Source organism: Sinohyriopsis cumingii, chromosome 6 (genome assembly GCF_028554795.1).
Source record: "Sinohyriopsis cumingii isolate HCF-2022 chromosome 6, ASM2855479v2, whole genome shotgun sequence".
Classification (NCBI taxonomy): domain Eukaryota; kingdom Metazoa; phylum Mollusca; class Bivalvia; order Unionida; family Unionidae; genus Sinohyriopsis; species Sinohyriopsis cumingii.
Window position 1 is genome coordinate 15,426,602 of NC_142966.1, and position 144,179 is coordinate 15,570,780.

Genomic DNA, 144,179 nt, shown 5'->3' on the forward strand with positions numbered 1-144,179 from the left:
TCCATCTGCCAACTCTTACCATGAACTCCTCACCCAATTTAAACATACTACAGAAGAATTTATACTGATGGATCAAAGGGTGAGGAAAAGGCTGCTGCAGTTTCCCTTAGTGGAAAACACACAACAAGAGTTCGCTTACAAAATAGCACATGAATTTTTTCAGCTGAAATCAGAGCAATAGACCTTCATCTGTAGTAAATCGAAAACAAACGTATTTTAAACAACATCATATTCAACGACTCACTGACAGTACATCAGTCACAACACAATAGAAAACTGGCAAACCATTTATTGACCAATATTCTTGTCAAAAATACTCAGCTGAGTACCTCCCACAGTATATTATACTGTTGGGTACCTCGCAATATTGGTATTAAAACGTAATGAAAAAGTAGATCGTGCTCCTAAAATGGCCCTATCCCTAGAACCATCTGATTTTAAAATACAGTATACTGATTTTAAACCTAGTAGTAAAGAGTCTTTACGTCAGAAGTAGCAGGTATCATGGAATGATGCAGTGAATAACAAACTTCATGCCATCAAGCCAACCCTAGTAGAATGGATTCCTTTCTAAAGAATCATCCGTAGGGAGGAGATGGTCATTGGAAGAATTAGAACTGGTCGTACGTATATAACCCACTTCCACATACTAAAAGGCGAAGACCCATCCGAGTGCGTTTCTTGCAATGAACCATTCACTGTAACGCACTTTATGATGAAGTGTTTCCACCTCCAACCTACGCGCGGTCAGTACTACAATGTGCATGACATGAAGGAACTTCTTGATACAGTAAAATTGACTTGTATTATAAAATTCCTGAACGAAGTAAACATTTATTCTAAGCTATAACTTGCATATTTTCACCTTCAGCAGTATAATGCAATGTATATATCGTCCCTTATTTTCTTCATTAACATACACCATTTCCAATCCCAGTTGATGGGAAAATTGTATTTATTACCGTTACCATCTTATCGTTTTACTTCAATTCTTTGGTTTTATATCTCTGGTCGATACGAAACCTTTTACCACTTTTAAATTCTCCTACATATAATCTTTTATATGGCACTATATAGACTAACAGAGCTGGTGCACCGTTAAAAATACAACCAACCAACCAACCACCCAAAGAACCAACCAACCAACCAACCAACCAACCAATCAATCAATCAATCAATCGACAAGAGTCTCTCAAGAGACTCTGCATGTTCTATAACGGAAAGTAGCTGAATAGAATCTGCTATAAATTTTGTCTCCAGTCTCCTTCAGTAAACATGCTTTAGGACAATATTGAGGTTTAGTACAAGATTTCATCACAGTACCTGCTGAAGGTGAAAACTCATAGGATGTTGTTAGTATGGGTTCTTTGACGCTTGTAGGACACTCTGTGAAGAGAAAGAGAAAGTGACTGTTTAATACATAGGTTATTTCATCAACCAGAGATGTCTTAATGAATACAACACGATGGTGGCTCACAGAGCTGCAACAATAATACAATTAAATTGCGAACATGAGAACAAAATTCTTTCGTGTCGAGTAATAATACTACTCTTATCTTATGTGTCTGCCTCAATGCTACTTAAATTCTAAACGCACGCATTCTAAGCTTCTCTCTGACCAAACGATAGACCGATGTTTTGCTCACGTTTCTGAGCCAAACAAAGAGACCTAAAGAATTAGGAACCTAACTAAATATTTATGATATATCTTCATGATGGTCAAAATGAAAAGCAGATCATACGTCAAATTAAAGGTACAAATCTGTATTTCAAAAATGAAACATCAAGACCTATGCAAGGAAGTTGTGCTCACAGATCGGATACTAAACTTATAAGATTCATCAATTTAGAGTCCTAAACAGAACAATGGTGGATTAATGTTCATGCGAATAAAGGATATGGTTATATATCAATAGAACTGGAATGTTGATAGTAAGTACCAATCTTGCAAGGAACTAACCACATACATTTCTGAAGAATGTTAATGAAGAGAAGATGGCCTACCTAAGAGAGATACTTGAAAAGAAATGTGGAAATCAAGTCGTTCGGATAGGACAAACTTGAAGAGTAGTTTTCTACCATTTGGATTAAATGAAAACTATACAGATATGAACAATAAAGTGAGATTAGCATTTCATCCTCTTGAAAGTGAACGAAATGAGAGTTTGATTTCATTGAATGCTGATGTAGTGGTTATTTGTCACTGGGCTTACGTTTAAAGGTATTAAAATCTCTCTGAACTCTTTCTCTACTGTGCAGAGGATTCTGCATCATAGGTTGTATTTAAGTATTTGTTTTTACCGACGTGGATCGTTATAAGCAATTCCACATAAAACATCGTTTCAGAAGGCCATGCATTCTACCACAATGCTTATATAACATAGTTTGTTGTTAATGTTTTCATGGTTCTTGAACTTTTAGTGTGAATGTACGTTCTCAATGCTTCAATACAAACATATATGATTCATTACATATGGACAAATAAGGTACTTGTACAGTTTATCTATGCGACCTTATAAAATGCTCTTATATGATTTATTTTGTTATTTGAACAAGTATAAGGGAAATCGTCACCCAGAGTACTTATCTTCATTCTTATGAATGTCTAGCCATATCAAGTTTAATATCAAGCCTAACCAATGGACATTACTAAGGAACATTCTTTTTACATTTTACAATGTAAAAGCTTTATTGTTAATATATGATGTTATACACATCATTAATCATTTCCCTTAGCATTACCTTTTAATTCTTCAGAAACAAAGTTATCTGCGTCTGCACCTTCAGCTGTGGAGAATAAAGGAAATATTATATTCGTACTTTTGAAGCTCGCTTTGTTGCTGTTCAGTTTAAATATTTCACAATAGCACAAAATAATGCCTCATATAATTTGAACTAAGAAATTTAGTCATTTTATAAGAACTTGTCACAAATAATTGTCATTTATTGATGTCATAGTTTCTCATTTTGCTTCTTTCATTAAATAAATTTGTTGGCTCTTGCTAGAGATGAATATCAATACGAACCAAATTTACCAAAGAATACAGTATAAAATTGCAACAAAGAGATAAATTGATTTATTAAAAATTGTCAACAAATGCTTTTCATCCATCGGTGTCGTGTTTTCAAATTTTCTTTGAGTACTGTCAAAATTTCTGTTTGGATGGAGATAGAGAAACAAATGTGGGCAATTGCTGAAATGTGAAATTTCCGTTCAAAATTGAATTATACAAGAGTGATGTTTGGATAAACTTGAAACAGATATTCAACTAAAACCTTGCATTCTAATTGTGAAACGTCTTTTTTTATATCCAGGAGATGGCGAGAAGAGGGCAAAAACAGACAAACACACGTTTCTAAGCCAAAACTTAACACTGAATTATTACTCTGATCACGTCAAAACTTAATGTTTTAATATATATAAAGAATACATAATTCCACCGGTTATATTAGCAACATTTCAACAAGACCGTACAAATCAACATCAAGTGCACGTTCAGGGAAATTGATAATATCATGAAAAGAACACAGACAGAATAGACAATGCGTGGACTTTGCATGCATAGGAAATATTGAAAATTGTATAACGAGCTTTCGTGTCTAAGCAAATAAAATTCTTATTTTTTATCTCCAAATGTTTCATGTAAAACATGCAGAATAAACTTCATAAACGTATTGCTTTATACAGTATGAGCCAAGAAAAATGTTTTATGACGTGCGTTGTAAATATGTTGTCTTCTGATGGTCGTGACATGTTTTGTAGAATTGGCCCGACGTGTCCTCACTACGTGGCACAACAAGCGACTAAGAAGAGGCAATCAGTTTGCCGTGGATTGCTTCCGGTGTCCGAGGAGTAAAGGATCCCGGAAGTTGAGCAGAGACTTTCCCATGCAATACACTACTTTAGTCTCTACTTCTTCTAGGCGGGTGGTAGGGAGGGCCCGATCATAACAAATCGACTGGTCACGCGATGCCTTAGGAGGTCTTAATTTATTTGCTCGCTTTCTCTATCATTCTCCATGTATCCCTCTTGATACAACCATTGCCCATACTGTCTACCCTTTTGTTTTTCCTTTTTCCTACTCTCAGAAGACTTCCTAGAAATCAGTGGCTTAACGGGTCAATCGGAAGGTATATTTTACTTGCCGAGTATACTACCTATGTATCCCTGGCACTTGAAAGTTTCCCGTTGTTGGACTCCTCGGCGGGTGGGTGAACATGGGTGATGAATATAAAAGAAACATAATGGAAAACAAAACCAAAACTCAGCTTAAACATTCTAAAACTTTAACAGACTCGGATGACGAACCATGCAGCGTGGAATCATTCCTACACTTCATGGTTATTCAGTCAAAAGATCCTACAAAACCAATAATTGTGCTATCACCATTTATAGTAGAATAGACTATTCTTGGCCTAGTCGGCACTCCAAAAAGAGTGAAAACTGAAATCGGGTAGCTAGATCCTTGAATATGATCGCAAAGTGCAGACTGTGAATATGAAAAAATTCAGACATTTATAATATTTCAGTTACTACTTTCGCTCATTCGACACTCGATTCATCCAAAGGTGTCATTCGCTGCAGAGACCTCGCAGGAGTCAGCGACACTGAAATCGTCGAGTGAATGAGGAATCAAGGTGTTACTGCAATTCGTCCAATTCGTATCAAACGCGGCACACAAGTGCAGGACACGATTGCCATCATGCTTACCTTCAACACACCAACACAACCTAAGGTAGTCAAAGTTGGCTTTTTGCAGGTTAAAGTTGAAGTGTATATTCCAAACCCTCTATGTTGTTTCAAGTGCCAGAAGTACGGTCACCACGAAGAGAGATGCTCCAGAGGTCCTGTGTGTTGCCCATGCAGGTCATTGCTGTAAATGTTACTCTGAACCGAGTCATTACCTTTCCTTCTATTTATATACCACCAAACACCAACCTATTAGCAAAGGAATTAGACAATCCTGTTCAACAACTTTCCGCGCCATTTGTGTTTTTACTCGGTGATTATAATGCCCATAACAAGAGATTTGTGTACACCTAGGCAGTATTTTATTTGCGACGCTTTTCAACATCAAGATCAATAGTATCACCAAGTGTTTAGCTCCTTATAGGTTGATGATTTTCTAATATGTTTTCGTTCAAAGCACATGCATACAATTGATAGACAACTTCAGCAAAATATCAACAAGATTCAAAACTTGGGCGAGTACTAACGGTTTTAAATTCTCGAAGTCAAAAAACGGTGTGCATGCATTTCTGTCATTTACGAAGACATCATGATGAACTTAAACTCACTTCGGAGGAACACCTAATCCAGTTGTTAAGGATACATAGATTTTAGGTATTATTTTCGGCAGAATACTGACTTTTACTCCGCACCTTAAGACTTTGAAAGCTAAATGCTTGAAACCTCTAGAGCTACTTAAAGTAGTAGCGCACAGTTACTGGGGTGCTGATAGAAAATTCCTCCTCAATTTATATAGAACGTTTATTTGCTCCAAACTGGACTATGGTTGCGTTGTTCATGGTTCAGCTAGGAAGCCATATTTGAAGATGCTTGACCCAATTCATCATCAATGAATAAGACTCGCTCTAGGAGCATTTAAGACATCCCGGTGTGAAAGCCTTCTCACTGAAGCGAACGAACCACCTTTATCACATCGTCGAGAAATGCTCTCTGCACGGTATGCTCTCAAATTAAGATCAAACCCTCTGACTCTTGCTTCATCGGCTGTTTTCCAACCCAAATACAAAACCTTGTGCAAAAACAAACCAAACGCCATACCTTCCCTTGGCATTATAATGTCATCCAGATTTCACCTTACGAGAATTGATCTTTCTGAAATTCAGAAAACGTCCATCTCCGAAATACCTCCCTCTCTATTTAAACAACCAAAATTACATTTTAGGCTAGACGATGAAGAAAGATCTGAAACAAACCCTTCGATGAAGAAAGAACTGAAACAAACCCTTCCATCTGCCAACTCTTACCATGAACTCCTCACCCAATTTAACATACTACAGAAGAATTTATACTGATGGATCAAAGGGTGAGGAAAAGGCTGCTGCAGTTTCCCTTAGTGGAAAACACACAACAAGAGTTCGCTTACAAAATAGCACATGAATTTTTTCAGCTGAAATCAGAGCAATAGACCTTCATCTGTAGTAAATCGAAAACAAACGTATTTTAAACAACATCATATTCAACGACTCACTGACAGTACATCAGTCACAACACAATAGAAAACTGGCAAACCATTTATTGACCAATATTCTTGTCAAAAATACTCAGCTGAGTACCTCCCACAGTATATTATACTGTTGGGTACCTCGCAATATTGGTATTAAACGTAATGAAAAAGTAGATCGTGCTCCTAAAATGGCCCTATCCCTAGAACCATCTGATTTTAAAATACAGTATACTGATTTTAAACCTAGTAGTAAAGAGTCTTTACGTCAGAAGTAGCAGGTATCATGGAATGATGCAGTGAATAACAAACTTCATGCCATCAAGCCAACCCTAGTAGAATGGATTCCTTTCTAAAGAATCATCCGTAGGGAGGAGATGGTCATTGGAAGAATTAGAACTGGTCGTACGTATATAACCCACTTCCACATACTAAAAGGCGAAGACCCATCCGAGTGCGTTTCTTGCAATGAACCATTCACTGTAACGCACTTTATGATGAAGTGTTTCCACCTCCAACCTACGCGCGGTCAGTACTACAATGTGCATGACATGAAGGAACTTCTTGATACAGTAAAATTGACTTGTATTATAAAATTCCTGAACGAAGTAAACATTTATTCTAAGCTATAACTTGCATATTTTCACCTTCAGCAGTATAATGCAATGTATATATCGTCCCTTATTTTCTTCATTAACATACACCATTTCCAATCCCAGTTGATGGGAAAATTGTATTTATTACCGTTACCATCTTATCGTTTTACTTCAATTCTTTGGTTTTATATCTCTGGTCGATACGAAACCTTTTACCACTTTTAAATTCTCCTACATATAATCTTTTATATGGCACTATATAGACTAACAGAGCTGGTGCACCGTTAAAAATACAACCAACCAACCAACCACCCAAAGAACCAACCAACCAACCAACCAACCAACCAATCAATCAATCAATCAATCGACAAGAGTCTCTCAAGAGACTCTGCATGTTCTATAACGGAAAGTAGCTGAATAGAATCTGCTATAAATTTTGTCTCCAGTCTCCTTCAGTAAACATGCTTTAGGACAATATTGAGGTTTAGTACAAGATTTCATCACAGTACCTGCTGAAGGTGAAAACTCATAGGATGTTGTTAGTATGGGTTCTTTGACGCTTGTAGGACACTCTGTGAAGAGAAAGAGAAAGTGACTGTTTAATACATAGGTTATTTCATCAACCAGAGATGTCTTAATGAATACAACACGATGGTGGCTCACAGAGCTGCAACAATAATACAATTAAATTGCGAACATGAGAACAAAATTCTTTCGTGTCGAGTAATAATACTACTCTTATCTTATGTGTCTGCCTCAATGCTACTTAAATTCTAAACGCACGCATTCTAAGCTTCTCTCTGACCAAACGATAGACCGATGTTTTGCTCACGTTTCTGAGCCAAACAAAGAGACCTAAAGAATTAGGAACCTAACTAAATATTTATGATATATCTTCATGATGGTCAAAATGAAAAGCAGATCATACGTCAAATTAAAGGTACAAATCTGTATTTCAAAAATGAAACATCAAGACCTATGCAAGGAAGTTGTGCTCACAGATCGGATACTAAACTTATAAGATTCATCAATTTAGAGTCCTAAACAGAACAATGGTGGATTAATGTTCATGCGAATAAAGGATATGGTTATATATCAATAGAACTGGAATGTTGATAGTAAGTACCAATCTTGCAAGGAACTAACCACATACATTTCTGAAGAATGTTAATGAAGAGAAGATGGCCTACCTAAGAGAGATACTTGAAAAGAAATGTGGAAATCAAGTCGTTCGGATAGGACAAACTTGAAGAGTAGTTTTCTACCATTTGGATTAAATGAAAACTATACAGATATGAACAATAAAGTGAGATTAGCATTTCATCCTCTTGAAAGTGAACGAAATGAGAGTTTGATTTCATTGAATGCTGATGTAGTGGTTATTTGTCACTGGGCTTACGTTTAAAGGTATTAAAATCTCTCTGAACTCTTTCTCTACTGTGCAGAGGATTCTGCATCATAGGTTGTATTTAAGTATTTGTTTTTACCGACGTGGATCGTTATAAGCAATTCCACATAAAACATCGTTTCAGAAGGCCATGCATTCTACCACAATGCTTATATAACATAGTTTGTTGTTAATGTTTTCATGGTTCTTGAACTTTTAGTGTGAATGTACGTTCTCAATGCTTCAATACAAACATATATGATTCATTACATATGGACAAATAAGGTACTTGTACAGTTTATCTATGCGACCTTATAAAATGCTCTTATATGATTTATTTTGTTATTTGAACAAGTATAAGGGAAATCGTCACCCAGAGTACTTATCTTCATTCTTATGAATGTCTAGCCATATCAAGTTTAATATCAAGCCTAACCAATGGACATTACTAAGGAACATTCTTTTTACATTTTACAATGTAAAAGCTTTATTGTTAATATATGATGTTATACACATCATTAATCATTTCCCTTAGCATTACCTTTTAATTCTTCAGAAACAAAGTTATCTGCGTCTGCACCTTCAGCTGTGGAGAATAAAGGAAATATTATATTCGTACTTTTGAAGCTCGCTTTGTTGCTGTTCAGTTTAAATATTTCACAATAGCACAAAATAATGCCTCATATAATTTGAACTAAGAAATTTAGTCATTTTATAAGAACTTGTCACAAATAATTGTCATTTATTGATGTCATAGTTTCTCATTTTGCTTCTTTCATTAAATAAATTTGTTGGCTCTTGCTAGAGATGAATATCAATACGAACCAAATTTACCAAAGAATACAGTATAAAATTGCAACAAAGAGATAAATTGATTTATTAAAAATTGTCAACAAATGCTTTTCATCCATCGGTGTCGTGTTTTCAAATTTTCTTTGAGTACTGTCAAAATTTCTGTTTGGATGGAGATAGAGAAACAAATGTGGGCAATTGCTGAAATGTGAAATTTCCGTTCAAAATTGAATTATACAAGAGTGATGTTTGGATAAACTTGAAACAGATATTCAACTAAAACCTTGCATTCTAATTGTGAAACGTCTTTTTTTATATCCAGGAGATGGCGAGAAGAGGGCAAAAACAGACAAACACACGTTTCTAAGCCAAAACTTAACACTGAATTATTACTCTGATCACGTCAAAACTTAATGTTTTAATATATATAAAGAATACATAATTCCACCGGTTATATTAGCAACATTTCAACAAGACCGTACAAATCAACATCAAGTGCACGTTCAGGGAAATTGATAATATCATGAAAAGAACACAGACAGAATAGACAATGCGTGGACTTTGCATGCATAGGAAATATTGAAAATTGTATAACGAGCTTTCGTGTCTAAGCAAATAAAATTCTTATTTTTTATCTCCAAATGTTTCATGTAAAACATGCAGAATAAACTTCATAAACGTATTGCTTTATACAGTATGAGCCAAGAAAAATGTTTTATGACGTGCGTTGTAAATATGTTGTCTTCTGATGGTCGTGACATGTTTTGTAGAATTGGCCCGACGTGTCCTCACTACGTGGCACAACAAGCGACTAAGAAGAGGCAATCAGTTTGCCGTGGATTGCTTCCGGTGTCCGAGGAGTAAAGGATCCCGGAAGTTGAGCAGAGACTTTCCCATGCAATACACTACTTTAGTCTCTACTTCTTCTAGGCGGGTGGTAGGGAGGGCCCGATCATAACAAATCGACTGGTCACGCGATGCCTTAGGAGGTCTTAATTTATTTGCTCGCTTTCTCTATCATTCTCCATGTATCCCTCTTGATACAACCATTGCCCATACTGTCTACCCTTTTGTTTTTCCTTTTTCCTACTCTCAGAAGACTTCCTAGAAATCAGTGGCTTAACGGGTCAATCGGAAGGTATATTTTACTTGCCGAGTATACTACCTATGTATCCCTGGCACTTGAAAGTTTCCCGTTGTTGGACTCCTCGGCGGGTGGGTGAACATGGGTGATGAATATAAAAGAAACATAATGGAAAACAAAACCAAAACTCAGCTTAAACATTCTAAAACTTTAACAGACTCGGATGACGAACCATGCAGCGTGGAATCATTCCTACACTTCATGGTTATTCAGTCAAAAGATCCTACAAAACCAATAATTGTGCTATCACCATTTATAGTAGAATAGACTATTCTTGGCCTAGTCGGCACTCCAAAAAGAGTGAAAACTGAAATCGGGTAGCTAGATCCTTGAATATGATCGCAAAGTGCAGACTGTGAATATGAAAAAATTCAGACATTTATAATATTTCAGTTACTACTTTCGCTCATTCGACACTCGATTCATCCAAAGGTGTCATTCGCTGCAGAGACCTCGCAGGAGTCAGCGACACTGAAATCGTCGAGTGAATGAGGAATCAAGGTGTTACTGCAATTCGTCCAATTCGTATCAAACGCGGCACACAAGTGCAGGACACGATTGCCATCATGCTTACCTTCAACACACCAACACAACCTAAGGTAGTCAAAGTTGGCTTTTTGCAGGTTAAAGTTGAAGTGTATATTCCAAACCCTCTATGTTGTTTCAAGTGCCAGAAGTACGGTCACCACGAAGAGAGATGCTCCAGAGGTCCTGTGTGTTGCCCATGCAGGTCATTGCTGTAAATGTTACTCTGAACCGAGTCATTACCTTTCCTTCTATTTATATACCACCAAACACCAACCTATTAGCAAAGGAATTAGACAATCCTGTTCAACAACTTTCCGCGCCATTTGTGTTTTTACTCGGTGATTATAATGCCCATAACAAGAGATTTGTGTACACCTAGGCAGTATTTTATTTGCGACGCTTTTCAACATCAAGATCAATAGTATCACCAAGTGTTTAGCTCCTTATAGGTTGATGATTTTCTAATATGTTTTCGTTCAAAGCACATGCATACAATTGATAGACAACTTCAGCAAAATATCAACAAGATTCAAAACTTGGGCGAGTACTAACGGTTTTAAATTCTCGAAGTCAAAAAACGGTGTGCATGCATTTCTGTCATTTACGAAGACATCATGATGAACTTAAACTCACTTCGGAGGAACACCTAATCCAGTTGTTAAGGATACATAGATTTTAGGTATTATTTTCGGCAGAATACTGACTTTTACTCCGCACCTTAAGACTTTGAAAGCTAAGTGCTTGAAACCTCTAGAGCTACTTAAAGTAGTAGCGCACAGTTACTGGGGTGCTGATAGAAAATTCCTCCTCAATTTATATAGAACGTTTATTTGCTCCAAACTGGACTATGGTTGCGTTGTTCATGGTTCAGCTAGGAAGCCATATTTGAAGATGCTTGACCCAATTCATCATCAATGAATAAGACTCGCTCTAGGAGCATTTAAGACATCCCGGTGTGAAAGCCTTCTCACTGAAGCGAACGAACCACCTTTATCACATCGTCGAGAAATGCTCTCTGCACGGTATGCTCTCAAATTAAGATCAAACCCTCTGACTCTTGCTTCATCGGCTGTTTTCCAACCCAAATACAAAACCTTGTGCAAAAACAAACCAAACGCCATACCTTCCCTTGGCATTATAATGTCATCCAGATTTCACCTTACGAGAATTGATCTTTCTGAAATTCAGAAAACGTCCATCTCCGAAATACCTCCCTCTCTATTTAAACAACCAAAATTACATTTTAGGCTAGACGATGAAGAAAGATCTGAAACAAACCCTTCGATGAAGAAAGAACTGAAACAAACCCTTCCATCTGCCAACTCTTACCATGAACTCCTCACCCAATTTAACATACTACAGAAGAATTTATACTGATGGATCAAAGGGTGAGGAAAAGGCTGCTGCAGTTTCCCTTAGTGGAAAACACACAACAAGAGTTCGCTTACAAAATAGCACATGAATTTTTTCAGCTGAAATCAGAGCAATAGACCTTCATCTGTAGTAAATCGAAAACAAACGTATTTTAAACAACATCATATTCAACGACTCACTGACAGTACATCAGTCACAACACAATAGAAAACTGGCAAACCATTTATTGACCAATATTCTTGTCAAAAATACTCAGCTGAGTACCTCCCACAGTATATTATACTGTTGGGTACCTCGCAATATTGGTATTAAACGTAATGAAAAAGTAGATCGTGCTCCTAAAATGGCCCTATCCCTAGAACCATCTGATTTTAAAATACAGTATACTGATTTTAAACCTAGTAGTAAAGAGTCTTTACGTCAGAAGTAGCAGGTATCATGGAATGATGCAGTGAATAACAAACTTCATGCCATCAAGCCAACCCTAGTAGAATGGATTCCTTTCTAAAGAATCATCCGTAGGGAGGAGATGGTCATTGGAAGAATTAGAACTGGTCGTACGTATATAACCCACTTCCACATACTAAAAGGCGAAGACCCATCCGAGTGCGTTTCTTGCAATGAACCATTCACTGTAACGCACTTTATGATGAAGTGTTTCCACCTCCAACCTACGCGCGGTCAGTACTACAATGTGCATGACATGAAGGAACTTCTTGATACAGTAAAATTGACTTGTATTATAAAATTCCTGAACGAAGTAAACATTTATTCTAAGCTATAACTTGCATATTTTCACCTTCAGCAGTATAATGCAATGTATATATCGTCCCTTATTTTCTTCATTAACATACACCATTTCCAATCCCAGTTGATGGGAAAATTGTATTTATTACCGTTACCATCTTATCGTTTTACTTCAATTCTTTGGTTTTATATCTCTGGTCGATACGAAACCTTTTACCACTTTTAAATTCTCCTACATATAATCTTTTATATGGCACTATATAGACTAACAGAGCTGGTGCACCGTTAAAAATACAACCAACCAACCAACCACCCAAAGAACCAACCAACCAACCAACCAACCAACCAACCAATCAATCAATCAATCAATCGACAAGAGTCTCTCAAGAGACTCTGCATGTTCTATAACGGAAAGTAGCTGAATAGAATCTGCTATAAATTTTGTCTCCAGTCTCCTTCAGTAAACATGCTTTAGGACAATATTGAGGTTTAGTACAAGATTTCATCACAGTACCTGCTGAAGGTGAAAACTCATAGGATGTTGTTAGTATGGGTTCTTTGACGCTTGTAGGACACTCTGTGAAGAGAAAGAGAAAGTGACTGTTTAATACATAGGTTATTTCATCAACCAGAGATGTCTTAATGAATACAACACGATGGTGGCTCACAGAGCTGCAACAATAATACAATTAAATTGCGAACATGAGAACAAAATTCTTTCGTGTCGAGTAATAATACTACTCTTATCTTATGTGTCTGCCTCAATGCTACTTAAATTCTAAACGCACGCATTCTAAGCTTCTCTCTGACCAAACGATAGACCGATGTTTTGCTCACGTTTCTGAGCCAAACAAAGAGACCTAAAGAATTAGGAACCTAACTAAATATTTATGATATATCTTCATGATGGTCAAAATGAAAAGCAGATCATACGTCAAATTAAAGGTACAAATCTGTATTTCAAAAATGAAACATCAAGACCTATGCAAGGAAGTTGTGCTCACAGATCGGATACTAAACTTATAAGATTCATCAATTTAGAGTCCTAAACAGAACAATGGTGGATTAATGTTCATGCGAATAAAGGATATGGTTATATATCAATAGAACTGGAATGTTGATAGTAAGTACCAATCTTGCAAGGAACTAACCACATACATTTCTGAAGAATGTTAATGAAGAGAAGATGGCCTACCTAAGAGAGATACTTGAAAAGAAATGTGGAAATCAAGTCGTTCGGATAGGACAAACTTGAAGAGTAGTTTTCTACCATTTGGATTAAATGAAAACTATACAGATATGAACAATAAAGTGAGATTAGCATTTCATCCTCTTGAAAGTGAACGAAATGAGAGTTTGATTTCATTGAATGCTGATGTAGTGGTTATTTGTCACTGGGCTTACGTTTAAAGGTATTAAAATCTCTCTGAACTCTTTCTCTACTGTGCAGAGGATTCTGCATCATAGGTTGTATTTAAGTATTTGTTTTTACCGACGTGGATCGTTATAAGCAATTCCACATAAAACATCGTTTCAGAAGGCCATGCATTCTACCACAATGCTTATATAACATAGTTTGTTGTTAATGTTTTCATGGTTCTTGAACTTTTAGTGTGAATGTACGTTCTCAATGCTTCAATACAAACATATATGATTCATTACATATGGACAAATAAGGTACTTGTACAGTTTATCTATGCGACCTTATAAAATGCTCTTATATGATTTATTTTGTTATTTGAACAAGTATAAGGGAAATCGTCACCCAGAGTACTTATCTTCATTCTTATGAATGTCTAGCCATATCAAGTTTAATATCAAGCCTAACCAATGAACATTACTAAGGAACATTCTTTTTACATTTTACAATGTAAAAGCTTTATTGTTAATATATGATGTTATACACATCATTAATCATTTCCCTTAGCATTACCTTTTAATTCTTCAGAAACAAAGTTATCTGCGTCTGCACCTTCAGCTGTGGAGAATAAAGGAAATATTATATTCGTACTTTTGAAGCTCGCTTTGTTGCTGTTCAGTTTAAATATTTCACAATAGCACAAAATAATGCCTCATATAATTTGAACTAAGAAATTTAGTCATTTTATAAGAACTTGTCACAAATAATTGTCATTTATTGATGTCATAGTTTCTCATTTTGCTTCTTTCATTAAATAAATTTGTTGGCTCTTGCTAGAGATGAATATCAATACGAACCAAATTTACCAAAGAATACAGTATAAAATTGCAACAAAGAGATAAATTGATTTATTAAAAATTGTCAACAAATGCTTTTCATCCATCGGTGTCGTGTTTTCAAATTTTCTTTGAGTACTGTCAAAATTTCTGTTTGGATGGAGATAGAGAAACAAATGTGGGCAATTGCTGAAATGTGAAATTTCCGTTCAAAATTGAATTATACAAGAGTGATGTTTGGATAAACTTGAAACAGATATTCAACTAAAACCTTGCATTCTAATTGTGAAACGTCTTTTTTTATATCCAGGAGATGGCGAGAAGAGGGCAAAAACAGACAAACACACGTTTCTAAGCCAAAACTTAACACTGAATTATTACTCTGATCACGTCAAAACTTAATGTTTTAATATATATAAAGAATACATAATTCCACCGGTTATATTAGCAACATTTCAACAAGACCGTACAAATCAACATCAAGTGCACGTTCAGGGAAATTGATAATATCATGAAAAGAACACAGACAGAATAGACAATGCGTGGACTTTGCATGCATAGGAAATATTGAAAATTGTATAACGAGCTTTCGTGTCTAAGCAAATAAAATTCTTATTTTTTATCTCCAAATGTTTCATGTAAAACATGCAGAATAAACTTCATAAACGTATTGCTTTATACAGTATGAGCCAAGAAAAATGTTTTATGACGTGCGTTGTAAATATGTTGTCTTCTGATGGTCGTGACATGTTTTGTAGAATTGGCCCGACGTGTCCTCACTACGTGGCACAACAAGCGACTAAGAAGAGGCAATCAGTTTGCCGTGGATTGCTTCCGGTGTCCGAGGAGTAAAGGATCCCGGAAGTTGAGCAGAGACTTTCCCATGCAATACACTACTTTAGTCTCTACTTCTTCTAGGCGGGTGGTAGGGAGGGCCCGATCATAACAAATCGACTGGTCACGCGATGCCTTAGGAGGTCTTAATTTATTTGCTCGCTTTCTCTATCATTCTCCATGTATCCCTCTTGATACAACCATTGCCCATACTGTCTACCCTTTTGTTTTTCCTTTTTCCTACTCTCAGAAGACTTCCTAGAAATCAGTGGCTTAACGGGTCAATCGGAAGGTATATTTTACTTGCCGAGTATACTACCTATGTATCCCTGGCACTTGAAAGTTTCCCGTTGTTGGACTCCTCGGCGGGTGGGTGAACATGGGTGATGAATATAAAAGAAACATAATGGAAAACAAAACCAAAACTCAGCTTAAACATTCTAAAACTTTAACAGACTCGGATGACGAACCATGCAGCGTGGAATCATTCCTACACTTCATGGTTATTCAGTCAAAAGATCCTACAAAACCAATAATTGTGCTATCACCATTTATAGTAGAATAGACTATTCTTGGCCTAGTCGGCACTCCAAAAAGAGTGAAAACTGAAATCGGGTAGCTAGATCCTTGAATATGATCGCAAAGTGCAGACTGTGAATATGAAAAAATTCAGACATTTATAATATTTCAGTTACTACTTTCGCTCATTCGACACTCGATTCATCCAAAGGTGTCATTCGCTGCAGAGACCTCGCAGGAGTCAGCGACACTGAAATCGTCGAGTGAATGAGGAATCAAGGTGTTACTGCAATTCGTCCAATTCGTATCAAACGCGGCACACAAGTGCAGGACACGATTGCCATCATGCTTACCTTCAACACACCAACACAACCTAAGGTAGTCAAAGTTGGCTTTTTGCAGGTTAAAGTTGAAGTGTATATTCCAAACCCTCTATGTTGTTTCAAGTGCCAGAAGTACGGTCACCACGAAGAGAGATGCTCCAGAGGTCCTGTGTGTTGCCCATGCAGGTCATTGCTGTAAATGTTACTCTGAACCGAGTCATTACCTTTCCTTCTATTTATATACCACCAAACACCAACCTATTAGCAAAGGAATTAGACAATCCTGTTCAACAACTTTCCGCGCCATTTGTGTTTTTACTCGGTGATTATAATGCCCATAACAAGAGATTTGTGTACACCTAGGCAGTATTTTATTTGCGACGCTTTTCAACATCAAGATCAATAGTATCACCAAGTGTTTAGCTCCTTATAGGTTGATGATTTTCTAATATGTTTTCGTTCAAAGCACATGCATACAATTGATAGACAACTTCAGCAAAATATCAACAAGATTCAAAACTTGGGCCAGTACTAACGGTTTTAAATTCTCGAACTCAAAAAACGGTGTGCATGCATTTCTGTCATTTACGAAGACATCATGATGAACCTAAACTCACTTCGGAGGAACACCTAATCCAGTTGTTAAGGATACATAGATTTTAGGTATTATTTTCGGCAGAATACTGACTTTTACTCCGCACCTTAAGACTTTGAAAGCTAAGTGCTTGAAACCTCTAGAGCTACTTAAAGTAGTAGCGCACAGTTACTGGGGTGCTGATAGAAAATTCCTCCTCAATTTATATAGAACGTTTATTTGCTCCAAACTGGACTATGGTTGCGTTGTTCATGGTTCAGCTAGGAAGCCATATTTGAAGATGCTTGACCCAATTCATCATCAATGAATAAGACTCGCTCTAGGAGCATTTAAGACATCCCCGTGTGAAAGCCTTCTCACTGAAGCGAACGAACCACCTTTATCACATCGTCGAGAAATGCTCTCTGCACGGTATGCTCTCAAATTAAGATCAAACCCTCTGACTCTTGCTTCATCGGCTGTTTTCCAACCCAAATACAAAACCTTGTGCAAAAACAAACCAAACGCCATACCTTCCCTTGGCATTATAATGTCATCCAGATTTCACCTTACGAGAATTGATCTTTCTGAAATTCAGAAAACGTCCATCTCCGAAATACCTCCCTCTCTATTTAAACAACCAAAATTACATTTTAGGCTAGACGATGAAGAAAGATCTGAAACAAACCCTTCGATGAAGAAAGAACTGAAACAAACCCTTCCATCTGCCAACTCTTACCATGAACTCCTCACCCAATTTAACATACTACAGAAGAATTTATACTGATGGATCAATGGGTGAGGAAAAGGTTGCTGCAGTTTCCCTTAGTGGAAAACACACAACAAGAGTTCGCTTACAAAATAGCACATGAATTTTTTCAGCTGAAATCAGAGCAATAGACCTTCATCTGTAGTAAATCGAAAACAAACGTATTTTAAACAACATCATATTCAACGACTCACTGACAGTACATCAGTCACAACACAATAGAAAACTGGCAAACCATTTATTGACCAATATTCTTGTCAAAAATACTCAGCTGAGTACCTCCCACAGTATATTATACTGTTGGGTACCTAGCAATATTGGTATTAAACGTAATGAAAAAGTAGATCGTGCTGCTAAAATGGCCCTATCCCTAGAACCATCTGATTTTAAAATACAGTATACTGATTTTAAACCTAGTAGTAAAGAGTCTTTACGTCAGAAGTAGCAGGTATCATGGAATGATGCAGTGAATAACAAACTTCATGCCATCAAGCCAACCCTAGTAGAATGGATTCCTTTCTAAAGAATCATCCGTAGGGAGGAGATGGTCATTGGAAGAATTAGAACTGGTCGTACGTATATAACCCACTTCCACATACTAAAAGGCGAAGACCCATCCGAGTGCGTTTCTTGCAATGAACCATTCACTGTAACGCACTTTATGATGAAGTGTTTCCACCTCCAACCTACGCGCGGTCAGTACTACAATGTGCATGACATGAAGGAACTTCTTGATACAGTAAAATTGACTTGTATTATAAAATTCCTGAACGAAGTAAACATTTATTCTAAGCTATAACTTGCATATTTTCACCTTCAGCAGTATAATGCAATGTATATATCGTCCCTTATTTTCTTCATTAACATACACCATTTCCAATCCCAGTTGATGGGAAAATTGTATTTATTACCGTTACCATCTTATCGTTTTACTTCAATTCTTTGGTTTTATATCTCTGGTCGATACGAAACCTTTTACCACTTTTAAATTCTCCTACATATAATCTTTTATATGGCACTATATAGACTAACAGAGCTGGTGCACCGTTAAAAATACAACCAACCAACCAACCAACCAAAGAACCAACCAACCAACCAACCAACCAACCAATCAATCAATCAATCAATCGACAAGAGTCTCTCAAGAGACTCTGCATGTTCTATAACGGAGAGTAGCTGAATAGAATCTGCTATAAATTTTGTCTCCAGTCTCCTTCAGTAAACATGCTTTAGAACAATATTGAGGTTTAGTACAAGATTTCATCACAGTACCTGCTGAAGGTGAAAACTCATAGGATGTTGTTAGTATGGGTTCTTTGACGCTTGTAGGACACTCTGTGAAGAGAAAGAGAAAGTGACTGTTTAATACATAGGTTATTTCATCAACCAGAGATGTCTTAATGAATACAACACGATGGTGGCTCACAGAGCTGCAACAATAATACAATTAAATTGCGAACATGAGAACAAAATTCTTTCGTGTCGAGTAATAATACTACTCTTATCTTATGTGTCTGCCTCAATGCTACTTAAATTCTAAACGCACGCATTCTAAGCTTCTCTCTGACCAAACGATAGACCGATGTTTTGCTCACGTTTCTGAGCCAAACAAAGAGACCTAAAGAATTAGGAACCTAACTAAATATTTATGATATATCTTCATGATGGTCAAAATGAAAAGCAGATCATACGTCAAATTAAAGGTACAAATCTGTATTTCAAAAATGAAACATCAAGACCTATGCAAGGAAGTTGTGCTCACAGATCGGATACTAAACTTATAAGATTCATCAATTTAGAGTCCTAAACAGAACAATGGTGGATTAATGTTCATGCGAATAAAGGAAATGGTTATATATCAATAGAACTGGAATGTTGATAGTAAGTACCAATCTTGCAAGGAACTAACCACATACATTTCTGAAGAATGTTAATGAAGAGAAGATGGCCTACCTAAGAGAGATACTTGAAAAGAAATGTGGAAATCAAGTCGTTCGGATAGGACAAACTTGAAGAGTAGTTTTCTACCATTTGGATTAAATGAAAACTATACAGATATGAACAATAAAGTGAGATTAGCATTTCATCCTCTTGAAAGTGAACGAAATGACAGTTTGATTTCATTGTATGTTGATGTAGTGGTTGTTTGTCACTGGGCTTACGTTTAAAGGTATTAAAATCTCTCTGAACTCTTTCTCTACTGTGCAGAGGATTCTGCATCATAGGTTGTATTTAAGTATTTGTTTTTACCGACGTGGATCGTTATAAGCAATTCCACATAAAACATCGTTTCAGAAGGCCATGCATTCTACCACAATGCTTATATAACATAGTTTGTTGTTAATGTTTTCATGGTTCTTGAACTTTTAGTGTGAATGTACGTTCTCAATGCTTCAATACAAACATATATGACTCATTACATATGGACAAATAAGGTACTTGTACAGTTTATCTATGCGACCTTATAAAATGCTCTTATATGATTTATTTTGTTATTTGAACAAGTATAAGGGAAATCGTCACCCAGAGTACTTATCTTCATTCTTATGAATGTCTAGCCATATCAAGTTTAATATCAAGCCTAACCAATGAACATTACTAAGGAACATTCTTTTTACATTTTACAATGTAAAAGCTTTATTGTTAATATAATGATGTTATACACATCATTAATCATTTCCCTTAGCATTACCTTTTAATTCTTCAGAAACAAAGTTATCTGCGTCTGCACCTTCAGCTGTGGAGAATAAAGGAAATATTATATTCGTACTTTTGAAGCTCGCTTTGTTGCTGTTCAGTTTAAATATTTCACAATAGCACAAAATAATGCCTCATACAATTTGAACTAAGAAATTTAGTCATTTTATAAGAACTTGTCACAAATAATTGTCATTTATTGATGTCATAGTTTCTCATTTTGCTTCTTTCATTAAATAAATTTGTTGGCTCTTGCTAGAGATGAATATCAATACGAACCAAATTTACCAAAGAATACAGTATAAAATTGCAACAAAGAGATAAATTGATTTATTAAAAATTGTCAACAAATGCTTTTCATCCATCGGTGTCGTGTTTTCAAATTTTCTTTGAGTACTGTCAAAATTTCGGTTTGGATGGAGATAGAGAAACAAAAGTGGGCAATTGCTGAAATGTGAAATTTCCGTTCAAAATTGAATTATACAAGAGTGATGTTTGGATAAACTTGAAACAGATATTCAACTAAAACCTTGCATTCTAATTGTGAAACGTCTTTTTTATATCCAGGAGATGGCGAGAAGAGGGCAAAAACAGACAAACACACGTTTCTAAGCCAAAACTTAACACTGAATTATTACTCTGATCACGTCAAAACTTAATGTTTTAATATATATAAAGAATACATAATTCCACCGGTTATATTAGCAACATTTCAACAAGACCGTACAAATCAACATCAAGTGCACGTTCAGGGAAATTGATAATATCATGAAAAGAACACAGACAGAATAGACAATGCGTGGACTTTGCATGCATAGGAAATATTGAAAATTGTATAACGAGCTTTCGTGTCTAAGCAAATAAAATTCTTATTTTTTATCTCCAAATGTTTCATGTAAAACATGCAGAATAAACTTCATAAACGTATTGCTTTATACAGTATGAGCCAAGAAAAATGTTTTATGACGTGCGTTGTAAATATGTTGTCTTCTGATGGTCGTGACATGTTTTGTAGAATTGGCCCGACGTGTCCTCACTACGTGGCACAACAAGCGACTAAGAAGAGGCAATCAGTTTGCCGTGGATTGCTTCCGGTGTCCGAGGAGTAAAGGATCCCGGAAGTTGAGCAGAGACTTTCCCATGCAATACACTACTTTAGTCTCTACTTCTTCTAGGCGGGTGGTAGGGAGGGCCCGATCATAACAAATCGACTGGTCACGCGATGCCTTAGGAGGTCTTAATTTATTTGCTCGCTTTCTCTATCATTCTCCATGTATCCCTCTTGATACAACCATTGCCCATACTGTCTACCCTTTTGTTTTTCCTTTTTCCTACTCTCAGAAGACTTCCTAGAAATCAGTGGCTTAACGGGTCAATCGGAAGGTATATTTTACTTGCCGAGTATACTACCTATGTATCCCTGGCACTTGAAAGTTTCCCGTTGTTGGACTCCTCGGCGGGTGGGTGAACATGGGTGATGAATATAAAAGAAACATAATGGAAAACAAAACCAAAACTCAGCTTAAACATTCTAAAACTTTAACAGACTCGGATGACGAACCATGCAGCGTGGAATCATTCCTACACTTCATGGTTATTCAGTCAAAAGATCCTACAAAACCAATAATTGTGCTATCACCATTTATAGTAGAATAGACTATTCTTGGCCTAGTCGGCACTCCAAAAAGAGTGAAAACTGAAATCGGGTAGCTAGATCCTTGAATATGATCGCAAAGTGCAGACTGTGAATATGAAAAAATTCAGACATTTATAATATTTCAGTTACTACTTTCGCTCATTCGACACTCGATTCATCCAAAGGTGTCATTCGCTGCAGAGACCTCGCAGGAGTCAGCGACACTGAAATCGTCGAGTGAATGAGGAATCAAGGTGTTACTGCAATTCGTCCAATTCGTATCAAACGCGGCACACAAGTGCAGGACACGATTGCCATCATGCTTACCTTCAACACACCAACACAACCTAAGGTAGTCAAAGTTGGCTTTTTGCAGGTTAAAGTTGAAGTGTATATTCCAAACCCTCTATGTTGTTTCAAGTGCCAGAAGTACGGTCACCACGAAGAGAGATGCTCCAGAGGTCCTGTGTGTTGCCCATGCAGGTCATTGCTGTAAATGTTACTCTGAACCGAGTCATTACCTTTCCTTCTATTTATATACCACCAAACACCAACCTATTAGCAAAGGAATTAGACAATCCTGTTCAACAACTTTCCGCGCCATTTGTGTTTTTACTCGGTGATTATAATGCCCATAACAAGAGATTTGTGTACACCTAGGCAGTATTTTATTTGCGACGCTTTTCAACATCAAGATCAATAGTATCACCAAGTGTTTAGCTCCTTATAGGTTGATGATTTTCTAATATGTTTTCGTTCAAAGCACATGCATACAATTGATAGACAACTTCAGCAAAATATCAACAAGATTCAAAACTTGGGCCAGTACTAACGGTTTTAAATTCTCGAACTCAAAAAACGGTGTGCATGCATTTCTGTCATTTACGAAGACATCATGATGAACCTAAACTCACTTCGGAGGAACACCTAATCCAGTTGTTAAGGATACATAGATTTTAGGTATTATTTTCGGCAGAATACTGACTTTTACTCCGCACCTTAAGACTTTGAAAGCTAAGTGCTTGAAACCTCTAGAGCTACTTAAAGTAGTAGCGCACAGTTACTGGGGTGCTGATAGAAAATTCCTCCTCAATTTATATAGAACGTTTATTTGCTCCAAACTGGACTATGGTTGCGTTGTTCATGGTTCAGCTAGGAAGCCATATTTGAAGATGCTTGACCCAATTCATCATCAATGAATAAGACTCGCTCTAGGAGCATTTAAGACATCCCCGTGTGAAAGCCTTCTCACTGAAGCGAACGAACCACCTTTATCACATCGTCGAGAAATGCTCTCTGCACGGTATGCTCTCAAATTAAGATCAAACCCTCTGACTCTTGCTTCATCGGCTGTTTTCCAACCCAAATACAAAACCTTGTGCAAAAACAAACCAAACGCCATACCTTCCCTTGGCATTATAATGTCATCCAGATTTCACCTTACGAGAATTGATCTTTCTGAAATTCAGAAAACGTCCATCTCCGAAATACCTCCCTCTCTATTTAAACAACCAAAATTACATTTTAGGCTAGACGATGAAGAAAGATCTGAAACAAACCCTTCGATGAAGAAAGAACTGAAACAAACCCTTCCATCTGCCAACTCTTACCATGAACTCCTCACCCAATTTAACATACTACAGAAGAATTTATACTGATGGATCAATGGGTGAGGAAAAGGTTGCTGCAGTTTCCCTTAGTGGAAAACACACAACAAGAGTTCGCTTACAAAATAGCACATGCATTTTTTCAGCTGAAATCAGAGCAATAGACCTTCATCTGTAGTAAATCGAAAACAAACGTATTTTAAACAACATCATATTCAACGACTCACTGACAGTACATCAGTCACAACACAATAGAAAACTGGCAAACCATTTATTGACCAATATTCTTGTCAAAAATACTCAGCTGAGTACCTCCCACAGTATATTATACTGTTGGGTACCTAGCAATATTGGTATTAAACGTAATGAAAAAGTAGATCGTGCTGCTAAAATGGCCCTATCCCTAGAACCATCTGATTTTAAAATACAGTATACTGATTTTAAACCTAGTAGTAAAGAGTCTTTACGTCAGAAGTAGCAGGTATCATGGAATGATGCAGTGAATAACAAACTTCATGCCATCAAGCCAACCCTAGTAGAATGGATTCCTTTCTAAAGAATCATCCGTAGGGAGGAGATGGTCATTGGAAGAATTAGAACTGGTCGTACGTATATAACCCACTTCCACATACTAAAAGGCGAAGACCCATCCGAGTGCGTTTCTTGCAATGAACCATTCACTGTAACGCACTTTATGATGAAGTGTTTCCACCTCCAACCTACGCGCGGTCAGTACTACAATGTGCATGACATGAAGGAACTTCTTGATACAGTAAAATTGACTTGTATTATAAAATTCCTGAACGAAGTAAACATTTATTCTAAGCTATAACTTGCATATTTTCACCTTCAGCAGTATAATGCAATGTATATATCGTCCCTTATTTTCTTCATTAACATACACCATTTCCAATCCCAGTTGATGGGAAAATTGTATTTATTACCGTTACCATCTTATCGTTTTACTTCAATTCTTTGGTTTTATATCTCTGGTCGATACGAAACCTTTTACCACTTTTAAATTCTCCTACATATAATCTTTTATATGGCATTATATAGACTAACAGAGCTGGTGCACCGTTAAAAATACAACCAACCAACCAACCAACCAAAGAACCAACCAACCAACCAACCAACCAACCAATCAATCAATCAATCAATCGACAAGAGTCTCTCAAGAGACTCTGCATGTTCTATAACGGAAAGTAGCTGAATAGAATCTGCTATAAATTTTGTCTCCAGTCTCCTTCAGTAAACATGCTTTAGAACAATATTGAGGTTTAGTACAAGATTTCATCACAGTACCTGCTGAAGGTGAAAACTCATAGGATGTTGTTAGTATGGGTTCTTTGACGCTTGTAGGACACTCTGTGAAGAGAAAGAGAAAGTGACTGTTTAATACATAGGTTATTTCATCAACCAGAGATGTCTTAATGAATACAACACGATGGTGGCTCACAGAGCTGCAACAATAATACAATTAAATTGCGAACATGAGAACAAAATTCTTTCGTGTCGAGTAATAATACTACTCTTATCTTATGTGTCTGCCTCAATGCTACTTAAATTCTAAACGCACGCATTCTAAGCTTCTCTCTGACCAAACGATAGACCGATGTTTTGCTCACGTTTCTGAGCCAAACAAAGAGACCTAAAGAATTAGGAACCTAACTAAATATTTATGATATATCTTCATGATGGTCAAAATGAAAAGCAGATCATACGTCAAATTAAAGGTACAAATCTGTATTTCAAAAATGAAACATCAAGACCTATGCAAGGAAGTTGTGCTCACAGATCGGATACTAAACTTATAAGATTCATCAATTTAGAGTCCTAAACAGAACAATGGTGGATTAATGTTCATGCGAATAAAGGAAATGGTTATATATCAATAGAACTGGAATGTTGATAGTAAGTACCAATCTTGCAAGGAACTAACCACATACATTTCTGAAGAATGTTAATGAAGAGAAGATGGCCTACCTAAGAGAGATACTTGAAAAGAAATGTGGAAATCAAGTCGTTCGGATAGGACAAACTTGAAGAGTAGTTTTCTACCATTTGGATTAAATGAAAACTATACAGATATGAACAATAAAGTGAGATTAGCATTTCATCCTCTTGAAAGTGAACGAAATGACAGTTTGATTTCATTGTATGTTGATGTAGTGGTTGTTTGTCACTGGGCTTACGTTTAAAGGTATTAAAATCTCTCTGAACTCTTTCTCTACTGTGCAGAGGATTCTGCATCATAGGTTGTATTTAAGTATTTGTTTTTACCGACGTGGATCGTTATAAGCAATTCCACATAAAACATCGTTTCAGAAGGCCATGCATTCTACCACAATGCTTATATAACATAGTTTGTTGTTAATGTTTTCATGGTTCTTGAACTTTTAGTGTGAATGTACGTTCTCAATGCTTCAATACAAACATATATGACTCATTACATATGGACAAATAAGGTACTTGTACAGTTTATCTATGCGACCTTATAAAATGCTCTTATATGATTTATTTTGTTATTTGAACAAGTATAAGGGAAATCGTCACCCAGAGTACTTATCTTCATTCTTATGAATGTCTAGCCATATCAAGTTTAATATCAAGCCTAACCAATGAACATTACTAAGGAACATTCTTTTTACATTTTACAATGTAAAAGCTTTATTGTTAATATAATGATGTTATACACATCATTAATCATTTCCCTTAGCATTACCTTTTAATTCTTCAGAAACAAAGTTATCTGCGTCTGCACCTTCAGCTGTGGAGAATAAAGGAAATATTATATTCGTACTTTTGAAGCTCGCTTTGTTGCTGTTCAGTTTAAATATTTCACAATAGCACAAAATAATGCCTCATACAATTTGAACTAAGAAATTTAGTCATTTTATAAGAACTTGTCACAAATAATTGTCATTTATTGATGTCATAGTTTCTCATTTTGCTTCTTTCATTAAATAAATTTGTTGGCTCTTGCTAGAGATGAATATCAATACGAACCAAATTTACCAAAGAATACAGTATAAAATTGCAACAAAGAGATAAATTGATTTATTAAAAATTGTCAACAAATGCTTTTCATCCATCGGTGTCGTGTTTTCAAATTTTCTTTGAGTACTGTCAAAATTTCGGTTTGGATGGAGATAGAGAAACAAAAGTGGGCAATTGCTGAAATGTGAAATTTCCGTTCAAAATTGAATTATACAAGAGTGATGTTTGGATAAACTTGAAACAGATATTCAACTAAAACCTTGCATTCTAATTGTGAAACGTCTTTTTTATATCCAGGAGATGGCGAGAAGAGGGCAAAAACAGACAAACACACGTTTCTAAGCCAAAACTTAACACTGAATTATTACTCTGATCACGTCAAAACTTAATGTTTTAATATATATAAAGAATACATAATTCCACCGGTTATATTAGCAACATTTCAACAAGACCGTACAAATCAACATCAAGTGCACGTTCAGGGAAATTGATAATATCATGAAAAGAACACAGACAGAATAGACAATGCGTGGACTTTGCATGCATAGGAAATATTGAAAATTGTATAACGAGCTTTCGTGTCTAAGCAAATAAAATTCTTATTTTTTATCTCCAAATGTTTCATGTAAAACATGCAGAATAAACTTCATAAACGTATTGCTTTATACAGTATGAGCCAAGAAAAATGTTTTATGACGTGCGTTGTAAATATGTTGTCTTCTGATGGTCGTGACATGTTTTGTAGAATTGGCCCGACGTGTCCTCACTACGTGGCACAACAAGCGACTAAGAAGAGGCAATCAGTTTGCCGTGGATTGCTTCCGGTGTCCGAGGAGTAAAGGATCCCGGAAGTTGAGCAGAGACTTTCCCATGCAATACACTACTTTAGTCTCTACTTCTTCTAGGCGGGTGGTAGGGAGGGCCCGATCATAACAAATCGACTGGTCACGCGATGCCTTAGGAGGTCTTAATTTATTTGCTCGCTTTCTCTATCATTCTCCATGTATCCCTCTTGATACAACCATTGCCCATACTGTCTACCCTTTTGTTTTTCCTTTTTCCTACTCTCAGAAGACTTCCTAGAAATCAGTGGCTTAACGGGTCAATCGGAAGGTATATTTTACTTGCCGAGTATACTACCTATGTATCCCTGGCACTTGAAAGTTTCCCGTTGTTGGACTCCTCGGCGGGTGGGTGAACATGGGTGATGAATATAAAAGAAACATAATGGAAAACAAAACCAAAACTCAGCTGAAACATTCTAAAACTTTAACAGACTCGGATGACGAACCATGCAGCGTGGAATCATTCCTACACTTCATGGTTATTCAGTCAAAAGATCCTACAAAACCAATAATTGTGCTATCACCATTTATAGTAGAATAGACTATTCTTGGCCTAGTCGGCACTCCAAAAAGAGTGAAAACTGAAATCGGGTAGCTAGATCCTTGAATATGATCGCAAAGTGCAGACTGTGAATATGAAAAAATTCAGACATTTATAATATTTCAGTTACTACTTTCGCTCATTCGACACTCGATTCATCCAAAGGTGTCATTCGCTGCAGAGACCTCGCAGGAGTCAGCGACACTGAAATCGTCGAGTGAATGAGGAATCAAGGTGTTACTGCAATTCGTCCAATTCGTATCAAACGCGGCACACAAGTGCAGGACACGATTGCCATCATGCTTACCTTCAACACACCAACACAACCTAAGGTAGTCAAAGTTGGCTTTTTGCAGGTTAAAGTTGAAGTGTATATTCCAAACCCTCTATGTTGTTTCAAGTGCCAGAAGTACGGTCACCACGAAGAGAGATGCTCCAGAGGTCCTGTGTGTTGCCCATGCAGGTCATTGCTGTAAATGTTACTCTGAACCGAGTCATTACCTTTCCTTCTATTTATATACCACCAAACACCAACCTATTAGCAAAGGAATTAGACAATCCTGTTCAACAACTTTCCGCGCCATTTGTGTTTTTACTCGGTGATTATAATGCCCATAACAAGAGATTTGTGTACACCTAGGCAGTATTTTATTTGCGACGCTTTTCAACATCAAGATCAATAGTATCACCAAGTGTTTAGCTCCTTATAGGTTGATGATTTTCTAATATGTTTTCGTTCAAAGCACATGCATACAATTGATAGACAACTTCAGCAAAATATCAACAAGATTCAAAACTTGGGCCAGTACTAACGGTTTTAAATTCTCGAACTCAAAAAACGGTGTGCATGCATTTCTGTCATTTACGAAGACATCATGATGAACCTAAACTCACTTCGGAGGAACACCTAATCCAGTTGTTAAGGATACATAGATTTTAGGTATTATTTTCGGCAGAATACTGACTTTTACTCCGCACCTTAAGACTTTGAAAGCTAAGTGCTTGAAACCTCTAGAGCTACTTAAAGTAGTAGCGCACAGTTACTGGGGTGCTGATAGAAAATTCCTCCTCAATTTATATAGAACGTTTATTTGCTCCAAACTGGACTATGGTTGCGTTGTTCATGGTTCAGCTAGGAAGCCATATTTGAAGATGCTTGACCCAATTCATCATCAATGAATAAGACTCGCTCTAGGAGCATTTAAGACATCCCCGTGTGAAAGCCTTCTCACTGAAGCGAACGAACCACCTTTATCACATCGTCGAGAAATGCTCTCTGCACGGTATGCTCTCAAATTAAGATCAAACCCTCTGACTCTTGCTTCATCGGCTGTTTTCCAACCCAAATACAAAACCTTGTGCAAAAACAAACCAAACGCCATACCTTCCCTTGGCATTATAATGTCATCCAGATTTCACCTTACGAGAATTGATCTTTCTGAAATTCAGAAAACGTCCATCTCCGAAATACCTCCCTCTCTATTTAAACAACCAAAATTACATTTTAGGCTAGACGATGAAGAAAGATCTGAAACAAACCCTTCGATGAAGAAAGAACTGAAACAAACCCTTCCATCTGCCAACTCTTACCATGAACTCCTCACCCAATTTAACATACTACAGAAGAATTTATACTGATGGATCAATGGGTGAGGAAAAGGTTGCTGCAGTTTCCCTTAGTGGAAAACACACAACAAGAGTTCGCTTACAAAATAGCACATGAATTTTTTCAGCTGAAATCAGAGCAATAGACCTTCATCTGTAGTAAATCGAAAACAAACGTATTTTAAACAACATCATATTCAACGACTCACTGACAGTACATCAGTCACAACACAATAGAAAACTGGCAAACCATTTATTGACCAATATTCTTGTCAAAAATACTCAGCTGAGTACCTCCCACAGTATATTATACTGTTGGGTACCTAGCAATATTGGTATTAAACGTAATGAAAAAGTAGATCGTGCTGCTAAAATGGCCCTATCCCTAGAACCATCTGATTTTAAAATACAGTATACTGATTTTAAACCTAGTAGTAAAGAGTCTTTACGTCAGAAGTAGCAGGTATCATGGAATGATGCAGTGAATAACAAACTTCATGCCATCAAGCCAACCCTAGTAGAATGGATTCCTTTCTAAAGAATCATCCGTAGGGAGGAGATGGTCATTGGAAGAATTAGAACTGGTCGTACGTATATAACCCACTTCCACATACTAAAAGGCGAAGACCCATCCGAGTGCGTTTCTTGCAATGAACCATTCACTGTAACGCACTTTATGATGAAGTGTTTCCACCTCCAACCTACGCGCGGTCAGTACTACAATGTGCATGACATGAAGGAACTTCTTGATACAGTAAAATTGACTTGTATTATAAAATTCCTGAACGAAGTAAACATTTATTCTAAGCTATAACTTGCATATTTTCACCTTCAGCAGTATAATGCAATGTATATATCGTCCCTTATTTTCTTCATTAACATACACCATTTCCAATCCCAGTTGATGGGAAAATTGTATTTATTACCGTTACCATCTTATCGTTTTACTTCAATTCTTTGGTTTTATATCTCTGGTCGATACGAAACCTTTTACCACTTTTAAATTCTCCTACATATAATCTTTTATATGGCACTATATAGACTAACAGAGCTGGTGCACCGTTAAAAATACAACCAACCAACCAACCAACCAAAGAACCAACCAACCAACCAACCAACCAACCAATCAATCAATCAATCAATCGACAAGAGTCTCTCAAGAGACTCTGCATGTTCTATAACGGAAAGTAGCTGAATAGAATCTGCTATAAATTTTGTCTCCAGTCTCCTTCAGTAAACATGCTTTAGAACAATATTGAGGTTTAGTACAAGATTTCATCACAGTACCTGCTGAAGGTGAAAACTCATAGGATGTTGTTAGTATGGGTTCTTTGACGCTTGTAGGACACTCTGTGAAGAGAAAGAGAAAGTGACTGTTTAATACATAGGTTATTTCATCAACCAGAGATGTCTTAATGAATACAACACGATGGTGGCTCACAGAGCTGCAACAATAATACAATTAAATTGCGAACATGAGAACAAAATTCTTTCGTGTCGAGTAATAACACTACTCTTATCTTATGTGTCTGCCTCAATGCTACTTAAATTCTAAACGCACGCATTCTAAGCTTCTCTCTGACCAAACGATAGACCGATGTTTTGCTCACGTTTCTGAGCCAAACAAAGAGACCTAAAGAATTAGGAACCTAACTAAATATTTATGATATATCTTCATGATGGTCAAAATGAAAAGCAGATCATACGTCAAATTAAAGGTACAAATCTGTATTTCAAAAATGAAACATCAAGACCTATGCAAGGAAGTTGTGCTCACAGATCGGATACTAAACTTATAAGATTCATCAATTTAGAGTCCTAAACAGAACAATGGTGGATTAATGTTCATGCGAATAAAGGAAATGGTTATATATCAATAGAACTGGAATGTTGATAGTAAGTACCAATCTTGCAAGGAACTAACCACATACATTTCTGAAGAATGTTAATGAAGAGAAGATGGCCTACCTAAGAGAGATACTTGAAAAGAAATGTGGAAATCAAGTCGTTCGGATAGGACAAACTTGAAGAGTAGTTTTCTACCATTTGGATTAAATGAAAACTATACAGATATGAACAATAAAGTGAGATTAGCATTTCATCCTCTTGAAAGTGAACGAAATGACAGTTTGATTTCATTGTATGTTGATGTAGTGGTTGTTTGTCACTGGGCTTACGTTTAAAGGTATTAAAATCTCTCTGAACTCTTTCTCTACTGTGCAGAGGATTCTGCATCATAGGTTGTATTTAAGTATTTGTTTTTACCGACGTGGATCGTTATAAGCAATTCCACATAAAACATCGTTTCAGAAGGCCATGCATTCTACCACAATGCTTATATAACATAGTTTGTTGTTAATGTTTTCATGGTTCTTGAACTTTTAGTGTGAATGTACGTTCTCAATGCTTCAATACAAACATATATGACTCATTACATATGGACAAATAAGGTACTTGTACAGTTTATCTATGCGACCTTATAAAATGCTCTTATATGATTTATTTTGTTATTTGAACAAGTATAAGGGAAATCGTCACCCAGAGTACTTATCTTCATTCTTATGAATGTCTAGCCATATCAAGTTTAATATCAAGCCTAACCAATGAACATTACTAAGGAACATTCTTTTTACATTTTACAATGTAAAAGCTTTATTGTTAATATAATGATGTTATACACATCATTAATCATTTCCCTTAGCATTACCTTTTAATTCTTCAGAAACAAAGTTATCTGCGTCTGCACCTTCAGCTGTGGAGAATAAAGGAAATATTATATTCGTACTTTTGAAGCTCGCTTTGTTGCTGTTCAGTTTAAATATTTCACAATAGCACAAAATAATGCCTCATACAATTTGAACTAAGAAATTTAGTCATTTTATAAGAACTTGTCACAAATAATTGTCATTTATTGATGTCATAGTTTCTCATTTTGCTTCTTTCATTAAATAAATTTGTTGGCTCTTGCTAGAGATGAATATCAATACGAACCAAATTTACCAAAGAATACAGTATAAAATTGCAACAAAGAGATAAATTGATTTATTAAAAATTGTCAACAAATGCTTTTCATCCATCGGTGTCGTGTTTTCAAATTTTCTTTGAGTACTGTCAAAATTTCGGTTTGGATGGAGATAGAGAAACAAAAGTGGGCAATTGCTGAAATGTGAAATTTCCGTTCAAAATTGAATTATACAAGAGTGATGTTTGGATAAACTTGAAACAGATATTCAACTAAAACCTTGCATTCTAATTGTGAAACGTCTTTTTTATATCCAGGAGATGGCGAGAAGAGGGCAAAAACAGACAAACACACGTTTCTAAGCCAAAACTTAACACTGAATTATTACTCTGATCACGTCAAAACTTAATGTTTTAATATATATAAAGAATACATAATTCCACCGGTTATATTAGCAACATTTCAACAAGACCGTACAAATCAACATCAAGTGCACGTTCAGGGAAATTGATAATATCATGAAAAGAACACAGACAGAATAGACAATGCGTGGACTTTGCATGCATAGGAAATATTGAAAATTGTATAACGAGCTTTCGTGTCTAAGCAAATAAAATTCTTATTTTTTATCTCCAAATGTTTCATGTAAAACATGCAGAATAAACTTCATAAACGTATTGCTTTATACAGTATGAGCCAAGAAAAATGTTTTATGACGTGCGTTGTAAATATGTTGTCTTCTGATGGTCGTGACATGTTTTGTAGAATTGGCCCGACGTGTCCTCACTACGTGGCACAACAAGCGACTAAGAAGAGGCAATCAGTTTGCCGTGGATTGCTTCCGGTGTCCGAGGAGTAAAGGATCCCGGAAGTTGAGCAGAGACTTTCCCATGCAATACACTACTTTAGTCTCTACTTCTTCTAGGCGGGTGGTAGGGAGGGCCCGATCATAACAAATCGACTGGTCACGCGATGCCTTAGGAGGTCTTAATTTATTTGCTCGCTTTCTCTATCATTCTCCATGTATCCCTCTTGATACAACCATTGCCCATACTGTCTACCCTTTTGTTTTTCCTTTTTCCTACTCTCAGAAGACTTCCTAGAAATCAGTGGCTTAACGGGTCAATCGGAAGGTATATTTTACTTGCCGAGTATACTACCTATGTATCCCTGGCACTTGAAAGTTTCCCGTTGTTGGACTCCTCGGCGGGTGGGTGAACATGGGTGATGAATATAAAAGAAACATAATGGAAAACAAAACCAAAACTCAGCTTAAACATTCTAAAACTTTAACAGACTCGGATGACGAACCATGCAGCGTGGAATCATTCCTACACTTCATGGTTATTCAGTCAAAAGATCCTACAAAACCAATAATTGTGCTATCACCATTTATAGTAGAATAGACTATTCTTGGCCTAGTCGGCACTCCAAAAAGAGTGAAAACTGAAATCGGGTAGCTAGATCCTTGAATATGATCGCAAAGTGCAGACTGTGAATATGAAAAAATTCAGACATTTATAATATTTCAGTTACTACTTTCGCTCATTCGACACTCGATTCATCCAAAGGTGTCATTCGCTGCAGAGACCTCGCAGGAGTCAGCGACACTGAAATCGTCGAGTGAATGAGGAATCAAGGTGTTACTGCAATTCGTCCAATTCGTATCAAACGCGGCACACAAGTGCAGGACACGATTGCCATCATGCTTACCTTCAACACACCAACACAACCTAAGGTAGTCAAAGTTGGCTTTTTGCAGGTTAAAGTTGAAGTGTATATTCCAAACCCTCTATGTTGTTTCAAGTGCCAGAAGTACGGTCACCACGAAGAGAGATGCTCCAGAGGTCCTGTGTGTTGCCCATGCAGGTCATTGCTGTAAATGTTACTCTGAACCGAGTCATTACCTTTCCTTCTATTTATATACCACCAAACACCAACCTATTAGCAAAGGAATTAGACAATCCTGTTCAACAACTTTCCGCGCCATTTGTGTTTTTACTCGGTGATTATAATGCCCATAACAAGAGATTTGTGTACACCTAGGCAGTATTTTATTTGCGACGCTTTTCAACATCAAGATCAATAGTATCACCAAGTGTTTAGCTCCTTATAGGTTGATGATTTTCTAATATGTTTTCGTTCAAAGCACATGCATACAATTGATAGACAACTTCAGCAAAATATCAACAAGATTCAAAACTTGGGCCAGTACTAACGGTTTTAAATTCTCGAACTCAAAAAACGGTGTGCATGCATTTCTGTCATTTACGAAGACATCATGATGAACCTAAACTCACTTCGGAGGAACACCTAATCCAGTTGTTAAGGATACATAGATTTTAGGTATTATTTTCGGCAGAATACTGACTTTTACTCCGCACCTTAAGACTTTGAAAGCTAAGTGCTTGAAACCTCTACAGCTACTTAAAGTAGTAGCGCACAGTTACTGGGGTGCTGATAGAAAATTCCTCCTCAATTTATATAGAACGTTTATTTGCTCCAAACTGGACTATGGTTGCGTTGTTCATGGTTCAGCTAGGAAGCCATATTTGAAGATGCTTGACCCAATTCATCATCAATGAATAAGACTCGCTCTAGGAGCATTTAAGACATCCCCGTGTGAAAGCCTTCTCACTGAAGCGAACGAACCACCTTTATCACATCGTCGAGAAATGCTCTCTGCACGGTATGCTCTCAAATTAAGATCAAACCCTCTGACTCTTGCTTCATCGGCTGTTTTCCAACCCAAATACAAAACCTTGTGCAAAAACAAACCAAACGCCATACCTTCCCTTGGCATTATAATGTCATCCAGATTTCACCTTACGAGAATTGATCTTTCTGAAATTCAGAAAACGTCCATCTCCGAAATACCTCCCTCTCTATTTAAACAACCAAAATTACATTTTAGGCTAGACGATGAAGAAAGATCTGAAACAAACCCTTCGATGAAGAAAGAACTGAAACAAACCCTTCCATCTGCCAACTCTTACCATGAACTCCTCACCCAATTTAACATACTACAGAAGAATTTATACTGATGGATCAATGGGTGAGGAAAAGGTTGCTGCAGTTTCCCTTAGTGGAAAACACACAACAAGAGTTCGCTTACAAAATAGCACATGAATTTTTTCAGCTGAAATCAGAGCAATAGACCTTCATCTGTAGTAAATCGAAAACAAACGTATTTTAAACAACATCATATTCAACGACTCACTGACAGTACATCAGTCACAACACAATAGAAAACTGGCAAACCATTTATTGACCAATATTCTTGTCAAAAATACTCAGCTGAGTACCTCCCACAGTATATTATACTGTTGGGTACCTAGCAATATTGGTATTAAACGTAATGAAAAAGTAGATCGTGCTGCTAAAATGGCCCTATCCCTAGAACCATCTGATTTTAAAATACAGTATACTGATTTTAAACCTAGTAGTAAAGAGTCTTTACGTCAGAAGTAGCAGGTATCATGGAATGATGCAGTGAATAACAAACTTCATGCCATCAAGCCAACCCTAGTAGAATGGATTCCTTTCTAAAGAATCATCCGTAGGGAGGAGATGGTCATTGGAAGAATTAGAACTGGTCGTACGTATATAACCCACTTCCACATACTAAAAGGCGAAGACCCATCCGAGTGCGTTTCTTGCAATGAACCATTCACTGTAACGCACTTTATGATGAAGTGTTTCCACCTCCAACCTACGCGCGGTCAGTACTACAATGTGCATGACATGAAGGAACTTCTTGATACAGTAAAATTGACTTGTATTATAAAATTCCTGAACGAAGTAAACATTTATTCTAAGCTATAACTTGCATATTTTCACCTTCAGCAGTATAATGCAATGTATATATCGTCCCTTATTTTCTTCATTAACATACACCATTTCCAATCCCAGTTGATGGGAAAATTGTATTTATTACCGTTACCATCTTATCGTTTTACTTCAATTCTTTGGTTTTATATCTCTGGTCGATACGAAACCTTTTACCACTTTTAAATTCTCCTACATATAATCTTTTATATGGCACTATATAGACTAACAGAGCTGGTGCACCGTTAAAAATACAACCAACCAACCAACCAACCAAAGAACCAACCAACCAACCAACCAACCAACCAATCAATCAATCAATCAATCAATCGACAAGAGTCTCTCAAGAGACTCTGCATGTTCTATAACGGAAAGTAGCTGAATAGAATCTGCTATAAATTTTGTCTCCAGTCTCCTTCAGTAAACATGCTTTAGAACAATATTGAGGTTTAGTACAAGATTTCATCACAGTACCTGCTGAAGGTGAAAACTCATAGGATGTTGTTAGCATGGGTTCTTTGACGCTTGTAGGACACTCTGTGAAGAGAAAGAGAAAGTGACTGTTTAATACATAGGTTATTTCATCAACCAGAGATGTCTTAATGAATACAACACGATGGTGGCTCACAGAGCTGCAACAATAATACAATTAAATTGCGAACATGAGAACAAAATTCTTTCGTGTCGAGTAATAATACTACTCTTATCTTATGTGTCTGCCTCAATGCTACTTAAATTCTAAACGCACGCATTCTAAGCTTCTCTCTGACCAAACGATAGACCGATGTTTTGCTCACGTTTCTGAGCCAAACAAAGAGACCTAAAGAATTAGGAACCTAACTAAATATTTATGATATATCTTCATGATGGTCAAAATGAAAAGCAGATCATACGTCAAATTAAAGGTACAAATCTGTATTTCAAAAATGAAACATCAAGACCTATGCAAGGAAGTTGTGCTCACAGATCGGATACTAAACTTATAAGATTCATCAATTTAGAGTCCTAAACAGAACAATGGTGGATTAATGTTCATGCGAATAAAGGAAATGGTTATATATCAATAGAACTGGAATGTTGATAGTAAGTACCAATCTTGCAAGGAACTAACCACATACATTTCTGAAGAATGTTAATGAAGAGAAGATGGCCTACCTAAGAGAGATACTTGAAAAGAAATGTGGAAATCAAGTCGTTCGGATAGGACAAACTTGAAGAGTAGTTTTCTACCATTTGGATTAAATGAAAACTATACAGATATGAACAATAAAGTGAGATTAGCATTTCATCCTCTTGAAAGTGAACGAAATGACAGTTTGATTTCATTGTATGTTGATGTAGTGGTTGTTTGTCACTGGGCTTACGTTTAAAGGTATTAAAATCTCTCTGAACTCTTTCTCTACTGTGCAGAGGATTCTGCATCATAGGTTGTATTTAAGTATTTGTTTTTACCGACGTGGATCGTTATAAGCAATTCCACATAAAACATCGTTTCAGAAGGCCATGCATTCTACCACAATGCTTATATAACATAGTTTGTTGTTAATGTTTTCATGGTTCTTGAACTTTTAGTGTGAATGTACGTTCTCAATGCTTCAATACAAACATATATGACTCATTACATATGGACAAATAAGGTACTTGTACAGTTTATCTATGCGACCTTATAAAATGCTCTTATATGATTTATTTTGTTATTTGAACAAGTATAAGGGAAATCGTCACCCAGAGTACTTATCTTCATTCTTATGAATGTCTAGCCATATCAAGTTTAATATCAAGCCTAACCAATGAACATTACTAAGGAACATTCTTTTTACATTTTACAATGTAAAAGCTTTATTGTTAATATAATGATGTTATACACATCATTAATCATTTCCCTTAGCATTACCTTTTAATTCTTCAGAAACAAAGTTATCTGCGTCTGCACCTTCAGCTGTGGAGAATAAAGGAAATATTATATTCGTACTTTTGAAGCTCGCTTTGTTGCTGTTCAGTTTAAATATTTCACAATAGCACAAAATAATGCCTCATACAATTTGAACTAAGAAATTTAGTCATTTTATAAGAACTTGTCACAAATAATTGTCATTTATTGATGTCATAGTTTCTCATTTTGCTTCTTTCATTAAATAAATTTGTTGGCTCTTGCTAGAGATGAATATCAATACGAACCAAATTTACCAAAGAATACAGTATAAAATTGCAACAAAGAGATAAATTGATTTATTAAAAATTGTCAACAAATGCTTTTCATCCATCGGTGTCGTGTTTTCAAATTTTCTTTGAGTACTGTCAAAATTTCGGTTTGGATGGAAATAGAGAAACAAAAGTGGGCAATTGCTGAAATGTGAAATTTCCGTTCAAAATTGAATTATACAAGAGTGATGTTTGGATAAACTTGAAACAGATATTCAACTAAAACCTTGCATTCTAATTGTGAAACGTCTTTTTTATATCCAGGAGATGGCGAGAAGAGGGCAAAAACAGACAAACACACGTTTCTAAGCCAAAACTTAACACTGAATTATTACTCTGATCACGTCAAAACTTAATGTTTTAATATATATAAAGAATACATAATTCCACCGGTTATATTAGCAACATTTCAACAAGACCGTACAAATCAACATCAAGTGCACGTTCAGGGAAATTGATAATATCATGAAAAGAACACAGACAGAATAGACAATGCGTGGACTTTGCATGCATAGGAAATATTGAAAATTGTATAACGAGCTTTCGTGTCTAAGCAAATAAAATTCTTATTTTTTATCTCCAAATGTTTCATGTAAAACATGCAGAATAAACTTCATAAACGTATTGCTTTATACAGTATGAGCCAAGAAAAATGTTGTATGACGTGCGTTGTAAATATGTTGTCTTCTGATGGTCGTGACATGTTTTGTAGAATTGGCCCGACGTGTCCTCACTACGTGGCACAACAAGCGACTAAGAAGAGGCAATCAGTTTGCCGTGGATTGCTTCCGGTGTCCGAGGAGTAAAGGATCCCGGAAGTTGAGCAGAGACTTTCCCATGCAATACACTACTTTAGTCTCTACTTCTTCTAGGCGGGTGGTAGGGAGGGCCCGATCATAACAAATCGACTGGTCACGCGATGCCTTAGGAGGTCTTAATTTATTTGCTCGCTTTCTCTATCATTCTCCATGTATCCCTCTTGATACAACCATTGCCCATACTGTCTACCCTTTTGTTTTTCCTTTTTCCTACTCTCAGAAGACTTCCTAGAAATCAGTGGCTTAACGGGTCAATCGGAAGGTATATTTTACTTGCCGAGTATACTACCTATGTATCCCTGGCACTTGAAAGTTTCCCGTTGTTGGACTCCTCGGCGGGTGGGTGAACATGGGTGATGAATATAAAAGAAACATAATGGAAAACAAAACCAAAACTCAGCTGAAACATTCTAAAACTTTAACAGACTCGGATGACGAACCATGCAGCGTGGAATCATTCCTACACTTCATGGTTATTCAGTCAAAAGATCCTACAAAACCAATAATTGTGCTATCACCATTTATAGTAGAATAGACTATTCTTGGCCTAGTCGGCACTCCAAAAAGAGTGAAAACTGAAATCGGGTAGCTAGATCCTTGAATATGATCGCAAAGTGCAGACTGTGAATATGAAAAAATTCAGACATTTATAATATTTCAGTTACTACTTTCGCTCATTCGACACTCGATTCATCCAAAGGTGTCATTCGCTGCAGAGACCTCGCAGGAGTCAGCGACACTGAAATCGTCGAGTGAATGAGGAATCAAGGTGTTACTGCAATTCGTCCAATTCGTATCAAACGCGGCACACAAGTGCAGGACACGATTGCCATCATGCTTACCTTCAACACACCAAAACAACCTAAGGTAGTCAAAGTTGGCTTTTTGCAGGTTAAAGTTGAAGTGTATATTCCAAACCCTCTATGTTTTTTCAAGTGCCAGAAATACGGTCACCACGAAGAGAGATGCTCCAGAGGTCCTGTGTGTTGCCCATGCAGGTCATTGCTGTAAATGTTACTCTGAACCGAGTCATTACCTTTCCTTCTATTTATATACCACCAAACACCAACCTATTAGCAAAGGAATTAGACAATCCTGTTCAACAACTTTCCGCGCCATTTGTGTTTTTACTCGGTGATTATAATGCCCATAACAAGAGATTTGTGTACACCTAGGCAGTATTTTATTTGTGACGCTTTTCAACATCAAGATCAATAGTATCACCAAGTGTTTAGCTCCTTATAGGTTGATGATTTTCTAATATGTTTTCGTTCAAAGCACATGCATACAATTGATAGACAACTTCAGCAAAATATCAACAAGATTCAAAACTTGGGCCAGTACTAACGGTTTTAAATTCTCGAACTCAAAAAACGGTGTGCATGCATTTCTGTCATTTACGAAGACATCATGATGAACCTAAACTCACTTCGGAGGAACACCTAATCCAGTTGTTAAGGATACATAGATTTTAGGTATTATTTTCGGCAGAATGCTGACTTTTACTCCGCACCTTAAGACTTTGAAAGCTAAATGCTTGAAACCTGTAGAGCTACTTAAAGTAGTAGCGCACAGTTACTGGGGTGCTGATAGAAAATTCCTCCTCAATTTATATAGAACGTTTATTTGCTCCAAACTGGACTATGGTTGCGTTGTTCATGGTTCAGCTAGGAAGCCATATTTGAAGATGCTTGACCCAATTCATCATCAATGAATAAGACTCGCTCTAGGAGCATTTAAGACATCCCCGTGTGAAAGCCTTCTCACTGAAGCGAACGAACCACCTTTATCACATCGTCGAGAAATGCTCTCTGCACGGTATGCTCTCAAATTAAGATCAAACCCTCTGACTCTTGCTTCATCGGCTGTTTTCCAACCCAAATACAAAACCTTGTGCAAAAACAAACCAAACGCCATACCTTCCCTTGGCATTATAATGTCATCCAGATTTCACCTTACGAGAATTGATCTTTCTGAAATTCAGAAAACGTCCATCTCCGAAATACCTCCCTCTCTATTTAAACAACCAAAATTACATTTTAGGCTAGACGATGAAGAAAGATCTGAAACAAACCCTTCGATGAAGAAAGAACTGAAACAAACCCTTCCACCTGCCAACTCTTACCATGAACTCCTCACCCAATTTAACATACTACAGAAGAATTTATACTGATGGATCAAAGGGTGAGGAAAAGGCTGCTGCAGTTTCCCTTAGTGGAAAACACACAACAAGAGTTCGCTTACAAAATAGCACATCAATTTTTTCAGCTGAAATCAGAGCAATAGACCTTCATCTGTAGTAAATCGAAAACAAACGTATTTTAAACAACATCATATTCAACGACTCACTGACAGTACATCAGTCACAACACAATAGAAAACTGGCAAACCATTTATTGACCAATATTCTTGTCAAAAATACTCAGCTGAGTACCTCCCACAGTATATTATACTGTTGGGTACCTAGCAATATTGGTATTAAACGTAATGAAAAAGTAGATCGTGCTGCTAAAATGGCCCTATCCCTAGAACCATCTGATTTTAAAATACAGTATACTGATTTTAAATCTAGTAGTAAAGAGTCTTTACGTCAGAAGTAGCAGGTATCATGGAATGATGCAGTGAATAACAAACTTCATGCCATCAAGCCAACCCTAGTAGAATGGATTCCTTTCTAAAGAATCATCCGTAGGGAGGAGATGGTCATTGGAAGAATTAGAACTGGTCGTACGTATATAACCCACTTCCACATACTAAAAGGCGAAGACCCATCCGAGTGCGTTTCTTGCAATGAACCATTCACTGTAACGCACTTTATGATGAAGTGTTTCCACCTCCAACCTACGCGCGGTCAGTACTACAATGTGCATGCCATGAAGGAACTTCTTGATACAGTAAAATTGACTTGTATTATAAAATTCCTGAACGAAGTAAACATTTATTCTAAGCTATAACTTGTATATTTTCATCTTCAGCAGTATAATGCAATGTATATATCGTCCCTTATTTTCTTCATTAACATACACCATTTCCAATCCCAGTTGATGGGAAAATTGTATTTATTACCGTTACCATCTTATCGTTTTACTTCAATTCTTTGGTTTTATATCTCTGGTCGATACGAAACCTTTTACCACTTTTAAATTCTCCTACATATAATCTTTTATATGGCACTATATAGACTAACAGAGCTGGTGCACCGTTAAAAATACAACCAACCAACCAACCAACCAAAGAACCAACCAACCAACCAACCAACCAACCAATCAATCAATCAATCAATCGACAAGAGTCTCTCTAGAGACTCTGCATGTTCTATAACGGAAAGTACTTGAATACAATCTGCTATAAATTTTGTCTCCAGTCTCCTTCAGTAAACATGCTTTAGGACAATATTGATGTTTAGTACAATATTTCATCACAGTACCTGCTGAAGGTGAAAACTCATAGGATGTTGTTAGTATGGGTTCTTTGACGCTTGTAGGAAACTCTGGGAAGAGAAAGAGAAAGTGACTATTTAATACATAGGTTATTTCATCAACCAGAGATGTCTTAATGAATACAACACGATGGTGGCTCACAGAGCTGCAACAATAATACAATTAAATTGCGAACATGAGAACAAAATTCTTTCGTGTCGAGTAATAATACTACTCTTATCTTATGTGTCTGCCTCAATGCTACTTAAATTCTAAACGCACGCATTCTAAGCTTCTCTCTGACCAAACGATAGACCGATGTTTTGCTCACGTTTCTGAGCCAAACAAAGAGACCTAAAGAATTAGGAACCTAACTAAATATTTATGATATATCTTCATGATGGTCAAAATGAAGAGCAGATCATACGTCAAATTAAAGGTACAAATCTGTATTTCAAAAATGAAACATCAAGACCTATGCAAAGAAATTCTGCTCACAGATCGGAAACTGAAATTATAAGATTCATCAATTTAGAGTCCTAAACAGAACAATGGTGGATTAATGTTCATGCGAATAAAGGAAATGGTTATATATCAATAGAACTGGAATGTTGATAGTAAGTACCAATCTTGCAAGGAACTAACCACATACATTTCTGAAGAATGTTAATGAAGAGAAGATGGCCTACCTAAGAGAGATACTTGAAAAGAAATGTGGAAATCAAGTCGTTCGGATAGGACAAACTTGAAGAGTAGTTTTCTACCATTTGGATTAAATGAAAACTATACAGATATGAACAATAAAGTGAGATTAGCATTTCATCCTCTTGAAAGTGAACGAAATGACAGTTTGATTTCATTGTATGCTGATGTAGTGGTTATTTGTCACTGGGCTTACGTTTAAAGGTATTAAAATCTCTCTGAACTCTATCTCTACTGTGCAGAGGATTCTGCATCATAGGTTGTATTTAAGTATTTGTTTTTACCGACGTGGATCGTTATAAGCAATTCCACATAAAACATCGTTTCAGAAGGCCATGCATTCTACCACAATGCTTATATAACATAGTTTGTTGTTAATGTTTTCATGGTTCTTGAACTTTTAGTGTGAATGTACGTTCTGAATGCTTCAATACAAACAGATGTGACTCATTACATATGGACAAATAAGGTACTTGTACAGTTTATCTATGCGATCTTGTAAAATGCTCTTATATGATTTATTTTGTTATTTGAACAAGTATAAGGGAAATCGTCACCCAGAGTACTTATCTTCATTCTGATGAATGTCTAGCCATATCAAGTTTAATATCAAGCCTAACCAATGAACATTACTAAGGAACATTCTTTTTACATTTTACAATGTAAAAGCTTTATTGTTAATATAATGATGTTATACACATCATTAATCATTTCCCTTAGCATTACCTTTTAATTCTTCAGAAACAAAGTTATCTGCGTCTGCACCTTCAGCTGTGGAGAATAAAGGAAATATTATATTCGCACTGTTGAAGCTCGCTTTGTTGCTGTTCAGTTTAAATATTTCACAATAGCACAAAATAATGCCTCATATAATTTGAACTAAGAAATTTAGTCATTTTATAAGAACTTGTCACAAATAATTGTCATTTATTGATGTCATAGTTTCTCATTTTGCTTCTTTCATTAAATAAATTTGTTGGCTCTTGCTAGAGATGAATATCAATACGAGCTAAATTTACCAAAGAATACAGTATAAAATTGCTATAAAAAGATAAATTGATTTATTAAAAATTGTCAACAAATGCTTTTCATCCATCGGTGTCGTGTTTTCAAATTTTCTTTGAGTACTGTCAAAATTTCGGTTTGGATGGAGATAGAGAAACAAAAGTGGGCAATTGCTGAAATGTGAAATTTCCGTTCAAAATTGAATTATACAAGAGTGATGTTTGGATAAACTTGAAACAGATATTCAACTAAAACCTTGCTTTCTAATTGTGAAACGTCTTTTTTATATCCAGGAGATGGCGAGAAGAGGGCAAAAACAGACAAACACACGTTTCTAAGCCAAAACTTAACACTAATTTATTACTCTGATCACGTCAAAACTTAATGTTTTAATATATATAAAGAATACATAATTCCACCGGTTATATTAGCAACATTTCAACAAGACCGTACAAATCAACATCAAGTGCACGTTCAGGGAAATTGATAATATCATGAAAAGAACACACAGAATAGTCAATGCGTGGACTTTGCATGCATAGGAAATATTGAAAATTGTGTAACGAGCTTTCGTGTCTAAGCAAATAAAATTATTAACTTTTTTATCTCCAAATGTTTCATGTAAAACATGTAGGATAAACTTCATAAACTTATTGCTTTATACAGTATGAGCCATGAGAAATGTTTTATGACGTGCGTTGTAAATATGTTGTCTTCTGATGGTCGTGACATGTTTTGTAGAATTTCCCCGACGTGTCCTCACTACGTGGCATAAGAGGTGACTAAGAAGAGGCAATCAGTTTGTCGTGGATTACTTCCGGTGTCCGAGGAGTAAAGAATCCCAAAAGTTGAGCAGAGTCTTTCCCATGCAATACACTTCTTTGGTCTCTACTTCTTCTAGGCGGGTGGTAGGGAGGGCCCGATCATGACAAATCGACTGGTAACGCGATGCCTAAGGCGGTCTTAATTTATTTGCTCGCTTTCTCTATCTTTCTCCATGTATCCCTCTTGATACGACCATTGCCCATACTGTCTACCCTTTTGTTTATCCTTTTTCCTCCCTCAGAAGACTTGCTAGAAGGCAGTGGCTTAACGGGTCAATCGGAAGGTATACTTTACATGCCGACTACACCACCTATGTATCTCTGGCACTTGAAAGTTTCCGGTTGTTGGACTCCGCGGCGGGTGGGTGAAAATGGGTGATGAATATAAAAGAAACATAATGGAAAACAAAACCAAAACTCAGCTGAAACATTCTAAAACTTTAACAGACTCAGATGACGAAGCATGCAGCGTGGAATCATTCCCACACTTCATTGTTATTCAGTGAAAAGATCCTACAAAACCAATAATTGCGTTATCACCATTTATAAGAGAATAGCCTATTCTTAGCCTAGACGGCACTCCGAAAAGATTGAAAACTGAAATCGGGTAGCTAGATCGTTTAATATGATCGCAAAGTGCAGACTGTGAATATGAAAAAATTCAGACATTTATAATATTTCAGTTACTACTTTCGCTCATTCGACACTCGATTCATCCAAAGGTGTCATTCGTTGCAGAGACCTCGCAGGAGTCAGCGACACTGAAATCGTCGAGTGAATGAGGAATCAAGGTGTTACTGCAATTCGTCCAATTCGTATCAAACGCGGCACACAAGTGCAGGACACGATTGCCATCATGCTTACCTTCAACACACCAACACAACCTAAGGTAGTCAAAGTTGGCTTTTTGCAGGTTAAAGTTGAAGTGTATATTCCAAACCCTCTATGTTGTTTCAAGTGCCAGAAGTACGGTCACCACGAAAAGATGCTCCAGTGGCCCTGTGTGTGGCCCATGCAAGCCATTGCTGTAAATGTAACTCTGCACCGAGTCATTACCTTTTCCTCTATTTACGCACCACCAAACACCAACCTATTAGCAAAGGAATTAGACAATCCTGTTCAATAACTTTCCGCGCCATTTGTTTTACTCGTTGATTTTAATGCCTATGACAAGACATTTGTGTATACCTGGGCAGTATTTTATTTGTGACGCTTTTCAACATCAAAATCAATAGCATCACAAACTGCTTGGCTCCTTATAGGTTGATGATTTTCTAATATGTTTTCGTTCAAAGCGCATGCATATAATTGATAGACAACTGCTGCAAATATCAACTAGATTCAAAATTTCGGCCAGTACTAACGGTTTTAAATTCTCGAACTAAAAAAATGGTGTGCATGCATTTCTGTCAGTTACGAAGATATCATGATGAACCTAAACTCACGTTGGAGGAACACCTAATCCAGTTGTTAAGGATACATAGATTTTAGGTATTATTTTCGGCAGAATACTGACTTTTACTCCGCACCTTAAGACTTTGAAAGCTAAATGCTTGAAACCTCTAGAGCTACTTAAAGTAGTAGCGCACAGTTACTGGGGTGCTGATAGAAAATTCCTCCTCAATTTATATAGAACGTTTATTTGCTCCAAACTGGACTATGGTTGCGTTGTTTATGGTTCAGCTAGGAAGCCATATTTGAAGATGCTTGACCCAATTCATCATCAATGAATAAGACTCGCTCTAGGAGCATTTAAGACATCCCCGTGTGAAAGCCTTCTCACTGAAGCGAACGAACCACCTTTATCACATCGTAGAGAAATGCTCTCCGCACGGTATACTCTCAAATTAAAATCAAACCCTCTGACTACTGCTTCATCGGCTGTTTTCCAACCCAATACAAAACCTTGTGCAAAAACAAACTAAACGCCATGCCTTCCTTTGGCATTATAATGTCATCCAGTTTTCACCTCACGAGAATTAATCTTTCTGAAATTCAGAAAACGTTCATCTTCTATTTAAACAACCAAAAGCACATTTTGCTCTAGACGATGGAAAAAGATCTGAAACAATCCCTTCCATCTGCAACAACACTTACCATGAACTCCTCACCCAATTTAACATACTACAGAAGAATTTATACTGATGGATCAAAGGGTGATGTAAAAGCTGCTGCAGTTTCCGTTAGTAGAAAAAACAACACGAGTTCGCTTACAAAATAGCACATCAATTTTTTCAGCTGAAATCAGAGCAATAGACCTTCCTCTGTAGTAAATCGAAAACAAACGTATTTTAAACAACATCATATTCAACGACTCACTGACAGTACGTCAGTCACAACATCATAGAAAACTGGCAAACCATTCATTGACCAATATTCTTGTCAAAAATACTGAGCTGAGTACCTCCCACAGTATATTATACTGTTGGGTACCTAGCAATATTGGTATTAAACGTAATGAAAAAGCAGATCGTGCTGCTAAAATGGCCCTATCCCTAGAACCATCTGATTTTAAAATACAGTATACTGATTTTAAACCTAGCAGTAAAGAGTCTTTACGTCAGAAGTAGCAGGTATCATGGAATGATGCAGTGAATAACAAACTTCATGCCATCAAGCCAACCCTAGTAGAATGGATTCCTTTCTAAAGAATCATCCGTAGGGAGGAGATGGTCATTGGAAGAATTAGAACTGGTCGTACGTATATAACCCACTTCCACATAGTAAAAAGCGAAGACCCATCCGAGTGCGTTTCTTGCAATGAACCATTCACTGTAACGCACTTTATGATGAAGTGTTTCCACCTCCAACCTACGCGCGGTCAGTACTACAATGTGCATGACATGAAGGAACTTCTTGATACAGTAAAATTGACTTGTATTATAAAATTCCTGAACGAAGTAAACATTTATTCTAAGCTATAACTTGTATATTTTCACCTTCAGCAGTATAATGCAATGTATATATCGTCCCTTATTTTCTTCATTAACATACACCATTTCCAATCCCAGTTGATGGGAAAATTGTATTTATTACCGTTACCATCTTATCGTTTTACTTCAATTCTTTGGTTTTATATCTCTGGTCGATACGAAACCTTTTACCACTTTTAAATTCTCCTACATATAATCTTTTATATGGCACTATATAGACTAACAGAGCTGGTGCACCGTTAAAAATACAACCAACCAACCAACCAACCAAAGAACCAACCAACCAACCAACCAACCAACCAACCAGTCAATCAATCAATCAATCGACAAGAGTCTCTCAAGAGACTCTGCATGTTCTATAACGGAAAGTAGCTGAATAGAATCTGCTATAAAATTTGTCTCCAGTCTCCTTCAGTAAACATGCTTTAGGACAATATTGAGGTTTAGTACAAGATTTCATCACAGTACCTGCTGAAGGTGAAAACTCATAGGATGTTGTTAGTATGGGTTCTTTGACGCTTGTAGGAAACTCTAGGAAGAGAAGGAGAAAGTGACTGTTTAATACATAGGTTATTTCATCAACCAGAGATGTCTTAATGAATACAACACGACGGTGGCTCACAGAGCTGCAACAATAATACAATTAAATTGCGAACATGAGAACAAAATTCTTTCGTGTCGAGTAATAATACTACTCTTATCTTATGTGTCTGCCTCAATGCTACTTAAATTCTAAACGCACGCATTCTAAGCTTCTCTCTGACCAAACGATAGACCGATGTTTTGCTCACGTTTCTGAGCCAAACAAAGAGACCTAAAGAATTAGGAACCTAACTAAATATTTATGATATATCTTCATGATGGTCAAAATGAAAAGCAGATCATACGTCAAATTAAAGGTACAAATCTGTATTTCAAAAATGAAACATCAAGACCTATGCAAAGAAGTTGTGCTCACAGATCGGATACTAAACTTATAAGATTCATCAATTTAGAGTCCTAAACAGAACAATGGTGGATTAATGTTCATGCGAATAAAGGAAATGGTTATATATCAATAGAACTGGAATGTTGATAGTAAGTACCAATCTTGCAAGGAACTAACCACATACATTTCTGAAGAATGTTAATGAAGAGAAGATGGCCTACCTAAGAGAGATACTTGAAAAGAAATGTGGAAATCAAGTCGTTCGGATACGACAAACTTGATGAGTAGTTTTCTGCCAAAATTATTAAATGAGGACTGTACAGATATGAACAATAAAGTGTGATCAGCATTTCGTCCTCTTGAAAGTGAACGAAATGACAGTTTGATTTCATTGTTTGTTGATGCAGTGGTTGTTTGTCAGTGGGCTTACGTTTAAAGGTATTGAAATCTCTCTGAACTCTATCTCTACTGTGCAGAGGATTCTGCATCATAGGCTGTATTTAAGTATTTGTTTTTACCGACGTGGATCGTTATAAGCAATTCCACATAAAACATCGTTTCAGAAGGCCATGCATTCTACCACAATGCTTATATAACATAGTTTGTTGTTAATGTTTTCATGGTTCTTGAACTTTTAGTGTGAATGTACGTTCTGAATGCTTCAATACAAACAGATATGACTCATTATATATGGACAAATAAGGTACTTGTACAGTTTAGCTATGCGATCTTGTAAAATGCTCTTATATGATTTATTTTGTTATTTGAACATGTATAAGGGAAATCGTCACCCAGAGTACTTATCTTCATTCTTATGAATGTCTAGCCATATCAAGTTTAGTATCATGCCTAACCAATGAACATTACTAAGGAACATTATTTTTACATTTTACAATGTAAAAGCTTTACTGTTAACATAATGATGTTATACACATCAGTAATGATTTCCCTTATCATTACCTTTAATTCTTCAGAAACAAAGTTATCTGCGTCTGCACCTTCAGCTGTGGTGAATAAAGGGAATATTATATTCGTACTTTTGAATCTCGCTTTGTTGCTGTTCAGTTTGAATATGTCACAATAGCGCAAAATAATGCCTCATATAATTTGAACTAAAAAATTTATTAATTTTATAAGAACTTGTCACAAATAAATTTTATTTATTGATGTCATAGTTTCTCATTTTGCTTCTTTCATTAAATAGATTTGTTGGCTCTTATTGCTAGAGATGAGTGTCAATACGAGCCAAATTTACCAAAGAATGCAGTATACAATTGCAAGAAAGAGATAAATTGATTTATAAAAATTTGTCAGCAAATTCTTTTCATCTATCGGTGTCGTGTTTTCAAATTTTCTTTTGAGTACTGTCAAAATGTCCATTTGGATGGAGATAGAGAAACAAGAGTGGAAAATTGCTTAAATGTAAAATTTCCGTTAAAAATAGCAATTATACTGAGTGATGTTTTGATAATCTTGAAACAGATATTCAACTATAACCTTGCTTTCTAATTGTGAAACGCCTTTTTTATATTCAGAAGATAGCGAGAAGAGAGCCAAACAGATCACCACACGTTTCTAAGCCAAAACTTAACACTGAATTATTACTCTGATCACGTCAAAACTTAATGTTTTATTATATATATAGAATACATAATTCCACCGGTTATATTAGCAACATTTCAACAAGACTGAACAAATCAACATCAAGTGCACGTTCAGGGAAATTGATAATATACATGAAAACAACACAAACAGAATAGTCAATGCGTGGACTTTGCATGCAAAGGAAATACCCAAATTTGTATGACAAGCCTAACTGTCTATTAATCAAATCAAATCCTTTATTGTGCATGTTGTATTATTGAAAGTAGCTGAATCGAGGGAGCTATAAATTTCGCCTACAGTCTTCTTCAGTAAGGATTGTTTATGACAATACTGATGTTTAGTACAAGGTTTCATGATAGCTGAAGGTGAAAAGCCACATAGTGTTTTAAATATGGGTTCTTGGACACTTGTACTAAAATATGTGAAGAGAAGGTGAAACTTACTGCTTAATACATAGGCTATTTGATCTAAGCAGAGGTGTCTTAGTGAATACCAAACGATGGTGGCTCACAGAACTGTAACTAGAATACAATTACATTGCGAACATGTGAACAAAATTCTTTTATGTCGTGCAATAATGCTCATCTTTTCTTACATGTCTGCCTCAAGGCCACGTACATTGTAAACGATTTAATTGTAAGCGTTTCTCGGACCGAACGAGTCTCCAAAGTTTGTTCACGTTTCTGAGCCACACGAAGGGACCTAAAGAATTAGGAATTAGGAACCGAACTAAATACCTATGATATCTCTTCATTATGGTCAAAATGAAAAGCAGATCATACGTCCGATATTAAAATAAAAGATTCCACGATTCAGAGACCAACACATAATAATCGAGAGAGAGAGAGATGGAATGTTCACAGTAAGTACCAATTTTGCAAAGAACTAACTACAGTAATTTCTGAAGCGTGTTACTGAAGAGAAGTGTGCCTACTTCAAGGAAAAGAAATAAAGAAATATGAAAACCAAGTCATTCGGATAAGACAAACCTAAAGAGTAATTTTATACATTTTGGATTAAATGAAAAATATACAAATATGAACAATAAGTGTGATCGAGATTTTTTTTTATTTCATTTTTCCTTTTGTATGTTTGGATAAATACATGTACTTACTTCTATTATTACAGAAGAAATTTAATATTAGACAAATTCATAAATGAATACATGATCTAATTCCAGAAAAAGATAAACCAATTTATAAGTTATCAAAATTACTTTCATAGATCGATGCCGCATTTACTTTCTTCTTTGTTTGCTATCAAAATCTCAATGTTAAAAATACTTACTGCACTGTTAATTTGATTCTCAGTAAAAGTTAATCCATTAAACGAGTCATGTAAAACGTGCTGAATTTACTTTATTAGTATATTGGTTCGCTCAATGTGAGTCAAAATAAATGTTTTATATTGCATATGGATATGAGAGGCGTTCGAAAGAAAAAAAGTAAGTGTAAAATCTTTCAACCAACCCTCTCCAGTGAAGACGCTTATAACATTGTTATTATCCATAAAGCGCAAGTCAAAGCTTCTCTTTGATAATATTCACCAGTGAAGAGGTTCAGGTCCGATGAGAGTTTACAAGAGTTCCTGATATTCGTTAGATCATGTAGCTCAGCTGACAAGTTAAAGTAATTGATGGGACATTTACCATTCTTTTTGTCCACATTTCTGTCTGTCCACCGTCTATTGACCGTCTATTGACCTTGTATCGGATCAGAAAATATTGTCTTTTTTCAAATTTCCTGATGCACGGAAGGACCCAATGGGAAGGGTTCGTTCCGTACAGTGAGTTGTCTCCAGAATCCTGAAGGATCAGGATGGATTCTAAGTGCACACTATGTCTACATATGTAGTCTTCATATGGTCTCGGTTATACTAACATTGAACGGCAAACGACAGTTGCAAGAATGGTGTGTGTTTATGGTTCCTATAAATGTGAAATACTCTTAATTAACTCAGCGGGAATACAACGTATCTACTTATTTTGTAATAAGTTTGCTTAGACTAACACAACAGAAGTAAAAATGAATAACAAAATACTTCAAACTTCACATCGAATATATTGTTATGTATATCTATATTTTGTAACTCCTTGTACATGATTTTTTAAACTATTTCTAATCTGTATTCATTGTTGCAAGTTGTACACAATATCTTCTGCTATAAATTTAAGTACGTCAACTGGCTCTGTTATGAACGAAAATAACACGGGATCTATAATTTAATGTTAACAGATATTTTGACAATTGTTAACAATAAGACTTAATGGCGCCTTGGGCTACATTTCTCATCATCTAATGAGTTTTTTTTAATGACTGGAAAAAATCAATATATTCAGATTGGTTGGGCTGGAACAACTGAAGATGAGAGAAGAGAGGAGGAAAATGAGGAACTGAGGCGACTTTATATGTTTTAGGTGTAGAGATATAATGGGAATGACGTAGATCCCAATGTAATAGTTTATTTTCCACCTCTAGAAGACAGGCAGGAAGTTCTTGGTTTTACACTTCCACTGCAAGAGACGGAAAGGAAATGCTTGTGCCTGAAATCGACAACATGAGATCCGAAAGAAATAAAATTAGCAAAAACCTTTTAAATACAGAGGGCAAAGTTAAAAAGACTGCAGGTTTCAACATAACCAGTGAGGGAAAATGATGAGAAATGCATGTTCTAAACGAGATTGTTGTGGGGAATATTTTTTAAACAAATTTATTTTCGGAAAGCAAACTTAGTTCAAGGAGACGAAGAACTGTACCAGCTTTAGAACAGTATTTTATTGCATTATTAAAATTATGAGAAAAAATCCTAAATTTGGATATTTGGATGATGAATCAACCTGAGGAAGCGCACAGTTATTAATATATTTTGGAAAGGAGTGAACCTAATAGAATCTTCGCATGGATTTATGATTTATTGGCCAGACAAAGAGACTATTTTTCAAAACTTTACCAGATGTTTTCAAGAGACACTTCCCTGCTAAACCAATATAATTGAAATCTTCATTTAAAGCCCTAAAGCCTACACGTCTAAAGCTGAGTGCTATTGCAGCTACAGAAAGAAAATAAACACATGCCACGGTGATTTTTCTCAGTGCATTTAATCCTTTAGTTTCAATTGCATTTCAGCCCAAGGCCTGAAATAACACGCAAATCAGATTATATAAACCGAACATTTCATCACCCTGGGGATAAGGTTTTGGCAGACAGGATCGTTACCCTACAAGAACATATGGCAACTGAATGGTCTAGACAGCCGATCTTGCTAGCCTTTACAAACGAAACAAAAACAGCTTTCTGCCCGCGAAGTAGAAAGATATTGAAAAATGTCATCTGTAAGATTTGACATAGAGTGACAGGACTCGTGAAGTCAAGGATTTTAGTTTTTGAGGGGACACTGCCAATTGAATGTGTGAATTCAATTAGGTCAGAAGTGTATAGTGACTTACAAGTGTGGATAGGATTGTGAGAACGTGTGTTATTTTCACTAATCTAGACGGCGGGATTATTCATACTGCCGGGTCAAGGGGCAAAAGAAAGGAAATTAACTTCATAGTATATAGTTCATTGAATTTATTATTAACTGACTTGAATTTATTGATTTCACATATACATGGATAATACTTAATGCGTTATGGATTGTATTACACAACAGTAACACAAATATAAATTGTCAGTATACAAGTGTATTTTAAAATACTTTTGTATTCATTTTATCAAAATTTCCGATGTTTGCTTTCTTTCATTTCAAACTTCAGCTCATTGACGATTGGTCACCCCAAACAGAAAAATTTCACTTATATGTGAAGTTTGATATTTTCACAAACACACGCACACACACACAAACGCACACACACACACACCTGAACTTACTTTTATTTGAGAACTACCGTATCCATGGCAGTGATGTATCCTGTGATAATTCACTACTTGGTTTTCAGATGCGAAAGAAGTACAATTATTAAATACAATAGTCACTGCTGCCTGGGATAACGTATTTCAGTTCTAGCATGATAAAACCTTTTTAAGTATATCCAATGTTAAAAAATGCTTTCATTACCATTTTGTCAGCATCCGGTTAAAATCAAACGGCCGACAAAGCAAGCATTATGCCACTGACACTATCAACATGCGATTACATGGAGACTGGTTAAACAGTACAGCATTTGCATGAGACTGCGTAAACAAACTCAGGTGACTCCCATTTTATCATGCCAAGCACGCAAAGGGAATTATCGTAATTTGGTTCTCAGTGCTTTTTATATTTGTAAAATAATCAGATTACGTTCAAACTGTGAGTAAATGGCATAAGTCACAGATGTGCACATCTGGAAGTCCGATCTACAGTGCAAGACCCCTATGTCTCACATCTCATTCAACAGTTGCATACTTATGTTTCATGTGTAGTGAAATTTTACTGAGGTCAGTAAGAAGCTATACATTTCTTAGACATTATTTCATTTGAATCTTTTCTGAAAGGTCAGACAAATGATAATGAAATGTCAACAAAACACTCAATAAAAGATGAAATTTCATTTGTATGTATATCAAGGAAAATTTCGCTTAATAATGGGGTCCGAATTTTAGTGAAATTGTTTGAGATGTTTGCCAAAACTTTCGAATAAAATTCACTAATGTTCATTGGAATAACAATGAAATTTAAGTGACATTTAGTCTTATTTTCACTAGGGATGTTGTATAAATCCACTCTGTGTGGCTGGACATCTTGATTTATTTGCTTTTTCCGATATATTATGCACCAATCACAATTAATTTCCTAGCAGTCTGTAATTGTATATAAAGCGGTTCAGTAATAGTTATTTCAGCAGTTACTAAGAGTGTGTAAAACAGTTCAGTAACTTTTATTTTAGCTGGATTTTGCTTTGACAGTTTAATTTATTGGTTCCACATTTCAATCAAAATTAATGTTGGTGGCAGTTCAATTTAAATTGTTCGGGAAAAATAACTGCCGAAGAACTGCTTAGAAATATTGGCAGATCTTGATGTATGCATGAACTCCTTAACAACTGAGAAATAACTGCTAAAATTATAAAACATCTACGGTTAAGAAACTATGTGGAAACTGCCTTCTATAAACAATTTCCTCCACACTAACTCACTAAGTGACAAGTATGTTCCTTGCAGGAGTTAAATTAGTGGATATTTTAAAACTCACTATACATATAATAACCTTTGGTAAATGTATATGGTCTTGTACTAAAATTACTGGAGAGAAACCATTATTTATTATTAGATTTAATATGGCTCTATGGTTATATACCAAAGATTCTACGTGTTTCTTTATAACCCATGCACAAGCCTTCTGACAATAATATTCAGGGAGGATACTTTGGAGCAAACGTTATTCTGCATATACCTTTTTCCCAATTACAGTTACCTTTTTACCCCAAACTAGATTGGCGTAAACCTCACATTTTCAAACTTCAATGAGTTTTCAAGGTAACGCCAGCTTCGGCAGCAACGAAACAAAAACAACAACGATTCCCTCCAAGCAATTGACACTCTCCTGTACAAATTCAATAAAAAAAAAAAACCATTTATTCTTTCTATCTGCCGAGTGTTCAAACCAATATGATATTCTTCAGGGATAACAAGATTTTAAAATCAACCACAGTCATTACCATTTTTCTTCGTGCTAAAAATACAGTCCCTGTTTCATGATTAAGTCAATTCAAACTGTGCTTTCAGGTTAAGGTTTGCTCCGCACGTGCTTAAAAGTATAGTACATGAGTTGGGCAGTTTGATTGGGTGTACGATTGGTACCATTTTCATTTAAAACCAACTAGATGTTATAAAACGTCTTTTGCTGAAAACCCCATGATGATATAATCTTTCTTTTATGAGGAGTGGTGATCAGATTTTGAAGATGCCTGCCTTGGTGACCATACTAGATATCAGATTGACACCATTTCCATTTAGAATTAAGCATATATCATAAGACAGGAATCGGCAGCATACTGCCCGCATGCCGCAAGGTGGCACGTCAAGAGGTTTTGTGTGGCACGCGAAAGTCAGCCAAAAGTCTCGATTTTAACATTGTTACTTTCTTACTGGTGGCACGCGCTAGTTCATTTTGTCAATAATCCAGAGAGAAGAAGCACGCTATGCAAAATAGGTTGCCCACCCCAGTCATAAGAAGGTTTTTGGTATACTTTCATTTAGGACCGACTATACCTAATGTGAACTCTTCTGGTGATAATCCCATATCTACGTGACTTTCCCACCAGCATGAGTAGCGATAACAAGATTTTCATGATGGCTGAGGTGGGAGTCATACTGGACTTAGATCGGCATCATTTTCCTTTACGACCAACTAGACATTGTAACAATGCTTATAAGTGAAAATCACATGTTGATATGATCTTCCATTAAAGAGGAATAAGGATAATAATATTTCCCAAATGACTGTTATGGCCATACTGAAAATCAGAATGTAGAATATCAGTCCCCAAACTTGTACTGATACCTATGGGTTCCTATCACTATGAATACAGGTTTATGGCAGATTTATCGGACTAATCCACCCGGTACCTGTTTATTTAGGACCAGCTAAACATGGTTTGTATAGTGGCACTTCCTATATATCGCGGTCTGATTATTACCGCCGCATTTCAACATTTCTGTATTAAGTAATGCCACCATGCGTAACATGTGTTTAACCCGTATGCAAACATATTGTCAGGAAGTTCACATATCTGTGAATAGTAAACCTTTGAAGAATACATTTTTCAGGATAAATAAAATTATCTTTGATTTCCTTTACATTTACAAATTTAAGTTCGTGATCAAAATCCCATTCGTACCATATCCAGCTACAATCCCCTTTCTTGTACATTCAATAAAATAAATCATGCTGAGCGTGATGTCGACAATACGTATGCTTTACTGTTTAAGCAATACAAGCAGAATTTGATGACATGAGTGACGCTCTTCAAAACAATTGTTATCTAACTAGTGGAGAGTCCATTAAAGGTGAGTTATGTAACTCGGGAGTTTGTTTTAATGTGAGTTCTTTGATCAGTAACATGAAGGCACGTTAATGAACCCTGTCATTCCTTCAAATTGATAAAAGTTGATTTCAAGACAAGATGCAGACATTCAAGTTTACTGGGGTAGGAGTTAACTGCAAATATGCCAAGTAATATAACATCAGAATATCATGAAGTCATAGTTATTTAATGTATCTACTAATAATAGGGCATATAAAGATCTTGATAAAATTTAAGAATTTAATGTTGAAGTGTTGTTATTTAATGTCTTGTTGTTACATAATATTTCCTGATATTTTATTTTATTTTGTTTAAATTTAATACTTCAAAAGACGACCACTGTATATGACGTTCTCTTTTGAGTCACCTCTTAATACTCAGCACTTTAGCTGTCCCATTAATCAGAAAATAAAATCATCCACCGTGACAAGTGTGGCACTCGTTGGTTCCTGACACCATAGGATAAAAATGAAAAATGAAATATATTGAAACACTTGGGGTATGCTCTCTAAGTAGTAATAGCATAGTACAAAAGGATCACCTTCCGTATCCGACATAGCGCGGTGTTGGTTTTTTATGTTTACAAAATGACGTAACCAAATCTTATGTACCAACTTCCGAGTCAAATCGGTTGTCCTTTGGAAGTCGCCGATCCACATCGGATTAATTCGCACCCAGTTCTCAGTTAGAGGGACATTACATAGCACATAGTGCGATGAAAAGTTGATATCATCTAGTTTTAATGGCACCCTAAAATTTTTGAGGAACAATATCGTTCAAGATTCAGTATTATACAGATGATTTGTCTTATACAACTTTTGCACATAACGGCGGCGGTTTTAGGCTTTAATGTTTTTGTGTTTCTTCAGGTTTGTGTCAATCTAGTTCGGAATGCCCATATACAAACATATAAGGTGCATAAATATGGACAAATAAAGTATTCTTAGTGTTTGTATCTGGAATGTCATAAAATGCCCTTGTATGATTTATGTTATTATTGCATGAGCAGTAGGGAAACCTTTCCCTAGAATCCTTGTTTTTATTTGTAAGTATATATACACATATCAAATGTAACATCAAGCCTGACCAGAAAACATTACTAAGCAACATGCTTTTAAAAGTGTACAGTATAGACAGCGCATTGTTAGCTTAAAATATCATGAACAGTGCGTATAATATCCGTTAGCGTGTTCTTTTGATTCATTAAGCGTGGAATTCTCAACTGTAGTAGCATCTGTGGATAATAAATGAAGCATTCTACTAAAAAAAACTTTTAAATTTTATTTATTACAGATCAGTTTAAAAATGGCACAATAGTAACAAACAAAGAACTTCTAAAAAAATGATTTTCTTTGATCTATGCCATATTTTTCCTTCTTGCTTTGTTAGGTTTATTTAAAATTATTTATTACTTTCCATTATTACAGATGAGTTTATAAATAAGGCAAATTCACAGCAGAATGTGTTTATGCCCATGTGTATCTCAAGGCGACTTAGTTAGAAAATATAATAAATGCACCTTCTTAGCTTTTATCACCAGAAGATGAAGAGACCTTTTCCAAGTTTCAGAGCCACAGAAAGACGGTTGAAGAATTAGGAACGAAACCAAATGTCTATGATATATCATGATGATGGCCAAAATGAAAAGCAAATCAAAATCTTCAAGCTTCGTAAGTAAATTAGAGCAACTGAGTGCCACGTTATTAGGATTTGAAATCATATAAATAATTTCTATAGCATTTTGTTAAAATGAATAACATCTGGTCATGAACAATGAGAGTGATCAATATTGTATCCTCTTTGTCAAATGCCATTTTGATTTCATTTCTTGTTGGCATGATGCTTCTTTCTCACTGGGTGTACTTTTCAAATACGCTAAATTATTTTCAAAACTCTTCTATCTTCTTCAGAGGATTCCGCATCATTGGCTGTATTTAAATGCTTGTTTGCTTTTATCAATATTGGTCCTTATAAACAAATCATCACGAAAACATCCTTTCACTGAATACATGTCATAGTGTTATGTTCATTTTTCATGTTGTTTCAGGTTGCTGTGACTCTAGGAATCTCACAAAATGCTCTTTGATGATTTATTTTACTAAATGAACGATTATTTTTCGCCAGAGTCCTTACTTTTATTTGTAAGGATATCTACACATATCATTAAGTTTAATATCAAGCATAACCAAAAAAACATAATTAAACAGCACGTTTTTTCAATTTTACAGTGTAAAGGGCTTATTGTTAACTTAAAATGTCATGAACAGTATGTATCATTTACATTAGCATTACCTTTTAATTCTTTAAACGAGGAATTCGCAACATCTGTATAAGCATCTGTGGAGAATAAACGAAAGATTTTATTAAATACATTTTAAGCTTGCTTCGTTACAGTTGTTATTCCAGGTCAAGTTTATAATTGAGGATCCAAATAAATAAATTTAGGAAGGTCACAATTTATCAAAAAGAAATCTGAGCGGAATGTTTGTAAGCATACAAAAATGTGGGGTATTATTTACAGTTTTGAAAAATTACTTCCGTAAACGATGTTCACTTTAACAATGTCAAAATCGTGGAAGCTGTAATAAATATTGCTACTTTTGATGTTACATACATGGTTGTAACCTAACGCTAGTACTAATTTTTCCTGCTGATTGTCATACGCCCGTCCACGATTTTTACATAGGTTGATATCCACATTTAAATACAAAATAATATCGAATAACGGCCATGGTTTATGAACGTTTATCGTCATCGACGGTGAATATTTCCATAATCAGTCATGTTCGCACAAAGATTCTCAATGTTCACTGAGCAACAAAATATTATAATTAATCTACCTACAGACGACTTATAGGAGATCATAATTTTAATCTTGACCAAAAATAGATCTTTTGAATTTCGACGATAAGAAAGCTATATATGAAAGCTTCATGCAGAGACCTTATTACTAATTACCATAATGTAACACTCTCTAAAATCAAAATTTGGAAATAAAGTACGAAACTTAACACATACGGTAAGCTCTCCAAAATACATCATTAGGAAACTGAAACAAAAGAAAAGAAATTAAGTATTATTTGATTAGTAAACGTGGGAAGTTAGTTCGTATCATTGTAAACAGCAACCTTAAACCAAATATTATCCGCAACAAATTGAGACATAATGGCGATAATTTTTACTAATAGTAGGCCCATTGGTCCGAAGAAACTACAATACATACGTTAAAGTTTAAATCATGTTTTATTTGTATCGGTAGATTTTAAATAATATTCTGCTATCTACAACATTCAAGATATACGTGAATGTAAAACGGCTGTGAATCACTGAGTTTAAAACCCTACTCCAAAATATATATGTATATATATATATGTGTGTGTGTGTGTGTGTGTGTGTTAACTGCAGAAATACTCTTGCACAGTGAGATAATCATACATTTCTCTTAATTTTGACGTATAATGTTGATTTCAGCCATGAATATGTTGATTTGTATGCATTTAACACTTATCTTCAAGTACCGGATATTGTAAACAGTGCATTAAAAGTGATCCCTACCTTGCTTCTGAAATCTCTCAGATTCTGAGGAAAATGGTCCATCCTCTTTTAGCGGCGAACTCGATTCACCTTAACTTAAAATTTTCTTGATTTGGAAGACGATTCTAAAAGAAAAATGGGGAAAATATGTGTATTATGTGTACTAATGTTTGGTGCAAAGAAAAGAAAGGAATATTTACATAATGTAAACGCACATACTATATTAACAACAGTCTACTTTCTTTTTCTATTTGACTATTCAGAGTATAGAAGTTAAAGGAGGCATACGAAATCTTTTTAAAGGTATCAAAACAAGAACATGGATCCAAACCATATATCGATGACAAATAAGCTAAACAGTTAGTCCAACTATTAAAAGAACAAATCAATTGTAGCTACTAAGTATTAGATGATATGATAAAATGTCCGTCAGATTCAATGTTAAATATTAAACCCTACAGTTCACCTCAACATAATTACATATTCAGTACGATTTTTTAATGATCGCCATATATTATAATTGACACAATAGTTAAAGAGGTATTTAACATTGTGAAACGTTTTATCAAACATTGCAATGAATTCAGAAACAGTTTCAATACAAATATGGGATTAACAATTATTTTCAATCGTGACCTCATTCGAGAGCAGACATGGTAGAAGAGATATCAAAGCATATGGAGTGTTAAATTTCAAATGCAACATAGTAAAAAATCAGTAGTAATAATGAATGAAAACAGGAAACTTCATTATGTGCGGTTAAACAAACTGATTAGGATGATCATTTCGAAGATGCCGGTGGAATATTTATGCCTTTAATCTTGTTTTACACTTTTAAGAACATTTAACATTTTTGCTGCCAAATATTTCTGTGACGTTTCCCTAAAAAGCCACATACAAATCTCTTAAGAATAATTTCGTGATACGTAATATTACGTCTTGCAAATACTAGAGTCCATCTAAGGGACTGACACTCTCCTAGGAGGGAAAAAATTTCAATGAATCCAAGATAAGACTATTTCCTCCTTGTAATTGCTGGGAGGTGAAACTGTCGCTGTTATTCTTCAGCAACAACATATTTTCAATTTAGCTGCTGTGGTGGACACTATTTGCAAGAAGGATAAAGCAAACATATTTTGGTGAAAAGAATCTAATCAGGCTGCGTAGTGGCAACCAGATTTTTAAGACAGCCGTTATGGCAGACTTATGGATGTAAAATTGGCACCAATGTTATTTATAACCAACTAGATATCATATAAAGTCTCTTCGCGAAAACGCCATGTCGGTAGGGCCATCCATTTGGGAGGATTAGATATGAAAAATATTTTCATAAACGTCACTATGGTGGTTATTCTTCTAATGAAATCCCTATGTCAAAATTGCTTTTTATTTACGAGTAGTAGTGACGATGGCTACATATTCTATGTCAAATCAGCACCTTTTAAATTTCGGCTCAACATGTAGCAGCCATAATCGACCTCAGATAGTCACGATTTTCATTTAGGATCACCTTGATAATATAACAAGAGTTTATCTGTAAACCTAATGTTGATACAACCATCCATTTAGGAGGAATAGCGATGACAAAAAAAAACTTGACGATTGATGATTGATGTGGCGACCGTATTAGAGGTCAGTTTGCCAATATATTCATTCAGGACCAATTAGACTTCATTAAGAGTCTTTAGTGTATACCTAATGTTCATAAGGCCATTCATTCAAAAGCGGTGGAGATAACTATCTTTTCAATATGGCTGTTATGTGAGAACTATATTGGCGGTCATCTTGGTACCCTTTTCATATAAGGCCAACTGGATTCTTAAAAAGTTTTCTTGTAAACACCCCACTTACATATGATTTTCTGTTCAGGAGGAATTACGAAAACGATAAGTTTATATCAAGTCCTTTAGTGAAAACTCCATGCTGATATGATCATTCATGTTTGAGGAGTAACAATAACATGAGTTAAAAGATGGCTAACCAGACTGGCCATATTCGACCTCATATCGGCACCATTGAACAAGATATATTAAAACGTTTTTCGGTGAACACCCTATATTGATATGACCATCCATGCAGGAAAAATAGTGATTAAATATTTTAAAATGCTGCTGTGGATTCCAAATTGGACATCAGTTCGACACCATTTTCATTTAAACCAATTAGACACCAGAAGTCTTTCGGTGAAAGATCGATGTTAATATTAGCATCTATTCAGGAGGAGTAGCCATAACAAGATTTTCAACATGCCCACTTTCGCGAACATATTTGATGTCCGAGCAACATCATTTTGGTTTAGAAGCAAATAGACAATGGGAGTATTGTGCATGGAGTACGATAACAAACTTGTGTAAACAGACGCACACAGGAAGAATGAAAGACCAATCCCATACCTCTTCTGATATATATAGATAACAAAAATAAAGGTATGAACACAAAAATTTAAACTACACAATACAGAAGTTCACGCGGACAGACTGATTAAATGGCCTGCATGTCGAGCCCGCAGCTGAGCATACGCAAGGTATAGTTGATTGAATGATGCATGAACACACAAAGATATGTCAAAGTTGTCGTTATGATGAGTTTCCGTAAACGTGGTCTTGACAATATTTCAAAATGACGTACTTTAGCAGAATGGTGTTAAACTCTCTCATGTGTTATTGCATAATGTTCCATGACACTGTGTCAAACAGTGAATTTGAAAATTCTGTTATGTATATTAAGGTTTATATTGTGCGCTTGACCCTTTTCCCTGATTGACGGTAGAGTTTCGGTCTACTTTGATTTTGTCATTGTTTAAAAAGATGTTTACTTGGATTTAAATTCAAAACTTAGATTTTCCCAAGAAAATTATGTTGTCTACCTTATCCTTGTCATGATGTTTACTTTAAGTTCAAAACCCAGTTTACAAATTTTATGGAAGTTTCCATTGGAAATGACCCATGTCCTATACATTTGTTGTACATGGGTCACTTGACAGTTTGTATGTAAATCAACAGGTAAACAATTATTCATTACAGTTTTAAGTTCAGTCAGCGGAATCATTTACTGTTCTGTTCAGTTATAATTTGAGAGGAATCGTTTATTTAAATGATTCAATAAAATTAGAAAGTTTTCATTGATATTTTGGACATTGGACATTTTGAATTAAAACACTACGTTGGGATCATTCAGCACTCATTCAAAGACATTCTGGATTATATCATTGCCGTGCATAAAGACTCTTAGTATGTCAGCACATTCAAGAATATTGGGACATCAAGACATTCAAGATTATTGGAATTCATTTAGAGCATGCTACACATTTGGTTTGGAAATATAATATTTAGGATTATTTGGAATTCAATGCACACTATATGCAATGTGTATTTAATTGTTTGTTAGTATATTTTCGTTTTAATTTATTTTACTTCATTACATGCTATTGTAATGTAACAGAGTATGTTGGACTTTACCTCGTCCAAATTGAGATCATTTCTGCTTCACCCAAATTTATTTTTTGCTCATTGTAAACAACTAATACATAGCTAAATCATTTTATATGTGTATGGGGATAAACCTAGTATAATCATTAATAGAAGAAGCAAATATGTTTATTTTTTAAGTCAAGATTTAGAAATTTCCTATGTGAATTTTACAGGATATAGTTTTTATTTTTGTAAACATTAGGATCATTATGAAGGTTATTTTCCATTAGGTAATGGGCTTTTCTTTTTCTGTGACCTTTTCTTTTTCCTGGGCTGTGACGAGGTCTTGACACCGTTGCTCTTTTTCTTCTTTGGGGTTCGTTTGTCTTCTTTGGGAGTGACTATTTTCTTGGGGAGGACTTTGGGGGCATTAGGATCCCATTTTAAGAGGGAGCGAATGATGACACCTCCTAGAGAACCGCTACCTCCAGGCTTCAAAATGATTTGCTTTTTGGTTTGAGTGTCCATGCGGGGAACAGCCAGTTGCATCAAGGCTACATTGTTTCTCTCAAAAAAGGCGTTTGGTTTAATGAGGAATGTGAATGATGCCTTGCAGTAATTGACGTGCTTCTTTGAGACTGCTTCTAAGACATGAGCACGTATTTGTGGATTTATTTGCCGTACAAGGCACGAATCAATTTGAGGGGAAGATGAAACTGATGGGACGTCCTGTTGACACTGTGTGAGACAGACAAAAAGTGTTCGAGGTTTTTATAGATGTTTTTGTTAAATCGAAGACGGGGACGTGTACACGACAGTCCCTCCGTCTTGGCGCCCGTGGTGTGGGTGGGTTTTAAACGCACAAGTGTGTGTGTGATTTGGATTTGTAACGTAACTTTCACAATTTTTCAGTCATATCGCTAAGATGTCTGCAGTGTGGCAGTTTTTAGTGATGTCTAGCACTGGGGCATCATGCCGCAGATATGTGGCATGATGTCCCACCCAGTCAAATTATCCTGACACATGGCGGACCAGTCCTAACACTAACCTCTTAATGCTGAGCACCAAGCGAGGCAGCTGTTAGTACCATTTTTGTAAGTCTTTGGTATGACTCGACCGGGGATCGAACCCACGACCTCCCGCATCCGAGTTGGACGCTATAACCACTAGGCCACCGGAGCGGTCCAAACGCACAAGTAATTAGCCGAGTCGGGTTTGATCGGCATCGTCGTACGCATGAGTCAGTCAAGGCGTTCCTAACTGTTTGGCTAAGACTTGCACTTGCGATTTATCTCTAGGGCTTTTTTTTATATAAAAAACACGTAATGAGCTTTGAGACTGATGGTGCGATGGGCTTTACTTTATAGAAACAAATTTTGGGTAATGTAAATGAAACTGTCGTTACAATGATGATATTTGCGCGTAAATAACAATTTAATTTCTTCTTCTTCTCCTAACATGTCGTCGAACATGACCAGACTGGTCAGATACGATTCCATCGTCTTTCCCAGGAATGCCTTCCACAAACACGATGGAATCGCCTTGACTTTCTCGCAAGAGGCTGTACGCCGATTGCCACTCTTTGTAACACCACACGAGTCGTTGAGGTGGATGATCGATCAAACGAAGTTTATGTTCGATCAAACGTTTGACAAATTTGGTTTTGCCTGAACCGCTGGGTCCAGCAATTAACATGTTAAAGAGATGGCGAATATACACGGCCTCCCAACTAGTACGATCTAAGTGTTCATCGATGACTTTGAAAGTCGAGCAAGAGGGAGCAGAGTCAGCAGAGGTAGCCATAGTGCCGGGAATGTCACTATTGACACGAAGACAGACAAGACAAGGTTTTTTATACTTTTACAGGACACGTTTATTTTTTAAAATGGAACGACGCGAAAGACAAAAATACAGCAAAGCCAAATGGTTAAGTACAGCGATAAAATACACATCAAAACGATCAAAGTGGAATATAAACAAGTCACTGTACAACATGTCTTTCTTACCAAAGGTTTCCTAGAGACAATGTAAAAAGTTCTTCCAATATCTACGTTGGGTACAGTCACGCAGGTGTCCTCCCGGAATGACCTTTTGGGAATGTCCATGACAGTCCTGTCTAGTAGGGAGTGGTTTTCCTCGGTTACGGATTATTCTGCTTCTGGCACTGTCACTAACACAGGTTTAAACGTTGCTTTTTTCACTGGACGTTTGAATTTAGGATCACAACTCTTGGGCAAAATTGGCCAATTATTTGGTCCAAGCCTCGAACCCCAACTGTTGCAGTCATGTACATCTGTCCAGTGAGGGTGTAAGCCACAAGCTACACACACATCGTCACACACATCTTCAGTACCTAAAAGTTGACAAAACTTTTATTCTCGTAGAGGTCGAGACGTATCCAGAAGGAAACGCAATTCTTCTAACAGAATGAGTCTCTAGAGAATATTTAAAGTGACCACTTTTATGTTTTATTTGGTGGCGAGTACTGTTCGTAAAGAGTCCACAAGGAATCGACCGGTAAATGAAATCCCAGAAAGCATGTCACTAAGACACACATCACACGTCGACCCCAATTCGTGGGACACAGTTCTCGTAATAGGCACTGGTAATCCTCCACCGTTTGAATATTCTCATTGAGTTCCTTCCACGGAATCTGTTGTATCACCACTGATAAAGGTCGTAGCATGGTAGCCTGTGTTTATATCTCTTTTTGTCGGAGGCAATAAGTGTTCTGTCTGCACAGAGATGATCGTATTCCATTGGCGAATCTAAATGGTTTAGTCACTGACTTGCACATCATAACACACCGTTCAGAGGTTTCCTCTTGAACTAAGTTTACGTTGTGTAAAACATTTTGATAACCCTCTAACTCTTCCTCAGGATTTCGTTGCAGTAAGTATACCTTGTAGTACATACAATCAGTAACAAACCAATCCTTCTCGCCCACGAGTAATTGATCAATGTCTGACCACCGGAACACTTGTATTTGAATCAGTCCTCTTATAGCATTCAGGTACCAGTGGTATAAACATCGGTGTCGTAACAGATGCAACTGTTTATTGAGTTTCACTTGTATTTTTACTCAAATGCGTTCTCTCAGATTCACAGCTCTTGTAAAGTATGCATGATCATGTCGGTCAGTATTATTTTATTTAACATTTTCTCCTAGAGCAAAAGTAATGTACATAGTAATTCTTACTGACCACTGTCATTCAGAGTAACGGTCAAGAATGTCAATAAAATCTTCTAACGTAAACGGTCTAAAGCGGACTAGCAGCAGAGAGGGCGAACAACCTCTAAATGGTTCACCCGTATTTTCGCAATATGCGCCTTCCTGGGGTATCGCAAAAAATCGCGATATTTTCGAAGTATCCGCGCTGAGACGGTGTTGATCGCCGAACTTAATAGACTCTAACCCCACTTACTGGTTATCGCAATTGCCAGCGACACGCCGAAGGAAAATATGCGATTCTGCGGTGACAACTTGGAGGCGCGCCCTCTCTGCTGCTATTATCCAAAAATTGTATCAAGACCGACTCGGTATCGTGCTCGAGGATCATGTAAGTTTATTGTTATAAATCCGTGTGGAGTAGCTTGTGCTCGTGAAAAGAAGTTTCTAAACTTATTTATATCCATATCACCGCTTCACCAGGTTTGATGAATCTTTCGTAACGTGTGAGCATCAAATCCGTTAAACACAGTAAGAATATTACAGTTATCCCTAATCACTTTTGGTATTTGTGTATACCGCTGCGTTACATAAATCACATCTGTGTTTTTGTGTCTACCTCTGGAAAATATCCTAGTTGGATTTGAATGTTTATCCAACATTACATCATCGTAAACAACTAAATTATTAATTAATCCAACAATATCATCAATACTTGGTGCTTCATTAATATCAGTGATAAATTCAACAACATCGTCTCCGTTATCATTTAACGATTTTGCGCTTTCATTAAAATCCTTTATTACATCGTAGCATCGTTGATCATCAACCGAAGATGCTACCAAAGACAACTTATCCCACTTCATCCACTTCATCATTGAATTAAGTAACAACTGCGTCTTACCACTTCCAGATGGGCCTATAATAATCATACGAACAGAATTTGGTAGCGCTGCACGATGCTTAACTGGTTCTCGTTTCCTTGATGCAGAAAAGTCAGTGATTTCCATATAGAGAATATATAAAATAATACGGATTTATATAGTGGGAAATGCAGGAGGCGTACCCCAACAGGTGATCTAACAACCATTACAACAAAAAATAACTGATCAGCGATTACGGGTAAGTGTGAAGGATGCGGTACAAAAAAAATTTAAATTTATTCCCTCGGGCAATAAGCCAAAGTCAAGTTAAAAAAAAATGCAACACGGAGGTGATATTGCAGCAAAATTAGGAAAATTACATGGAACTCCGTGGGCTAAATACCCAGGAGAAAACATCTTCCAGTATATAATTACTGTGGTCCTGGAGCCCGACTTGATATCAGACTTGACAACCAAGACCAACCAAAACCAGGTGAGTATCCGATAAACGCTATTGATAAAGCGTGTCATGCTCATGATGTAGCTAATAAAAGTAAAGATCTACAAGATAGACATATCGCAGATGTGAAATTAATTCACGCGTTGAATTTAAACACTGATAAATCTTTCAAGGAAAGGTTAGCTAATTGGTTATCCAAACAGGCAATATGGCAAATTTAACTACCACCACCTAAGCAAATTCACTTTGCGCATTTTGATGTTAGTTTTCCTAATGAAGTTCATCAAGCTGATATATTATTTCTACCACATGATACCGTTAAAATCCAAAGACGTCAAATAACATACAAGTATGTGCTAACTGTAGTTGATGTTGCAAGTAGATACAAAGAAGCAGAACCGTTGTCAATAAAGACAGCAACTGAAGTAGTTTCTGCGTTTAAACGAATTTATCAACGAGGACCTTTACAGTGGCCAAATCTGCTTAAGGTTGATCCTGGCAAAAAATGTCAGGGCGCAGTATTATCGTTGATGAAACAACATAACGTCACCATCAGATGAGGACCTACTGAGATTCATCGTGATCAGGCAATTGTTGAACGGTTTAATCGAACACTTGCTGAGCGGTTATTTGGATATCAATACGCGAAGGAATTCATTCAAGACAAGAAATCTCGCGAATGGGTTGCAAGATTACCAAGCGTGATAACTGCATTAAATAATGAAATTACTCTAACAACCAACATGAAACCTATTAACGTAATTACCAAAAAGAATATATCCGTACAACGACGTGATTTTTCAACACAGCCAGTGCTGAGCAATGACACTGTGAGATATTTATATGAGCCCAGTGAACTTTAAGGTGGTAAAAAACGAGCGACTGATCCTATTTGGAGCATCACTGCACACAAGATATCTAGTATAACTAGATCTACTGGTAGACCAGAAATCTACAGACTGGATTCAACTGCTCCTCAAAGTGGATTTACACGTGAGCAATTACAAGTAATTCACGAAGACACACAATTACCGCCCAGATCACTTAACTAGCACCCCGACGTCGATTACATTCAAGACAGGTCAACATCACATTATCTCGTGTATGACCGCGACTGTTATCTTTTCTATCTACGGCAAATTGTCTTGGATTATTACTCGAGTACTGCCACAACATTACACAATTACAGCTCGCACAGTGATTATTCTGATGCTGCTTTAGCGCGTTAATAAATTCAACGTGAAGATCAAAGTCGCGATTATTTTTGTGTCACTTTGTTTATAGCCAGCTGAAAATTTTCTTATTATATCGTTGTCAGTATCATCATTAATGGTTTCTGACGAGTCCATGACGATTCTCCGCAGTTGAGATATTTTTCTAACTCGAGACACTGCAAGATAAACTAAGTCTGACCATTCGATGAGATCATCAACGATCCAAACAGCTGTGTCAGTGATAGTCCTTGAGATGAATGAATTGTCATTGCGTATCCTAGCGTCCACGGGGAATTATCAGCGTGCAGCGCATCTTCAACAACATTGACATCAACTGTGATAATATCATTTAATACGAGATTCTGCTTCCTCTTTGACTCTGTCAAGGGTCCTGGTATATCAACGTCGATATTCTGCCGTCGCGTATCAGCTGGTCGATAACACAGCGGCACTGGCAATGTTGGAAACTTCTATTGTTGTAACTGAAACAACCGCTGTTGAAGTGTGTCTCTGACTATATTTCTACTTGCCACTATTAAATCGTTTGGTCTATGCGTTTGTTGAAAGTCGTTCATAGACGTTTCTGAAATTATGTTACGCGCTATTTCACATTGAATTTTGTTCGGTTGCAGTCTGATTAATTTTTTAAATTCCTTTAATTCTTCATCAAGAGATCTATAATCATCAGTTACCTCCGAGTAATAATCTAAAAAATTCTTCAACCAATCGTGTGGAGATGGCACAACAAATGGCGGTGTTTGACCGTGATGACCGCACATTATCACAGCTGTATTTTTCAATAACAACCAATCGAGAAATGTTTCTAATATTTCCAACGACAATGTGCACCCTTCATCCCAAATGATGATCTTTGGAATATATTTCTCTCCCATTCGATCTGGAGTGCATGTGCCGCCGCTATATTTGAAAAAACTATGATGAGTACAAGAATTGACTCCTCGTTGTTTCATCTCCCTGGCAAGTCTGTGTGTTGGTGCTAGCACAATAATATCATCGCGTTTCCGTCAAAATGATTCGATTACCCGAGTTGTCTTACCAGAACTTCCCGGCCCGTTCAAATAAACCGTTCTGTGTCTGGATACTGGATCATACACGGATGGCTCCGACGATAATTCTGATACTTCTGATTTGCGATAACTATCTTTAACCGCAACATCCACGGATTCACAATAACAATGTAGCATTTCCTTTTCTATTCTCCACGAACCCCATGATTCATCGTTGCTTGTGAAATGAGCCAGTAATTCTGAATATGTTTTATTCAAGTAAAACGAATCCGTTGCAACTCTGACCGCGGTGTTAGGAAATCTATTTATCATCGAGAGCAAATTTACAGAAACAAAAGCGAGCATTGAAGATCTCAAATGTGTATACTGAGGAAATTCTCCATCAATGTAACTAACAAATGTGCCCAACCGTGTTCCGTCAGACAAGTAAGCATCTTCCCGATTACAAAATATATTTCTCTCAGCAGCATCAGCAATTATTAAATCTAATTCAACATCATCCATAATCAGTCGTGAGTGATGACGTTTATGATCATATGCACAACCCTGAGTAAATTTACCGATTATTTTTCTAACGAGATCCTTTGCGGTTTTTTCGCTGTTGGTGAGTTTAATCCTGAGAATATTAGGAGCATTAACAACAATGACATCAGCAGGAACGTTTGCATTTCCGTGCATATTCTTCGATGACTTCATCGACACTGATACGCTCCGTTGTTGGTAACCAAACCGAAGTCTGCTTCCGATATGATACAATCGCTTCACTGACCGTCAACGATATAAATACGCGGTTGTCAAGCATATATCGTAATAACACTATTGGTGCCCAGCGTCGCTTCGAGAAGTGTATACCAAACCAAATATAACAACACAGATGAAGATTCTTAGCGAATTCAAACGACACTACACGAGCGAATCCTGTCAGGGGGAAATCAGGTAAAGATCCATTAATCGCCATTCCTGTCACCCTTTTTGTAGGATGTCCAAATCGCGTAAAATACTCGATACACTCGCCCATCCCGAGAAAACTTCCCGGATAACACGCGGTCATGTCCACGGAAATCATCTCGTTGATATCAAACTCAGTGTTCCATAAACCACCGTGACCATACTCGACACAACTCGCCTGGACATCTTCGAGAAACTCAGTGCGTGTTGGTTTCCATGAATTCTTTTCTCGAGCAGCTTGGGCAGCAACCGATGGCACTGCAAAACAATTGGTTAATAATTGCTCAGTGTTTTCTGCATATTTCGCTGAAAGTTTTTTCATTTCTTCATGAAGAGATTCTTTGCAATATAATTCACCGTTAGGCCGTACAAATTGATCATACTCGCCATCTTCAACGCTCTTAAACAACCACACTGACACGAGGTCGTTTTTACTTATCCAGTTGATAGCATCAAATATGTTTTCCCGGGAATTTTTCCCAGAGTTCTCTTTGACGAGTAATATCTCACAACACGATCTCGTGGAAATATTGTTACCGCGGAGGTCCAGGCATGAGCGTTATGATCAATAATTTCAAATGGTGTTCCATTTCCCTTATTCGCTGATTCATATAAACCTCTCCGGTTAATGTTTTTACTACCATTGGAAATTTTAATTTACTTGATAACTAAGCGACATCGTTTATTGACGCTCCTGTATCCTTGACCGATTCAGCCAAATTCGCTATTTTTTCACGTCGGAGATCAGTTAAACCGTTTCCACGCTTCACATTTTTAAAATGTTCTGTTACTCGCTCGGCTACACAATTCAGCTTTAAGAATCTGATCGGGGCAATATCATTAATGTTAGGTCTATCATTTAGTTGATAAATTCCATAAACAACCGCGGTCACAGGATACGATCGAGCGAAATATGGTCTGTCAATCCCAGTTAAAATTCCTGGTTTGGAATCTTTACTTAACACAGCGGTTTTTCCATTAGCAAGGACATGGTCACGAATGTCACGGATAATCCACGTATCGGAATCTGATTGCACAATAAACTTTATTCTGAAAAGATATTTCTGATTGGGGTAATCGATAATCGTTTTCGCTCGTGCATCGTTCATTGTAGCATCAATGACAGAGTCGTCGCGTACATTTTGAATGTAGACCACATGTGAGATGCTCCATCATCACGAAATTCTTTTTTGGCGTTCCTGATAATATCAATCAGATCAGTCAGGGCTCGCCTCCGCGAGTCAGGGGTTAGTCTGTCAAGATCAGATCAAATCAGTGTAAATGGTTTAAGGTAGGATGTGTGACTCCATGTGGCAAATCCTGCGTAAACGAATTCTGTGGGCAACATTCACAATGTGTTCGTAATGGTAGTTTAGGACCAATACCCTGCTTACGTTGTGGCGTCGGAGTCCGGAGCAAGACACAGTTATGTGCGATTGGCGGTGGCAAGCGATTCAGGGAACTCAAAAAATATTATGATTTAAAAAAACCAGACTCAGTCATTGGTAGAGTTATAGCATATGAAGAGGATTATTTAAATAAGTCTTCAGACAAATTATAAATTAGACAAATGCATTATTGTATAAATGAACCAAGAATTTGTCAGACATCCCATCATCAAGGATTATGAAGCAAATCGTAATGGCGTAGTTAAAAATTGTAGGCTGAAGAAACCAGTTGGTGTGGCTGAAAATGCTGGTTATCTTAGATTTACCGTTGGGAAGAAACATTATTACAATCACAGGTTTGTATTCGAATGTTTCTTTGGAGAGATCAAAGACGGTCTTGTGATCAATCATTCACTCGTGTTCAGCCCGACGAGTTCCAGCTAAAATAATCAAATCAACTTTTTTATACCGGTTTGAAAGCTGGATTTCGTTTGCTATGTAGACGCAGATAACAGAGATAACTCTGCGACGATTGTGTAAAAGTCAATTATGGAATTCCCTCCCCAACATTGCGCAACCCAAGTCAGACACCCTAGAGACTCATATGGAGATGTGTCGTCGCTAGTGCAAAACAAAACACCATTCTGGACTTGCTAGGATGTCATAAGACAACCTATATGTTCACGTAATTGTGTAAAATATTTTTCTTTGGTATAATATAATATTTGGTATAATGAATTATGAAAATATCAATGATGTAATTGTTGCTATTAAAAAATTAGAACATGACGGTATAAATTTATCTGATCATCTAAATCCTGAATAAATCATTTCTGACTTTGAAACACTGCAAGAGGCTAAACATGATGGGCGGTATATTCTGTCATCACAATATAGATTTATAAAGAAAATTCAGACGGCTATGTGGCAATCACTAGCCACAGTAAAAGAAACACGAATAAAGGAATTTGTTTAGTTGTCTCGTGCAATCGAAAAAATTAGGTCGAGATTATCTCTTGAATATGAAGCAAATAAAATCATTAATTCTCGTGTGAGATAATTAAGAAAAATTACATCAGATCGTGAAGCGATCGAAAATGAAAGTTGATTTTATCAAGTACGTGGAAATGAAATCGAAAGTAGTATGTCAGTCCACGTTGTTAATACAATTTTTTTTTCCTTCGCCGTTGATAGATTTCAATATTTTTTTTTTGGTTTCTCACTGACAATATATTTTTTCCACTGGATTTCCATGAATTTTACTAGCTAAGTACTTTCCGAATTGAGAGCGTCGACAGATTTTCAGTAAAAAATAAATTTATTATAATTCTGAGTGACAGTCAATACAAAAATATCCTCTTGCTTGCCAGAATTAATCAGTTTAACGATTGAGATCCTTAGGATCGCACAAGTAAATTTAAACTTACGGTTCAATCTCAGAAGTCTAACAAATGCCCGGATTGATCCGTTAGTTTGAAATTTATTCTTGACAATAACGGATTATGACACCGCAGATAAACCGGATTAACTGGTTCTTGCGTGATTAAAGACCCAGGTGGAACATGCGGAGCGAATGAGTATAAAACATACCCCTGTTGTGCCTGATTTGATACTGTTGTGTCTGTGTTGTAAGTTCCATTAACGACATCACAAACGAGATTAATCGCGACCACCGAGATATATTTACAATTTCCGGAGACATATGTCTTCCGTATCCTTCTGGGTCATTATTGTGTCAGAGGATGTTTGCCGGTTGCAGTTTTTTTTTTGTACCGTATACGTATGTCAGAAAAGAACTCATCAATGGTATCATTGACGGATTTTCTTAAGTCGGCTGCGTTATACCCGGGAAATTTAAAATTTTGCAGATTAGCTTCTTTTAATGAGTATGTAGTTAAAAATCGCTGTTGGTGGTCTGATTTTGCAATATTAATTATTACTTGAATTACGCGCTGGTGAAGATATTCCATGTCAGATACGAGCTGGTTAAATATTTCTACGTGTTTAATGATTTCGCCTCGCAGCGTTAAATCAAAAAGATGTTCTTTGAAACGCTGCCGTAGTCGCTGTAGTTGTGTGTTATGTTCTTGATTGATAACTCTAAAGTATACAGTGATATCACTTAGTGTAACACATACATACCTGTTTCCCTTCTTCCTCCTTCTTCTTCGGGAAGTCGCTCAATAACAAAAGTCCAATAAGTATTGTCCTTATCGTAAAAAGTAAAATCACTACCTATTCATGATTTTCTTATATCGAGTAAACGTTGTTTGCATGATGGTTCAACGTCGTGGTATGACTGCACGTCCGTGACATAATCAGACTTTTTTGGCTCTGGTAACGGTGGAGGTGTCGTGGTGGAATTTCTGGCCATCCTAACACTGTTCTGATCGAACTCTGATATATATTCACAGCGTAGTTAGGAGAGTTTATCTCGATTGTAGATGACAGCGTTGGTTTATGGGCTGTTATTGCTATTTTGGATTCTTTCCCGGTGATATTTTTATTTGACGTAATTCATCATTAATTTCTTCGATTTGATAGGACCCGGTTGGTAACCCACTGACGTTCCAGTCATGTGTACCATCCTGTTTATTTTTGTACGCGAATTCCAGCGAAATATTTGCTAGTAATCCACTCCGGTGGATGCAACTAACGCGGATACCTAGTATAGCATCCAGGATAATTACAAGTCGCCGGTATTTCTCTACGCACGTTGTATACGTGTCGACGATAGTTTTTAACTCTGATTGCCATTCGCGTACTTGATCGTATCTATATTGTTGTGCATCTAATGTTGTTGTTGACGCTGTCAATGCCATTTATTACTTTACGTAGTAACTAATTGAGGTGTTTCAGCTACAAACACCACCAGTAAGATGTTGCAGTCAATTTCTTAACAGCTGCTTCCAGCATAAATGTTTCTTCGGTTCCGCTATTTAATATGATAGTCACAACCCGGGAAAACTTGTCGGTGGAATATCGCCAGGGATACGTTGTAAATATCTCAAATTTTGCAACACTGAACACAGGCAGTCTATCATTCCAGTGACTGTTGCGGTATATTTGATAGTATTATTTTATTTTGACCATTTGGCGAATCCAGAGGATACCGTATATACGATGTTGGCAATATGCCCGGGAGTAACTCCAGGTGGGATTTTAATTAGATTAATTTTATTAACGATCTCAGGAATTCTACTTACGACATCTTGTGCTTTCTTCATTGTGTCAATATTAGTTTTGATGTCAGAAAGTTTTGTGTCAACGGTGAGCCGAGTGCCGAAGAATTTATCTCTGGATTCATCGGTTTTTTGAAAATTTCTGCGAAATCTTGCAAAATCGTTTACGTGAACGTCATACTCGGCCCGTAACGTGGATAATTTATCATCAACGGTACTATAGTTAACGTCCACGTATGTTTTCGTCGCGGCATCTTCGTCGGATGTTGGATCTCGTAGCACCGTTATCTTGTTTCCGTTCATGCTGAGTTCACCTGTCATTGTGTCACCGATATTTTTCAAGCGATTAGCAACACTTGCTGCGATTTGATCTTTGATGCCGGCAATTGACATACTTGAGTCTCTGATTTTTCCTCTATCAGTGAACACAGGAATGTTATTTGGAGTAGCTCCAATAGCCTACGAATTATTTCATGCCATTTGATATCGCTGGTTTTTAGTTTTCCGTATCGGTCTTGAAAAATAACGACCTCTAGGTCTATCCCGGACAACGATAAAAGATTGTCGACGTCATCTTTAGTTTGCGTATTTTGATAAATCCACGTGGTCACGTTTTTTTATATATACTTTTTATATCGCTGAGAGATCTTCCGTAAATATCAACTATTATTCTTTTTGTTTACTTTAAATTTCATGTTGTCGTGTTGTGTACACGTGCACGGCTTTATGAAGTGATTTAGTTGACGCTGATAACGCTGAAAGCACGTTAATTGCCTCACAACCACATATTGGTGGATCAGTTAGTGTTTGTGTTGGTAGCGTTGAATACCAGACTGGAATGGGAACGGAAGTGCTTTTCACTTTATGTACGTATTTTAGAAATTCAACTGGCGGAGCTAACCCGTACGAATCGAAATAGATAATTTTACGTGGATTGATCGCGTAAGCAACCCAGTGAGTTCCAGGACTATCGCTGTTATCGAGGATTAATAATTCCTGTTTCTGAATTATTTGGTTGTTGCGGTAATTGATCCCGCATGAAGACGCCTCTGAATTGTTTTATTTTTAATTGTTTAGCGGCATCGAGTAAATCAAAATTTGACATCGATGTTATCGTAGATAAGTTCCCGGTAGCCTTAAACCGGATCCGTTTGCGTATTTTCCCAGATAAGTCCCGGGAAGTCTGAAACCCGCTCCTTTTCTTTTGTATCCCTGCCCAGTTGCTTTCTTTAATACCATTCCAGCAGCTGCTCCAACAACACTCAATAGCGGGAGCGGTGGCGCTAATTATCGCCGGTAACGCCGAGAGAAGTGGAAATATACCACCGGTTTTAATCATGTTGCTGATGGCTTTTTGAGCGAAATTAAGTTGAACTCCGGTGCTTGCTTGCTTCGCTTTATTGAATTGTTTTAGTTGAGTTTTAGTCAACGATAATTTGTTTGGGCCACCATTAGCAATTTGATCCCGCGTTAGTGTTATCGTTGCCCCACATGCGCTCAAGTTTTTCGATTGTAATGTTTTCGCCTGATGAGGAGTCAAAGTAACATTAACGTGACTATATGGCATTTTTATAATAAACGCGATTGCTTTGATTGTCTACATGTTTTCCACTGGCGCATCAACGACTCTCATCCGCCCACTAGTAACTTCAAGTAACATTGCTTTGTCACTGTGTATGACTGCGATTGCTCTGTAACCAGGGTCGACACAACCAGCTGGCGGGTTACCAACATGAGCTCGGAAGTGTATATCAACGACAGATTGCTTGGATAAATAAAGATGCCCCAGCGCAATGTAATAAATCGGATACAGATTTGTAAGATCAAGCTGTGATATTTTTAGCCCAGTATCTATATTTGTATTACACACCAGGAATGTCAGCAAGCGATGATATACGCGCTCCACGTGATTTTGTGCGAATTTTAATGATATATCCTCAGACGGTTCTTGTTGTCCGCTTATTCTCAACGAAACATCGGTAACGTAGAATTGGTCAAATATCATATAAGAATGTTCTTGACTATTCAACCGGATTTTATTTTGCAGCGGAACAAAAATATGTCGTGGCGCAGAAACATCCTGCTTTGATGCTATATGCCAAGTAAATAAGCCTCTGACGGTACTTGGAACAGAGTATGTGGTTACTATAAGCCATGATAACAATGATTTACGCCTTGTTTTATAAAAGAGAGTAATCGCGTTTCCTCTGTGACCGATGGAGTTAATACCGGCATCCACAGCGAGAGTTCTGTTATATCTACTTTACCAGCATCGACACCAGCCCCTCGCCAGATCGCATCATTATCATCACCTTTTCTTACGAGCACAACTGTGTCTTTAGCTCCAAAGATGGCCTTTCTAATATCCCAACAAAATCCGAAGATGTGAGAAAGTGGAATCGCACACAAAAACTTCTTCTATTTCCTGACAACATTGCTTGGCGTGTTGCAAATCCCAAGTTGTGAGTCACATTAACACCTTTTATATAATCAAATGCACCAGCTGGTCTGTCTTCGAATCCAGGGTCAGCTGGCTGTGGATCAGATGCAGTTTTTCGTGGTACTTGTAACTTAATATATTGAATATGATCGGCGTTGTCGTTAATATCTTTAGCAAACATCATTTATGGACCAGATCATATTGTGTAATCATCAGAATATCTTGCTAGACCAATTATTGTTGTAGCAACATCGACATCACTTTGAATCGATTTGATATTTCTTCCATCAATCATATATGTGGCGCTACTAAACAGTGCCATAATCCCATTATTGACGAAACCAACTCGTGTATGTATTATTATCCGCCTTTACAAGTTCACCTTCTACTTCAATAAAAGCCTCAGCGGGTAAGAAATATCTATTTGTATTATGAACTTGAAGTTCAATACGCCCTCGTTGATTTGGTAGTCGCGCGTCATAGAAATAATATTGATAATCAATGTGAATTCCGGTCTCTTTTATGCATTCGAAATCGAAAAAGATGAAATTGCCTTACTTCTAGTCAGCTTCCTCCTCTTGGTTGGAATGTTATTTTTGAATATAGCGTTGGTGTTCCAATCCAAGATTTGGTGACAAATGTGACATCGTTTCTTTCCTGGACATATGTGTGCCTTAGCATTATTGGTACGTATGCCTTGTCCACAAGTAGGGTACAATCGCAGGAGTTGACAAGCACTTTTCTGCTGCAAGCCTTGCGTTTGTAAATGTTGTTGGTAACTGACAGGACTGACAAAACTGAGCTGACTTTCATGGCAATGCAATCGTTCTTGTCTTTCGTCCAGACAGGGTTGAGAGGCCAAACATCCTTCACATTTCGATTCACAATCCTTGTGTTGCTCTCGGTTGTTATAGCCCATAGTCACAGTTCTCACAATAATAACCGTATCTCAGGAATGGGGCGATACTGATAATGGAATCGAAATGTTTATCGTAATGATAGACGAGAATGTATTTTCCGTCTTTGAAATCTTTGCCTCGAAACAACAGAGGTCCTCGCACTTCTTGAGGGCGCACTTACAAGGTGTAGGTTGGAGCCAACACGTTTTGCAAATTTTGCATTTCAGGAATGCCACATGGTGTGTCTTTGGATAGCCACGCATGCTGTAACAGCAGTTGTGCTTCTCTTTGTTGTATGGCTCGCTTCGATATTCGAATGTTCGCCCAGGCTCTTTTCCATTGTGTCGTGTCGTTCTTGTCGGCATACGTTCGTCCCACAACGATGGCACAGGCTAAGCGCATCTTGTCTTGAGGGTTGTTAATCTAAACGAGGCTCTTTTTGGTGCTACGAATATCGTCCACCAATAACACTTTTCTGCGTTGTCCGGTCACTTTGGGAAGTGACACGTGGGTCATGAATAGTGTAGCTTTTCCATCGGTGATGTGAAACTTGTTGTTGGATTGTTGCACGAGATGAATCTTTTCGATGACTTTGAAAGGTGTCAATTGTGCTGAGCTGCTAAACTTGATCTAAACGGGTGATTTCAAACTGTCGTCATGAATGGAAAGTCTCAAGCGATCATCTTCTTTGGCTTCACATTGTCATTTCAGTGTGGTTAACAAAGAATACCACACATCGATGATGAACTCTTCTGCTTTCTCCAGTGGTACGTCGGACTTGAAATCTTTAAACTTCACCGTGTACGTGTAGGCCGTGGTTTAAATTCTCTAGAGGAGCGCTTTTCCGTCTCTCGAATGTGGTAGTACTTTCCAGGGTTGACTGGCGGCTGTGGTGAAGTTTAATTGGGTGTAGACTCTCTGGGTCTGGATTCTGGCTCACTCCTGTCATCTTCAAAATCGCTGGCATGAATTTGATCCAAGATCTGAGCTACTGTGCAAGGCGATAAATTACGTTTCTGCCTCTTACTTTCTTCTCCTTTCTCTACGACATGATGCGATCGTTTTATCTTGACAGCAAAAGTAAAATGACTACATTTTAAACGCCATGATCCCCTATATAGTCATGTCAGACCAGTGTATATATAAAGGGTCAGTGTCCTCCCTCTCATTATTCATTTCACTCTCAAATCGACCAGAACGATGGAAGAGCCTACAAAGATCGAACTTCTGATCAGAGCTTTGCGAGGTGTCATAAGAAAGGTTTCTTCAGAAAAGCCGACAGACAACTCCTCCTCCTTTTGATACAAAAGTCAAGATACTTGCCATATCTGTAAGAAGAAAGCGCATTGGGCTACAGAGTATCCAGACCATCAAAAGAGCAATACAGGTGTCAGAAGAGACAAAGGTCAAGATACTTGTTATCATTGTCAAGAGAAAGGACCTTGGTCTTCAGAATGCAAGAGGAAGAGAGGCGTTCAGAACAGGAAGAAGAAGTACCCTCCCAAGAGGAAGAACTTAGACCAATTTTAAGTACAGTGACCTCACGTCACCTAATCCATTCCTATTGTCCCTATGCTAATGGTAACTCCCACTGTCCCAAAAAGTCCCAAGTCCTTTTTGACTGGGATTTCCCTTGTTCCTATAAATCTTGTCCTCAAAGGGTCCCATGACCTTTTTGACTGGGATTTCCATTGTTCCACAATCGTCCCACTATACTGTGTTCGGGCACTTCTGAGGCCAGGAAGCGTCAGTTCATTGGGACATTTTTCGCAAGCTATGAAATCTTTTCGATTGTCCTCGATTATTGTTTCCATCCTTGAAAGGTGTTCGTTGAACCAGTCCTTACTGGGTAGTTCTTTCTTGTCAAACATGGACTGGCTGTACTGTAGATGGCACCCTTCATGGCGTTCCACTTGGCTGTAGCATCGTGATCTGGCAGGTCCTGGAGAGCCTGGTCCAGGGCGCACACAAATTCCTCCACCTTGGTGGGAGCCGAAATCTGCGCAGTGTTGATGCGAGGGCGACCTTTTTGTTTAAAGTGGTGAAGTGTGTGAGGCTGCATGCGCACCATGATGATCACCAAGGCGTGGTCGGAGTTGCAGTATGCACTGTGGTAGTTTCTGGTGGAGAGGAAGCTGTTCAAGGCGGAGCACCTGGTGATGACCATGTCGAGCTAGTGGCAGCGATGAGACCTGGGATGTTTCCATGACACTTTCTGTCGTGGGTTACACTTAAAAATGGTTTTTGTAACGCACAGGTTATGGTAGGTGCACAACTCCAGCAATCTTCGACCGTTTTCGTTGGTCTTTCCAGTGCCATGATGTCCGAGGCAGGTAGGCCATGACTCTTGGTTCGCACATACTCTGGCATTAAAGTCGCCAAGGAGGAATAGTGGATCGTCTTTAGGGCATCCTTTGATATGTTCGTCTTGCTGCCCATAGAATGGATCCTTTTGGTATTAAGAATATGTATGGGTGAGTGCATAGACACTGAGCATGTTGACAGGACCTTCAGCAGTGGCAAGGTGACAAGAGACACTCAGTGCCCCTGGGGGAGACTCAAACGAGGCTAGGAGGATATTTGGATGGCGAAGCCTTCTCCGTGCTGGCGGGGCTCCTCGAGTTCTCGACCCTTCCAGAAGAATATGTAGTTTTCCCCTCTGAGGGAGCCGCTCTGGTTTCCTGACGTTCAGCTATGCTGATATTTAGTCTGGTGAGCTCTCTGTCAATGATGGCCATCTTCCTAGTGTCGAACACCTGCCTGAGGTCGTCAGAGATTCATGTGCACATATTGCGCACGTTCCAGCTTGCGAATCGAAGAGTCTTAGTCTTCTTTGTTGGTTTTCTAGTTTCTTTGGTCTGGTGCGGAGTTTCCGTCTGTTGCTCATGCTGGGCAACACACTGATCTCTAGGCACCCACTGGAGCAGGCAGACGTTGGTGGGCCAACACCTTACTGACCATGGGCTGCCCGGCATAAGGCGGGCGGTAGTCGGCCAGTTGGACGCGATGATCTCTCCCACCGTCGAAGCTGACCCGTGGCGCCCCTTCCCTACGCCAATTTGGTAGGACTAAAAGTACGTAGGACTGCCAGTTTCTGTGTTGTTTCCTCACTCAGGAGCGATGCTGGAGTGATTTCTCCAGGGCGCAAGCCTGGGAATGCGTTTTTCATTTGCTATTACATTATTATACTGTGTGATTTAATTATAAAATACGAAAGGTAGAAAGGGCATTTCTGACATTGTAAATTGTTAATACATTAACAAATGTTTCTGTAGATAACGTACCACCTCATACCAAAATTATATTATAACAGTAGAATTTGCTGTGAATTTGCACGTATCACATTATAGAAACATGGCATCCCATTCGGTCACCATGTTTCCATAATATGACACGTGATAACCATGTGATTACATTAAAGGTTCGTAAATATGATTAGTTTTGTAATATTTTAAAGGCACAATAGTTCATAGTGTCTGTAATTTTGTGAATGTTACAGATCATGTAACTAGTGAAATGTGTCGACTTATAAGCTGAAATAATTCAAAATAACCTAGAGTTTGAGAAGATTAAATTGGGCAATTGATAAATAAACGAGAGAAAATGAATTTTTGTGGGGGCCCGCTTTAATTGAAACTTGTAGGTCACGAACTGTTACGGAAGCCTCACGTGACCACAAAAACGTATACGTCATCTTCGTCCAGTGGGCGGGTTATGAGTCACGTGGTTGTAATTTAAATATCTACTATAAACAAAAATGGCGGACACACGTGAGAGTCAAAAACGTAAAGGTCGCCCGCGCTTGTCGCTTTCCGAAAAGAAACGTCGAAAAACTGTCTGAGAAACCGAACGGGACTTATCAAGGATTCGTCTTGGGGACCAGTTTGTTCGATGGACAGCATTGATGTAAGAATTAGGCCTGGCATCAGACACTGAAATGGCGAAGTTGTTGTTGGACAGGTAAGCCAATGTCTGTGTTATATGGTGATACACATTAGTTTCCCCAGAATCAAGTGACTGTGATGCCTGTGTATAAGTGTTCTCCATTTTTCAATATCTTGATCCTACTATATGTTTGAAAGCACACTGTTTTATTAATACAATACAAGGACTTGCTTTGTAATATGCCCAAAATCGATGTGATCGGCCGATCAATATTTCACTCGGTGACTGCATTGTGTGCATTGTATGTTGGGGTGGAATATATTATTTACTTTTTATAACAGCGTGCTCATAAAGATCATTTTGTACACCTGTCAATTATCTTCGTGAGACAGGGATTTTTGAATTCGGCGAGGGAACTTAGATACATTTACAAGCGTTATCATTATTTATATCATATCTATCCCTCTCTCTCTCTCTCTCACACACACCCCTTAGGTTAATGTGACATCCACATTACTTGCATAAAAGTTTATTAACCTTATCATGTAAACGTGATGGAACAAATAATAAGATTTTATTGTACATATTTCAACTACAAGTAAATCTATTATAAAGCAGTGTATTGACTACAATTATAAAAGGATCTCTAAACATGATAGGAAAGGATGTTGTAGTGCTACCAGAATATATGGCTGGCAGATTGTTATCAGTTAAAGTTTTGAGCTGCAGTCAAGTTAGTTTTATTGATGTGAATTTTTTTAGATCTATTATTATGTATTCTTGCTTAAATGAAGTATTTAAGTTCTTAGTGTTTAACACAGTGCACAAAGAAACAGATTTCAAACATAACTTATAATACAAATGAATATTTAATTCATATTTTAAGTTACAAAGTTACAAAGAATATAGCAAAAGAGGAACCCAAGCATACAGAACCGACGGCCAGTACATTTTTATGCTTCACATCAACACCTGGCCAAGTGCTTTTGCAACATACTGAGAGAATGAAGACACCTTCAGTATCTAAAGTATTTGCTATTGAATCAGGAAGGTAAAAATGGCAAATTTCTTGCAGATTTTTTTTGTGTGTGGGTGGGGGTTGTCTTACAATTGTCATTCTCCTGAAAACAATGATGTAACAAATGCAATGCTGATAAAGGACATTATTATCACTGCTAGCAGGTTAAGTTCCCACTTCTTGCTTTTCTTAGTTTGAGTTCGGGAAAAAACCTTGAATTTCGCTTTCTCAGAAGTGGGGTTGGGTATTTCAACTGTGCCATTTGATGCATAGAAAAAGGCATAATTTGAACTGTCATTGTTTTGGTTATGCAAACAAGTTCCAGTATACTGTGGTGGATAACCCAATAATCACAGCTGAGTTTTTTTCCCACTCAATACTTAGAGGACCAGTGATTGTATATTGAAATTGTGTTTACATGCCTCATATGCTTTCTTTATGCAGTTTCCCATTTATACATGTATATATGTCCCACATGCAGTTCTTGCTAACACCTTCTTCCCATCTATCCACTTAGCTCATGATGAATGCACATAAGACATATTTAATTTAAAAACAAAATACTGAGATAACAGTTGAAGTTTGTTTTTGAAAACCACTGGCAGTTCATTAGAACTTTATTCATTAGGACTGGTGATACAACTTATTTGGGATTTAATTTACAATACTGTAAGTTCTTTTTAAATTTCATTTTTTATTCTTGGGAATTAAATGACTTGTTGGTTTTCACTCTTTACTGTTATAAAACTTTTGGAATTGAAAAGCTGTTTCTGTTTTGATGATTGCTTTTCATGCATTTTTAACTTTATTTTATCTACCTACTTTTCAAGGTTGCCAAACAAATGGATAATATGGCTTTATTACAATGGTCCCAAGACATGAACCAGTTTTGGTTTTCATGCAAGACTGCTAGCAGCTATGGACAATTTTTTGTGAGATTTCAGTCCTTTTATTTGAAACATATATGTAAACATTTGCTATTGTATACTTTTGTATGAAATCAAAATTACAGTGCATAACCCTTATCTTCTGATTTCTTTTACTGTATTTTTTATCCATATATATTCATCACCAAATCTTCTAGGTATGTAGTTTATTAAAAGTAATTTATTTGAAATATCAGAGTAATGTGGAATATTGAAGGAACAATGATCTGAGGAAAATTTGAATCCTGCTACGCTAACTATTAGCCAGTTCTACAATGTAGCTTTCGCTTTATGATATAAATCAAGTTGTCCTATCAATATAGGGTCACCATGACAAAAGAGACCAGCTTTAGGTGCTAAAGGTATTGATTGTGGCATTCTTTCAGAGTATCTTGAGGAGTGTCCTAAATCACATCACCAATACACATGAGTAGATCCTCTCACATGGCCAAGGCATTAATAAATGTCTTCATGAACCTTACCTGGAGAACGAAGAGCTGACAAAGCCTTGGCTTGATGAAGATGATCCCAAGAAGGAAGCCAAAGTGCTGAAAACCTTGGCACAGGTGCTCTTGGACCAAAGGTTCCTAAACAGTGGAGTATTATTTAAATTTCAGGTATGCCATTTCAGGATTGCAACAATTGCATGGTATTTAAAAGAAAAATGTGAAGACCACTTTAAATATTTTTATTCTCAACTAAATAATAAATTACTGTATATATTTACCATTTGAAGATCTGAATAAGTTTGAATTCATAAGATGTGTGCACATGATACATGTATAGTGACTCTCCTTCTCAAGTCTTTGGTAATTTCAGGTATAATACATGCAAATCAGGTATAAACAATTCCATGACACTCTATTAATAAACACTTCAGTAAAGATTTTATGTATGCAAAAATTACAACAGTAATGATTATTTAATAACTGTATTAATCTGTTAGCAGATTACAAATAACACATGTTACAAGATACATGTTTTTGATAATTGCAGAAGCACTGCTGAGCTTGAAGTTTTTCATCAGCACATCATGATGTACAGTGCCAAGAGATTTTCATACATCCCTCCTGTGTACAGGATTAGGAATGAGCTAGCTGCTTTGGATCACAATATCCATAGTGGCTGAGGTGTAATAAGAAACAAAGAAAGGGAGATAGTGTAAGATTGTTTCACTACAGGACATTAGAAATAATTTTATATATTGATTGTGCATTATGATCCCTGCCTGGAGATCAGACGAATGGAGTATTATTCACATGTACAAGTCATGAAAACTTTGTATTAGATACAAGTCATTTTGCAACAATTGGCACACATTTATATTTGTGGTAAGGAATCTTAATATTTTCATGCATACATATCTTGTAATTAGTATTGTCATCATTCTAGCGGATGTTTATTTTGATTCGAGCAATGCAAGTCTAATAATTAGATATAGTGATATGTATAGCACTTTCCCAGGGGACTGACACACTTTATTAAGGATATATGGGGTTTATGGAACATCCTCAGGACGTTTGGGGTAGATGCTGTCATCATGATGTTTACTAGCTAATACCTGTTCATGAAAACATGTTGCTTTCTGAAGGAATGGGTAAAAATGCATCCTGTCTCACATAGTATTTTGTGGATAGAACAAATAAGAACAAAAACAACCCCTCAACAACTCCTTCTTGGGAACTAATCATGAGGCTCTAATATTGGGTAAAAATTTAATATGGGTTAGCATGGGGATGCTTGTCACACATGTTAAGAAAATAAAATTTTCTTTAAAACAGGCATCGATGTTACAAAAAAAAGCGGCAGATGGTCCGTCTACCCTTGCAAGGAAAAGAAAACATTCCCACATCAGGGAGCTTATAAACAAAGCCCTCATCTGTCAACTTGAGGGAAAGCAGGGTATGCAGAGGAGAAGAGAACTAAAGGAAGATGATCCCAGGAGAATTTGTAGAAAACTGGCACCTCAAGAACCACCATCAACTCTAGTTTTGGTGTGGTGAAGGAGATCTCTCGATTTTAGTTATGTAAAATATGAACAGTGTCTGATATATGGAGGTGTCAGCTAAGGCAGGTTAGACTTTATATAATATCCTGAAATATCAGTAGTTGAAAATAAAATAATGTATAATACTGTATCTTCAGTTGCTGAAAACTTTTTATATTGATTATTTATGATCTTCATGCCCACATTGTTTATAGGCAGAAATAGACTGGTGTTTAAAAAAAATCTGAAAACATTATTGTTTGATGCAATATTATGTGCATTTATAAGAAAGCAATGAATAAAATCAATTGGATTCATTTATATACAAACTCATACATGCAAGAAAGTGTTTAAGTTCATGCAAGCCTAGAGGGGATGAAGCCAGTGTATTGTCCATCTGGATATTTGTCATGTATCTGCCAGAAACAGTAAGAAGGAATTACATGTCTCTGTCCAGACCCCAGCCTTCCATGTTGCCGTAGTATGAACTGCCTATAGGTATCATGACTGTTGGCACTCATCAAGTCAACTTTATCGTTGAGGACAAGAACATTTCGTCTGTACATCCTGGACAAGGCAAGTACAGCCTCATCAAGGATAATATCTTGAAAAATCTGAAAAATTATTCCAATTGTAATATGCTATTTCTAAAATGTGAAAAAATATATTTTAAGAAATAATAGGAACATGCGCTTATTCAAATGTTATTCATCTTCGATCAGCAAATTCCACTTTGAAATACACGTGGATCAAAACTGCACATGGTTTTTATTTTGACATGAACACTGAGAGTTCCATCGCAACTAGAACTGATAGTTTATGTTAAGATGGACAGCTCAAAGTTTTTGGGGAGCATTTCTAGAAGTCAGAGACTCCTGCATTGGGATCAAATAGAAATGGCTGATTGCAGCATAGATTTGTTTAGCATAGTGAGGTACCCACATTGAAATCAGGTAATGAAAAGAATCTACTCAATGAGTATCAGTTGTAAATTAAAACAAAGTCCTTATCATTTGCATATGTTTGCATGTCTGTTTTTGGACGGCTTACAATTTTAAAATTCTTTCACAGTGGTTGCAAAGAAATAACATTTACAACAATCATATATGTACATCAGTTATCAATCTTTGAGAGTCCACCTTGGAAATGGAATTCATTGTAAATGTTGTATTGTAAGAGTAACTATCAAAGTTTTAATTTTCTTTGTAAATTGATGCAGTATTTTGATTTTATTGGTACAAAGTGCAAGTTGTACATTCAGAGACATGTGCTACACATATCGTGTTTACAGAAAGAGGTTTTCTGTAATGTAGCCAACATACCTGTCAAGCTATTCATACCTTTTGTGATATACATTTTGTACATAAAAAATTTAAGCTTTGGCAATAACACGCTCAAGGAATATATAAAAGTTATGAAAGAATTAAAGAAATTTCAAAATTGCCATTGAATCGAGTAAATTTGTTATACAGAAATCATTTGCAGTAATCACCAGTTCAAAGGTGGAAACATTGAATGCCAAGCAGACTGGGCAATTAAAATTCTTACCCAAAAATGTTAGATCAGATATGAAGGAAAAAAAAAGTTTCTTGCAAGCCTTCATGTCAGTCTAAATTTTGGATAAATAAAACAATTTAGGATTATTAAGTCCTTATGTTTATCATGATATTGCATATATAGCATTATCTTGACATATTTTGGGGCTTTAGAAATACACATTAAGGCATGCATCATATTTAAAACAGAAGAATAAAAGTGTAGTATTTATTTCACAAGACTTAAATGGCTATATAAATTCTGTACATGTCTAATTTTAAAAAAAAACTGCAATCTAGTCAGGTCTAATTGCGGAACTCCAAAGTAAGATTGCATAGACTTTTTGTTACCATTTTGTATTTTAAAAAAAATAAAGCTAATGTATTACTTAAGTTGGTTTATTAATTAAATTGAAAAAAGAGCAAGCTGACCTTAATCGTATTGAATGTTTGTATGCCACTAGCGTAGATCACTAATACATATATATGAAATGATTTTAGCTAATCTACCTTTAGGCCCTCATACAAAGGAATTTATCTATTTTAAGTGTATCTCTGAAGCTGCTGTATTTATTGGTTTGGAAGAAGGAAATAGGGTTGGCATTTCTATTGTCAACTGGAATACTATTCCAGAGTACTGGAAACATTTTTTGAGTATTACCAGGTAGCTATACCTGAATAGTGATTGTAAATATTCAGAAGCACTATTATTGGATATCATGTACATTAATTTGGCTTTTCTAAACCGGATTCAGTCTTTAATAGGTAATAATTTTAACTTACCAGCTAAAATTTTCCTTGCTTACTTTCTGGATTGATATAGCCTGAATGCACTTGTTTTAAGATGTGCCAGCTTTGGTATGATTTTATCATTTGAATTACTCCACACTGTGTTACAGTAGTCTAAATAGGGTTGTATGTAACTGTTATAAAACAGTTTTCTGTACCTTATCCTACTGAAAATCCATAAACTTGAATTAAATTTTTTTACTGACATGTTCAGTCCATGATAGGTTATTATCTACCAAAACACCAAGTAGTCTATCATGACAAACCATTTGCAAATTTGTATCCTTCCATGTCAGACATAGTTTATCACTACTAAGATTTGTTCTTTTTTGCCATGTTGAGATAAGTAATATTTTAGTTCTTCCAGTATTTACCACTATGCCATTGCATGTGCACCAGTTGTCCAGTTTGTTTAGGGCATCCTGTAAATAAATTTATAGTTTGTGCTTTGTGTTTTGGATGTCTGACAATGTTGTGTCATCTGCACAGAGATCTGTAAATGAAATTGAATCCCTTAGTAAAGAGTGGTAGGCCATTAATAAATAGTATCAATAGTAATGGACCAAAAATTGAACCTTGTGGTACTCCATATCTAATTGTTCCAGGTTCCGACAGAACACTATTTATATAAACATGTTGTGTTCTCTCACTTAAGTTTGAAGTAAACCATCTATTTGTGCTTTAATCACATTGGTTGATTTTCAGTTTCTTAAAAGAATTTCATGTACACCAACCCGTAAACTTTCCTGAAATCTACAAATGGAGATCCTATTATTCAACTTTGATCAAGTGGTTGAAGCCATTTATCAGTTAGAGAGATCAAGTCAGTCTCACATGAATGTTTCTGTCTAAAGCCTGATTGAAAAGGGTGTAACAGCAACTGTTTCGTTAAATATGACATGAACGAGTCATGGACATGTTTTTCAATCAATGTTTACAAGTTTTGGTTGTATTGAAATTGGCTGGTAGTTATCAGCATCATTCTTAGAACCAGATTTGTGCATAGGCATTACTTTTGCAGTTTTCCATATTTTGGGGACAGATGAGGTTGCAATATTTAAATTGATTATGAATATTATGCTGTCTGAAATAGCTGAGGCAGAAGTTTTAATGAGTGGTGGACCAATCTGATCAAGTCATGTAGCTTTCTTGATATCAAGTTTACTGAGACATTTTTTAGCAGTTTTTTTTTTATACCTGTGGGATAGAGAAACATACCTCCTTAGGGATTTTTCAGTTCATTATATTTGTTTTCTATCACTGGTTCTTTTAACTTAGTGGTAACATTAGTGAAAAAAATCACTCAAAACATTTGCAATGTCAGTGTCATCAGTGACTTTTGTGTCATTTACCAGAAGTGAGTGAATTTTATTTGACTTATCTTTGTGTGTTGCCCCAAATGAGTTCACTGAAGACTTTCCAAATGGAGTTTGTGTTGCTTTTTGTGTTTTCAAGCATTGATTGATAAAAAGGTTTTTTTTTAGCTTTTCAATCATACTTGTTATGTTATTTCCCCATACTTGATATTGTGCATGGTTTCCCATAGCCTTCAATTGGTCTCGTGTCTTCATAGTATCTAGAATTTCAGTAGTAAATCAGTTAGGCTGGATTTCATACTTTACTCAATGTCCTTTTAGTGGTGCATGCTTAGAGACTACATTCATAAATCAGTCCACACTTTTAGAGCTTCACATATGTCATCAAAAATTTGGATGATATTCCATGGAACTTTATATAGGTCATCTTGAAATTGTTATTTACTTCAATTTTGGAAAGATCTGTAAGTGATAGTTTTGTGTGTATTTTCCTATTTCTGTTGCATTTAACCTTTGTTGTCAAAAAATTAGGATAGTGGTCACCAAGAGCAACATTTGGCACATTAACATAAGCCACAATGTTTGGTAGGTTGGTATAAATGTGATCAATAAGAGTGCTTGATATTTCTGTTACACGTGTGACACTGTGGGCTCATTTACCAGCTGGACTAGGCCTAATGATTAAAAAAATTCCATCCAGTTACTCCTTATTTGAGTATTGAGTAGGTCCTTATTTACACTGCTGAGTATGTATGTTTTTTTTCTCCTGTTCATGAACATTTTCTATTTGTTTCAAAGAGTTATCATTCCAAATTGCTTTGGAGGAAGGTGACCTATAAATGAAACCAACTAGGAATGATTCTGCATTATTTTGAGCAATTCCACCCAAATGCTCTCAAGTTCATGTGACCCCATGTCAGGTTGCCTTTCTGTATTTACATCTTGTAATGTATACAAGACTGTTGTCTCTCTATCCCTGCATAATGGTTTATTGTAGCCTTGACAGTGAAATAGATTATCATTGTGGCTAGCATTTAATTTGGTTTCAGTGAGTCCTAAAGCATGCATATTATTTTCCTTGGAAGACAACATTAACTTAATCTGTTCTATTTTTTCCACTATACCTTGTACATTTAAGTGACCCATGTTAAAACCTTTTGCATTTAGTTTCATATCAATTATATGTATTTCATCATGCAATGGGGTACTCTATGAGGTTGTCTCCATAATACTTTTACCATTTTGGTATTATATAAGGTGGCCATATAAATGAGGTGACCTCTATATTTTCTATGGTATCTGTGCATAGTCTTCCTTTTTCAAATCATATTGGGGCAGGGTGTTGAGTAGCAACAAAAATTAAAGCAGTTTGAACATACATTGTTTGGTAAAATAACTAATCCTCTAATACAAGTATGCATTTTCTAAGTTGTGCAAAACACTACTGACATAGATATTAGAGTCTTTGCCAAGTTACTTAGTACCAAACATTTTTCAATATCTATCAATATTTGTTTTGCAAGATATAAATAAACAATTACCCTCATTCTTGTCTGCCTTGTCTGAACTATGTGTAGAGCTTGGTCAGCTCAGTTTTTAGGCTGCACAGCATGTCTTCCTCCTCTCCCCCATCTGGTTTTTCAACTTCTTGCTCCATGCCTCATCATTCCTCTCCCTCTTCCTCTTAAAGGTCACTCTAGAATTGAGCTTGAAAGTGAGCTGATTTAAGTCTATCTAATGAATTTTAATATGTAAATGTATTTCAAAATTTGACAACTAATATATTCATGATTACTTATCAAACCTATAGGAATATAGTGTTAACTTTGGATCAGAAATTAATACATGAGAGGTTGTGATTTGATGGAAGTTTATTTTTGGCTGGATCAGGTCAAGTGTTGTGTGGGGTGGGGATCCAAAATTTAAAAAGGGCCCCTACTTTCCTCGAATGGGCACCAAAGCAAAGTCCATGTGTCTATTTACTCAGTGTGCACATGCCCAATAAACATGTGCAAGAATAAAGTTGTGGTCAAACTTCGGCTGACAAGTGACTGTACGTTTGTGTGTGTGTACTTTTTATGATCTGGCCCCGAGTTTTGAACCTGGATTCCATATTCTAGTCGCAGATTTAAAAGAAAAGCTTATTTAAAACCTTGTGTATGTAAAGTATTAACTTGGAGAAGCACACAAATTCTTTTCCGCTTTGTTTGAAACGTCAGAAAGATGGGTGTTAGGGGTCCACTGAAAATACTCAATTTTGAGCATTTTTAAATATACCTGATGCTTTTCATTTATAAAACTGAGAGGGAGTACGAATTCTACTGGGCAAGAAATAGAGTGAGTACCTGTGGGTTTTGCAATACTGTACAGAGCACGTCGATTTAAATTATTCTCGTACCACAAAACCTTTGAAATATAACTGTAAATGTAGTTCTACATGCATTTCATTGTTTCTTCTCAAAATTAAAATCAGAAAGGAAAAGGATAAGAAGAAAAGAACGAGATCAGAAGAAGATCGTACTCACCGTTGTTGACATTTTGGGCGGTCTCGTAGCGTGGTTGTATTTTAGGTCATCATCTTCAGTGTTTACAATGTGGCCTATAATTATGCAAATTTCGGTCACCGGAATTATGTGTGTTATTCATTCGGGATCTGCCGATCACTGCCGAGCGGGATTTCAACATGGAGACGATAGATTCGTAACTCTACGTACGAAAATTTCAGAGAGCTCGTATTTCATGACGAGAACCCCTACGTACTTGATATTACCCCAGAAATGCCTTTTAAATAGTATTTAATCAGTTGATGTACATAAATGTCCCAACATTTTTGCAAGAAAATTCACCCTCAGCTGCACTATTGTGCCTTTAAATTAGTTTCTGAACAATATATTTACTTTGTTAAAATTTAGAAAAGAAAAAAGATCTTGAAAAATGAAAACATGCTTTCAATAATATTAAACTGCTCGGGAACTTCTATACATCCCTTATTGACAGAATGTTATGAAGTATCGGTTTAGTGGAACAGTTCGATGGTACGCAAAGCGGTAAACATACAATCTAAAGCTAAATGCACCATGATGAGAGATGTTACGCGAACTTCCGCCTAATCCTGGTTGACAGAAACAAATACGCTATTGATGGTCATCGTAGCATAAATTATAAAGAATAAAAGCATGCCTGTCAGCTGTAGTATACCCGTTTGTACAAAGAGATTTGAGAAGGGATCTGGGGTCACTTTTATTAACTTCAGAAGGATTGCGAGAGAAGAAAAAGATGGGAAGAGGCTCTAAACGAACATGCATGACCAACAAGAAGAAAGTACGGGATTCTTCAGACCACGATCGTCTGTGTAGCTGTCTTTTTATTTGAGGAATGTACCGATTTGCAGTTGGGAGTTGGAGTAAAGATACTTCTTTATACGTTGTATGCATTTCATGTGTAAAATATTAATTTGTCCAACTTTTGTAGGTGTGTTTATCAAGTTAAGCAAGCTCCAATATTGTTCTCAGTTCTTTTCAGCGTCTAAGATGCCCAAGGGCCCCATATTGTACAACTGTTTTACATTCAAACCAGAGAATATAAAGAGGTATGTACAATAGTATTAACATTATTGTCATTGAATAAATCCTTTCTTATAGGCAAACCTTCTTCAGAGTCTGACCACAGATAAAATGTACGCAGTTTTTTTAATTTAGACTGGCACATAGAATCACACCATTTTCTTTATTTTACAAATGATCTCTAGACGTTGATTGCCCTTAGCCCTCAATTCAGAAGATGTGACTGAGAACGCAATAAATTATGACGAGGACATAGTAGCAAATGCACTCTTGATCCTAGGATCTAACCTGCCAAAATTTAAAGAAATTGTTTTATACATGCTGAAAAACTTTAATTTAGGTCGTGTTTTAAAACATTGCGTTTTGGATCACGCTAATGAAATGATCAGGCATGTTAGTGTTTTGTGAAATGATGACCAACATTCAATTTGATGATTAAATAATACGTTGAATATATACAATTATAGCAATTGCTGACATTCTCAACATAAGGTTGTCATTTTAATTTTTGCAGAAACAGATCAGATGGCAGATCCTGTTGAAGATAAATTAGGAAACTAGAGCAGGAGCATACAAATCTGCAAGAAAAATATCACAAAAGCTACTAAATGAAAACAAACGTTAGTCTAACTATAACAACCATAACACTTTAAACTCTTTAATTGGTATTACACCACATTCTGCAATAAGTTTCTTGTCCAAAGACAGGGGTAGAAGGGTTTTTGATAAGGAAATCACAAGAAAGTTTGGATTTTATAATAAACTTGATATCAAAGGAATTAGCTGTAAAGGGGGTATTTCTTGTCATTCCCCAAGCTGCTAAAGGGAAGAAGAAATTTTCACAAAGAGAATTTGAGTTTTCAAAGCAACTATCCAGGACTAGAATTCACGTTGCAACAGCCACTGGACTAAAGAAAGATGCGAAATTTTTAAACACACCATGCCTATTTCTCTGATAAAATATGCATGTCACATTCCAGAAATGTGTGGGGCTACGACAAAATAATGATTAAATTGGTCAGATGACATCATTTCGAGTGAACCAAAATAACATTTTCAACAGCAGACCAATTGAAAAAAAATTACATACATTTATGTGATTTATTCAATAATAACACACGAATTTTGTTTCAAAAAGGCATTATCTTTATAACATTATTTAATGTGTTTATGCATGAAAGATAATGACAATTTAACACTGTATTAGACTTTTGTTTTATTTCAGTTGAATTTTAATAAAATGTGAAAATATTTTACATCTAACTTACAAATTGCGTTAATTGTTTTCCTTGTTGGGATTCCTTTTCTTGCTAATAATTTCAGGTAAAACAAGATCATACGCAAATTCGGTGCACTTTGTTACCATGTGTTGGCGAAATTCTGGATCATAATAAAATAAAATAATTAAATATCCCATAATTGGTGTGTACAATAAAGCCACATAATGTCTTTTGACAAATATAAATTTGAAACTGTAACTGAGTCTAATATCTGTGACTGGCGTCTCATTTAAAAGTGTGTTGCTCTAAGAAGCTTTTTTATATTAATGGTTTGCAGTAGTATCTATATATCTTTGTTTCAATGAACACTTTACGTCTACAAGTCTCTCCCCATGACATACACATGTTTTGATTCCATCTGGTTCTGCAGCAAACACAGGAAAAACAGTATCAACAACACATCTACTATCTCGCATTTGAAACTTTTCAGGTCTTTTCATGCAACCGAAAATACTTCTGTGTTTCACATTTTTTCAAACCTTATGCCATATCAAACATTTTCAATAGATGATAGATATGTATCGTCATATTCAATAATGTCTTAGATGGGAAAGGTGAGACCCTCATGTTCTTTATATCGTTGCCACAGTGGTTGTGATTGTGATTCGGCCAACTCGTTGATTTCTCCAAAGTACACATTCTACTTGAGACCGATTCATCTTTTCTAAATGTTTTGCCAGTCTGGTTGGTATCACCAATTTTTTCCTTCTATCCTGACAATACCTCTTCAGTTTGGAGGGGGAGAGGTTGCCAACCTTATTCACTCTTTTCAGCATCTAGGTGGCATTTCTTCATCATCTGAATCAGTATCGGTATCATAATAGTCATTGGTCAGGATATAGGCACTGGGATACACTCGCTTAAGCTGCCTTTAAGGTTGTCTCCTCATCAAAGACATTTCTGACTGTGTCTTGATTGCATTTTTTTCTGTCTCTTGAGCACTGCATCCGGTCTTGGTCTGTCGAAGTTCATGTTTCTTAGTTTCTCACTTTTAACGATGATATATATTCTACAAACAAGCAGTACTAGTCATGGAGGGGCGATTCCGTTTCAGTTTTACAGCAGCCTCCATCTTGAATAACACTGGTTGCAAGCTTCACAAAACTGCAATCAAAACGATAAGTTTTACACCATAAATGTCAACAGACCCTAAACTCATCTCGGAAACTTGTATTAAGATAAGATGAGATAGGAAAAAAGTGTCTTACTAATGTCTAATATAAAATGCTAAGACTGAAAATGTGCATGCTCTCTCTCTCTCTCTCTCTCTCTCTCTCCTTTCATTTACCCACTCTTTGCATTGTCCACCAATAAAGGCTTAAATTTAACCTTAATTATTAGAACAGTTAAATTTAACTATACTAACGAATAATTGTAAACAGTTACATACCCTGCCTTGCAAGAGCAAAGGGATGTTATCATGTATCCTTGAGCTTTGTCCAGGCACACCCAGCAATGACGCAACTGTTTCTTGTCAGTCACTTTCTGAGAGGGGATCACAATTGTCTTTACAAAGCACACGAATGACTGTTTGCAAACTACATGACCATTTGAGCTTCGACATGTCCAGACACAATGTTTTAGCCGTTTATCTATTTATAATTTCATGGACTCCACCGTGTAGATCCCAGACATATTTACAAGGTAACTTCATGTCTCCGTATTGAATAGGCAGCCACTTTGCCCACGAATTTTCCCAAAGATTGTCAGCTTTTTTGTATGGATCAGGTACTTTCTGTCACTGTATATTTAGTTTCTCGTCATATCTTTTTTGTCAGCATCAGTTAATTTCATATATTGAACAGATAATTATGGTTTATCGTTATCAATCCGGCCATAAGCGTGTTATTTACTCATGGAAGTTGTCGACGGATGTAGTGTTTTGCACTGGGCATGTGCAAGATCACTGGATTATAAACAAAAACAATCAACGTTCGTATATTCCAGTAGTACTGCTCAATTTAGTAAATAGATCTCAACATATCAAGATAGCACACTACTAGTACCAGAAAAATGTGGCTGACTTATGGAAATGGCCGACATTGAGACGTTTAACTAGCATCAAAACAGCCCCATTGCGAACATTGAAGTGACCAGTTCCCAATGGAGCCCCGTTTACGGAGTGGAAAAATTTGGGGGAACTTTCACTGGACTTTTTTGTGTTGTATCTTTCATGCGAATTTAGATCTCGGTGTTCAAGGCCACGATTCATTTAAAATTATCACACATCACGAAAAGAGGACTTTCTATTTTACTTCCTTGTTGATGTTTACCTTTTACTGTATTATCTATCGAGTACTTAAAAACATTTCATGGTTTATGCCATGAAGTTCTTAACATATCGATAAAGATATAGGATAATCTTACCGTAAGAGTATCAACGTAAAATCACTCAATCCTGAATAAAACTGCTACGAAAGTTTTGTCTTAGGTATGAATCAAACACTAGATACACAAACAAGATTGACCTTGATTACGTCACATTATTCGACGGGTTATTCGTACAATTTTTATCACCTGTATTATAGGCGTGGAATGCTTGTAAAAGTACTCCGTAATGTGCTCCTTATCACCCCACCTGAATCATTAAGGAATGCAGTGAAGCTTTCAGTATTTGGCTTGCAAATTATAGATTCGGAAATGGGATAAGAATTATATTGTTTCTAAAGAGAAGTATAACTGATGAAAGCTGAACTAAAAATTAAAATATAGACGATTCCTGAAGTCACCGTGTGAAGTAACAATCACCTTAACTAATATGTAAATAGGCTTTTTTGTACCACAAATTGAAATATACCCGGTAATTACATTTCCAAACGTTGCGTGAAAAAGTAAACGTTTCCCAAAATAAGTCCTCAGACAGTTAAAAGTGAACTGCCTTGAACAATGAATTACTCGGTGGGAAAGTGCTGAAGAAACTCTTCGTTATAAGTAATGATTTAATTACATTTCGAATTTGAATGGAAATATCAACGGATACACATTTCCGACACCAGTGATATTGCAGACAATTAAGACATATAGCAGCAGATCTCAATGTCAATTGATCCACAACTTGCAAGACACCTAGTGGTGTGCTTTACCCAAAGTATTCCGATTGCCTAGTCTGATCCGAAACTAAACGAACGAACTAAATTAATACGTAAATATGCAAACGACGCAGACTTGTACCGCATCTAACACTATTATATACCTAACTGTTGATGCTTAGATAAACTGTACTAAGATGGTATCGTTTTGTTCATTTTAATATGTTTAAATCTGAAAAACAATACCAAACTACATTTTATTCTTGGAAAACATTTAAACTATAGTATCGAGGTAAACACAGACAGGTAACACAAAGAAATTGCTGCCCCATATTATGACGATTTCCTCAACTGCAATATTAAATCATTACATCGTCAATTTGTATGTATATAGTCTCGCATGTATAGAAAACACGTCTCAGAAGATATGCATATAATTTGACTCCTCTCATCAGAAGCAATATCGCAGCTGTTTTAACCTACCTGGGCAAGCTCAGCCATGTCTTTCGCATCAATATCTACATCGATGATAAAGCACTGCATCACACTTAACCCTGACGTAAGCGTGATAATTTTCAAAATGATGTATGTTCTTTCCTGTACGGTGTTCAATAATCCGATATATTAAAGTCCCAAATATTTTTTTGTACGATTCGTGGGTTTAATGTCACGTTTTCATTACAATGTGCAATTTTAATGCAGGCTAATCTTTACGGAACAAAAGACGTACAGTTTAGGAACTTGCCGGTACTTTATATTCGCCATTTCTAGCCCGAAATTCGAAATGACCACAGGATATAAGGTTGTGTTATTCCATGAAGATTTACAACTCGTCAAACATAGGATTTGATCCGGATATATTATGTAGCTATCGGCAAAAGAAACTTTCAACCGACGGTAACTTGACATCCGCGAGAAATACCAGTAAGTTTATAAAATATACACCAATGTGTGCACATGAGAGTGACTAAAAATATTTGCTCATTTTAATCAATATGCGAAATCATCCCTTAAAACTTCTTTCAGTATCATTGCAGGTGTGGGGCTCATTTATCTTCCGAGGTAAACATCGCGTATGCGTTCACGATGTCTGACAATAAGACGTGTCTCTAATCTTCGGAATGTTAGCCTTTTTTTCATAAACTCTACTTCAGTGAGAGTAACAAGTACTAGCTTTCGACAGAAGTTAAAATCCTAACTGTTTATCTAAGTGGACAATCTGGGTGGTTGTTTGTACTACGCTGTTATAAAAAGAGTTCAAATAGTTTTAAGATACGACGAATACTTTTTCATGTTAAAATTTGACATATTATAGTGCAAAATTGGTTCCGTAGGGAATGTACCTTTAACACCTTGATACGTAAATGGTATTCCTACAGTTATTCTCATATAAACTCATAACAACTTCAGGCTCGACAGTGTAAGAAATCAAACAGAAAACGCAGTACGCAAGCAACTTTATCCCCATGAATTGTGCCTATTTTAGCATGCAAGCTACACACTTTGTACAACCCATGAATTAATGCATTAATAATTCACGAATGTGAAGTATCCCAAGCAAGTTGCTAGAGTGATAGTGACACTGCTCAGACCGACAAAAACGTCATTAATTGGCACTCTACTCTACTCATGTTATCAACTGTAATCCACTTCCCATTGCCAGGTTTGCAATCACCGAATCAGGCAGTCGTTGTTGAGAGGGTTCGTTGCTAATTTTACAACTTTAGCCGGCATTGTTTCTTTTATTAGTAGCGTATCCGAATTTGGTGGTGCTCGAGTCACTAATCGTCGTGGGTCATCTCAAAGCACTAGATCTGCTGGGGTAAGCCTAGGTTTTTGCCTGTCCGCAGCAATGCTATAAATGACTCTAATTGCAATATTTTTAGCAATTGGTGTAGCATGTAATGAACAAGTTTGTGGTACACCTGTGAGCAATTCACGAACAAAGTCCATAATATGTCGCTTAAACTGGATTTCTCGCATTAGCAACGAGCACGGTTCTCACACGTCCACTTGCAACGGACACTGTAATACATATCAGGTCGATCTTTAGTGTACATTTGTATCGTTAAAGTCTCATCACGATGATCCACAACGTTCATGGACTACAAGGGTTAAGTGAATTAGCCTATTATTATGACATGGAAAATACTCAGGTTACGGTGCTGCAGGAGTAATTGATATCAAATAACCTGATTCGACAGTTGCTGAAATCCCAAACAATATTTAACCCTGAGCTATACGCCTGTCGTTTCAAACATTCTTTCATGGCTACCACTTATGGCGTCACAGGTTAAATTGATCTTCATCGTTGAGGTAGTTCTGACTAATATATCCAGTCCTGGATACAGGTGATGCTCGCAAAAATGTTTAATTGTACGGAATAAATTTGAGCCATCCAAGAACTCTTCTCAAAGACAATTGTCCGATGTGAATTAAATTTTGTAGAGATTCAATTGCAATGGCAGAACTGAGTGTAGGCTAATGTTAATGTATATAAATCTTCGAGTCTTTACCAGTCAACCCTGAAATTATTGATCTGACTCCATCATCGACTAAGGCAGTGTCATACACGCCGAAGGACGTTTTACTATACCCTAACTTCATCCACGATCTGGTGAAAACACAAATGTGTTAATTGCGGAAAGATCACCAAAACGATTGTGATCATATATTAGGCCATCTGTAATGAACGTGCAGCGGTTATTGATGTGCTTGTTTCCTCAGCGGTTAAATTAGTAAAATGAAGTCACACTAAATTCCGGTTTCGTTGACGTCATTGTGATCATCGATGTAATGCCCTCTGGGTTGTATTTACAACAACCCGTTGCATCTTGGTATAGATTTCGCGCGAACCCACCTCAGAACTTATCATCGATGTCGAAATATAAATTAATATATTTTTCAAGTTCATGCATCATAGGCAATATGTATTATTTTTCTGTACATGATGTTATTGGTGAGCTATGGCTTACAAATTAATGTGGCTTCATAAATGACAATCTGGTGCGTCGTTGCCGCAAGAACTGATCCCACCAGTGTTTTCAATCGACATGAATCACACAGTCAACAGGGGCCTCTTATTTTATTTTTTTCTTCCTGTGTGGGTGCAGGTGTATTTTTTGCTTTTTGCTGTAACCAACCTTCTATTTGTTTCATCATATCGAATGTGCCTCCTCTGTGCAAACTTTGGGTGTAGGTTGTTGCCCTATACACTTTTTAAATTGTACTTGTTCTTCCGTTGACATTTTCACAGGTGATATATGTTTTGCACGTGGTGGTTTGGTGTGCACGTGATGAGCGGTTTTGTTGCTGTAGTCTTATGTACGTTCTTGTTATTGTTTAATTTCTGACGAACAATCACGTACAATGGATCGATCTTCATCCATCCTGATTCATATTCAACAACGGGTGTGCTTCTCTTGATCCAGCAGGGCCAATGATCAATGCACGAACTGAGTTTGAAAATATATCACCATGTTTGGATGGTTTAGGTGTTGCTTGTGGCGAGAAGTTATTAAAAACAGCTTGAACATCTAATCGTTTTCTTTTTCGTGATGCCACTGAATAATACAGCATACAATGCATTCATGTCTTCATATTGTGTGCCATGCCTCACAAAAACACATACTGAAAATCCAACTCGAGTTCAGACATGTAATGCAGAAAAGGCGATTACGGGAACTTAAGTTGGATGTGGAGCAAAGACATTTACGATCATCAAAAGGACTAAATGTTTGGCTTTAAAAAGTTGGCGGTGAAGTCACTGCTGCATTAAAAAGATTATCATTAACACCATGTGGAAAATATCCTGGTGAAACGAACAATCAGAGATACTATTACTGAGGACCTGGTACACGGCTGGATACACGACTTGTTTCTAACAACAAACCAAAGCCCGGTGAACACCTGTAAACCGTGTTGATGCTGCCAAAATGACCTTGCGTACCAAACATCAAAGATATCCGTGTACGTCAACGCGCTGACTTGGATCGTGTCCATGACCTGAATGCCACTAATCTAACAATCAGAGAACGAATCGCAAAATTGATCATCAAATGGGGTATTAAAGCCAAAACTGCACATGGAGGATCATAGATTCTCTAGTGGACAAACGTCCACTCATTAAAAGTAAATTATATTAATACAACCGACCATGGATACACAAAGCTGGACATTATCAAAATATACTACAGTCCGCATATGTATTGGAAAGGAGAAACCGCTGTGGAATAGATAGTAAGCATATCAAAGGTTACTCACGGGGTTGCTCTAACATGTTTGGTCAAACGCGCTCTTGAAAATCTATCTACCTGTACCAATGAAATTTTCACGCGGTTCATCGTATGATGTCTACATACCGAATTAAGTTCATCAGGCCGAACCCTTATATCTTCCACATGGTCGCTTACATGATCGACAAGGTCGATTGCACACCTACAAATACGCTTTAAATATTGTCTGTGTTGCCAGCAGATACAAATAAGCTGATCTGTTGACCTCAAAAGATTATTCACTCAATTCATGCACTCGAACGTAGCTACGTACGTAGACCATTAGCATGGCCACGATTATTACAAGTGGATTCTGGTAAAGAATTCCTTGGATCCATTGCTGCACTGTCAGTGTAACACAGTGTGCGAGCTTGTTTTGGACATGCTAATATGCATCGTGACCAAGCTATTGTGGAACACACAATCGCGGAACGGTTATTCGGACATCAGTACTCCTACGAATTATTCATGAAGTCTCAGCGGTCTCACGAATGGGTTGCACGGCTTACATTAGTCATACTAGCACTAAACAAATAAGTTACGTTTAATAGGATTACCCAGCTAATGTAATACGACAAAAGACACAAGGTTACTTAGAAAATTATTTCACAGCCAGTACCGTTGGAAAGACTCAGAAACAATTTGTTCGTTATCTGTATGCACCTGGAGTGCTAAAAGGTGGGCAACGTCATGCTACCGATCCGGTATGGTACGTTGATGTATTTATGGTCTCAGAATGGATTGACACTCTCTGACAACCACCATGTTACCATTTTGGGTCGTCACTAGGTGCATAAATTACTCCCAGTCTTGCATTTGCGCATGATAAATTTCAACTACCACCAATATTTCCTTCGATGTACTAAAGCATCACGTTGATGTGTCAGCCGTAAGTTGATTTGCAATAGCATAATGGCTAAAAGCGTAAGAGATGAATCCATCAGGGAGTGCCCGTCACTTGGAATCAAACTCACTTAAGTGAACCAGCATGCAACCAATCGATGTTTCTGACACCGTATCATATTTCCCTTATGTGCCAATTCACGTGAGTCCCAAAGACAGTCCACGCATATCTCGTGGTAAACATCCTTTTGCACAACAATCTCTGGAACACAAATGGTCTTTTAATGTTGTTAGGTCCAAGCATTAATGAATGCATCCTAGGACGTGGTCACACAAACTCTTCATTTGGTTTACCCGAAGACTTATCCTTGAACTTACCAACAACCATTTTATTGGTGTTACTAAACAATGGATGTTCATTCGGATAATTGCTGATATCAAATTCGTTTACTAAACTTGTTTCAGCAATGTTGTCATGTGCAGGAGCAGCTAATCCCGGTCGGTATAAAGCATCTTGATCCAATCTTGGTTAAAAGGTTTAATCTTGTAATAAAACTCATACATGAGCAGCTCTGACAAATCCAGCACGGACGATCCAACATATATTGGTTTTGTGAGATTCAGGTTCGACTTTTGCTTACGAACGGGTAAGAAGCCCACCATCAAAGATATTCCAATCTTCGTAGCCTGCCTTAATCACTATCGCGGACATGGTCGACTCGATTTCGTTTGCGTACATTATCCATGTTTTCTCCGATCGAAACATTGTTCATGGGATTAGAGAAATCTTTCATGGGATTAGAGAAATCTTTTTCAAAGTTATTGGTATCTTTTGTTCTCAGATCCCTATTCATCTGGATATAAAAGCCATCCAAGAGTGTTGGCAAAATCCAAGCATTCGATTGATCTTGGATACTCACATTCCCATTCGCATATAATACTGTAGATTTCTCGCCTGTAGTACATAGCTGTTTATCATGGAACAAATTTGATGCATTCAGTATATCTAGCCACGTACCATACTTCGATAAAGTCTCTAGGTCCAGCGGATAATCATAATGCAGTAAAGTTTTGCAGGGTGTTCTACATCAACCTTAAATAAGTATAAAAGTTCGCTTTTGCTGTTGTAATCGCGGACGTGTTTTGTCGGTCTATGAATGTTAATTCAGTCCAGTGAAATTCCCCAACAGGTAACGGTTGCATCATTACCCAACCAAACAGGCTATTGTGATCTAGATGCATGATGTAACTGTTAGGGGAAGTGGGGTCATATCATTTTATGTTTGGTTGTTTTTTGCAAGATCAGTCAACAGATGTTAGTCAAAATCGGTGAGAAATTCCAATTCGATTTTTGTTTGTGACAACACTGCATCCTAAACCTAATGAGAAGTAATGTACTGGTTCTAACTTGTACATGTGCATTGCATATTCGCGAAATTATTAAAACACATGTGTTCGCATTCAACAGTGGACCAAACTTTGCGTGTGCGTGGTCTTTGGCGGATACATCTTCATGTGGCAACGATGATTGAAGCACTTCAAATCGGCGGCTACTTAGTTTCAGCAAACGTCTCCCAGTAGTGCTTGTACTAGTATCGGTATACAACTTTTCGCTTTAACAAGCCAGTGTTTGGGGCTCTAGCACCTGGGGTAAATTATCAACCTGTAATTTAGATTGCTCATTAACTTGTCCAAGGAGGAATTCAGACACTGTAACGAATCGATAAACTTAATTGTCCTAACCGAAACGCCGTGTATTTTTCATGTTTGGATTTTATCACTTATTGGTGATTTTGACCCTGTGGCTACTGCTTGTATAATCAAGTGAACATCATTCCCCTCGCAGGTTACAAAGCACTACACCGTTTTTTGTTTTGTTCTGGTAAATTCGTAATTGTAAAGTACATCAGCTGTGTCCGGCGTCTCTGCACGCACCAATGATGTGGCAATGTTTACGAACCTTGGAACCAGAACGTCATCGGAAACTTCTTCACATACCCAGCAATGAGTGGCTGCGGGAAAACTCACAAACGTTAACCCGGGTCATAATCATGTCAGCGGATGAATAGAGCTGTTGTCCAATCCATTTTGCTATAACTTTGAGCGATTTAAGGAAAACCTCAACCATGTCAGGCCATGATACAACATTGACTTTTGAGCATCTGACTACTGTGGGACATGTTCAGCGACTTGTGATCTATTTGTTTTATTTGTCATGTCATGGTGGTTGAAATTAGAACTTTCTACTTCAACGTTGCGACATTCAAAGTCTACGTATATGATATAAGTGTCTACCATATTTTGTTGTAGTGCAACAAATTTAAGAATGTTTCAATCAGCTTGTGACATTATGTCAGCTGAGGTTTTTGACTAAATACACCACTGTAAAACGTATGCTCAGTGTGGAATTATTATGTGTTAAATAAATGCATGTAACATCAGCTTGGAAATTTCATACTCCTGTGCTTGTTGTGTCAGTTAAGTAACAGGGCAAGATATTTTATCCATACGTAATGAGATACCGACTCTGAATCATTCATATCACCCATGAACAACAAATCAATATGGGTTCGTTCGCGTTGTGCTTGTGTGGATAGTCCAAGCGAATTAAAGACTTTAACCCAAATAAACACATTTAAAGCGATACTTGGGTCTAGTGTTTCAAATTTGTTCAGTGTGGCCTTGATAACCTGCACTGGAAATATTTCCAACATTAAGTTCACCCAGGTGCTGTCGAAATTTTTGGGGCTGGTCTTGATTATCACTCAATGGATATAACACTGTTAAAATTGACAAATTAAAACATCTGTTATCAGAATTCTTTAAATTTATTACTGACATTTATGAACCCACTCTAGCGTTGGTATTTAACTCGACCTTCGAAACTGTTGATGTGGGGAGATATGTAGCCCTCAACCTGAGAACATTTGTCAAGTGTCCATCTTGATTTTACATTGGTGTATTTTCCAACGTATGATCATCGAACGAAACTAATATCACAAGTATCCTGGTATTCGTATATTGCCCTTATGTGCACATTATTTCAGTTGTTGTACCATTGCCGTATTAGCTACAGTTGTTGTATTAGCAATCAATGATAGATATCTGAGACAGCATATTGATCCAGTGCAACTATGGGTCTAAACAATTCAAGTATGTATCCATTGCATACGGCTTGGTATTTGTATTCCACGCTTTTCTGTCTGTTTCAGCTATTTCTGCAACTGCAGGTGTTCACATATGTTTATGACAATCTTTGTTTATGGGTGTGATAATGTTCCAATCCACATGTCCGGCAACACTGACTACGTAATTTGACTCCAGTGACACATTTATGACATGGTCGGGCACCTGTTCCCGTACGTAACACCAGCAAATTTGTTTTACACTATTCATAATGTCACGTTATACCACAAAGTTAATGTTTTCCAAGGCATATGACTTTACCTTTACATTGATTAAGGTCCTGAAGCCGTTCACTGTATATCTTCTCTTCATCAGGTGTTACAGTAATATTGAGTCTATGCGAATAGGGAAATTTACAGAGTCTATTCCACGCATTTTGGAAAATCGAAATTTTAAATCAGGCTTTCTCAAATAAACAGGCGTGTTCATTTTTGAATCAACATGCAATGTTATAATATTAGACGTAAATTCATTTGCAAAAGCGGATTAGTTACATTGCAACTAACTATCAACCCAAACTAGCGCAAATTACCCATTACGAGTATTGCGCCAACTCGAATACGACCAACCTTTGTGCATTTGTATTCAATAATATCAAATGACTTGGGTCTCTTGTAAACTTCTTCATCGATAGTTTTCTCTTCGTTGCTTTTAGTAATATCTTCTGAAAAATGTTTTTGTGCTTGTGTTGCTCATCTTCTTTGTCTTGTACCACATTTCATAGACATACTGAAGATTGCTGAGTTCGGATTCCATTTTCCATTTGGATTCCATTGTATTATAACCCAAGGAAACATTTGTTTAATTGATTGCCCTTGAAGATCTTCATAACTGCAGCAAGAACATTCGCTAAAATCATCAACAATTCATTTGTGCAACTCTCTTTGCTCACATCATATTTATTAGAGGATTTACTTAAAGTTAGAGGCTTCATTTGTTTTTGCACAATATTATATACGTTTTTTATCCTTACTGCTCATAAGCTTGGCCAAGTTTACAAAGATCCAGTTCTAAAATCATTCCGAAGTTTATCAATTTATGGACATTTTCCGATTATGTGTCCGACAATGCATGTCACAGCTATTGAGATTCTTTGATAAATTGAACGATGCATTCAAAAGAAAGAGCGAGTTCAGTTTATGTAATTTTCTGAATGTTATTATCTAGCTGCAGTAGAAAAAAATCTAGGTAATATTGTTTTTCTAGTATAATTACCTCTACGCCAAGGTATAAGACAAACTTAATGTGAAAACAATGGCTCAATATATCAGATCACGCATTTGACGTGGGCGCGCCTTTGTTGGTGGATCAAATGAAAACAGATTTGTAGTATTATTATTTTCAGGTAGGTACTCCAATCAATAAAAAATATAATTATTAATGTAGGATATGCTAGGGCTTTTTTCCATGTGAGGCCTTCTTGGAAATTGAGGGAAAACTTGTACCAAACGATGATGCCAATTAATGTGTCAATGCTCAAAGATGGATTTGTCTACAACGAAATCATGATGTTGTTCAACGGTGCACATTATTTCATCGATATAAAGGAAATCTAATCAATTCTTAACATCACCAACGTAGCCAATACGATTATCGGACTCACCAGATACAACGACTATTACACAAGAACAAATGGTCCAACAATGAAGCTTGTCAAAGATGCAACTAATAATATAGATCATATACTGAATATTTTTTTATCGAAATTGACTACAGTGAAACAACAAATATTTTATCCGACAAGGATGCGCTCGTTTTATGTAATATATTGAGTTTAATACAACAGGCACCTGTGCAACCAGTATAGTCTTAAATGGAAAAGGCAATAGGCCTTCTGAATGAAAAATTGCTACAAATGTGTGGTCGGTTGTGTGATGGAGCTAATTTTAATGATGCAATACTTACCCTGCTATTTTGAATAACTGGTTACTTTCCGGCAGAAACATACCCGACCTAGTGATGGAAAATCTGTCCTCCCATTAGTGTGAACAAGAATTTCTAGAACATCAAATAATCCCCTGTCTAAGATCGCCATACCTAGGACATATGTGGGGGGGGGGAAGGCCTAAGAGGGACATCAGTGCGGGAAAAGAGGCTGGGATATGGAAACAGTTGCAGCGAGTATTACATCTACCGACCCACCAACCCAAGCTAAATTTTAATATCAGTAATATATTAACTGGTGCTATTGCATAGCTGAATTTGTCAGTTAGGTGGAAGGGGTGATGATCTCAAACTGGCAAATAACAAGCCATTACAGGAAATACTTATCTTCAAAAGAGAGCCAAAGTTTGTAAAGGACCTGTGGAATCATCCTGAAAGGTGAGAAGGCATAAGCAAACAGACGATTCCACATTAGGCTGAAGACATTTACTACCCAGGCCTCTGGTCAGGGTCAGGGAACACAGAAAAAGGGATCATGCTGTTCAGCTTGGTGGCAAACAAGTCGGACAATGGTATTAACCCAAAGATGGAACAGAGAGTCAACTACAGATTGCTTGAGGGACAATTTTGTAAGAACTGTCCTCCCTTTTGTAGACAGACTGTTCGAAAAAATATTAATTTGTCCTGAATGTTCTTACTCTAACGATTATTCCCTCTGAATTGTCCAGCGAAGATGGTTCCAAACCTCCACACAGAGGGAAGGTGCATAAGTGCCTTCTTGTCTTCGAAGGTACTCTACCACCGACGTGTTGTAAAAGGAGACTATTAAGCACCGACCTCTTATTTGCAGGATGCATCATGCAGGCCTAGAAACACTGACCTCATTTCCAAATTGTTGATGCGGAGGGTAGATTCTTCCCGAAACCATAAACCTTGAACATTCAGACCCCTTCTGCTCTAGGTGAGCGACCCAACCTGAATCTACCGCATGTGCGAACATGTAAGAATTGATTTCAGGTAGGGTATATGGGTACTTGGGCCAGAAGACGGTCCCGATTTGCCCACTAAGTTGGATCGTTTGATAATTCCAAACCCATAAATATTGGAACGGACTAGTGGTGCCTGTGCAGTTTTCAAGCCGCTGAAAGTAGAAACTGAAGAGAACGCAAGTGAAGCCTGCCTAAGGGAATCAGGTCTGTAGAAGCTTTCAAGGACCCCAGCAAAGAGAGGAAAAGACGAGATGACAATTTTGTCGTTACACCCAATGTCTCCAATAGAGACAGATTATTCTCTATTGTGTGAAGATAAATCCGAATTTACCCTATGTCTGTTAAAAACATTAACTCATTCATATGACATCTTGAGATAGATATAACTCTAATTTCTCTGTGCTTGGTCAGATACAAAACTGGTCACTATGGACCAACAAAAAGACAATTACGTTCTGAGGGTTTCTAGACTGCCATTGTGAATCAACTAATCGTCGAAATATTGGAGGATTAGGATACAGAATGGCATTCAATGCGCTGCAACTGCTCTCAAGACTATGGGAAAAACTCTGGCTACAAAGGTTAGAACAAATGACAGACCTCGGAATTGAAAGACCTCTCCGTCCAAACAAAATCTGAGGTACTTCCTGTGTGGAGGAAATATAGGGATGTGAAGCTATGCATCCTGAAGAACGATGTAGACCGCCAGATAACCAGGTCTTATGGCATTCCTGACTGAGGTTGTGGTCTCCATCTTGAATGTCTTCGCGAGCAGTAATTTGTTAAACGAGGAAATATGGATCATTAGAGGAGTCTTTCATCCTTTTTGGGGACCAGAAAAAAATTGTAATAGAAGGACGGATATTTGTCTTTTAACACCCTCTCTAATGCACCCTTCTGGAGATGAGGATGTACCTCTTCCTTAACTGGGCCATATATAACTGATGAAAGCAAATGGCGGACCTTACTAGAGGAGTTGGATCCCGGAATCAAAGCCGGCAACCATCTCGTATGATAAAACGGACCAAACCATCGACTGGTATGCCCAAATAAACCTGCGAAAAGAGGTTTAGTCTGGCACCAACGGAAAGTAAAGTAAGTGGTATGGTCTGCGGGTGGGTGGGAGAACGAATCCTACGGCTGTCTACCATTTTCCTTGGGAAATGGTGTACGCCCCGTGAAGGTCTTTCCTGGTCCTTTGCGGCGTACCCTCCGTACACCCGCTTGACGATTGGGAACCATAAAAATAGGCTGATGTCTCGACTGGGAATTTTGCCAGTGGCCCTGAGGGTGATCAGGATAGTTCTGCTTCTTGACTGGTTTAGAAGAGCCAGAAGTGGATGCAAAGGACAGGTATTGATGGTCCCTATAGTCTAGACTAGCCACAGAGGAGATAAGACCTCTGAAGACTGTCGGCATCGGGAGGGGGGGGGAGCCCACATAAGGTTATTAGTGTAGTCTTTTAAGACCTTGGAGGTGTCCAGTGCCACATCCCTGCAGAGGTGAATAAGCTCGATTAACAAGGCTATGGACAAGGGCAGCGCATGCTTTAACGTCTTTAGACTGCTGCCAACAACCGATGAAGAACCATTCGAGAATGAGGTTCCTCTGCATCAGGCTGAAGGAGACTGCTGAATATAAATTAGCATGAGAAGTTACTGTCACTAATAACCTAGCATTTTGTTCCAAGGTCTCTATTTCGCAGGTCCTGTTGAAATATCCACATTAGCTGCATCCGCATCCAAAGTGGGAATTTTTGTAGGTCAAGAAGAAGTATGAACTTTATAGCTAGAAGCAGTACCAATGCAGTAACGTAGATGGAGGAACAGACCACCGCTTACTTTGTCTTACAAACTCACGGTCTTTGCTAAATCTTTGAGAAAGCTTCTTTATCGTAACTGAATGAGAAGGAAGCAATTGATCAAGCACCTTATCAAACGGCTTATATTCCTCTTTCTCTGCCTTCTTCACGGAGGGCTGGTTGATTGATTGATTGTTTGTTTTTTAACGGTGCATCAGCACTTTTAGGCTATTTAGCGCCAAACAAAGTGTTATTTGTATAATCTTTTAAAACTTATAAAAGGTCCTATATCGACCAGCGATATAAAAGAACAAATGGTTGAACTTAAAAACGGTAAGATGGTAACGGTGCAAAATAAAGCTTCCCGATCAGCGGGAGATGTAAAAAAGATGAATAGGTATTAAAATGGGACGGTATATATATTGCATAAAACTGCACAAGGTGATAGCATAAAAGTCAGAGTTTAGAGTAAATATTTACGGCTTTCAAGAACTCTATAATACGAGTGATGTTTATATTATCAAAAAGTTCTTTCATGTCATGCACAATGTAATAACGATCGCGCGTAGGTTGTAGGTCAAAGCACTCTATCATAAAGTGCTTGACAGTGAATGGTTCATTGCAAGAAACGCACTCTGGTGAGTCTTCACCTTTTAGTATGTGGGTGTGGGTGATATAAGTATGACCAATTCGGATTCTTGCAATGACTACCTCCTCCCTACGAATGGTTCTGTAGGAAGGAGTCCATTCTCCTAGAGTTGGTTTGATTGCGTGAAGTTTGTTATTTACAGCATCATTCCATGATGCCTGCCACTTCTGACGTAAGAACTTTCTGATACAAGGTTTAAAATCAGTATATGGTATTTTAAAATCAGATGGTTCTTGAGAAAGGGCCATTTTAGCAGCGCGATCTGCTTTTTCGTTACCTTTAATACCAATGTGGCTAGGTAACCAACAGTATATTATATTGTGGGAGACACTCAGCTCGGTATTTTTTACGAGTATGTTTTTCAATAATAGGTTCTCCAGTTTTCTATTGTGTAGCGACTGGAGTACTGATAGCGAGTCGGAGAAGATGATACTGTTTAAAATACGGTTCTTTTCTATATGTTGCAGAGCAAGGTCTATTGCTCTGATTTCGGCTGTAAAAATTGATGCTCCATTTGGTAAGCGAACTTGCGTTGTGTGATTTCCACAAACAAAGGCTGCAGCAGCCTTTTCCTCATCCTTTGATCCATCAGTGTAAATTCTGGTGTAGTTTTTAAATTCGGTGAGGAGTTCATGGTAAGAGTTGTGGAAGATAGAAGGGTTTGTTTCGGACTTTTTCCCATCGTGTAGCGTAAAACGTACTTTTGGTTGTTTAATTAGCCAGGGTGGTGTTTCGGAGATGGATGTTTTCTGAATTTTTGAAAGATCTATATTTGCAGTGTCAAGGCTGGATGATATTCTAATGCCAAAGGAAGGTATGGCGTTTGGTTTATTTTCGTATAAAGTTTTGTATTTGGGTTGAAAAACAGCCGAAAAAGCAGGATTCAGAGGGTTTGATTTTAATTTGAGAGCATACTGTGCGGAAAGCATTTCTCTACGATGCGATAACGGTGGTTCATTCGCCTCAGCTAGAAGGCTTTCACACGGGGATGTTTTAAATGCTCCCAGAGCCAGTCTTATTCCCTGATGATGAATTGGATCAAGCATTTTAAGATACGATTTTCTGGCAGAACCATACACAACGCAACCATAGTCTAGTTTGGAGCGAATAAACGTTCTGTATAAATTTAGGATGACTTTTCTATCAGCACCCCAGTCAGTGTGCGCTACTACTTTAAGTAGGTTAAGTGCTTTTAAGCATTTAGCCTTTAAGTTCTTTAGGTGTGGAATAAAGGTCAGTTTTCTGTCAAAGATTATACCTAAAAATGTGGTTTCCTCAACAACTGGAATAGGTGTTCCATCCAGTGTGAGGTTCGGTTCATCGTGATATTTTCGTAACTGACAGAAATGCATGCATACCGTTTTTGATTTCGAGAATTTGAAACCGTTTGCATTGGCCCAATTTTGAATTTTGTTTATATTTTGCTGCAGTTGTCTTTCAATTGTATGCATGTGCTTTGACCGATAACATATTAGAAAATCATCAACGTATAACGAACAATCCACACCAGGAGTCAAACACTTGGTGATGCTATTAATTTTGATGTTAAAGAGCGTCACAGATAAAATACTGCCCTGGGGCACACCCATCTCTTGCTCGTGCAGATCTGAGAGGGTAGAGCCCACTCGTACTTTGAATTCTCTGTCGGAGAGAAAGTTGGATATGAAAGAAGGCAGACGGCCTTTTAGACCTAGATCGTTCAGGTCATTTAGTATCCCGTACTTCCATGTCGTGTCATAGGCCTTTTCTAAATCAAAGAAAACCGCTACTAAATGTTCTTTCTTAATAAATGCATCGCGAATGAATGTTTCTAGTCTAACCAGATGATCATTGGTGCTCCGGCCATATCGAAAGCCACTTTGGAAAGGAGATATTAAATTGTTAGTTTCCAAATACCAGACAAGCCGAGAATTGATCATTCGTTCCATTGTTTTGCACACACAACTTGTGAGTGCAATTGGTCGATAGCTGTTGGGGTCTTCGCTATCTTTACCGGGTTTGGGGACTGGTATTACAGTTGCTTCTTTCCAGATTTTTGGCACATTACCAGTAATCCATAAATCATTGAAGAGTTTCAAAAGAGCTGTTAATGATGATTCTGGAAGGTGTTTCAGAAACTGGTAATGTATCTCGTCAGGCCCAGCGGATGTATCATGGGCCTTATCTAAAGCCTCCCTAAGCTCCGATAGTGAGAACAATTGATTATAACTTTCCGAGTTGTTGGATGTGAATTTTAAACGTGACTTTTCTTTTTGAGTTTTAAGTTTTTGGAAGGCTTCTGAATAATTAGATGATGAGGAATTTTTCGAGAAACTGTCAGCAAGAATATTTGCAATGTCACGTTTTGAACTAAAGTTGTTATTGTTCAGTGTCAGATGTCGGAGAGGGTTTTGCTTTCTCTTTCCGTTTATTTTGCGTATAGTGTCCCAAACTTTTTTAACAGAGGAACGAGAGTTTAAAGAAGAAACATACTTCTTCCATGATGCTCTTTTACTTTCTTTGATTATGCGGCGAGCTTTGGCCCGGGCAATGCGATATATATTTAAGTTTTCGGGCGTCGGTTGATTATTAAATTCCTTAATGCTTCTCGGCGTAGTTTAATGGCTTCCTTACATTCCTTAGTGACCCAAGGTTTTTGGGTTCTTTTACAATATGGCGAGGACTTGGGAACGGATTCTTCTGCAATCTCTATTAAAATAGATGTAAAATGCTGAATGGTGTCGTCAACATTGAAAACTGTATCCTCATTCAGCCTAGTTTTACAGAGTGTTTCAAACTTGGCCCAGTCGGCCTTCTTTAAATTCCATTGTGGAATTACTTCATCGCCTGTAGAGTTAAGATATACAAGAAAGATTGGGAAGTAATCGCTGCTGTGAAGGTCATCAGCGACCTTCCATTCATAGTCCAAAAGCAGAGAAGGAGAACAAATTGTCAAATCGATGCTTGTGTATGTACCCGTGCCTGGGTGTAAATATGTAGGTTTTGGTATTATATAGACACAGATAGTGTCTAGAAATAAAGTCTTCAACTTTGTGACCTCTGTCACTTATATGATTTGATCGCCATAAAATGTTATGGGCATTAAAATCCCCGAGTAAAACAAAGGGTGCGGGAAGCTGTTGAACAAGATTGTCGAGTTCGTTTGGTACTAGGTTAGTGTTTGGTGGTAAATAAATAGAGCAAAATGTAATCACTCGATGTAGAGTGACGCTTACAGCAATGGCTTGTAAATTGGTGTTTAAATGAATGAAGCTATAAGGAGCTCTGTTATTTACAATAACAGAAACTCCTCCTGATGCCCTATCAACATTTGGAGAGCAGGTGTTAAACAGGGAGTAGTTTTTAAATGTGATATTGTCTGTATCTTTCAAGAATGTTTCTTGAAGGCATAGTACCGCAGGATCATGTTCGTTTAAAAGCAGGAGAATATCATTGTAATTTGCTTTAAGTCCTCGACAATTCCATTGTATGATAGTGTTTTTCATTATAAATTTAAATTAAAGATTGTGGAGCTAGGTTAGACCTTTCGCAGACGGAATTTGTTTTGTTATTTCTCTGGAGGAAGTACGAGGGTGAATTTTTTGTTTGTAGGTCTGGAGTTCCCTTGGGCGCATGGAGCAGATTCTTCTGCATCCATGCTCTCGATGTCTCCAAACCTGTTATAAAGTTTGATGGGGTCATCTGACCCCTTTTGTTGCCTGTTTCCGTGAGATTTTTTACTCTTTGGTGACTTAGGTTGTTGGGTATTATTAAATGTAGTCTGAGTAGATGCCGTGTTTTTCTGTGCTTGGTAATGGGGGTGTTTGAATTTGGTGTTGAATCGGGTGCTTCTGTTTGTGTTTGAGCGTCTTTCGTTGTTTTAGGATTGCTCTTCACTACAGTGGAGAAGGATGGGCCAGGATGGGCTGTTTTTGCCTGTACAATTTTTCTGGCTTCTGGATAGGGAATATTATTTGTGTATTTTACCCTCTGAATTTCCTTCTCCTGTTTCCAGGTATCGCAATCCTTGGAATTTGCGTGGTGCTCTTTTCCGCAGTTGACACAATGCGGAGTTGCTCTACAATCAGATTCCTGATGAGCATTGTCTCCGCATCGGCCACATATTTGGCTCTTGGAGCAGCGGTCTTCGTGATGGCCGTATTTTTGACACTTATAACACCGAAGAGGGTTGGGAATGTAAATCTCTACCTTTACTTGCAAAAAGACAACTTTTACCACTTTGGGTACAGTTGGCCTGTTGAAGGTGAGTACAATGGTGTTGGTGTTCTGCAGATTGTTATTACGTTTAATACGTATTCGTCGGACTGCAGTGACACCTTCATCTTTCATTCCTTCGATGATGTCAGCGTCGGTGACTCCAGCCAAGTCACGGCAGCGAATCACGCCTTTGGACGTATTCAGTGTGGTGTGAGCGAATGAGGTTACTGGGATATCAAAGAACGTTTTCATTTTCCTGATATTGTCTGATTGACCTCGTCGCTCACACTCAATAAGAAGACAACCCGATTTCAACTTTTTAACACTTTTGGGTGTGCCAATCGATCCTGTGATAGTCTTTTCGATGACAAATGGAGATAGTGCGGCAAGCGGTTTCGTGGCATCTTTTGACTGTATGACCATGAAGCGTGGAAATGACTCCACACTACATGGTTCATCGTCAGACTCTGATAAGGGTTTCGATCTTTTATTTTGATTTTTTTTGGAATTATCCATGATGGTTAGATTAAAAATTCAGCACCCGTGCTCCCCACCCACCAAGGAGCCCAACAAGGGGACACTTTTCAAGTGCCAGGGATACACAAATGCCATACTCAGTTGATAAAATTACCTTTGATTGACCTTGAAGTCGCCAATTTCTAAGGTCGGTAAAATTACCCCCCGATTGACCCGTTAAGCCACCGCCTTCTAGGAGGCCTTCTAAGACTTGGAAAAGGGAAATATAAAGGAAAAGAATATAGGGGCAACGGTGGTATCAAGAGAGATACAAGGAGAGAGAGTAAGAAGGTGAGAAAGTTAATAAAGACCTCCTAGGGCTCGGCGTGACCAGCCGATTTGTCGGAACCGGGCCCATCCCGACCACCCGTCTAAGAGAAGTAGAGGCCAAAGTAGTGTATTGCAGGGAAAGCCACTGCTCAACTACCAGGATCCTTTCCTCCCCCGACACGGGACGCAACCCACGGCAAACAGGTTGCCTCTACTTAGTCGCCTTTTACGACACGTAGCGAGGCACGTCGGGCCAATTCTACAACCCCGGACCCGCAGGGGGATCACGGAGGGCTGGGAAGGTGCAGGTGACCCAAGGGGAGAGTGTACTACATTGGTCTGTTCTGCGTCAAATTCATTGGCTTTAACAAGGACAGAAAGGACATCATCATTCTGAACTCTTTCCTGGAAGGCAGGACTAAGTGAACGACTGTGTCTCTGCATAAGAGAATTCGTGGGAAGACAACGAATTCTGGAAACTCCTTCCATAGGAACAAACTGTTAAGAGCACTGGTCTGTGGTTGTTGTTTAGGACCAATACCTTTACGCCCTCAGCGTTTAGGGAAAGACCTTTTCTCCTCCCTCTTTTAAGATCCAACCTTGTTGGACACGGTAGGTCGACGGCTCTTACACTTGACCTAACTACGATGAAGCCTATGTCCAGAACTCACTGGCTGCATGTGGGGAATAAGCCATTCGCACCCCTGTGGAGGACGGACCCACATCCTATAAGGAATGAGAGGAATAATAGGGAAGTGGGGATGCCGATCTGATCCAACGCCTGAACTGTCTTCAGCAAGCCGAATCCAGTCATCTATGAGATGAAAAGGTGATCCGGAAATTGGTGGGAACTCCGCTCGATACCAGTCTTCCTACCATAGGGTTGTAAAGACCCATCCCCAGTGCACGGAACACGGTGGCCTGTCCCTAGTACCTGGTGACCAGTGACTGTTACCCGCAAATCAGCTTCTTGTGTCCGGTAACTAGTGTCTGCTCTTACTTTGGGGTGGTGGGGGTGGTGAGCGCGTTTAACAATCGGTCCTAACCTAGCTCTTGTTCCTTGCAGACCCGCTAGTCCCGAAGCCTTAGTCCCTAACCAAGCGATAACCATTGTCTTCTTCCGGGCCAAACCTAATAACATTGCAATATTTGACACAAGTAGGAACTATCTAAAATACAAAATAAATATTAGACTTAAACAATTCTATCCTATAATACCAATAGGAAAATAATTTCACAATTCACATTCCTCTACAACTGAAGATATCTCATCGTAAAGTGGACCGCTCATTGACAAGACTTTCCGTATTGTAATGTTTGACTCTACTATGAGCCTATATGTACACATGCTATTTTGAAATGCACGGCTTTTCCATCGTAAGCACTTCGCTCGTGCCGCATGGAATGAACCAAACTCACTACATCGAAATAACGTATGATATAGATAAACCAACCACCCCACCCTTTGTAACGCTGTACAGAGCAACGTTTGTCGTGTATATAATAATGTTTTCGCATTAAATACCCGACAGTCGGGTACATCGACATGACAATATACAAAACAGTCGCGTATCCAAAAATGATCCCAGACCGATTCATACCAAAACCTTACAAAAATGGTACTAACAGCTGTCTCGCTTGGCGTTCAGCATTAAGAGGTTAGTGTTAGGACTGGTCGGCCTGGTGTCAGGATAATGTAACTTTGTGGGACATCATGCTATTAGTCTGCAGCATGGTGTCCCAGTGTTATATATCACTATAAACTGTCACACTGCAGACATCGTAGCGATATGACTGAAAAAGTTTTTAATTTACGTAAAAAATCCAAATCAAACACACATGTTTGAACAAGTTTGTTCTTCAGTCACTGTTTACGAATAGTTATTCTGGCGTTGCGAATGGAGTCTTAAGATATGTATTTGGCTGGCGCTTGATTAAGCACTGTGGTGCTGGTGTATCCAGCTAAGAACGTAATCCAAGCTACAGTAGGTAATTTTCTTCATTTGCAATGGCAACAGACGATTACAAATTTTTCTCTTCTACCGACCATGTGACCAACTCAGATTTCTCGCATATTTTCGTTTCGAACATAGAGCTGGTTTTTGCGAGGCTGTGGCAACTTCCTCTAACGTAAGAATAGCTAATGAGTAGCACAAACAAATGCCGAAAACAAAGAAAGAAAGAAACGAAACTGAAGTCTGTTGTGACTAAGGTTCGCAATTTAAAAAAAGGAAAGCCTGTTCTGGTGGCCATGAAAGACATAAATATCAGACAGTCTAAGAATTTCATTCTCATACGCTTAAACAACCTGTCTGGAAAAGACATTAAAAACTTAGAAGCTTAAACTTGGCTTGCGTGAAGTGCATCCAGATATGATTAATGACGAAGAAGCCACGTGACTCATAGCTGATAACTGCATCAGTAACACTGTTTAGAATGGTGGACGTTCTTCCAAAGGTTTATTTGGATCTGTCGTGACGTTTGTTCAGAGGTGGTTCTTAGTAACTATAATTTGGGAAAATCTACATGAAACATTCTTTTATCAAAAAAGCATTCCTACATTTTTGCTTAATATTTAAATAAACATATTAGAATGTATATCTGAAAAATAAGATATTTTATTTTAACAGCAAATTTTCAATAAGCCTTTGCAGAATCTTAATAGTTAACTTATATTTGCCAACTTATTTCTATCTCAGTTTATTTGAACATGGCAAGAATTGTAATGCACGGAAATAAAATCTTCTCCTAAAAAATCATGTCTTCTGTCCCTGTCTGTGAAATACGTCAACAACTGGTGACGTAACTCCTTCTCTCCCTGTGACCGTCCAACCTACCAACTTTCATAAATACATGTCTCTGTTTTCTTCGTGTAAAGATATTCAAACACACACACATACATTAACAAAAAAGTGCATAATGGACGGATTTAGTTCATGATTAATTTTGATTCGTCTGAGTTGTGTCTCTTTTCCTAAACATTGAGACTGGCTCTGAAAGTGGTCTTTCAAGTGTGTGTGTGTGTGTGTGTGTGTTTTGTTCGCTCCATTTATTCCAAACTACATTTTTAACAAGTGATGGGTAAAATCTCTCCTATCTGACGGGGAACTCTTATGTCTACCCATACTAGCCTACCGTTGCTTGCGTACCTAAATATCTCCCTTTCGCCATCTGACATTGCTACCTTCCGCATGCATATATACCTACACACATCCTAATGTTAATTCCCCATTGCTGCGCAAGTATCGCACAAATTTAACTTCCCGTTAGTAGCTAGAGAGTTCCCACAGGTTAGTTGTTGCTGTGGGTTGAACGCCATTATTCTGGACATGGCGGTCAGTATAACAGATGGAGGTAGAAGCCGTGAAAATCCCGGTAAGAACCACCAACTCACGGGAAGCTATTGGAAATCTTTCTCGGACACCCATATTCGCCGATCTGGAGACTCGAACAACATGTGGACAGAGGTGTGATATCAGTGATCAATAAAGTCGAGTGCTTTAGACCATTCGGCTCTCTCAGGTTAGATCTACGCAGCAATGTTAATTCCCGTTAGAGGTCATATAACAGACTCACAGGTTATACTTATGGCGTAATGTTAATTCCGTTAAAAATCCTAGTGCCAACTCTATGTTAAATTCCCTTTTATGCCCATATAGACCTTTACGTGTTACACCTATGTCAATTTTAATATTACATTTCGTGTTAGAGGTCAGATAGACCAATCATGTTGCATTTCCCGGTAGACAGGCCCATAATGTTATAAAGCTGCGTTTTCTGCCAGTAGAATTATGTTCATCTCATTTCTGCTCAGTAGATGAGTGACTGGATGTCACTCCTAATGGCGCCTTGAATATTAATTGCAGTTTTAACTATATTTACCGTTCGAGTCTATGGATAACCACACTTGTTAAACCCCGTTATAGGTTAGAAATCCTCACCACGTTATGCCCCAATTTCACGTGTTCATGCCAAATTCCAGTTTGGGTCTAGAATGCTATTCCAAATGTTAAATTCCTGTCAGAGGCCAAAGTGCCACTACTGTGTTGCATTATTGTTTGGGTCCAGAGTCTAGAGTGCCCGATTTGAAACCAAATATTGTAGTCTGAATTTTAAATACAGATGAGCGGCCAGTAAGGATTACACACTTACTTTAATGCATATCGTTCCAAACAGACCTATAAACATTTTAAAATAAGATTTCCCCATGTCGCTCTAAATCCACAAAGATGGCGGACTAATGTTAATTTCCCATTAGGTACTATAATCCATTGGCCCATTTTAACATAGAATTCCCCTTTTGAGGCTCAAGTGGCATCCTATACCATTCGTAAAAAACAATAATAAAATATAATACATACACAATATAACACAATATATAACTTTGAGCAGTAGAGTGCTAGTGAATATTGTGATAAATCAACTCATATATTTGGATGAAATAAAAACGAACTAACTTGAAAATTATTCTAAATTAAATAGATTGATCATATAAATGTTACTTTGTAGTGGATAAAAAATTAAAACAGGTGACATTTAAACAACACATGCCTAGTCAAACTTCATAAAAAATATACTAGTTAACGAATATATTTAGTAAGCCAGCATACACGATGCACACAGTCTTAATGATACAATTCAACCGAATAACAAGAAAACAGTAAATTGTGACAAATGTTTTGTTTTTTTAAATAGAATCTTATGCACTAAAATGTCGTTAGATATTGCTAATTGGCACGATTACATAATGCGTTCCCTTATATCTCTGATTTAATCTTAAAAACTCGATTGTCCGCAGATACAATGTGCTGTATTTGTCCCACATTATATTTATCTCATTCAAATTTCTCTTGCATTATGACAGTTTTCTCTTACAAACTTAACTCCTAAAACCCCACTTGTATTCATGAAACATGGTGTTTACAGGGGTTCAAACAAAATTGATTTTTGGTGAATTTGTAGACTGACATCTGATTAAAGTAATAAATTGCTGAAATCTTCATAATATCATAACATTAAAGGGTATATGAAATAAATCAATAATTGTAAATACTGTGAAATTGCGCTATATTTATATTAGAAATAATGAACTTTTAATCAATTTTTTTTTCTTGGTTTGCACCTGAAAATTGTATGCCAGTCATTAAAGTTATTAGATGTAACTGAACAATTCATGTAGCTATATATGTCGTTGAGAATAAATGAATGAATAGAAAGAATGTAGATATAGTTTGAAGGGTAAAAACAGAGCTATACATATACATGTATAGATGGGCAGGTAGATAGATACACTGATAGAATAAAATGGCATTTATTAGAAGGATAGAGAAATCCATTGTACTTTTACAAGTAAACATCGTTTTGGGTTTCTATAAAATTAAAATAACAATAAAAATATAAGATATATAATACTTATTTCTTTCTTAAATACAAAAAGGAATAAATATAAAACATTACCATAAATAAAACCATTTTAAGACATATTTGTTAGCATTTTAATAATAATAATAATAATAATAATAATAATGACTTAGTACAGCGACCAATCTTTAGAAGCTCTAAGCAGTTTACAATATTAGAGAGAGCATACAAACATTAAAGACAAGAAGATTACAAAACGAAACACTATGACATTACAGAACAAAAACATGCTGACAATACTGAAGGAAATAAACGTTATTTAATCTTTATGTATCTTCTTGTAGTCGTAATTGGTTAGTTTTAAGAGAACTCTTGAATGAGATTACAATGCCCATGTGTCTAAGATTAATGGGCCATTCGTTCCACGCAGCTGGCCCTTGTACGCAGCAGAACGTTGTCCGTATGATTTCGTTTTCGTAGCAGAGATAATGAGAATATGGATGTTGCACGAAGAATGTCAATTTCTAGATGGGGTGTACACATGGGTGAGGACATATATGTATCTAGGACTGGGGCCAGTCAACGAAATGCAGCCTAGTGAACAGATGTTGTGCTTGATTCTGTATCAAATGGGTAGCCAGAGTAATAGATAGGTGATATCAGTTCTGTGTTTTGAACTTTTTGAAGCTTCTGTAGTAGATACTGAGACGAACCAGACAGAAGTGATTTACAATTGTACAGTCTTGAGAGATCAAAAAAAAAAACAAAAACACTACCGTTTTATTTAATGACATCAACCGAAAGAAAATTGCGAATGGCGCTGATACGTATCCAGATAGATATACAGCCTTGCATATGTTCATTATATTTTGGTGTAATGAGAACACTGTCGACAATGAAGCCGAACTTTCGTATTAATTGTTTCAATTTAATGTTTGTATTGCTGATACTTATTGTTTGCGGTAAAGGATGTGAATGAGAAATTCTTTGCGTGGTAATCAGGATGGCTTCAGTTTTATCATTATTCATCTGCAGCTTGTTACGTTTCATCTAAGATTTCACAAGATAAATTAACCTCTCTAAGCCTTGGATGGTAGGCTCAACTTCGGTTGGGGAGCTAGATTTGTATATTTGAGTGTCATCAGCGTACAATGCAGAGACACCAGATTTCAATCAACGACACTTGAAAGCGGCTGAGTGCATGGAAAAAAGAGAACGGGGCCGAGAACAGGTCCTTGTGGAACACCAAAACATAGATCAACTAGGCTAGACTCTTTTCCATTTACGGACACAACTGGACTAAGTAGGACTTGAACCATAGTGAGGCTGCATTGAGAGTACCAAATAATGCTATAGAGGGGTGAAGTAATGTATCATGGTCTATTGTTTCAAACGCCGCAGACAAGTCAAGGAAGTTGAAGACTGTAATCTTTCCACTATACAAAGCAGAGAGAAGGACGTTAACTACTCTCAGAAGCGCAGGTTCAGTACTATGGCAAGGGCAATATTCAAACTGTACATTTATATTACCTTTTGTATAAATTGTGCAAATTATATATGTAAATATTTTAACACGCATATTACATACATACACAAAATACAAAACCTCTACAAAATGTTTATTGAAATTAGAAATTAAAATAATAATCCGTATACACAAACACTGCGAACTTATTATACTCAGATGTTTAATATCTCCCAAATGTTCTTAATTGACATTACATGTTTCTATTATCTAATCGATATTAAACAAAAGAAGGCCAAAACCTCCAACGGATGCTGGGCCACCATCCCGGTTGATGTAGTGGACCGATACATCCCATCGAATCTCTTCCGGCCGAACTGGTGTTAAGCTGAAACGACTCGTAACTGTAGAACTCTTGGGTATATGTCAGATACATTTCATTCCTTTTTCATTTTTCATTAGTCATTTAACACGACGTTATATATAATTGTATGCAATGGTGCCTATTTAGTCTTGTATAACAGTTTTTCCTTTAACTGAAAAATTCATTTCGTCAAAGCATTTTATCAACATTTCTTTTCACAGATTGTAGATTGAAAGTTGTCTAAAGAGTGGGTCATTATTCCCTATTGATATACCGATTGTCAAGTAGGAAAAATCGAAATTATTCTGCCTTAAGCAATGAAAGGAAGACACATATATGTTTAAAGTCGTGTTCAAAATCACAATACGAGAATTTCGCACTGGAATAGTTATCTCCTATCTTATTACTTTTTGTATCTACTATACAATACATATTATCCAATACGTACTTACCTACTATATATATAGGCAGAAATAAAGCAAACTCTTAGATCAAGTTTACAAAAAGAAATCCCATTGCAAAGCAATTTGACAGTTGAAAGTAACACTCCCCATCTCACCAACAACCAAATTGTTATCACAGTGAACAGCCAAGAAAACCCTTCCTTGTTTATATAATCAGTGTTCTGCATTTTTCGAAATGCAGGGGCGAAAGTCTCGCAGGTCACCCAATGATTGCACGGCAGAAGACAACACTGTTTCTTCTTGGTAGATCTTGCACAATGCATTGTTTCTTGCATCAATTCATGAATTAGCTCCGGATCCGCTGCTATCCTTGTTTCTCCATGCCTCGTCTTTTCTTGTGCCTGAATGGAAAATAGTTGTATTCGAATGATGAAGGAAACCGTCACAGATTAGTTTTGCAGGGCCTCCTTCAGAAGGTCTACAAAGCAGTGCGTACTTATATCCAAGCGGCTATTGCTGTAGCTTACAAACCTTTCCAAATACTAACGTTTCAGTCTCAGCGTAGTAGTAAGTATCTAAAACGAAGACGGTAAACATCACCTTTATATAACCGTGACAGTTTTAGTAGTAACCATAATCAGTCACTGAAGCTACCTGCAACAATTAAGCTGCATTGAGAGTCAACCCATATTCCAAAGACGAACTCAGTTCAGATCGTGTTCTATATCGTACTACGATCAAGCCAGTGTTTATTCGTGTAATGGTAAAATAGCATCGACAGTAAGGATAAATGCATGCAGTTACTTCTTTTCTTTTCTTTTACATAGATGTGTATCACTTGTGATCTGTTGAGAGTATTAAAAAGTACCATATTCAGCAGGTGCATTGCAGGATTGCCATAATTTGTAAAATTCACGCTCAACTAAGGCAGATATGGATACGCTCAATAGGAAAAGACTGTATATTTCATGCCGTTAAAATGTATCAATGCATAAGCAATCACGTGCAGTGTATTTAACCGTTCATATCTATTCCGCTACGATTATGGAATAACGAAATATTAAGGTTACATTTCAATAAAGCCATAAAAAGGGAAAACTGCAAAAATATACTCGTTACTAGGTCCGAGCTAAAGTCTTTCCTGACTTACTTGTTTCCTACAAGATCTCACTCCATGTTGTATAAATCGAGACATAATGGTCTCATAAATTAAAAAAGGAAATTATAATCAAATTATCACTATTATTGGCAACTGCCTATGTGTTTGAAATATGAGTAAAAGACAAACCGCCTGTTTAACCAGAAAGATGTGTCTCAAAACTATATCAAATACATTTCGAAAATATCTCTGAAATTTTATGTTTGGAAGAATTCATTCAGGCTGCATAATCAAAATGTCTGGCAATTTATAACATGTGACTTCTCTTGTTCCAAACGACGTTCATGTATGTCTACACCATGTCCATCCTACAGTGTTGAAAACTGAACAATATATTTCTCCCACTCACAGAAGTATTGGTAGCCCATTTCTCTCGCAATCCCCTAAGGAGGTAAAGCATATTTAATTAATTTAACTGTCAACCATTTCATATGATTATCATCAGAAGTCTTGAAGTTTTAGTTCAGTTTTAATTGAAACATACGATGTTTCGTTTTAATTGAAACATACGATGTTTCCATTGCGAAGACGATTTCTTGAGTTATGCAGCTGTTTGTGGAAATTTACATCAATCGTTTGAAATTTTTTACTTCGCTTAAGATGAATGAACTATTTCAAGCAATTTGGCTATTGCTTGTTTTCAGATTAATTTTGTAGATAACTGCTGTGTTGTATAGCCGTAAATCGTCTTTAACAAAGGCCTTCATCAGAAAGGCGTATCTGGCACAATAAACATATACGGACAGATAAATATACCCATTTGAATGTTATTTAATTTCTCTGAATTTACTTAAACACGTTTACAGTCAGCATTTATGACATTCGGGAATAAAAATGTAACAACGGAACAGTATGACAGACAGATGAACACACATGGGTTGTTTAATTTCTTGCAAAGCACTGAAATCTACGTTTTAACGCAAATACAGCTCTCATAATACTAGTATGCATGATATCAAGCAGTTTAAATGTACGCAGGAATGAATGAGAAATTAAATAATTCATTAATTGTTGACAGGGTGAAAAATTTCTATTTACTTTATCGGGAAAAGTTATTTGTGACAAATCAATTTTCAAAAGCTGTTGTATTAACATATGTACCTTCAAAAACTGAATTTGATCTTCAGATATGTCTAATCAAAACGTTATTGTCGAAAGAAAATATTATTCAGTGTGATTATACTATTATGTATATCATTCTTTTTTTGTAACTCCTGGTGCATGATTTTATTTTTTGTTGCAATTTGTATTTATGGTCATGAGTTGTCTAGAATATCTTTAGTTAAATTTTGCCTACGTCACTTGACTCAGTTAAGGACGCAAAATGCATGGGATCTATAAACAGATGCTGACGTATGTGTTAACAATTATTAATGACAATCTTAATGATAAAACTTAATGTCGCCTTTGGCTTAATTTCTCATTGGCTGAGAGGATGTCGACGTTTCTGGAAGAATTTAGTAACTTCCCATTGGTTGGGCTATGTCACATGAATAGACAAATTCAACGTAAAATGAGTAGTAATGTCCGTCACGTTGGGTATCTTGCGTAGTACAGTCGCAAAAGATGGGGTTAATAAAGAGAGAACTGAGTAATCAGTTTAATTCCGGTTTTGTAGTCATTTACACTTCTCGTGTTCTTGTTGTAAGTCTGCACTCATGTTTTATGTTGTAGTTAGATATTTTTCGAGAAGAAAAACGTTTGCTTGGACTGTTCAATAGAAATAGAAAGAGCTCAGTATTTGGATTATATTATACTGGAACTGTGATAAGTTCGAAGCAATACTGGACAACACCATCTTGATAACTTCATGGTTTTTGGAGGATCAATACATTTTCGGTTCTGAAATTTATAATGAAATTTTCATTCATTTAGGATTACTTTCATATACCGTTATAAGGATTAGTTTAGATTCACTTCATAATACTGTAAGTTCATATCACATTTTCTTTTATAACTCTGATAATTAAATTGTTTGCTAAGTTTTACAAAACGTATTGGCTTTGCATCTTTCTGTTACTTAATTTGTGACCATTGAGTCGTAACAATACTTTGTGTCAGGTTTGGTTAGAATTCCATAAGAGATATGTAACATTAGAGACAATGTATTGATGACTTGAAAACCTATATCATCACTTATTAAAAGGTAACATTTTCCAACCTCTCATAATTAGGTTCCTAGATTTGTAACGCAAAGTTTCCATTTATATCTCAGTCTGTTTTTTATATTTTGTTATTACGAGGTTGATTGTGGCGAACTACATTGAAATGATACATATATACAAAAAATTTCGCTCGGAAACTAAGATACAATGGAAACATACTTCATGTCTTCTGCGTCCGATTTTCATGATTGTCCAGTTTTAAAACGTTTTCGAACTACATGTATGAGATTTTATTAACAGTTCTGATTCATTGAGAAGACCTGAACACACGATGATGAACGAGTAAGGATTTATATAAGCCTCCACAAAAAATATATGACTGGCTTCGAGTTAAAGACCATATAATATTTATTGAGAAACAGTGTAAGCAACAATAATATATATAAACTAATTTTTTCTTACTATATCATTGTCAATAACATCCCTATCACCATTTGTTTCTGTAAAGTCTATGACAATTACCCGCGCTGAGATACTTTTCTGACTCGAGACACTGCGAGATAAAATAAGTTTTACCATTCGATACGATCATTGGCGATCCAAACGTTTGTATCACAGATGGTTAATCCTTGTGATGAATGAATTGCCATTGCGTATCCTAGCGTCCATTAAGTTTTGTCCAGAGTTAAGGTGCTCTCAACAACACTGACAGGAACTAAAACAATATCATTTAATACAAGATTTTTTTCTCTGACGATCCTGGTATATCAATGTCGATATTCCGTGGTCGCGTATGAAACGGTCGATAACACAATGGTACGGGTAGATTTGAAAAAAATACTTAATATAACATAAATAATTGTTGTTGAAGTATATCACAAACTATCTTTCTACTTGCATCTATCAAATCATTTGGTCTCCATAAATGCCAAAAATTATTAATAGGGGTTACTGAAATTATTTCACGCATTATTTCACATCAAATTTTATTCGGTTGTAGTCTGATTAATTTCTTAAACTCTCTTAATTCTGGATCAAGTGCTCTATGATCATCATTCATTTCTTCATAATAATCCCCAAATTTCTCGGCCATCCTCGTGGAGAGAATCCAACAAAAGGTGGTGGTTGACCATAATCACCACACACTAGCACAGCAGTATTTTTGTTAATAACCAATCAAGAAATAATTCACTTTTTCCATTGAAACGATGCATATTTCATCCCAAGCAATACTCCTTGGAATATATTTCTCTCCCATTCATTCAGGAATACATTTATCTCCCGTCCATCGAAAGAATTTATGATAAGTGGATGATTTAATATTTCTTTCTCTCATTTCTCTTGCGAGTCTGTGTGTAGGTCTTAATACAACTATTTCTGAACAACTGTTCAAGAATAGTTCGATCACACGAGTTGTTTTACCAGAACCTAGAGGCCCATTGAGATAAACTGTTTTATGCCTAGCTACAAAATGATATATAGATGGTGCTGGTGACATTTTTAATATTTGATTTTTTGGGTAATACATATCCCTAATTTCAACGTCGGCGAATTCAGAATAATTAAGTATATTTTCCTGTTTCATTCTCCATTCACCCCACGAAGCGTAAGTGCCGATATGTAGTTGTTCTAGGAATCCTGTATTTTTAATTGATATCAAATGAATCTGTAGCGACTCTGACAACAAACTCAGAAACTCTATTTATTATTGATACTATATTTATCGAAACGTATGCAAGAATTGATGATCTCAAATTAGTAAACTGTGGTGACTCACCATCAATATAACGTACAATTGTATCTAATTTAGTTCCATCTGATAAATTAATATTACTTCGACTTATAAACATATTTCTATTCGTTGTATCAGCAATTATTAAATCTAACTCAGCATCGTCTAAAAGCAATCTTGTACAATGTCGTTTATGATCATTTTATCCTCCTTGGGTGAATTTACCGATTATTTTTCTGCCAACGTCTTTGCAATTTTATTCTCAAAATCAGTGATATGAGGATTTTCATCATCAGAATATTATTTTGTTGTGGTAACCAAACATCTTTCTGCGGACAATATGATATAATTTCTTCACTTACTGTTAACAATAATAGTATTTTTACATCAAGCATATATCGTAATAATACTGTTGGTCCCCACATTTTTTCTGAAAAATGTTTTCCAAACCAGACATAACAAATCGGATGAAGATTTTCAGCAAACTTAAATGACAATACAAGCGTATCCAGTCAAATCAAAATCCGGTAATGTTCCGTTTATCGATACTCTGGTCATTTCATGTGTGAGATGTCCAAATCCCTCAAAATACATATAACACTCTCCCATTCCAAGATAACTTCCCGGATAAGATACAACCATATCAACTGAAATATTAATCACCATAATCATATTTAGTATTCCTCAATCCACCGTGTCCGTATTCGACACATATGCGTTGTATTTCTTCAAACAAATCCAATCGTGTTGGTTTCCACGATTTTTTCTCTCTAGCAAAACAAGCAGCAACTGAAGGAACGGTAAAACAATTACTTAGCCATTGTTCAGCATTGTCAGGGGTAAATTTCAACACAAGATTTTTCATTTCTTCATGGAGAGAGTCTGTACGATAAATAACGCCATTAGGTTGTACAAATTGATCATAACTTCCATTATCGGAAATTTGAAATAACCTTACTCCGGTTATCGTTCTTACTATTATCGGAATTTTAATTTCTTTCCTAATTCAGCGACGTCTTTGATAGATACTCTGGTGTCTTTAATTATTTCTCCCCACTCGTTTATTATTTTACGTCTTTTATCCGTTAAACCGTTTCCACGCATCGCGTTTGTAAAATGTTCCGTTACTCGTTCGGCTACCCAATGTTTGAAAATTTCATCGGCTTTAGATTATTAACGCTGTGTTTATCATTTATCGGATAAATTCCATAAATAATCGCGGTTACAGGATACTCTCTTTCATAATACAGTTTGTAAATACCAGTCCTGGTTTGGAATTTTTACTTGATACGGCATTTTTTCATAATGAAGGACAGGATCACGTTTATCACTGATAACCCAGGTATTGTTTGTTTCTGCTAATACAATAAACTTTACTCTGAAAAAATATCTTTGATAGTCGAGATAATTAATAATCATTGCAGCTCGTTTGTAGTTCAGTGTACCATCGACGGTTTTGTTGACACCATCGGTGTTGCGTATGATTTTGAACGTCGACCACACATGAGATGCACCATCCTTACTAAATTCTTTCTTGGCGTCATAAATAGTATCATATACGACAAAAGTAATTATATTATGTCTGCAATAAATGAAAAATTAAAAAAGGCATGCAAATTCAACTTTATCCAGAAAAAATATTTGTGATTTTGAATCACTGCAAACGTGTCAGTTTGATGATAGATATACACTACCAGCAGAGTACATATTTGAAAAACGCATCCAACAAGCTATGTTTCAATTTTTGGCTACTGTAAAACCGTGATCGAAAAAATTAAATCAGAATTATCTCACGAAGGCGAAACGAAGATAATTATTAACTCGCGCGTGACACGATTAAGAAAGTTTACGTCAGATCGTGAGAATGAAAACAACAGCAAAGTTCTTGGTGAAAGTAGTGACGAAAGTGAAAATAGTAAAGAGGATTTTGAAAGTATTGATAACGTTAATGATGAAAATGAAAGTTACAGCAATGTTGTGGTTGATTATCCTCTGACTTTTATTCTACCTGAGAAATAGATTTTATAAAAAAAATCTGTTATAAATATATTTATTTGTTATTTGATTTGACATTGTCAGGGATTAGTGTGCAAAAAAAATCTTCTATTTTCGATGAGATTTTCATTATTTTGTACCATTTATCCCATCAGAATTATAAAAGCTAACTGATTTTCATTATTCTAGTACTATTTACCCTATCAGAATTATAAAATCTAAATGATTTTTATTATTTTAGTATTATTTACCACATCAAATTAACGAAAAATCGGTAAAGAAAATTGTTATAACATATTTATGGTATTTGCTGCCACTTTGTCAAAGATTATTAGGTAATTCTTTCTTCTGTTTTTGATGAGATTTTCACTATTTTTAGTATCTATTACTCCATCAAAATTATAAAATCTAACTGATTTTCATTATTTTAGTACCACTTTGCCCATCAATTTAATTATATTGTTTGAAAATCTGAAAAAATTATGTTAATATACCCATCAATTTAATGAAATCAGATTTTATTATTCAGAATTAGACAATATTTTTTAAAATTATCTAATTCAATACAAGGATGTGTATAATTCATAATCTGATCTCTATCGCAAGTAATCATAATAATATGTTCTCCCTGCAGTTCGCTTAATTGTTCCTGCATCAAAAAAAAATCATTGCCCTATTCGTCAATAACTATATTAACACTAAATTGTTCTGTATTGACTGGGTGCGGTGCCATTATCGTTATGATGGTGTTTACAAGTACCTCTTTGTCGTGTATGAAAACTCTCAATGTTGGTACATTATATAATCTCTTGGTTAAATAATTAATTGGAAAACACTCTAAATGATCAAAAATCGTTAAGATCTTACATATAAATTTATAATCAAATGTTAATTTAAGTGTCCGGATTGGTAATTTGAAATGTATTCTTGATTACAACGGATTATCACGACGCAGGTAAACAGGATTAATAGGTTCTTGAACAATCAAATATCCATGAGATACTTGCAGTGTATATGTATATAAGATACATCCTTGTTGAGCTTGACTAGATTTTTCGAGGTATATTTGATAGCTGCCATCAATTGCATAACAAACAAGATTAACTGCGATCGTTGAGGTTATATTTACAACTATTGGTGAAATATGTATGCCGCCACCATATGGATCATTGTCATATCTAAGAAGAGATGCTGGTGGTGATGTTTTTCTCCATGATTCAAGTATTTTAGGAAAGTTTTCATTGATAAGATTACTGATTTTTTAATTCGTCAGTTTCAATTCCGGTAATACAAATTTTAATAAATTTGCTTCAGCTATTTCGTAGTGATTATTATATAGTTGTCTGATGTTTGTTATTTTTTTACTCCTTATATCATAAGTACTTGCATTTATTATTTGAATAATGACTCGATTAGTAAATTTAAGATCTGATACAATTTGATTTAAATATTGTATCTTTTCAATAATTTTCTTTTCTAGATCGTTATTAGGATATTCCAGGATATAATTTTTAAATAATTGCACTAATGTCGTGAATGTAGTTATATGTTCAGTTTTAATTTCATCTGCCAATGATCTGAAATCTTTTTCATAAACAATATGATTGGAAGTTTTTTTCTATCAAAATAGATTATTGAAAACGGTGTTTTAGGACATATTCTACCATCAGAAGGTTTAATACGATTATCTGTATGATCACGCCATGGATATCCATCTCGATAGTGTGGTTCATTTATTTAAAATAAAATTCGTTAATAGAGAAATTATCTCGTTGAATTTCCGGCAATCTTTTATTTTCTGCTGAAATTTCAGGCCAACCTAAAACAGATCTAATTAAAGATTAATAAATATCTACAGCGTAATCTGGAGAATATATTTCAGTTGCAGTTGGTTCGTGAACTGTTATAGCTATTTTGGATTCTCTTTCAGTTATAGATTTTATTCTACGCTTGAATTCATCAATGATTTGTTCAATTTGATAATTGCCTGTTGGTATTCATTCATCTTTATTTTTATTTGCAAATACATCTGAATTATTTGCTTGCAATCCAGCGAATAATTTTGATCTGATATTTGGGCAACTTTGGTATACTCGTAATTGTACTAACGCTATTTCGTTCACGCGAATTAAAGTTGGAAATTAACATTAAATACTGGATTAGTTGAGCTTACTGATATCCTTGTTGTTTTTGATGGCGCTGTGTTCGTTACAATTTGTTGAAGTAATTCGTTTGGAGTTGACATTATTTAAATCCCGTTTTTTTAAATCAGGGTTGGATTATATTACAGTCATTGCTTCTTTGTAGATTTTAATCATCTCCGTGAACTCAAAATCTGATATTTTTCCATCACTATTACCTGTTGATAATAACGAGGATAATTTGGAGTATGCTCACGTCGTTGTACGTAATTTTATTATATAGTCATACAATTTTGCATTTGTGCACGTGCATATTTTTTTTTTCAATGATATTAAGAATACCGCCAATTGTTGTCGCTGCTGAAACACAAATTGTTGCAACTGCTGGGGCCATCACTAGCGATGGTATTATTGTTGATAATAATACGCCGACGCAAGCAATAACAGCAGACACTGAATACACAATTATGTCAACAACAATTACATGTCTGCGATATTTTTTTAATTTTACTGTGTACTAGTCAACTATATTTTTTAATTTTGTTTGCCATTCACGCGCTTGATTGGATCTAAAACGTCGAACATTAATCGGAATGCTCATTAAATTTGAATTAGGCGGAAATTTCGCTACTAATTCAAGACACCAAAAATAAATCAAGCCGAGTTTTTTTTTCTTCTTCGGGTTCCACAGTAAATGTTTCCTCGTCATTTTGATCTAGCATCAATAACATATATCCAGGAGAATCACCTTACGGAGTCAGTGGATAACGCCATGAAATCGTTGTTACATATTATAAATGTTACAACACCGAGTACTGAGAGCCTGTATATACCAGTAACCTCAGCGCGATGTTTAATGGTTTCATTGAATGGTGACCATAATGCTTGGTCAGACGCTACTGTATATACCACGTTGATAATCTGCTCGTGGGAATTTTAATCAGATTAATTTTTTAACGATATCAGTAATTCCACTTATAACATCTTCTAGTCTCTTTCTAATATCATCGATGTTACTCTGCGCTATCGTGATTATCTCTGAAAATGATTTAGGATCTCTGATAACACCTAATCGTTTAATAATCGTTTCAATGTCTGACATAGCTGTTTTAATATCGCCGAGTTTTGTGTTAATTTCAACGGACTTCCAAAGAAATCATCTGAGATTTTATTGTGTCTTTGAAAGTTTCTACGAAGATTTAAAAACATATTTATAAGAACGTCATATTCAGCTCGCAGCGTGGTTAATTTATTATCCACTGTATTATAGTTATTGTCTACATATTTGCTTGTTGCGGCGTCTTCATCAGATGTTGGATCTCTTAAAACAACTATTTTATTTCCATTTATGCTGAGTTCACCTGTCATTATATCAAAAGCGGATTGCAAACGATTAGCAACGCTTTTTGCAATTTCATTTCTAATAGTTGCGATTGATATACTTGAATCTCAGATTGTACCACTGTCAGTAAATACTGGAATGTTATCCTCAGTAGCACCGAGAACTCTACCAACTATGTAATTTCATTTGATATTACTCGTCTTTAAAACACAGTATTTATCCTGAAAAATAACAACTTCATCTCGGTCAATTCCAGAGAGGTTCATAACATCAGCGAGTTCATCTGTAGTCGCGTAATTTGACAAATCAATATCATCTTCTTTTCTTGCCTTTGAAAGAAGAAGATCTTTCGTAAATATCAACCATTATACATAAAGATCCGTTTAAAACGATTAACGGCTACTTGTATACTCGTGCACGAATTTATGAGGTGGTAATGTTGATGAAGATATAGCGTTGAGTACATTAATTACTTCATGCACACATATTGGCGGATCAGTTAATGTTTGTGCTGGCAAATAATGAATACCAAAATGGAATATTTTTGGCGCTTTTTAAAAATTCTATTGGCGGAGGAAGCCCATATGAATCAAAATAAATAGAACCTCGCGGATCAAATGCGAATGCAACCCAAGAAGTACCAGGCCCAGAATTATTATCAAGATTAATCATTCCTGTTTCAATATTATTTAGTTTTTCTGGTAATTGATCACGCATACTAGCTAAATAAATTAAATCATAATTTTACATTGGAAAGATTAACGAAGTGTTCCTGGAAGTCTCAGACTTTTTTCGTATCAAGAAGGAGTTCCTGGAAGTTTCAGGCCTCTTCCTCTTTTTTAAATCACTTTCCTGTTGCTTTCTTTAATGCCATTCCAGCGGCAGTCCAACAGCACCAAGTGCAGCTGCTTTTGCTACAGCTGGAGCTGCAGCAGTTATTAACGCTGGTAAAGCTGCAAGAAATGGAATTATACCACCAATTTTAATTGAGTCTTTAATAGCACCAGCAGGAAGATTGAGTTTAAAGCCTGTTTCTGGTTGTTTGGCATTATTGATGTGTCTGATTTGATGTTCAGTCAGCGATAATTTATTCGGACCACCTGCAATTTGTTGTTTTCTTAGTGATATTTTTATTTCATAGTTCTTTGCTGAATTTGATTGAAGCTTTTTAATCTGACCAGGAGTTAGAATGACACCAATATGATGATATGACATTATTAATATCGTGAGCGATTTAGTTACGTTTTCTACTGGAACATCAGCAACTCTCATTCGTCCACCAACACCTTCAAGTAACGTTGATTTGTCGCTGAGTATAACTGCAACTGCTCTGTAATTAACACCAAGGGGGTTTATGCGACCTCGAAAGTAAATAAATCAAGACGTAACAGTGAGAAAAAAAATAGATCGGATATAACTTTGTAAAATCTAGCTGAGATATCGGTAAACCTGTATGTACATTTTGATCACGTCCCATAAATTTCATTAAACGATTATACGCAAGTGCTACATCACTTCGGTCAAAATTTAATAATATATGTTCAGACGGTTATTGAAGTTCATTTATCCGTAAAGAAACTTCACTAACTGCAAGTGTGTCAAATATCATATGACTACGTTCTTGTGAATCTATTCTGTCAACATTTTGTAAAGCAATAAATATTTGCCTCGGAGCAGAAACTCGCTATTGTGATGCTATATGCCATGTAAATAACCCAGCAACATTACTTTGAACGCTATCTGTAGTTACTGTCAACCGTGATAACAATGATTTACTGCATTGATCCATAAAAGAGTAATTTTTGTTCTTCAGCAATCGATGGAGTCAATACCAGCATCCACAGTGAAAGTTTTGTTAATCTTACCAAACAATTATGGGCAGCAGCAGAAAGCCAAATTGCACCGTTGTCATTAGCTTTTCTTGCAAGTACAACTATAAGTTTAGCTCCAAAAATAACTTTTCTAACATCTCTACAAAATCCAATGATATGAGATAGTGGAATTGAGCATGAAAACTCTTCTTCACCGTTTAACATTATTCTGCGCGTAGCAAAGCCTAAGTTGTAAGTTTCATTGGTTGCTAAAACTGCTGGCGTAGCTGCAGCTCCTGCAGCATCTCTTACATTTCCCATAAAATTCATGTTACTATCAGAATGATTAGATGCATCTTTTGCGAACATCATTGATTGACCGACTGATCTTGTATAATCATCTGAATATCTTGCAAGACCAAATATCGTTGTAGCAACATCAACGTATTGTTGAATTGTTCCAATATTTCTTCTGTCAATCATGTACGTAGCGCTGTCAAACAACGCCAATAATACCATTGTTAACAAAACCAACTATATCACCAACTGCCACTCCTGTACCATCATCTTGCAAGATTCTCCCTTTTACATTAATAAACGCTTCAGCAGGTACAACATATCTGCTTGTATCATGAACTTGCTATTCGATTTGACCACGCTGATTTGGCACACGTGCGTCGTAAGAATAATATTGATAATCACGTATAGATACATCTTTGAGAACTGGTGCATCTATATCAAACATTGTATCAGATATACGCTTAAATATTTTATTGTAATTAGTATTGTCTAAAACGAAGACCACTAACTGCTATTAAACTTGCTGTTATTTTGTTTTCTTTTTCTGACTGGGGTAAATAAATCAATTCTGCTAGTTTTTCATTTGCAGCTTGAGTTATTATTTTACTGCTTTTAGCAGGCATAACTTCAGTGCTAACTAATTTTACTGGTGGTGGTTGTGGTTTTCTTCGCAACAATCGAGCTAATCTTTCTTTAATCGCTTAAAAAGCCAATGTAGCAACATTACCAATTGACCTAACACTTTTATCACGAATAGCGTCAATAGCTTTCATTCATATTTGTTTTGCAATCAGCATTGCTTTTTGGAGCCAATTTCTTATATAAAAAATACTTAACAGCATCACCAAGTCCATCTCTGCTTTATAAGTTGGTAATCATACATTTACTACCATAACTATTACAGGTCTACGTTGAAAATTGTGTATAATCATTTTTAAATTACATGCTGATTAATTAGTTGGATTCTTTTTCAGTCCTGTAATAATCATCAGCGATTTCATTAATAAAAGAATGATAAATGTTACGATCCATAACAAGGCCCGTAAACAATCTTCGACAAATATCAGATATTTCATTAATAATTTCTGGAGAATTATTTCCTGTGCATTTTCCTCTTATCGGAATTTCTGATCGGTTAACATTGGCAAGAACACTATCAGGACAAGTTCCTAGACCACTTCCTTGAGTAGAAAAACCACTTCCAGTAGCGCCTGAGCTAATGAAGTCATGAAATTCTTCTTCTTGTCTCTTTTTTAATTCTATATCACGTATAAATTCATGAAAATACAGGTCATCATCTTCAGCAGGTCCATTGCAGTATATAGAATATACATCCTTAATCCAATCATCATCATTATTCCAATGAAGAATATATTCAGATTTTACATATTTTTCTATTTGACGAAGTCCGCGTGCAGCAATATCTATTACTTTTTCACGTGGCAAATTTGTGACAACGTTAATACCTAGACGTAAATTTATTTCTAACATTAATTAGTTCTGGTAATTGCTGTTGAGGAGGTCGTAGTTTTTGTTTTTGTGGTCGAGGAATTCGTGAAGGAGATTGTGGTTTTTGTTTTTGTCGTTCCATTTGTTACTATGGTGGTGGAAATTGATAGAAAATTTCTTGCAGCGGTGAAGGAAGTTGATAGGAAAGTTCTTGCTGGTGAGATTGTGGTTCTTGCTGGGGAGATTGTGGTTGTTGTTGTTGAAGTTGTGACTCCAAATAGAATGTATTTATGTCGTCAATGTATTTATCATATACTTCATCATTTCTTCTAGCCTGGGGTTTGTTATAATACACACGATATAAAAATTTAAAATAACTATCAGTATTTGTCAGCATACGTAGGTTTTAAAATGTCAGACCTTCGAAAATAACTATCAAATGCAACATGACAAAAATCTTTCTCTTTAATATTTCTTTAAGTTCTTAAATAACACCTTTAACTTTTTAATTAATTCAACATTGTCTTTCTTTACTTTAGGTTTAGGTGCAAGATCTTTTTTACATCGGCTATTTCAGTACGAACTATGCCAATACCTTCAAGTATTTTGTCCTCCATGGGGGGGGGGAGAGGTTGAGCAGCAGCTATTTCAGTTGGAAGATCTCTTAAAATCTTTTTTGCTTGTTTAGGTTTTTTCCCTATCTTTTCAGTTTGCTCAGCAGCTTGTTTTCCTGCTGGAATAAGAGCCTCGGTAGCTTCTGCAGTTCTTTAAGTGACCCTTGTAATTATGGAGGGGGATTACCGCCATAATTATATGCATGTAGTTTCTATTTTCCCTGGACGAATTCTTGTAAATGACTGCTTGCAAGTGCTACTTTCATAATTCTAACTGTATGTGGCAGTTTGCAAGTGTTACTTTCCTTCTGCATTATTGTAAATGACTGCTTGCAAGTGCTACATTCATAATTCCATCCATGTATATTGTATTCTTCATTGATGCAAACTGTAAAGGGCTAGTTGCAAGTGCTTAGATCTACTTCTCTTCTGCGTCACTGTATCTTGCATTTTGCTAAACGCTGAATTCGTTCTGTAATTTGTCGAATGGCAAATGCTATGTCAGTTTTTACAAGTTTTATATTCTGTTTATAAATTTGCCATATTACAAATTACACCATTCCAACTCCTGATTTCATTTAGATTCGGCCTTGCAACAATCTAATTTTGTCAGTGTATCGTATTTCTTGTCTAACTCGTATCGCCATCTGTTGTTATAATGGAATACTACAGTATCAGCATGGCATTATGACAACAGATGGCGCTCTAAATTTCCAAGTCTTTTTCCTCAATGAAATAATGAATGCTCCTCACGGGAAGTTAGATTGCTTTACGGCACTAATTTTGTGTGGCTAGCAGCATATAAAGAACTTAATAGGTCTACGTGTGGAAAGAAAACAACTCGTCATTCTTTCAGTCCCGTCTTTTTTTAGGTGTAAGTTAACGAAGAAGCTTTAATCGTTCTCTAAAACCATGTGCTATTTCGAACCTCTAAGTGATTTATAGCACCTTAAAAAAACAAAACAAAAACGCAATCACAACAGCAGGGTGGTCTTTAGTCCTACATGTAAGACCTGACGCTGATATTTATGTTGTGGGCGTCAAGCACCTAAAACAAAATCAACATGTGCTGTGTCTTACCTGTAGGACTAGGTGGTCTTAGACCAGGTCCATCTTCAACTCCGCTGGCCATATGAAGCCAAAAATGTAAAGTTAGCGGGCCATACATGCTAATATATGCTGTAATTATAGAACTTATTTTTGTATGATCGCGGACCACACAAAAGATTCCCGCGGGCCTGCAGTTGGACCACCTTGCACTACAGTACTGTATTGTCATATCACAGACTCTCCAGGTTTGACGCACTTAAGCATTGGCTTTCATGTTTTCGTAATGTATTTCTTTCATATTGATATCTCATTATTTTGGAAATATTAGTTATTTTAGAAAAGTACGGATCAGAAATGACAATGATATATTCCTGTTGTTTCTTCACAAGCTTTCATAAGACGACCCCTTGTCGTAAAGATCGTGTAGTACATCACCTATTTTGAAACACCTCACAGAAGTCAATATTTTCCTGTGATACTATTGTACATATGCTCCGGCGAAAATAACATGTTGCAGAATAACATAGATAGCACATAAAATAAAGATTGGAGCACACACACCCCAGCCCTCTATTCATTGATGGATACATATATAATTTACTTTGTAATGAGCCTCAGTACATCTCGCTGCCTAAATAAACAGCTTGTGAGGTCAACTGACAGGGGAACGAGGGGAGTGACTAATCACCCCAAGACGCACCAAACACTCTTGAAAACACCCCAAGACACTTCAATTTAGGTTTTAATGTTGAAATTATTTCATTTGAACAGATAATCGTTTTATCTTAAATACCCCAAAATTGAAAATTAAAAATCCAAGAAATGTTTAAGCTTATTACCTAGTCACCCACAGCAATGAAAGAGTTATTTTACTTCTAAGCATTGAATAAAAGCATTCTGTTATGTATGGATATATAAATACCAAATGCACTGTAAAGTAATTGAATACTCATTTTATTTTCATTTATCAATATGTATCCAGGCCACACCACAAGGAGGTACACTTTCCATGGCCCATTTTTATTGATATTTTTTTGGGGGGGTTGCTTTCTTTTTTATTAGATACACACATATATATTACTTTTTTTCATTATTTCCTTTCCTTTTTGATGTCATTTAGAATTACTGTTATATACATGTACCATTTGCCGTTTAAAGTCCTGCAAAAAGCAATCAGTGCATTTTTGTCCTTTTGTCCAATAGATGCTGTCACTGTCTTGATTAGCATGCTGTTCCTTTTGCCTTAATAACAACTGAAAATTTAATGTGATGTTATGAATTTTGAATTTTGTCCATAAAGAATTTTAAAACTAAATACAGAACCCTTAGGTTCTAATTATTAAGCGTACTGTACTTTGTCACATTAAAGATTATAAAAACAAAAACTTTAAAAGAATTCTTGAAATATTAATGTAGTGACACACGATTCTGACTTATTGTGTTGCTCTTTGTCATTTAAAAGTGGTTTAGTTAGAATTAACTATGATCAGAAAGAGACAGAGAATGCACCAAAACTTGCATATTTCATTAAGTTATTGCAGTTATATGTATCCTAGGAAGATAAGTGTTTTGGGACAGTCTTATAGTGTTTTGGGATAGTTTTGCGATGTCTTGAGGTCTCTCCTGCAATAATTATCAACACAGGAAAAAACTTGACTGATCCTACTTGATAGTTATACCGATCACTCCTTCTTTTTTGGTTTGATTTTATTTAATTGCCTGTATGTATCCTGGGTAGTTGAGGGTGTTTTGGGATAGTCTTTTACTGTTTTAGGGTAGTCATGGGCTCTTTCATTTGGTGATTAAAACATGGGGAAAAAACTCATGATCTTACTCATTAATTATATAATGCAGAATTTTACTAATCACTATCATTTTTTTTTTGGTTCGATTCACTATAATTGTATACATGTACCTTGGGTAGGTGAGAGTGTTTTCGGATAGTTTAGGTAGTTTTGGGTTAGTCTTCGTCTTGGGGTCTTTAGTCAGACTTGGAAACAAGAGGCCAAATGTTTATGAACTTGAATGAAGTGTTTAGCCCAGAGTACTACAGTATTGCAGGTCTTAAAATTAGCAGTCAGCAAACAAGTAATTAAAGATGCTTAAAGGTATTATATATGTTTATTTACTGTTCTTTGATTATTATTTAAATGCATTTCACTTCCAGTTTCAAAAAGATGATTGTGGGAAAAGATTGTTAGACAGACACCATGTTGATTCCAGGTTGTGAAAGACAAGTTACTCTGATACCTCATTAATACGAGAAAATATCTGTAAT

At 36.6% G+C, this 144,179-nt stretch overlaps 7 long non-coding RNA genes across 7 annotated transcripts; all 7 read right to left on the reverse strand.

The window, feature by feature from the left end:
- Nucleotides 1-1,323: 1,323 nt before the first annotated feature.
- LOC149796410 (uncharacterized) lies at nucleotides 1,324-13,343 on the reverse strand. Its single transcript, XR_016421424.1, has 5 exons — nucleotides 13,274-13,343; nucleotides 8,716-8,760; nucleotides 7,297-7,359; nucleotides 2,743-2,787; nucleotides 1,324-1,386 (listed from the first exon to the last, which is right to left on the reverse strand). It is a non-coding gene; the product is annotated as an uncharacterized LOC149796410 (long non-coding RNA).
- Nucleotides 13,344-14,692: 1,349 nt separating this feature from the next.
- On the reverse strand, nucleotides 14,693-25,289 carry LOC149796411 (uncharacterized). The gene is made up of 4 exons (XR_016421425.1): nucleotides 25,220-25,289; nucleotides 20,667-20,711; nucleotides 19,247-19,309; nucleotides 14,693-14,737 (listed from the first exon to the last, which is right to left on the reverse strand). It is a non-coding gene; the product is annotated as an uncharacterized LOC149796411 (long non-coding RNA).
- A 1,350-nt stretch (nucleotides 25,290-26,639) lies between these two features.
- Nucleotides 26,640-37,203, reverse strand: LOC149796412 (uncharacterized). The gene is made up of 4 exons (XR_016421426.1): nucleotides 37,170-37,203; nucleotides 32,613-32,657; nucleotides 31,193-31,255; nucleotides 26,640-26,684 (listed from the first exon to the last, which is right to left on the reverse strand). It is a non-coding gene; the product is annotated as an uncharacterized LOC149796412 (long non-coding RNA).
- Nucleotides 37,204-38,589: 1,386 nt separating this feature from the next.
- LOC149796413 (uncharacterized) lies at nucleotides 38,590-49,131 on the reverse strand. The gene is made up of 4 exons (XR_016421427.1): nucleotides 49,067-49,131; nucleotides 44,563-44,607; nucleotides 43,143-43,205; nucleotides 38,590-38,634 (listed from the first exon to the last, which is right to left on the reverse strand). It is a non-coding gene; the product is annotated as an uncharacterized LOC149796413 (long non-coding RNA).
- Nucleotides 49,132-50,487: 1,356 nt separating this feature from the next.
- On the reverse strand, nucleotides 50,488-99,425 carry LOC149796414 (uncharacterized). The gene is made up of 5 exons (XR_016421430.1): nucleotides 99,339-99,425; nucleotides 61,693-61,796; nucleotides 61,156-61,186; nucleotides 60,430-60,474; nucleotides 50,488-50,530 (listed from the first exon to the last, which is right to left on the reverse strand). It is a non-coding gene; the product is annotated as an uncharacterized LOC149796414 (long non-coding RNA).
- LOC149796415 (uncharacterized) lies at nucleotides 88,781-93,855 on the reverse strand. The gene is made up of 2 exons (XR_016421428.1): nucleotides 93,670-93,855; nucleotides 88,781-89,102 (listed from the first exon to the last, which is right to left on the reverse strand). It is a non-coding gene; the product is annotated as an uncharacterized LOC149796415 (long non-coding RNA).
- On the reverse strand, nucleotides 96,898-99,316 carry LOC149796416 (uncharacterized). Its single transcript, XR_016421429.1, has 2 exons — nucleotides 98,362-99,316; nucleotides 96,898-98,075 (listed from the first exon to the last, which is right to left on the reverse strand). It is a non-coding gene; the product is annotated as an uncharacterized LOC149796416 (long non-coding RNA).
- Nucleotides 99,426-144,179: the final 44,754 nt, after the last annotated feature.